General features: G+C 35.7%; 7 protein-coding genes and 1 pseudogene across 8 annotated transcripts; 3 read left to right on the forward strand and 5 right to left on the reverse strand.

Annotated features, from left to right (window-relative positions):
• Positions 1-29,564: 29,564 nt before the first annotated feature.
• On the reverse strand, positions 29,565-43,996 carry htra3a (HtrA serine peptidase 3a). Of its 2 annotated transcripts, XM_056456965.1 has the most exons (10): positions 43,187-43,996; positions 39,339-39,438; positions 36,987-37,209; positions 33,279-33,473; positions 33,150-33,182; positions 31,791-31,905; positions 31,503-31,562; positions 30,564-30,621; positions 30,334-30,429; positions 29,565-30,169 (listed from the first exon to the last, which is right to left on the reverse strand). In XM_056456965.1, the coding sequence occupies exons 1-10, from the start codon at positions 43,605-43,607 to the stop codon at positions 30,001-30,003; spliced, it is 1,470 nt and encodes a 489-aa protein (XP_056312940.1). In that variant the 5' UTR covers positions 43,608-43,996; the 3' UTR covers positions 29,565-30,000. The 2 variants fall into 2 exon arrangements, with proteins under 2 accessions (XP_056312940.1, XP_056312946.1); XM_056456971.1 differs by lacking the exon at positions 31,503-31,562.
• A 1,082-nt stretch (positions 43,997-45,078) lies between these two features.
• LOC130228544 (GTPase IMAP family member 7) lies at positions 45,079-64,178 on the reverse strand. The gene is made up of 5 exons (XM_056456981.1): positions 64,101-64,178; positions 51,306-51,920; positions 46,823-48,152; positions 45,761-45,817; positions 45,079-45,612 (listed from the first exon to the last, which is right to left on the reverse strand). Exons 3-4 carry the CDS (start codon positions 48,114-48,116, stop codon positions 45,762-45,764), a joined length of 1,350 nt encoding a protein of 449 aa, XP_056312956.1. The 5' UTR covers positions 48,117-48,152; positions 51,306-51,920; positions 64,101-64,178; the 3' UTR covers positions 45,079-45,612; position 45,761.
• LOC130228565 (GTPase IMAP family member 4-like) lies at positions 51,479-53,101 on the forward strand. The gene is made up of 2 exons (XM_056457000.1): positions 51,479-51,533; positions 51,624-53,101. Exons 1-2 carry the CDS (start codon positions 51,506-51,508, stop codon positions 52,337-52,339), a joined length of 744 nt encoding a protein of 247 aa, XP_056312975.1. The 5' UTR covers positions 51,479-51,505; the 3' UTR covers positions 52,340-53,101.
• Positions 64,179-64,286: 108 nt separating the features above from the next.
• Positions 64,287-65,796, forward strand: LOC130228571 (GTPase IMAP family member 7-like). The gene is made up of 2 exons (XM_056457003.1): positions 64,287-64,368; positions 64,915-65,796. The coding sequence occupies exons 1-2, from the start codon at positions 64,365-64,367 to the stop codon at positions 65,628-65,630; spliced, it is 720 nt and encodes a 239-aa protein (XP_056312978.1). The 5' UTR covers positions 64,287-64,364; the 3' UTR covers positions 65,631-65,796.
• Positions 65,797-73,111: 7,315 nt separating this feature from the next.
• On the reverse strand, positions 73,112-78,612 carry LOC130228555 (GTPase IMAP family member 6-like). Its single transcript, XM_056456990.1, has 4 exons — positions 78,568-78,612; positions 77,144-77,241; positions 74,115-75,438; positions 73,112-73,919 (listed from the first exon to the last, which is right to left on the reverse strand). Exons 3-4 carry the CDS (start codon positions 75,415-75,417, stop codon positions 73,873-73,875), a joined length of 1,350 nt encoding a protein of 449 aa, XP_056312965.1. The 5' UTR covers positions 75,418-75,438; positions 77,144-77,241; positions 78,568-78,612; the 3' UTR covers positions 73,112-73,872.
• A 102-nt stretch (positions 78,613-78,714) lies between these two features.
• On the forward strand, positions 78,715-89,256 carry LOC130228580 (GTPase IMAP family member 4-like). Its single transcript, XM_056457013.1, has 3 exons — positions 78,715-78,798; positions 78,891-79,641; positions 89,061-89,256. The coding sequence occupies exons 1-2, from the start codon at positions 78,795-78,797 to the stop codon at positions 79,604-79,606; spliced, it is 720 nt and encodes a 239-aa protein (XP_056312988.1). The 5' UTR covers positions 78,715-78,794; the 3' UTR covers positions 79,607-79,641; positions 89,061-89,256.
• On the reverse strand, positions 82,998-90,614 carry LOC130228590 (ras-related protein Rab-33B). Its single transcript, XM_056457023.1, is given in 2 exon segments — positions 82,998-88,742; positions 90,329-90,614. Coding segments are annotated over 2 exon segments (687 nt in total). The 5' UTR covers positions 90,545-90,614; the 3' UTR covers positions 82,998-88,271.
• Positions 90,615-95,241: 4,627 nt separating this feature from the next.
• Positions 95,242-121,021, reverse strand: LOC130227611 (N-alpha-acetyltransferase 15, NatA auxiliary subunit-like; annotated as a pseudogene).
• Between the last annotated feature and the right edge of the window lie 875 nt (positions 121,022-121,896).

The following is a 121,896-nucleotide window of genomic DNA, read 5'->3' on the forward strand; positions in this document are numbered from 1 at the left end:
TCTTGGGTTTGCTAACTTTTATAGACGGTTTATCAAGGACTACAGCAGGATTACATCACCTCTCACTAATCTCCTCAAGGGTAAACCCAAAGGACTGGAGTGGACCAAAGAAGCAGCCGCAGCCTTCCGCCTTCTTAAGAAGGAGTTCACAAGGGCCCCACTCCTGACTCATCCTGACCCAAATCTTCCTTTCGTGGTGGAAGTGGACGCATCCACCACCGGCGTCGGGGCAGTATTATCCCAACATCATGATACACCGCCCCGACTGCATCCCTGTGCCTATTTCTCTCGGAAGTTGAGCCCGGCGGAGCAGAATTACAGCATAGGAGACAGGGAGCTTCTAGCAATCAAGCTAGCCTTGGAGGAGTGGCGTCACTGGTTGGAGGGAGCCAAACATCCGTTCCAGGTGATCACAGATCACAAAAACCTCCAATATATCAAAGAGGCCAAGAGACTATGTCCACGTCAAGCCAGATGGTCACTTTTCTTCTCACGTTTTGATTTCTCCATTTCCTATCGTCCAGGACCCAAGAATCTAAGAGCAGACGCTCTCTCTCGTTTACACGAGCATCACGATCATGAAGAACTCCCAACGAAGATTCTTCCCGAACACATCTCCATTTGTCCGATCACCTGGAACGCTCCTCCAGTCGTTGCCACTCCGGAAGCCCCTGCTCCGCCGGGATGCCCTCCTCATCGGCAGTTCATACCACCCGAACACCGGGTAGATCTGATCCACTCCTTACATACCTCGCTAGGCACTGGACATCCAGGGATCAACAATACTCTCTCGTTAGTATCCCAACGATTCTGGTGGCCAAACATGGCAAGGGATGTGAGGCAATATGTTCAGGGCTGTAAGGACTGTGCCCAATCCAAGAGCCCACGTCATCTACCCGCTGGAAAGCTCCATCCCTTGCCGATTCCGAACCGTCCCTGGTCACACCTAGGAGTGGACTTTATCACTGACCTCCCCTCGTCAGAAGGTAATACCTGTATTCTAGTCATCGTAGATAGATTCTCAAAGTTTGTCAAACTAATCCCTCTGAAAGGTCTTCCCACAGCCTTTGAAACAGCCGACAATATCTTTAATCAAGTCTTCAGGTCATTTGGTATTCCAGAAGATATTGTGTCGGACAGAGGTCCACAGTTCATCTCACGTCTATGGAAAGCCTTCTTCAAGCTCCTAGGTGTGGCCGTCAGCCTCTCTTCTGGATATCATCCCCAAACCAACGGGCAGACAGAGAGGAAGATTCAGGAGGTGGGACGGTTCCTGAGGACCTTCTGCAGTGGTCACCAGAGCTCCTGGAGCCAGTATTTGGGCTGGGCAGAATATGCCCAAAATTCACTGCGGCAACCCTCCACCGGACTCACGCCATTCCAGTGCGTCCTGGGCTTCCAACCACCGCTCTTTCCCTGGGATGGCGAACCATCTGATGTCCCCGCAGTGGATCACTGGTTCCGGGAGAGCGAGAGAGTCTGGGACGAGGCTCATCAACATCTGCAGAGGGCAGTCCGTCGAAGCAAGGTAACCGCCGATAGAAGAAGGTCTGAAGAACCCAGATACACACCCGGACAAAGGTGTGGCTATCCACCCGGGACATACGCATGCGACTGCCCTCTCGCAAGTTAAGTCCCCGATTTGTTGGTCCCTTCACCATCATGGAACAGGTTAACCCCGTCACCTACAAACTACAATTACCCTCTCACTACCGTATTCACCCTACATTCCACGTATCACTCCTGAAACCCTATCACGATCCTGTTCTTCCCTCCACAGAGCCTGACCACGAAGAGGAACCCCCTCCTCCACTGCTCCTAGAAGAAGGAGCCGTCTACGCAGTGAAGGAGATCTTGCGTTCCCGACGTCGTGGTGGCCAGTTGGAGTACCTGGTGGACTGGGAAGGGTACGGCCCCGAAGAAAGGACATGGGTTCCCAGAGCTGATATTCTCGATCCTAGTCTCATGGTGGAGTTTCATGAGAGCCACCCTGAGTTCCCAGCGCCTAGAGGCAGAGGGAGACCACCACGGCGTCGGAGATGTCGGCCCTCAGGAGCGGGCCCTGGGGAGGGGGGTACTGTCACGGATTGGTCAGGCTCTCACGATCCCCACTCACGAAGATCACCATCACCTGACTTCTAATGAGCACACAGCTGCATCACATTCACGAGCACCAGATAAAAGCACAGCACTCCAGTCGCTCATTGTCCGGGCTCGTCTCGACGAAAGCGGACAACTGAGCGACCACTCAGCGTAGTCATCCTCAGCTAAAACAAACGCTTTACTTACCTGTTCTCTTTGTATTCCTCCTAGTCTTCCTGGTCCACCCGAATCGTCCTGTCTTCCAGTCCTTCCAAGTCTGTGTCATCCTCTGTCAGCTGTATCTGGTGTGTGCTGTCCATCCTCGTGTATTCCTGTTACCCAGCCACGGAGGAAAAAGACCCCAACATCATTCCTGATCCTCCTGGCTATCCTTCATGTGCTCCTTGTTGTCATTTAATAAACACCCTAACGTTTCCTTACCTCTGTCTCCTGTCCGCTTCATAACACAAATGAGATATTGGATGTGAGAATGAACTGCTAGAAGAGTGTTGCTTTAATAGAATTTGATACCGCATGTTGAATGCGAAAAAAATCAGCATTTCGCGATGCAGGTGTCTGTGGTCCTTCCCTGACTCGGTAGGTCAGCGAATAGTGTCAAACAGCTGCGTATGGACTATCCTGTTGCAAAATGCAGCGAAAATCCTACATGATGGTAATAGTTTGATTGTGGTGTTTACATGTCTGTACTGCTCTTCAATAATGTGACTAAAATCGGCATACTCCACGTGTCTTATTCCGATTTCTGTTTAGTTCGATTATGACTTTAGGTAATCAAAAATCGCAATTTACATGGTGGACTCTTAATCAGAGTATTGTCTTAATCCTTTTAAATTATTGGATTATTGGATGTGAACCTGCTCGTTGTTTAACTCTAGGTGAAATGAGGCTATGTTCTAAAAATAAGAATGGAGTGTTCCTTTGAAAATCCTTTTCCTCATCATGGTTGTTATCCACAATTGTGATTTCAGGTTTTACGATTTGCTTTTGAGAATAGTGTGTAAGAATACACACAAATGTTGTCATTTATAGTGTCAACAACATTAATGAACTTGATCCAGGACCACATCTGCCACTATATTTATGTCTTAATCAAATTAAGTAGCTTTATATAGCACTATACAATCAACAGTGTTTGCAGAATAGCTAATCTAAGCAAAGTAAACCATGACGTGTAGTGTAACACCCCGTATTTAGCACGATAAGGGCACTGTTTGAATACATGGTTTCATTTTCCTTGTGTAGTAAAAGCAAGTAATGTAAACATGCATGCAAACACACATTAGAGAAGAATAGGAGTACAAGAGGAAGAAAAGACTGGTGGTTCTGCTGTTGCTCCAGTTATATTAATATGATAAGACAGGTTGACCATCCACCACCTTTGGCTCCTCTGCACCACAGGCACACACACAGCAGGCTGGCTAGCATTTGAAAAGGATCTCTTTTTTTCGTCCCTATACATCTAAAATAACAGACATTGACTTTGAAGAAACAGCTTTTTTTTCCTCAAGAAATTCAAATGGCAATTTGTACAGGACAAATAATTATGGCTTGTCAGAGATAAAGAGAATATTCTTGATCTCCTAGCAAAGCCTAAGCCAATAATAGTCCAGAAAATAATATTTCAGTCAAATTGTAATGTGTCATTTCTTTGTAATTGTTGACGAATTTTAAAGACATCACAATTAAATCAAACTAAATCATCAAATTCTTGATTAAAAATTAAAATAACGTAATGTTTTGGAGCTTCTGGATAAATTCTAATAGTCTATTTAAAAATGAAATAAATTATAATAAAAAATCTATTTGAATGAATGATTTGATATACTTAAACATAAAGACTTCATTTTCATTCAAATAATATATGCAGTAATTTGAATAGATATATTAATAGAAGGGATTTTTATTTACATTTAGAAAATTAGACTATTTTATATGTTTCAGCATCATTATTCCAGTCATCAGTGTCACATGATCCTTCAAAAATCATTCTAATATTGTATGTTGACATTACTAAATTATTGTAACAATGGTGCGTACACAAAGATAAAGTTCCAAATGCAGCTCTACTAAGAGAGGTCAGGCAGGCAAGGTTCAATACAGGGACATATGGTAGCATGCAGATAATACAAAAGACTAGCTGGTGTAACAGGTGAAAGGGAGGCAGGTGGTAAAACAACCATAAACATAAACAAAACAAAGAGTCAAAACATGAAAACACAAGGTATTGCAGACTAGAGGTTTGCATTTAGAGAAGCTGCGGTACCCGACCAGATTTCTTTAGGCACAGGAATACATTTCCCAATAAAACGAGGTCAATAACTGATGTAGTTTGAACAGGAGTGGGCGGTCTAACAACATTATTTCAGAACAGCATATCTATGATTTTGTCATTCTTATTGAGCAACAGTACAGCCAGTGCTCACTCGACTGTTACACATGATGAACGCATGGACCAGTGCTTTCTGCACATGCTTTTTTTTTTTTCGCACAGTTTGTGGATCTGCATAGTGGTCCTCAGAGCAGGCTTCTCAGATCAAAGTGAAGATGCAATGTCCTAAGAGTCAATTAACTGTTAGGAAACCCAAGTCTGATGTATGGGAGTCTTTTTCATGGGTCAGATGCAAACAGAAAAAAAATTACCCTTTGTGCAGTGTGATAATACCTCAAAGTTTTACACTTTAGCAGTCACAAGACTAGAACCTCAGGTTTAAGGCGGCACTCATGTCTCATCACAAAGGGGCAAACAAAACTGACATATAGCCTACAATCCTTGCACAACCTACAGTTTTATCCCTTTTCTCCCTCTTTTGGTAGTACCCAATTTAAAGTGAGATTTTGGAAAGCAGATCTAAATTTAGTGGGAACGGTTGAATCTTGTAAAAAATTATTCTGAGCGGGCAGCTGGTGAAAAAAAGACTGAATATACAGCAGGAGCAGTCTCGTGCGGAATAAAACCTCATGGGAGTGGGACTATAAAAACAGTCCCGCGCAGACCTCTAATTCAGACTATCCAGATATACAAGACTGTGTGTGGTGTACAAATAGTACATGAATAAGTCCTGATGAGCTTCAGCTGTGTGTGTAATCAGGAGTGGATCTGAAACCGGTGTGTAACTGCGGGGCATGGTGGGACATGTAGTTCGGGAAAACGGCAAGGAGTGTTCTCTAGCGATCCACAAGGGCTACATTGCTGGTGATCATAACATTATAATTATAATATCTATTATTATTTGTGTAAAAGAAATCATTCAGTTTTTATATTATCGTTCAAATCTTGTCGTGACATTTTGTTTAATACAAATCTCCAAAAAATAAACAGCCTTTATTTGACATCAAATCTTTCCAAATATTATAAATGTCTATATTGTCATCTTTGATCAGTTGAATGTGTTCTTGATGAATAAAAATAATTTAAAACAAAACTGTATGTCACTGTGTCCACAAAAAAAGCAGCATCTCTTTTTTTTACAATGACGATAATAATAAGAAATGCTCTTTGAGAATTAAATCATCATATTAGCATGTTTTCTGATCTGTCTGCTGAAATTCATTGTTGAATTACAAGAATTAACTACATTTTCAAACATTTACATTAAAAATATATATTAAGTAATGTGTCAAAGTGTGACATTGTAATTTTGATCACATACAAGCAACATCAATGAGCAGAAACATGGTTTTTAAAAAGCAAACGTTTGATAATGTGTGGGTGTATAAATATATATCTTTGTAGCTTCCATGATATATTTCTTTCGTTTTGTCAAATACTAAGCAAACACTGAAATATCTGTTCTTAAGGTACCCAAGCCACTTAAACACAACAGGCTGTTTCCTCTCCACTCCAGACTTTAGTAAATAATTCACTAAAAACTCTTTTCCATGTAAGTTCAGCTGAGTCTAGAAGTGAGCTCAGCTGTCACGTGTAGGCATTTACTCAATCATATCAATATATCAACATATAACTGTGTTTTAAAGATTAAATATTAATGCAGCGCATTGCATTAATGCAGAACTCCATCATTACCCCTTTCAAGTTGCAATTTACGGACGGATGGGAAACTTGGGCTTCCACTGTACCGGCATTGTTTATCACGTGTCATATTTACTGAACACGGCGAATCTTTCCCACAGGCATCAGCTCTAAATTACTGACATGACAGTCAGGTAAAAATATCAGCTCATAAAGCCTAAAGAAAGAAGCAATAAAAACATTTCATAAATTATTAAAGTAGAGACAATTATCTCTAGTCACTAACTGATAGTCCAAGCTCTTCTATACATCCTGTTATATTTTTTCTCAGGAAAACTGCCTTGTTTGCATTTCTTATCTGCTTATTCGTAATGTTGTGGGTGTTGATTAACATCTGGTTCTTTGTGCGACAATAGTGGCCGAAACACTCCAGATGGTTTATGTGAAAATGGAGGTAGATGGTATCATCTCAGAGCATACGTACATACTTTAGAAATAAAGTTGATACAATTACACCTAATAAGATTTAATCATGTCGAGTGAAAGTTGACCCAGAGCTAGACTAATAATGGAACAAGCCCAAAGCCAGTTGTGAAATATGCTACTCCTCCACAAAAATCCCATTAATTTTCTAGCATCTCAAGAGCTCTGGGGTTCATTGCTGTTGGTGATGGTTTTCTGTTTAATTCTGTTGTTAATAGAGCACAGGAAAGCTACACAAAAGAGACGCGAAAGTTTTGGCAATAGACTTGTTTTTCATTTCGATTTAATGGGCTTTCCACTGTTTGTGTGTGTGTGTGTGTGTGTGTGTGTGTGTGTGTGTTCGGGTGGAACTGGATGAGGTTGTTCCCTCAAGATCCAACTCACTAACATATTAGACTTCTCTAAGCCAAGAATTTCATCTGACGTAATATCCACTGACATTACAAGATATTTATTGTCTGTCAAGACACACATAAACATATCTAATATGAATTTTCATTTATTCCCAAGCAGAAATGTTACTTTCTTTGTAAGAACCAAATGATTCTGTGATACTACACTGTAACAAAACAAAACTAGGTTCCACACAATCGATTTGTGTTGGGACAACATAAAGGAATTAAGTTAACTTATTAGTTTTTATAAATATAAGTGGAATGCACATAAACCAGTTAAGTTGTTCCCCCTAAAAATGCAATAATTGTGTTGTTTTAGCTCAGTTTAAATAAGAAATCTGAACAAACAGCAAATGCCATTTTTGAGTGTACAGTAAATACTACAAAAAACAAACAAATGTAATTTCTAAAATACATAATTCAGCTGAAACAGAAAATACTACATTTCTCAGATAAAGCTTGCAGAAATTAAAGCTTTTAATGTACACTACCTGACAAAACTCTTATCACCTATCCAAGTTTTAGAAACAACAAATAATAACTTGACTTCTAGTTGATCATTTGGTATCAGAAGTGGCTTATATAAAAGACAAAGACCTCTATACATTACACTTATTTTACCAAAATAAAATATGATCATGCCTTGATTTTTAATTATTTAATTAGGACAAAAAGGTCTGACTTTGCTTACACAAAAGTCTTGTCACTTAACAGAAATAATGTACTGTCTAGAATATAAAGTCATGGTGCAGTGGAAAAAGAATTGTGTATGACTCCTATGAGCTTGGATGACTGCATCCTTACATCTCTGCAATGACTCAAATCACTTATTAATAAAATCATTCGGAATGGCAAAGAAAGCGTTTTTGCAGGACTCCCTGAGCTCATCAAGATTCTTTGGATTCATCTTCAATGCCTCCTCCTTCATCTTACCCCAGTCATGCTCAATAATGTTCATGTCTGGTAACTGGGCTGGCCAATCCTGGAGTACCTTGACCTTCTTTGCTTTCAGGAACTTTAATGTGAAGGCTAAAGTATGAGAAGGAGCGCTATCCTGCTGAAGAATTTCCCCTCCCCTGTGGTTTGTAACGTAAAGGGCATTACAAATGTCTTGATACCTCAGGCTGTTGATGTTGCCATCCACTCTGTAGATCTCTCGCATACTGAATGTAACCCCTACCCAATCTTCAGAAACACTGCAGAAGACCCATTGTAACCCATTTGGACCCAAGATTTCACAGAAATCAGTCAAGTTTGGTGATGGAAAAATTATGGTTTGGGCAGTTCAATAGATTAATTATCTGAAAAATCAACCTTCTGTCACTTTTCCAAATGATCAACTAGAAGTCAAGATATTATTTGTTGTGCTTATAACTGGGATTGACGACAAGACTTTTGTCAGGTAGTGTAGGTGTATGTTAGCTGTAATTGTAAAGCTTTAGAATTAGTATTTGAGAAAAAAAATAATTCAAGTATTTAAGTAAAACCTACTCAGCTTTCAAATACTTTTGTCCCCTTGTAATTACACTGTTTTATGGTTAATTTTGTTTTTAGGTGTAGTAACTTGCAGTTTTATGACATCTGGAGTTCATTTTCTCATAAGAATGACATATTCTACTAAAGAAAAAAAAAAATTGACTGTATTGTGTAAGAATTGATGACCATGTTCGGCTATGTACAGTACATCATTTTCTCTGTTGTCTTACAGAATGTAACAAAAACAATGCTATTAACCATTTTTGGGGGTTTCATTTTGTACAAGTAAAGAGAATAAAATACATGAAGTATTAAACATTTAACACATTTAAGATTGCTGGTCACACATTACAGTAAGGCTTCATTAGTCAACGTTAGTTACGGAAATGATCTGAGAATGAACAAAACTTGTACAGCATTTATTAATCATAGTACTACATTCACTAATGCTTTATTAAAATTCAACGTTTTGCTTAACATTACCGCATTAACTAATGTCAACAAGTAAAAACTTTGGATTTTAATAATGCAGGATAAAAAAATGAATAAATAAATAATGGAGTAAGAAATAAAAACTGTAAGAAATGTAATTCATTGTTTGCTCTGGTCAGTAAAGACCAACTATCATTATCTAATGGAACCTTATTCAGTGTAAACAGATTATTCAAAAATGTTACTTTTTCATAACTCAAGCAACACTTAAAATCTCAAACCCAAAATTTACACACAATAAATAAATAAATCGATTGCCTCAGCATATTTTTCCCACACTTAGTTACTTTAAAAACTATGTAAACATCCATTTAACAGTATGCTGCAGTTCATTTTATTTAATTGTGCTCTTAATTCAATCCGTGCGACTAAGCCATTCTTACCCAGCCAGTAAACCCTAACATCTCTCCTTTTGTTTTTACAAGCCACTTAGCTCCATTTTGCCTTGTTTATAATGGGATTGTGTAAGCCCCCTGGTAATGCATTCATTGCTAACAGCACCTCTGTAATCAGCACTGGCTCCACAGGCTTATCACAGTCCGCCCAATAATCCCCAGTGCTGCATACAGATGTAGCAGACAGAGCTCACTTTGTAAGAGGCTGCTTAAGAGAAGATTAAAACTGAAGAAGACTTGCAATAATGACCATACAATGATAAGAACAAAGAATAATTCACCCAAAATTAAAATCATCTCATTATTTACTGGTGTTGTTTTGATTTTGTATGCATTTTATTCTTTTGTGGAAGACATATACACATAAAAGCTCACTTGCAAACATGCACGCACACACAAACTGGAATTTGTGGTTTACAAGGACTCTCCACACTGAAAAAAATTGTTGGGTTTGACAATCGATTTGTGTTAGGACCACATTAAGTTAAGTTTCTACAAATTAAAGTGGATTGAACATAAAACAATTAAGTTGCCATAAAAACTCAAGAATTGTGTTGTTTCAGCTTAATTTAAATAAGTAGTTTGAAAAAACAGCAAATGCCATTTTTTAATGCATAGATGCAATCATCTTTATACAAAACAACCCTGATTAGTATGACTTTTAAGCCTTTTTGTTTGAAGTGTACCAATAAACCCAACATAGGTTCATTCTGAAAACTCCTGTACCCCGTCATTCTGTACCCCTAGATACATTTCTGGAGATCGCGAATTATGTAGCCAGAGAAACATTTCGTCTGCATTTCGTCTTTTAAAAGAATGCTATGGGGGCGGTATGATACCGTTCCTTTTCGCGCTTACCAGCTGACCACTTCTGTGTGGACAGCTTTTCCGCTGTTACCAGTTTGTCCAATGGTTCATCACGTAATTTGGAGGATTTGAGATGCTGAGTGGAGTTTACCGTGAGGAAGGGGTTAGAGTCAAAAACAAAAAACAAAAGCCAAAAGATAAAATAAACAAGTAAATAACAGGGTGAGAATGTGGTAAAATCTGAAAACATGGTAAAATCAGGCTGCCACTAGGGCTTTTCATTTTCTGGATTGCTTTTCAACTGTCAAGTTAGGTTTAGGGAAGGGGGTGGGCGGGTCAATCGGTGCTTTTTAAAACACAATCGGTTGGGTTTAGAGAAGGAGGAGGGTTATTAATTAATTAATTTATTTATTTGACAAACAGTTCATAATTTAAGTCAATATTAACTAATAACCTAATTACTGAGAACTCGAGACCTGTGTCCAATGTGTGAATAAAATATCCAAACTGCTATATCAACTGATTAATTAAAGATGCAGCGATATTTGCTTCACAAAAAGCTGTTTTATGGTTTTAGAAGACATAAACATGGATTGAACATGAATTTTATGATACTTTTGTGTTTTTTTTTTTAAAAAGAGAAAGCTTAGAAGCTTCTTGAGGAGCTTCTATACCCAAAGATCAACTTTGTTTAAATTTGTTTATTATAAAAAGCAACCGAGTCTCCTTTAAGGCTTGGATTAAACCCCTTTATTTATATGATTATCTTTTTAAGGACAAGTTTCTGGACAACAATCTCTCAGATTTAATTAATCCTAAAATCTTTACTTGTGTTCCCAATGTGATCAAAAGACAGGACTTTTATTTTGGGGTGAATCAACACTTTAAGATTAGACAACATAAACTAATACTAAACAATACTTTAACATTTAACATTTATTAATCTTAGTTCATGTCACTTTCTACTTTGACTTCAATTTTCTTTATTCATTTAAAGGGAAAGTTCAAAGAATTTACTCATCCTTATGTGATTTTAAACCTTTATGAGTCACTGGTTAGGCTTGGGCCGGTATAAGACTCTGACGGTAGGATAACCTTGGATAAAAATATCTCGGTTTTACGATTACGGTATTGATTAATTCTTTTAAAATGTCTGGTTTAAAACAACAACTTTTCCCCCAGTGAACACAATATATTTTATTAAGAAACATTTTAAATATTTGGCTTTTTTATTTTAAACATATCAGGCTAAACAATTTAAATATATCACTGACTATCTGTTTCAAAAACACAGATTTCATAACAACTTGAAAAAGGTATCTTTGGAGATCTTTTCTTTGGATATAAAGCCACTGCACTCTTCAGGTCTGTAGCATGCTTATATGTTGGTGTATAAGTGACTTGTTTTTCTAACAATTCCTGAATCGTAGGCTGATCAGTAGCTTTTGATTTGGAGGGTCCTTTTGCTGTACTACTTTTTCCCAAACAAACCTAATAAAAGTTGCAAAAAACACATTAAAAAAGTACATATACCTTAGGAACGGTATAAAAGAAAATGTTTGCGGTTTCAAAACCTTAACTTTTCCAAACCCCAGTAAACCTTGAAACCAGTTTTCGTTCTATGACTATGCCTATCTCTGGTCACACTATATTTTGATGGTCCGTTTGTTGAATTTAAGTTACATTGTATCAACATGCCAACTAATTCTCATTAGACTATAAGTAGACTGTTATGTTGGGGTTAGAGTTAGTGTAAGTTGACATGTACTTGCAAAATTTCTTATAGTCAGTTAAATGTCTGTTGTAGGAGCATATCAACAGATATTAGGCTAACAGTCTACTAATACTCAAATGGACCATCAAAATAAAGTGTTACTGAGTCTCTTTTTTCAGTTGAACACAAAACAATCCATAGTAGGAAAAACAAAAACTATGGAAGTTTCCAAAATACAATTTTTTTGTGAAAAGAAAGAGTCAAATAGGGTTTTAAACAAGTGTAGAGTAAATAAACGATGACTTTTCATATTTGGGTATCCCTTTAAATGCAGAATGAGATATTTTGAAGAATGTCCGAAACCGGTAACTACTGACTTCCAGTATCAGCTACCAGTTTCCACCATTCATCAAAATATCTTCTTTTGTGTTCTTTTAATCATTCATTTTCCTTCGGCTTAGTCCCTTTATTCATCAGATCAGGGGTCACCACAGCGGAATGAACCACCAACTTATCCAGCATATGTTTTACACAGCGGATGCCCTTCTAGCTGCAACCCAGTACTGGGAAATACCCATACACACTCATTCTCTCACACACACACACACACACACACACACACACACACACACACGCACACACACGCACACACACACACACACACACACATACACTCATACGCTAATTTAGTTTCTTCAATTTACCTGTACCGCATGTCTTTGGACTCTGGGGGAAACTGGAGCACCCGGAGGAAACTTACACAAACATGGGGAGAACATGCAAACTCCACACAGAAATGCCAACTGACCCAGCTGGGACTCGAACCAGCAACTTTCAACTAAAAAAAAAGAGCCAACACTGAAATGAAGTCAAAATGAAGATTGCTAGGATAAAAACTGGTGTTTATAACCTGCTTGTATTTGCATTAGTCATCAGATGAACACACCCACACACCCACACACACACACTGACCGTCTCCTCTTCAGAGCAGTCTGAATGTGACAGGTGAGAGTGAACCAGTTGACAGGTTGTTCTTATCATCCACAAGCACCTGCTGCTCTGAGAGACAGCGAGTCTGTTACCGCTGGAGAGACAGAAATAGAAAACAAAGCAAATGTTTTCTTCCTCTTTCAATCCACTGGCAGATCCGTAGAATTAATAGAACTGATGGGAACAATGTGGATGAAAAGACATTCTTGGACAAGAGGGAAAAAAGGATAAAATGAAGAATGACACATAATGAACTCGAAACAGAGGCAAAACATACATTCCTAAAGAGCGTTGGAAAATATGTGAGGGAGAAAAAATATAATAAGCTTTCAGGAAGGCCTTTAATCTCAGCGAGTGCCAAGAGAAAATGTGTCTGCTATTTTGTATCTTCAAACACGGACCGTTTTTAGCTCAGAAAATAAAACACTCCCTATTTGCTCGGTCTCATCATCTCTGTCACCTTTGCTATTTCATTTCTCGTAATAGTTTTTACATAATATGTGTCCAGATTAGCTTCAAAGAGTGCTGATGCTCTGTTTGTAATAGTGCTTTAGTGTGTGTGTGTGTTTGTGGAACTGTGATTCGGTAAGCATTTGCTGGAGTGCAGTTGTGTTCCCTGTCCTCTATCAGTTTGTGTGCAAACTCTCCAGCGAGGCCACATGTGCTTACTTCAGCCTCCAGAAATAGAACTCTGAAGGAGTGAGTGATTAAAGGTCTGCTCCTCTGAGGATATGAGGAAACTCTAAAGTGGACACCAACATGCGCATTAACACAGGCTCTCATTTACTTACTGTTTGGACACATTTTTGTGAGGAAAAACATGCATATCTGAAATACTCTACAGTATTTATGATTCATCAACAGAGCTGCACTCAAATTAATTCTACTTTAGAATTTGAAGCAGAAAATCAATAATTAAAAATAAAGGTAGGCTAACTAAACTTATTAACATTATATTATAAACACAGAAATCTGTTGTTTTTTCTAATCCAGGTTAATTCTATCAATTTTTTGTGATATAAATTTTTTGTGATAAAGATGATAATGTGCTATTATAAGTTTATAACTAAAAAAATGCTAGTTATAAACTCACAATAAGGACTTTTCTGACTTTTTTCCACACAATTCCTAGTTTATATCTCACAATTTAGAGTTTTCTATTCAAATTTGAGGTTAAATCTACAGAAAAAAAGAGAACTGTGAGATAAAAAAAAAGTATTGATAAACGATTTAAAATATTGTGCGAAACACATAAGCTGTTCACATGGCAGCCATTTTACCATTATTATTTCCGTGAATTTAATATACTTTTTAATGTACTTCTTAAAAAGTTTTTTTAATATTCTATATTTTGGGGATGGCACGGTGGCTCAGTGGTTAGCACTGTCCCCTCACAGCAAGAAGGTCGCTGGTTCAAGCCCTAGCTGGGTCAGTTGGCATTTCTGTGTGGAGTTTGCATGTTCTCCCAGTGTTTGCATGGGTTTCCTCCGGGTGCTCCGGTTTCCCCCACAGTTCAAAGTCATGTGCTATAGCTGAATAGAATAAACTAAATTGGCTGTAGTGTACGTGTGTGTGAATGGGAGTAGTTTCCCACTACTGGTTTGCAGCTGGATGGGCATCCACTGTGTAAAACATATGATGGATAAGTTGGCAGTTTATTCTGCTCTGGCGACCCCTGATGAATAAAGGGACTAAGACGAAGGAAATTGAATGAATAAATGACTCAGTTGCTGTCAGGTTTCTGTGTTTCCCCATGTCATGTTGTTCCATGTGCTTTTGTTTTATCATGTGATTCTTTTGTTCCATTTTTTTCGCCATTTCATTAGTTCCACCTGTGTTTAAACCCCTGTTTGTTATCAGTTAATCATGTCCAGTGTATTTATAGTCCTGAGGTTTGGTTAGTCATTGTCCGGTCTTGTATTGTCAACCTCTTCATCAGTTACTGATGAAGTTGTTCTTTCCATTTAAAAAAAATAGTAATATAAAAAATAAGAATATATAGGAATAATAAAAAATAAGGGTAAATAAAAAAACTAAATAGATAAAAATAAATAAAAATAATAAATAAACAAATAAAAACAAAAAATAAGAAAAAATAAAAGAAATTAATAAAAATAAATAAATAAAATAATATATAAATAAACAAATAAAAATAATGCATAAATACATACAAATAAATAAATAAAAATAATATATAAATAAATAAATAAAAATAAAACATAAATAAATAAATAAAAATAATACATAAATACATAAAAATAAATAAATAAAAATAATATATAAATAAATAAATAAAAATGAAACATAAATAAATAAAAATAATAAAAAAATAAAAGGGGACTAATAGTTCAGGGGAGCTAATAATTCTGATTTCAAGTATATATACAGCTGAAGTCAGAATTATTAGCCCCCCTGTTTATTTTTTTCCCCATTTTCTGTATAATGGAGAGAAGATTTTTTTCAACACTTTCTAAACAGAGTGTCTGATTAAAAATACATCTATTAATTTTAAAGTCTTAACAACATGTTCAGTTTATATTTTCTGTTGTTAGATTTGCTTTGCCAGATGTTGGATTTGCTCTTCAGTATTTGGACTCTCAGTAGTGATTATTAAACCACACTGAACTGAGCTAAACTGAACTGAACTTAAACACTACAAACTGAACTACACTGTTCCTATTTACTGTGACCTTTTATGTGAAGCTGCTTTGACACAATATACATTGTATAAGCGCTATACAAATAAAGGTGAATTGAATTGAATTGAGATGTCTTTCTCGGTTTGTTCTCAGGCAAGAGCACTACATCAGATGAGAGAGAGAGATGAACAAATCGGAGACAGGTGAAGCTGTACACGAAGCACTTATAGACATGTTCTGTGTTTGTGTTTTATGCAAATCACTAGCTGTGCACATACACTCGCTCTTTTGGAATAATTTAGAATAATCAACATTACAAAGCACGTAATCCAAAAATAGCACACACACCTGCTGTGCATCCTTTTAAAATGATCAACAAATGAGTCCCATTGTTTACAATTTTATCAGACCTAGGTGATGGCCTCAACTGTTGAAAACAAATAACATCTGGAAATACTGGATAGTATTGACTCAGAGCACAAACAAATAAGAAAGATCTGCAAGCATTAGCTGTAAAAGAAAGAAGCTAAAAAAAAATCTGAAATCCTGTGCATCCCTCGGGTGTTTACTTTACAGTTAAATCTGGCTCTCAAATCAGTAATTAAATCAGTAAATAGAAACCTAATATATGATTTGTTCCATTGTTTATTACAGGTCTTGTTAAATGTTAACAATCTGCAGCCTACATGAAGCCAACAAACAAGTCAGCAAGCTTACATCAGTCAACTATCTGTTTGCATGGGTGTGCAAATTTGTATGTCATACTGGACATCTTGGAAATGAAGCTAACTGTTTTAAAACTGTACGATTCTCAATAAACTGAAGTAAAAAGATCTAGTCTAGACTTATGCATTAGTTGTCCATTAGTTGTTTTGGGCCTCATGAAAGCATTACTAAGCTTATGTGATTTCAAAACTAGCTACAATTCCATCCACCTATTTTTATGCACATTTTGAATATGTGCATAAAAAACAGTTGATGGAAATGCCAAGATGCGCATAAATTTAAAAGATTTGCATAAAAAACATATGCGCATAACTGTGCAGGATAAACTTTTTATCCATTAAGAACAGATGAGCATAAACCACGATGCAAACACTTTTACTGAACAAATTCCACTATTCGCATTAAATAAAGGTCTTGTTGTTTTGGTCATTCTAAAACGCCTTAACCGTTTCAGTATAGTGTTATTATATTATTAATGACCTCCAAAATCAAGAGCGTCTGTGCTCCACGTCTCACGTCTTCAAATGCCACCGCGCATTCACTGCGTGTCAGGATTGCCTTCTGAGGTTCAAGTCATTTATTAAATGAAGAAAATATTCATGCAGCTTCTTCTACCGCAGCAAATTCCATTTTTACTGTTGACATCTGGCGCCAGTTAATCAGGAAGGGAAAATGCTGCTTTATTCGCACATCTTTTATGCAATAATCCAGTTTTGCACATAAAGTTAATTCACTTGATTAAGTTGATTCATTTTCGGATGGAAACATAGCTAGTGTCTCATAGCAATTTGTAACTTTTTGATGTATTGCTAATTCGTACGTTCTCATTCATACGATTTAGTACGATTTGCTCATCACCCAATGACATTGGGTTTAGGAGTGGGGTTGGGTGCCACGCCTCCTTTTTAAATTCTCACATTTTCGTATGAATTAACTTGTACGAATTCCTATACGAATTAGCCACTAAACTGACAAAACGTAAAATATTTACGTTTTCTCATGAGATCAAGCTGGTGATCTGTGTCTGTAAGTTACAGTAGCTACATCAATGTCTAAAATTAGAAGAGTACATTTTGATATCCCGATTTTAACCATTGTGTGCCATCAGGGATGTTTTCGTCCACGCTGGAGTCTTAATTTAGCCACAACTTTCTCTGTGTTTCAGCAAATGGAATAAATTCAACAATACACTCTGGGCAAATTTACTACCCTTTCGTTATGTTGGTGGCTGTTTTTGCCCCATTGACTTCCATTATAATGACATTTTTTGATTGCAAAGCTATAACACATCATATAACCATGTATTCTTGATTGTTGCCTGTTAGGAAGAGGTAAAATCTTTTAATTTTTACTGTTGATCATCAGTTGCAGTGCAAAAAAAAGCCTAGTTTCTGCCTTAGGTGGTCAACTTGAACCGTACACAAGCATTAAGTTAATGTAAATGTGGGTTATGTCCCGGTTGGGTGGGCTAATGGAGTAGACATGTTTGTTTCTCGCTCCCGTACGTTTTTGATTTAAACTTGCATAAAGCCCATTTACTTTATTTGTAAACTAAAAATTGGAACACTTTTAAGTAAAACTATCATTTCGGTTAAACATGACCTCCAAATTGCTTAAACAGAGCAAAAAAAAAGCAAAAACTGACCCCTCCAAGGATGCTGCGAACAAGCTGAAAATGGCGGCGATGGTCAAACTTTTAGATTAACATCGACAGACCCTATCAGCGGAGTTTAAATCCTCTATTTCAACTCTTGAGGAGAAGATGAACGGCTTCTATTCTACGCTGTCAGATCACACACAAAAGATTGCTTCGTTAGAATCAAATGTCGGTTATGTTTTCACAGTTCATTTCTTTTTGATGTACAACATTTTTGAGCATAAATAAAAAGCAACTGGTAATAGTTCAAATATGACAAATATAGACAAATATGGATTTTGGAAGGATTTGAAACTTTCACAATATAAATAATTATCTCTAATATTCAAAAGACTTGCAAGATGTGCTGAGCAAAATCCTGATGTGCAAACGAGTATTCATTAAATGAGGATGCTTCGAAGTAATGCTAAAGGAAGTGAGGCTGTATCATGCCTCTTAATTCAATTCCTCTGTCCTCGCATCTTTTCCTTGTGTCCTTCCCTCGAATCAACCCCGGAAGCATGGATGTGCAAATAAGAATTGAGGAATACCCACTGCATTCCATTTTGTATAGGGCTCATTCATATACCCTATTCCCTTCTAAGGGTTTACCCTCCAGAATGACAGTTTATAAGGGATTAGGGCATAGGAATGAGCTCTTCCAAATGGAATACAGTGTGTGACACCAATCATTTCCCTGTGCAAATGTACAAAGTAGTACCTTTCTGAATCCTTCATTCCTAAGAGCCCCTCAAAGTTACATGGACAAATCAATATGGTGGCCATGATTGTTTTTGCTCAGAAGATGATGATATATCCCATTTGTAATGTATTGCTGGTGTTGCTTTAGGTACCAAGCACTACTATGTACCCGAGTATTGTTAGTGACAATGTCCAATATATAAATTATCCTATAGACTGGAGATCACTTTAAGCTACTACCGCATTTCCAGTAAATGAATTTGGTATGAGATACACAAATCATATTAAGTTCAGTCCTGTAACCATTGACTTCCAAGTTTAAATGTACACTGTTAACAATTTTTGTATATTACACAGTTTTAAAGGGCCCATAGGTTACCCCTTTTTTCATATATAAAAGTCTTTTGTGTCCCCAGAATATGTCTGTAAAGTTTCAGCTCAAAACCCATCAGATTATTTATTATAGCTGTTTGAAGTGTCTATATTATAGCTGGGAAAAAAGTTATTGCTGTTTTTTTGTACTGGGCCTTTAAGGCTAGTCCTCCCCGCCCACCGTTCCCATGTGCCTGTCAGCAATCGCTGCCCTCGGCTGCCTCAGAAAGCAGATCATGCGTAACGTTTGTGAGAAATACTACAGTAAGAACTTTAACAAACAGTATTTAATGCATTTTTTTGTGGAGTTGCAACAATGAGACACACAATGTCGTTACAAAGTTCACGCACACACACAGAGAGGACACACACTCATAGCTGCAGACACACACATACACAGATAGATAGACAGACAGACAGACAGACAGACAGACAGACAGACAGACAGACAGATAGATAGATAGATAGATAGATAGATAGATAGATAGATAGATAGATAGATAGATAGATAGATAGATAGATAGATAGATAGATAGATAGATAGATAGATAGATAGACCGCCCCTGACTGTATTATAAAGTTGCTTTTTGAAAATTACTGTATATATTTCTGTATATTTTACAGTAAAGATCTACAATGCTGTAAATAAATATACAGAAAGATAAATAGTGCTGTAAATGTAAATACAATATTTTTGCTGCAATTGATTTACAGTAAATTACTGGCGAACTGCTGCCAGTAAGTTACTGTAGATTCTACAGGATATTGTTAACAGTGTAGATGCACCTTTATTAAAAAACATTAAATTATTTTAATTTTGACAGCTGTAACTAATCTTGCAATTTGCAACCTGAGATTAGGATTATTATCAACTCTCATTTGTCCAATCTCCTACATTTAGTTTGGGATGCTGGACTGTTTCAACCTCAATTTTGTCAAATTTAACCGAACCCAAGCAGTGGTTTAAAATTACAACCTAAAAATCGGTGCCAATAGCCTATGGTTAGTGTGTTGACATATAGCACTTACAGTGTTTCTTCTAGAATTTTTTTCCAGCTGTGATGGCAGGCCATTTACACATATCTTCCAACTACCTATGGTGTTATTTCAATGACAACTGTCACGAGCGCAGAATTACAAGTAGAAAAATACCAGCATAGGAATTTCTTTGCATGCGTGTCGATTTCCTGTTCATGCACAAAACTTTTTGCACATCCTCAAATATGTGCTGCTCAAGTGCAGATTTTCTTGTGCGCTCTCAAATAAATGCTGCTGAAGTGCGATTTAGAGCGTTTATGTATAGTGTCTCCAACATTTAATAGATTAGCTAGAAATATTTATGAATGTCTTCAATAGACATACAGGATGACATTGATGCGTTTTAAAGTAAAGTGAAACGTCTTTAAACTCCAGCATGACAAAGTCATTGTATGCAGAACCATAGACCTTTATCTCTAAATAAAGTATAATTATAGAAAGTGTGTTCATCATAACTGAAAGCTTTGTCGTGTTTGATGGCCTCACACAACGGGCAGCCCTGTCAGTCAGTATGTAAGCTTAAAGGGTAACAGAAAAGTTTCATTTATAATTCACTTAGGGGGCTTTTACACCTAGACTTTTGTTTCAGAACCTGTTTCCCCCGTTAGTGTGGTTCATTTGGCATATGTGAAGCTAGCAATCACGCTCGAATCAGTGCCAAAACAATTGGTCCCAGATCGCCTGAATGAGGTGGTCTCGGCTTGATTGAAATGAACTCTGGAGTGGATCGATTGTAGTGAGAAAGCAAAATGATCCAATGAACTGACGAACCAGGCTATATCACAGTGTATTCTGGATATGTGATAGGCATATATGGCTATATGAAGAGAGAATTATGATTAGGGAGGGATGTCATCATTCCTACTGGCAAATGAGCGTTTCATGTCAAATACGAAAGTGAAAACATGCTGAACTATTAACGAGAGCCGTTTACCCGTTTAGCAGAAAATTGACTTATCTTCAGTCTTGGTTCTTTTGTTATTTCTCTATTTAATGTAAAGCCTATAATGCATAATTCTAGCCAACGGCTATGTATGGGAAAGTCTTACCTCTGATTTATATTTGGTGACGATGTCTGTGGGTGCCATCATTCAAAATCAAAGCGCAGTTTTTCGCTTATAATGTCTTATTGCTCATCGTCATAAATTAAAATAATGGCACATGACAGCTGAGCAAGACTCCAAAAAATAAACCCTGAAACTCTGACCAATGTGACAAGAGTTTACTCGCACGTGACTTGTTTTAGCTATTTTGGTCCATTTAGAACATTTGCTGTGTGAAAGTGAACCGCACCAAGAACAAAGTGCAACATTTTAACAATTTTAATCCCTGTTTCGGAACAAACCAATCTATCTACAGGTGTGAAAGCACCCTAACATTTTTTACTGCGTTTTGGTGCAATTATAACCCGCTATTGAAAATTCGATTGAGAAGCTGTAATGTAGTCATAGGAGAAAACATTTTGGTGTGGCGCTCCACCATGGAAGAATGAATGTAGTTGAAAAAATGAGCTCGAGGTCCTTTGCCGATCCTTCCACTATTTCTCCCTACACATTCTTGTCTACAATTCATGGTCCAATCAAAATTAAAGGTTAAAATTGAATCTAAAATTATTGTAAAAATTTAACAACACTTTGGTTGGTTAAATCTAACATCAACTTGGGTTGAAACAATCCTACATTTTTTTATGGAACGTACACATTGTATCCTCGTGTGACCTTTACCACATCCTGCTTGTGATTGACATGCAAGATGCAAAGCAGGATTCACATTTATTAAGAATAGCCTACTATGAGAAATGCCATCTCAGGCTCATGGGATTTTCGGGGTGATCCAGTCAACACAGGACAGCACAGAGATGTTATTGCAATGTGAATGACTTTCTCTGACAGATGGATCATTTACATATCACAGCCATGATCCAGACACATCCACCAATAGATTCAGTGTTTCATCTCTGTGAGGTTTTAATAAGAGTGTCTGGAATCTTACAAATTATTGTTTTAGCTGCTGTTTGGATTTAAGCAGTGTAATTACAGAAGTAGTGTTGAATCAAGCTTGTGAACTAAATTTTATTTGTTAAACAATATAAAGATTTAAAGCATTATCAAGAGACTTATTAAATGAATTGTGAAAATGTCATTAATTGAAATGGCAAAAAAATCTCCAAATGCTACAGTTTAATGACTCTAGATGAGTCAAATGTGATGAAATTTGCATGCTGGCTCTCAGAAAGGACATAAATTGACATTTACACTCCAAGGTTCAGATGATTACGTAATACCAACAGTTTTTAGTGAGTTTTTTTTAGGTTAGGGCGTTTGACTGCCTTCAACATAATTAGTTGTAGTAAAATAAACTCATTTAACTGTATTTAGCATTTAACAATGCTTAATTATTATGCAAAAATAAACTTTTGGTTAACTAATAAAGCAGATGTCATGACATTCGCATCGCAGCATGTGCAGGAAGCAGATTATCTGTACTGGTGCAGTGACAGTGGAGCAGATGTCAGTCTGCGTGTGTCTGTGGCTGCTGTTTAACTGTATTTGTCTGCTTTGAGCACTTGAGGATATAAATCCCCACCTCGCTTTTACGTCTTTCGCTGGCAAGAAAAGTTCATGCCAAGAAGTCTGTGATGTACAAAGAAATAAAAAAAGAAAACTGAGAAAAATGCTTAGTTATACCATTAGTGTGAAAAGTTCATGGATTTACTTAAGCATTTGAAGGAAAGATGGCATGAATTGTCAATGAGTTATGAGCTATCAATATCTTATTTGCTTAATAATTTACACCTACCAAAAATATTTTTTGTACTTAGTCAACATTTCTGAACAGGTTTGCTTTCACTTTTTCAAGAAAAGCTCATGAAATTATTTTCCCAATGTACTTTGTAATATTAAAGAATGTCTCCGGTTAATATTTTGCCCAAATTTTACATTATATATATATTAGATTTTCGATGCCTCTATATATATATATATATATATATATATATATATATATATATATATATATATATATATATATATATATATATATATATATATATATATATATATATATATATATATATATATATATATATATATATATATATATATATATATATATATATATATATATAGTTAAAGTCAGAATTATTAGCCCCCCTCAATTATTGGCCCCCCGGATTTTTTTTTTTCCAATTTCTGTTTAACGGAGAGAAGATTTTTTCAACACATTTCTAAACAGTTAAATAGTTTTAATAACTCATTTCTAATAACTGATTTATTTTATCTTTGCCATGATGACAATAAATAATATTTTACTAGATATTTTTCAAGACACTTCTATACAGCTTAAAGTGACATTTAAAGGCTTAACTAGATTAATTAGGTTAACTAGGCAGGTTAGGGTAATTATGCAAGTTATTGTATAACGATGGCTTGTTCTATAGACTATAAAAGAATATATATAGCTTAAAGGGGCTAATAATTTAGACCTTAAAATGGTTTTTAAAGAATTAAAAACTGCTTTTATTTAAGCAGAAATAAAACAAACAAGACTTTCTCTAGAAGAAAAAATATTATCAGACATACTGTAAAAATTTCCTTGCTCTGTTAAACATCATTTGGGAAATATTTAAAAAAGAAAAAAAATCAAAGGGGGCTAATAATTCTGACTTCAACTGTATATAGCTTATTTAACAAAATAACTTATGATAACAGTCCAAAAACAGGTACACCGAAATTTATATGTAATAGAAAAATATTAAATACTCATTTAAAAAAGAGAAAAAATCAAGAGAAGCAAAACAATTGAAAATTTTAGTTTCAATTTTGTAGGTTGTATTTTTTTGGCTTGAATTTAATTTAATTTCAAAATAGGGTGTACTCAATTATGCTGAGCACTGTATGCGTGTTGTGTGTTACGTGTGTGTGGGGGTGTTGTCACAGATGCCGCCCTCTCTATTTTGCCGCCCTATGCGTCCGCCTGGGTCGCCTCTATGGACGCGTCGGCTCTGGTCTCACCTATAGTCACGTGCTTTGGGTCATGACCGAAAGGACGAGATCTCGGATACAGATGAAATGAGTTTCCTACGCAGGGTGGCAGGGCGCACCCTTATAGATAGGGTGAGGAGCTCTGTCACCCAGGAGGAGCTCAGAGTAGAGCCGCTGCTTCTCCACATGGAGAGAAGTGGCTCGGGCAACTGTTTCAGATGTTTCCTGGACACCTACCTAGGGAGGTGTTCCAGGCATGTCCCACCAGGAGGAGGCCTCGGGGAAGACCCAGGACACGCTGAGGAAATCATGTCTCTCGGCTGGCCAGGGAATGCCTCGAGATCCCCCCGGAGGAGCTGGAGGAAGTGTATCAGGGAGAGGGAAGTCTATGGTTCTCTCCTAAGACTGATTCCCCTCGGCCCCCGGAAAAGCAGACGAAAACAACAACGATGACTTGATTTCAATAATACAACTTGAATTAACTTTTCTAAGCTGCATAAATCTAACAAAGTTATGACAATAAAGAAAAAAAAGTGATTAAATAATGCAAAAAAAAGAAAGAAAGATATATTTATTATATATATTTATTATATGACCTGAAATATTTCATTCTATACAGCATGTGAATGCAAAAGTGACTAAATAATTGATATTCTGAGATGTTTGTTGGTGATTGGAAAATAAACAAATGTTTAAAATCCATATATCAGGCACAGTTTAGCTAAATTATTTTATTTTTGTAATATTATTTGGAAACAAGATCGAAAATCTATTTCAGATTGAGCAAACCTTTACTTCTCACGGAAAAATAAATCTAGTTCTCACATACAATCCAAGATAGAAAGTGTACTACTAGAATAAACCATAGGAATAAACACAAGAAAGCAGCAAGAGCGCTGTGCCACGTCTCTGAAAGGGCCCAAATGTAAAGCCTAAACACACAGCATCATCTAGTGGTGAGTGAGCAGTATTGACGACACAACTGAACATGTGAAAGAGAAAATATTTATAGGTATTGGCAGCTTCAGTAGATCACCCACAGCTCTGTTTATAAAAGACCTGAAAAGCTGAACTAAAAGGTAAACATCGCTGAAACCTCTTACGAATTTCTTGTCAAAACATGCAAGTTTACTCAAGCCCTACACAGTAAAGTTACAACAAACAGACATCTGCAATGTAAACTATGAATAAATTAGCATTCAATGCAGTAGGCTAGCAAATTTATATATATAGGGTTGATAACGTACGGCTAGCATACTTGGTTTTTATTATCCAGTTTGTTTCCTCTAGAGGGTGCTCACAACCATCTTTAATAGTAAAAATGGATATAAAATATATTAAACCTGACTAGTGTAGACAGAGATTGTCTGCCTTCAACGTCTTAAGCTGTATCCAAGACGCTAAATTGTAGGCAATGAAGATGTCAAACAGCCTAATTGTACCGTCTGCCAAGAAAAGGTCATGCCTTCTATTAAATAAGGATGACAGGAAAAAGAAGGAGGGAGAAGGGGTGTGTGGGATTGGGAAATGATGCTGTTTTGTACTCACAGGAGCACTAAAATCCGTATGTGTCAGACGCATGTGTGCCATTAACCTCAGAACTATGCTAGGTCAAAAACAGTTCACTATGTTTTAGCTATTGCAAAAGTCCTAAAAATTGCAATACTGCTTTTGAAGTCTGAGCCCAAATCCACAATAATGTCTAAATCCCAGAGCTCTACCAAAACATGAACCAAAATAACAAGATAAAAGCTTGCAGAGGTTCAGATGGAGTTCACAGCATAAAGGTCTTGAGGTTTTGGATTGCATTGTCACAACTTTGGTTTTACTTGTTCCAAAATAAACTATAGGACGCGTATGTGAGAAAGTGTGTTGGCGGACGATATGAATACTGCAACAGCTTTCTAACTATTTAAGTTCCCTTCTTACTCTTTCTCTGTAATTTACAGCATATAAACTAGATTAAAAGGTGCAACAGGAATTAATATAGGTCGTGGATTTGAAAACATCCTATTTTTGTTATAAGGTCAGTTAATGGAAATAAGATTTAGATTTAGCCTAGTCATGTTTTGCAGAATAACCTTGTAGAAATTTTATGGCTGTTACTGATTTACTTATTTAGTTATTTAGAATCATATTCAATTTAGTATTTTACAAAACCTGTTTTTCAGAAATCATTCATTTTGCTTTGTTGTGAAAATTTCAAAGCAAGATCACAAAATGGAATATTTTTTAAGAACTGTTTTAAGAGCATGGCTTAAATTAAGCTTTTGAAATTGGCACAAATATAATAAAATTATATGTTTAAATTATACATTTATAAGATTCTTGCCTTCTATACTTTGCTAGCACGCAGAGCAATTCTGCTCAAATGGAAAGATCCCCTTCCACCCTCCTTTATTCAATGGACCAGAGAGATGATGTCTTGTCTTTACCTTAAAAAAAAATAGATACTCTTTAAGAGGATCGGGTAAACAATTTTATAAGATATGGCAGCCTTTTATTGCTTATGTTGACCATATTAAGTAATGCCCTACAATATATATATATATATATATATATATATATATATATATATATATATATATATATATATATATATATATATATATATATATATATATATATATATATATATATATATATATATATATATAGTTTTGTTTTTATTATTATTATTACTATTATTATTAACATTGCTATGTTGTTCTATTCTTGGTAAGGGTTATAGGGTTTGTGAATGGATATATTTGAAATGTAAAAATATATATTTAAACAAATTATACATTTATACTTTTTTATATTTTTGATAAAACTATATCTTGATCTTTAGAAATGATACATTTAAAATTAAAAATATATAATTATATTATATTATAACAAAAACATATTTTATTATATATTAACTATTGAAGATTTATTATTAAATAGGATGTTTTTAAGCATATTAGCAAGTGATTTTTAATGTCATTTTGGAGTGAGAAGAAAAATTTGGTGAAGGAACAGCTCACAATCAAGATGAAAAAAATATGCATAATATTATCAATGTGTGTGAATGTTTAGCCTTGCCACCTTCTAAAAAAATAAAGCAGATACTTGTCTTCTTGTCTATGATAATCAAATTTCCAACATCATTATACATAACAATACTATACTGAAAACTAACTCTGATTACACACACACATAAACACAATCTCACAACCCATGCCACATGGAACTGCAAATGTCCCCAAAGAACTCCATAAACATGACCATAAATGTTCTCAGTGAAGTGCAAAAAATATTTGTCTCTTCATTTCTGACTAGTAAACTACAAATTTCCAAGAATACACAAACACTTTGCTTCTAAACGGCCTCAAAAACAGAGTAAAGAGGAACTGGCATGTGAGTCAGAAAGTGGACATGTGCTCAAACGTGACCTACTTCCAGCGGACCTCAACTTACATATGAATCATCTAGAAAGACAAATACAGTATGTCTGAAATCCTGACAAAATACAACAAAGTTATTAGAACAGAATGCTTGCTGCTTTTTCATTTCTGGAACTTAAAACACATAATTTGGTTATGTTTTTATATTTAATTATTATTTTCAGAGTCCTATTTATATGCGAAATAGACATTGTACAGTAACAATAAATGTTTATAGACCCAATATCATTGTTTTTGGTTTAAAAAAAATGTCAAACCCTGCTAATATGTCTGGGGAAACAAACTCAAGTGTGTTAATTTGTTTGTGTAGCTGATATATGTTTGTTACACAGGCTAGTGCCACATTCCAGCACTGTGCCAATCTCACCTACCTGACTTCAGGAAAGCGGCGGGGTCACTGCGGTCTTTGCTGGTTGTTTTGGACTTGAGCTTGATGAAATAACATCGCAGAACTGCTCTTGACTGCCTGAGATCACCTTAAAAGGAAACTAGGTTACAACATTTGTTGTGAACATCTTAACCAGCGACATTCTTCAAAATATATTTTGAGAAACTATAAACTGTGAAATATTGGAAACAGAAAGTCCTGGATACCAGCAGCATGCTAATTCATAACATCTGTCTGTAAGGATTTAGGATGATGACCACCAGAGAGAAACAGTTCGAGGAAGTGGAGGCCATCCTCATCTATTTTTAACCCAAGTTATTATACGAATGACATTTCTTGTATATGTTTTACTTTGTATAATTTGTACTTCAAGATATAACAGTTACGTAATAGTTAATAGTTTACGTAACTTATTCTTCTCATGTGTTATGGCTGACAAAATTACAAAACGTAACGTTACACGTTGTCAAATTTTGTTGTTTGAATGATTAAATTATTAATAACTGATTCAAATTACTCTTTCGTGTTGTCGACTGCGCAACTACATAGAATAAAATCTGCACAAAACATCGCTGTTGAAATACAAACGGTGGCTATCGTGAACCTATTTTTCAAGTTTAATAAAAGATATAACACATTTTTATGGAACTTGACTTACAAGTTTTGGACGCTGAATGTTTCCTGAGGTAAACGTTATAAGTTAACGTTCTCCTTTCACCATCCTTTTTATCCCTGACAGACACAGACACCGGATGCTATGGTTCCTGCCTTTATAAGAACTCTGTTGTTAATTGTATAACTTAAAATATACATGAAAACTACTAGCAGTAGCATTCAGCATTGGAGAAATTTAACTTAGATTCAACTAATTCTGGAGACTAAAAATAAGGGAAAGTGGCTGCAAAAACGGTACAAAAACAAAATAAAACCCTAAAAATAAGAAATAATTGTATTCTTACAGCATAGCAAATTGTTACATGATGATAAGTTAAAAACCAAAAAAAAGTTTAGTGAATATTTTAGGCAACAATAAACTCTGCAAACAGTTAGGTATACTATACTACAGTAAAACTTATAATAGTGCTCAGTAAAGTAATTAATTTTAATGTGAGTATTTCAAAATGCAATCTAACCCAATTAAGAGTATAGGATTTTTAGAATCTGATTACTAGAATCTACCCAGGTTCTGCTTGTTGTAACATGGGAGTTGGGGTACAACAGACTTAGGGGTCCAAATGCAGTTTTTTAACTCATGCAAAGTCATGCAGGCAATGGTCAAACAGGAATAAACATCATAAGGGAAATGCAAAAGCGTGGTCATGGACACAGGCAAAGAGGTCAATATAAGTGGCAAAACAACATAAATGAGAAACGACAAGAATCCAGAAACAAGGCAAGGCTAGGCAATAGAATACTTTGAAATGTTACAATAAACAACAAGGCTCAGCACTGTGTGTGAAAGTGTGGTGTGTAAGTAGTCCAGCATATCAGTCCATTTTGATCTTCAAGCTGTGTGTACGTAATCAGGAGTGATCCGGAACTGGTGTGTGAGTGAGATACCTGAGGGAAAATGTAGTGCAGTTTGGTGGCAGAATTGTAATTCAGGTGATAGTAAGTGTTTCCAGCAACCTACAAGGGCTAGATCGCTGGTGATTGTTACACTTGTACTGCCATCATGATAGATTTTAAAACCTCATGACTGAAGTACCTGTAGCAAAATCGGTCTTCAGTGTTTAATACAGATAAATTAAATGATTGTGATATTCACTATAAGTATTTATTCAATTACATTCATTAAATGGTAAAAAAAACAGTGCCAGACACTTTAAAACAGTTATTCAAAAGAATTTAATAGTCATTTATCAAAATACATAATTATTGTACAAATGTTTTACATTTAAACAAAAAACAAATTCAACAACTGCCTTTACAAAAGCTTTGTGCAAAGACCACTGTGAATGGTGTATTTCCTGTGAGCAACAATATCTCAAATGGACATAAAACACTTAATGTGTCAAAAACATTCAGTAGTGTACCTAACAGAATGGCACTTTGATGCTTAGTGTAAAATATCATAATATTTTTTTCTAAGATACAATAAGCTATTGCTCTTTACTGCATTTCTCTTTTGACAGATCTTAATTGTGCATCTTCACATTGTTATCCATCTGTAGAAACTGAAGGACTCTTCAGTCTCAATCAATCTGCTTCTTTTGAGCTTGTCCTTCATATCTCTCCTGGTTCCACATCACTGCCATTGTCACTGCATAAGGATTTGAGGTTCAATGTTAAATAGCAGATCATCATTACCACGCCGTACCTCCAAAAGGAGGGGCATGTCCGCCTGAATCGCTTCCTGCAGTTCTCCAGTGTTCACCAATGGATGGCCATTTAGCTTCACTATAATATCACCTGATTCAAGCCCACCCCTGTGAACAGGAAGCAATGAAGGGAGAATTTAAAGTTATTAATCTTAAATCAAAATATTTGGTTGATTTTTTAATATATTTAAATAACTTTTGTAACAGCTTAGCTAAATTAAAATATTACAAAAAACGTTTTTCTTCATAGATCAAAATAAACACAAACATACTTCTGAGCAGGGGAGTCTGTGATAACTTCATGAACAAGAATCCCACTTCCAATATCAGGAAAAGCTGGATTATGCCATTTCAATTCATGGGCTAGGCTTGGGAAAAGAAGAAAAGATGAAGAATAGGAGAGATGAAAGACGTTAATAAATGAAATCAGTTTATTTATTGTCAATAAATTTGACAATATTACATAAGGATAACAGAATTGATGCGTATTGAGATAACATACTTCTCTGTTAAAGTGACCATTTTGATTCCAATAAACCTTTTCATAGGGACTTTTATGTCTGAAAGAGAAATTATTAGTTTAAAAAATTTTCAAATAAGTCATTGTGCATTTAAGTCACACTGGAAAGATTGTATTTACGAGATTAATGCACTAAAGAGCACCACAGGGTTGTAGTTTCAACTGGGAAACTCGGGCATTTTGTTAGTGTGAAAACATGGATACACGACGCAATGGATGTAAGATGAATGTGATGGTGACTGTAAACGTTAAATAAACTATGTACAGAATATGAGAGTGCACTGTAGGCTATATAATGATTCTGTCAGAAATAAAAACAACTAAACCCTCATAAATATCAAATCTGGGGGCGTATTACAGAAAGATTCTCATCTTAGGTCTTAACATAAGTTAGGGTAGGCTATGTTAAATTAGGATGTTTTGCAAATTTGTATTACAGATTTTTTTTTGTCAAGATATGATGTTTCTGTAATACCACCTTCCTATCTGTAGTTAAGATAAAATAAATCACTTTTCTGTAATGGTTTTGTCCTAAATGTCGTCCCAATTGTTCTAACTAAGATTTTAAAGTTAGAATAGTTTTGTAATACGACCCCTGATGCAACTAACAAATGACAACTGTCTATTTTTATTATTTTTTAATTAGTTAGTGATCTCCAGAGTAGCAAAGACTTATATTGATTAGCGGTTAGCTAGTAGCATGTCGCTGGAACAAACTCATGCAAAGCAGTTTCATTTATGCTTGATAAACAAGTTAAAATCCCAATTCAGCATTCTGACATTAGCATCAACTAGTTTAGTAATTGAATTATATGGCAGACCAGCTGCCAATTCCGTTGTAGCTTGCATGTTTGTTGTCATCAGGCCGGCAAGATGACTAACTGCAAGCTAGCAAAGGGATGTTTGCTAGCATTACCTCACCTGAGGCAGTCCTCATAGCTTGAGACTGCGTGAAGTTTGTCCTGACTACCCTTTGCTTGACTGAAATCAAAGTAAAGGACACCAAGGATGTGTTTGTTTTGTAGCCATTTTGTTTCAGTTAGCAGAACATAAGAAGTGAAACTCATAACCATTGTTTAACCCATATAAGCGAATGTAAATGAGCATTCATTTGTAATTAACATTTATTTGAATTAACATTTGAGTTGATTAACTCATTTTGGAATGTCAACATAAAAATAAACATTCACAATTACTGCATTAGCCCACCTTTCTGCTGTTTGCCATTAGATTCATCAAGGAACTTGTTGATTCTGTCTGACGGAATGGCAAAAGAGATCCCTGCAGTCACTTTTAATGTGTTTATTCCAATCACATCACCATCCTAACATGACAGAAAAATGACAGGTATGTAAAACAAAAGGTAATTGTGTCTAACCAGTTATGGCGTGTTCACAGTTCTAGTTCAGTTCCTTTTGTCTATTTCATCCAGACCAAAAAAATTAAATTTAATCCTGATTTGCTTATCATCCAGACTGTATTTTTAAAGACAGAACTTAAAGATACAAATATATATATATTATATATAATATACTTATATATAAGTAAATGTAATTCGTATAGATAGATAGATAGATAGATAGATAGATAGATAGATAGATAGATAGATAGATAGATAGATAGATAGATAGATAGATAGATAGATAGATAGATAGATAGATAGATAGATAGATAGATAGATAGATAGATAGATAGATAGATAGAATATTAAATGTATATATACATATATTTTGAAAACATCTGAGCTGAAATCACTTTCTGAACTTAAGTATTTCTATAGTACCTCATACAATGTAGACTGTGTCAAAGCCACGTTACAAGGATAAATAAGAATTATAAAAGAATCAGATAACAATATACCTTGTTTGTAGAATGCTGGTATAGTTATTTTAAAATTGATTCAGCTTGTTCTCAAAAATTAATAAATTGTGATTCATATGTTCACCAACTCTAATGGCATATTAGATGAAAAATTATCAAGTAATTATAGAAGACAAATAGCACCAATAATTATGTCATTACACACAAAAATAAAGATTTGCTGCAAATTCAAGCATTTTCAATGCCTATATTAATCTGTAATGGGGTATACTGTAAATATGACAAGAAAAAGCACTATAAGAGTTTATTTGAATTAATCAAAGTTTCTGATGGTATGATAACCTTGGATAAAAATACCACAGTTTCACAGTATCATGGTATTGTGACTACTGCTCTAAAATAAGTTTCTAAAAAAAACTTTCCCCCATTGAACACAATATATTTTATTTTTGTAAACATTTGTAAAATTTTGAAACAGTAAACATGTCAGGCTAAATAATTCAAATAAAACCTTGACTTCTGCTTTGCTCATTGGTTTCAAAAACAGATTTATTTACAACACATTAAAAACATTTAAAAAAAAACTTTACATATATACCTTGGGAGCGGTAAAACAGAAAATTTTAGCTGTTTTAAAATCCTGACTTTTCCAAACCACGGTAAACCTTGAAACTGGTTATCATCTCATGCCTAATACAAAGTGTGAACACACTATTTACCTAGATGTAAAATATCATCCATACTCACCAGATTAACCAATGGACCTCCTGAGTTTCCATACTTCCCGTTAATTATGAAAGAGAGAAAGAGAATTCAGCTAAAACTATGTGTCAAGCATTTGTTAAAACCTGAAAACAGCATAATCTTTCATCTTACATTGATGATAGCATCTGTCTGGATGTAGCCCATGTCAGAGTCTCGGATGCCGAGCTCTTTTCCATCTCTCTGTTTTGTGCTGACGATGCCTGTCGTGACTGTGTTCTGAAGAGCAAACGGGCTGCCGATGGCAACCACAAACTCACCAGGCCTCAGGTCAGCAGAGCGCCCCAATGATAAGACTGGTAATTTTTTCTGCAGGAGAAATTAACACAACAAATCGTGCAAAATTAATTAAATAGAAAAGTTATTCAGTCAATTTGTTCATTACCTATTTTTTTTATAATGGCTTAATTTGTAATAAAATACTAGCATATCGTTGTGTTTTGATAGTAGTATGAGTAGTAGTCTTCGAATTCTACACCACTTACATCATTTGAATGAATCACCATTACATTGCTTAATATTAACTTTTTTTGAAAAACTGTATACAGGGTTCCTACGCTTTTATGAACAGCTGATCCAAGGACTTTCATGGACTTTTTAAAGGAGCATTCATTTTAATTCAAGCACCTCTGTAATTCATACCCCAGCATATGTAGCGCCATGAAAGTCCTTCCTGTACTTAACAATTCACTTACACTTATTATTATTATTATTGTTATTATATGTTAAACATACCAGAGTAATTTTTTTACAAATTCTGACCCTTTTAAAAAGTCATGTTCAAAGAACTTTAATAAAGACGGTTGAATTCAATGCTGGTAAAATTCAAATGGTGTTTCTGAAATATTGATAAAATGTCCATTATTTGACAGTGTAATGTATAAGATCTAAATTTTAAGTTTTTTCATTTTAGATTTTCTTTTTTTTTCTTTCTGTTTTTGTCAATCGAGTAATTGTTGAAATAAAACCTTAAACAAATGTTATTTCAAAATTAATCCAAGCACGTTCAAGAACCTATGATTGTTTTTAAGTACTTTCCAGGCCTTGAATGCATATGTGTGAAATTCAAGTACTTTCAAGAAATGTGGGAACCTAGTGTATATCACTTACTATCTTCCTGACTATTCCTGCAACCTTGTGACATTTTTAGTTAAAATACGCTTGAAATAATGTCAGTTCAATGGTAAATCTTTGCAAAAAGATGAAAAATCTTTGTTAAGATTATGTTTATATAACAACAATGTAATAAACATGGGAAGGTTTTTCAAAGATTTTGCATATACTGTATTTAGACAACAACATTGCAAGAATGGGAGAAAATGCCATATTATATGTGCCAGGCAAGAAATCACTTTGTAAAGTAACATTATGCTTAGATTGAACAAAATACACGACTTCACAATTTTTACAAAATAGCATTTTTGTAATTTACATGTAGATGATAACAATAATATCTTCAAAATCTTGTTGTTTGAATAATGTTTTCAAAAGTACTATAAATGAATGACCAAAGTTGTTTTTTTTTTTATTTTTCATTACACTGTTGGCAATTTTCTATAGAATCTAGTAACTTACTGGAAGCAGTTTACCAGTAACTTACTGTAAATCAATTACAGCAAAAATACTGTATTTACAGCACCATTTATCTTGTTGTATATGTATTATGTAAATATATATGCAATATTGCATATATATTTACTGTAAAATATACAGTCATTTTCACAAAGCAACTTTAAAATAAAGTAACATGCATAAAATGTAGTTCATATTTCAGTTCTGTTCGCCAGTAACTTACTGTAAATCAATTACAGAAAAATACTGTATTTACATTTACAGCACTGTATTTACATTTTACTGAGTTTTATTTCTCTTGATCAGGCCAAAACAGAACATTTTATCAAATTATTTTGCAAACAACAAATGTTTGTTTATAACTTCAACAGAACATTGTCAGAACGTTCTTCAATGTTAGATCCATGACGATGATTCACCTGATGTGAATAGACGCTGATCTGCTGGCTATGATGGTGATGTGAACAAGAATACCAATGCTGATGGAAACTTCTGAATTTGAGAAAACTGCCTGAACAAACTGGTCTGAATTCATTACTCGAAAAAATATGAGAACAGTCTGTCCTAGAAATCAAATATGACAAACAAATCAGAATTGGGTGCAGTGTGGAAAAACGTCTCAGGCTGCAGAGCAAAAAAAGATGGGAAAATGACATCAACAACTAAAAACAGAAACAAAATATCTGCGAGCCCTCCAGACTCTCTGGAGTGGGAACATTCTTCGACTTCTGTTTCCAAAGCAGTCGCTGCTCTGCAGTTTCTGTTTGATATTCCGAATCGAAAAGTGCTAGAGAAATATTATACTAGAGCATTTACACATCTTAATAATCAGATCCATGTGCATCAGGAAACAAAACACCACTTATAGCACAACATAAAGTAACACACATAAGTAGGTCAGGCTGCCATTAATGTCCAAGCGTGTCTAGACAAAGCCGATTGTGTGATAGAAACCATCTGCCTCTGCGGTCATAACCACAAGATATAGGAGTCTAAGGTGTTGCTGTTTTTGGAAGACGTTTTATATAGTTTGTTGACTAACAAGCTAATAGTTTGGGAAACTCCAGTGTAACATATGGTGCAAGCAAGGCATTTAAAAATCAGACCTTAAATGGATAGTTCACGCAAAAATAAAAATTCCTCAGTACTCTTCCTCAAATGTTTCCAGACCTTATGAGTTTCTTTCTTCTGTTGAATACTAATGAAGATATTTTGAAGAAATCTGAAAACCTGTAACCATTGACTTCCATACACTGTAAAAAAAATTAAGCCAGTACAAAAAAAAAATTCTTATTATTCTTTTGCTTTTTCTTGTTCTCTCTAACTTTTGAAAACATCAGCTGCACTGACCTAAATTTGTCAGTAATACAATTATTACTATATAAAATTTAGTTGGGTTAACAAGAATATTAGTTTTCTGAAGAGGTGAACTACTCTGTAACGAAACTTTTTAAGTTGTGCCAACTGAGCATTTTTTGTCTGCAGAACTGGAATGCCTCAAGATGAGTGAACAACTTTTGAAAACATCAGTTGCACGGACCTAAAATGTCTGAACAAAAAAAACTCTTTTGGAAATTGGTACTAAAAAATAATACATTATCAGAACAAACAAACGTAGTTCAGTTGAAAATAAAAACTAAAAACTGAAACAAGCAAATGTTAACAAAACAGTTATTTGACACAGAATTAGAAACAAGACAGAAGGCAAAACAACCATAACGGTAAGCAAGACAAGGATCAAAACATGGCAGGACAAACAGGGAAAAAACTGCTTTGTATTGCTTCACAGGGGAAAACAAGACTCAGCAAAGAGTCAGATCTTTGACAGCAAAAGAGCAAACTTTCAAAGTTTTGCCCACAAAACTAATCTTTTTAACTTAATGAAGAAAAATTAGATTTAGGTAAACATGTTAAATGTCATTGTACAGACAATTTTACTGAGTTTTGCCAAACCACCAAAAAATAGACTGATTCAACTACTATTGAAGTCAATGGTTATAGTTTTCCTGCTTTTCTCAGAATATCTTTTTTCATGTTTAACAGAAGAAAGAAACTCATAAATGTTTCAAATAAGTAAAAGGTGAGTAAATAATGACAGAATAATGACTCTTGTGTCCTTTCTTTCAAGCCTTTAAGACTTTTATTAACCTTCAGAACACAAATGATATTTTTTTCAAGGAACCTGGGCGATTTCTGTTCCCTCGTTTGAAAGTCTATTTGCTGACTTTATTTATCTAAAAAGATTCTCACCTTTGGGTTAATTTTTATCGTGGCGATGTCTGATTTCTTGTCAATGTCTCTGATGGAGGCCTCGTAGGTTTGGCCATCGTGTAGCTGCACTCGTAGATGCTGGCGGCCTGTAACTGTTGCACTGCTTGCAACTACGTGAGCATTGGTCACAATCAGACCAGACTGTGTCATGATAAATCCAGAACCGCTTGACAAAGGTACGTGACGGCCAAAGAGTGGATGGCTGGATACACACATTGAAAACAGCAGTTATTTAATGGAGATTGCTTGCAACGTTTATATGTATACACTTTGATGAATGCATAGTGACCCTTTTTTGCCCTAAATTGCTTAACTATGTTTACAGAACTTGAAAATATTTTACCAAGGCAACTGTTGACCATCTATGAAGTGAAATGAGTATATTAATACAATACACATGGAATAACTGATGACAGGCTTCAGCAAAAGCAAAGCAGAGTTGCCATTACACCTTAGGTGTGCATTATTTTCTAATAATTTCACAGTCCACAGAGTCAATTATTCCTTACGTAATGTGCTAATAACCTAATTTCACTGCATAGATATTACACTGTGAAAAATATCTGGTAATCAACAGTTTCTGTATTTTACTTTTATTTACGGTTGTGAATTGTATTATGGGACCTTGATCTCCACTCCGTCGACTTTTGATGTTGAAAATTCAATTCTACAGTTTAACAAAGTGACTTTTATTGACATTTTAGATGTTTGAAATAGTATAATGTCTACGAAATAACATATAGAGAACTAAATCTGTAAAATAACAGAAAATGTACTGGCAGTTTATTAGGTTTTTGTACCATAAAATACAACACCAACCCTGACAATATGTCACTTTAAACTATTAAAAATGCTAATAAAGGTCACTTTGTCCAACTTTTCAAGGTTAAAAGTTGCTGGAAGAAATATCAAGGTCCCATAATGCAATTCAAAAGCATAAATAACTGAGGAAAAATAAAAACATGAATCACAAAATACAGAAAACGGCTAATTCACATCAGATGTTGTATTTCAAGATATTTGTCTGGGTTTTTTTGTCCACAAAACCATTGTTGTGTGTGGGATTAGTTTCTAACACGTCTCATTCAAAGCCTTTTGTTTTGATTTGATTAGATTTTTGTCTGTTGTTGACTGTTATTTGGTTATACCATGAGGAAATTTAACTATTTCTTGTATGGTCAAAAACTAGGCTAATTTGTACAAATTTGTACATATGAAAACAATGGTTAATTTGGGGTTACAAAAGTCAGTCATGGTAACAACAAATTAACTGTTTTCGCAAATAAACTCAATGGTTCTGCAAATCATAGTTTTACCATGGTAACTGTAGAAAAACTGCTGTTGTACAAATGGGAGTCAATGTGCCAAAATTCTTTTACTATAAAAAATAATACAAGGTTAACTTTCATAAGGATAACCTTACCCCTCATTGGGGAATCAGCAAATGTTGCTTCAAATAGTGCATTTATATAAAATGTATTCTCCACTTGTTCATCAGCCAATCAGGATCAAGCATTTAACAGCCCAATAGTATAAAACATTATATAGACCATTTCATGTGCTGATGTAATTGGTCCATGAACATTTCCTGCTTGTTATCAAACTCGTTCATAACTGAAACATATGAGGCGCCGTGTAGGATTTAAATCAAACTTTGCTTATCAACACACACATGCGTGTGTTAATGTGTGTGTGTATGCATAGATGGAGTTTATATGTATGTGCGTGTGTAATGTGGGTGTGTATGCGTGGATGGAGTATATATGTATGTGCGTGTGTTAATATGGGTGTGTTTGCATGGATGGAGTTTGTATGTGCGCGTGTGTCGGTGTGTTTGCATAGATGGAGTTTATATGTATGTGCGTGTGTGTGTGGGTGTATGCGTGCGTCAAGTTTATATGTATATACACAAGTTTCATATATGTTGTTTTGAACATCTAAAAGTATAGGTGTATATGTGAGTAATTTATAGGTGTATATGCACGTGTTTATGTGTGTGTTGATAAGCAAAGTTTGATTTAAATCCTACACGGCGCCTCATAGAAACAAGAGGCAATTCAATCATAACGTAGTGTTAAAACAGCTATCATAACATTATTTATCAATATGTGGCTCTTTTTGGATTCTTAGAAGCTATAGAAATTAAAAATGTAAAACAGGAAAGACATTGCGACCATTGTTTTTGTTTACATGCCGCAAAATGGTCTATAAAACCACCTTTACTTTATGAGTGGAACAGGAGCCAATATTCAGCTATAAAAATAGCTAACTAAATTCAAACATTACCTTAACGCCACATCTAGGAATACAGACGAGGAGAATTGTAATTACTTGAGGAAGAGCTCGACGTGGACCACAGCAGGGGCGATCTTCTCCACCACATCAGCGATGAAGTTGAACTTGTACCTCGGGCTATTCAGATGCACAAGATCTGTACTAGCAACAAGAAGCATTCATGTCAATGACAGTATGATATGCCAGATATGAAGACTACTGGGATGTATTAGCAATAATTAGCAGATCATTTTTTGTAAATAGTCTATTTTCATCTTTATTATTCCAAACATTTAGATTTTACAGTATATATTCAGCCTGATCTCATGAGGAAAAGTAACTACTTTTTGTTTTGTCAGTTTAGCGATCAGTTCAGTTGTATGAAAATGTATGATTTTAAAAAAGGAGGCGTGGCATTAAACCCCACCCCTAAACCCAAACGTCATTGGGAGATGAGCAAATCAAATAAAATTGTACCAATGAGATCTTACCAATTCATACGAATTAGCCACTAAATCAAAAAGTTATGAATTGCCGTGAGATTGCATTGAAATATCACAGTTTCTATACATAAAAAATAGTACGTAGCACAACTGTTTTCAACACTAATAATCAGTAATTGTAATTGATGTAAAGTAACAAATTACAAATACTCAAACTACTGTAATTGAGTAGTTTTTCTCAGGAATTGTACTTCACTAGTCTTAAAAATGTGTACTTTTACTTTCACTTGAGTACCTTTTTAGTGCAGTATCGGTACTTTTACTCCACTATTTTCCTTCAACCTGCAGTCACTATTTTTGACTTACATCTTGTTATATTTGATAAGCTAAGCAAAATGATTAGTCTTGTGATTCCCTTTCAATCAAATTGCATGTAGAAAAATTGTATTACACACTGAAAAAGATTATTCACTGGATTTATAAATTTTTTTAAGGTAAGTGGTTGCAAACAATTTATATGAGCTGAATTTAAACAAATTAAATTTAGTAATGTTGTTAACTTCATTTGTTCGCTTAAATTCAGCCAATATAAATTGTTTGCAACCACTTACCTTAAAAGATTTAGTAAATCCAATGAATAATCTTTTTCAGTGCACATAACTACCGTGCTTAATAAATGCAGCAAATATGTACAGTGTGGAAGCATTAAAAGCAGTGTGCGAATTATACATTGACGATCTGTTTCGGATAGTTTGTGTAATACATGCTTCACCCATTTATGTATTTATTTTTAGTTACGTCTAGTTTATTAATAAAGCTTATTTAAGTTTTCAGGATTTTGAGGGATATTTAGTGACCTACAGTATTCTCTGATTAGCTATTTTAGATGTTAGTGTAGGTTGAACTACAAACTATGTGTCTAATTTGACTATTTCCGGTTAAATCAAGGTACAATTGCCTATTTTACAAGAAAACAAAGTCTTGTGAACACAAAGTCTATCAGGGCTCTAGATCTGCCAAGTTCAGGCTTGTTTCTCGAATAGACTGATTGGCGCGATTATGCATTCACAATGGTTTGAATTGTTATAGAGGTGGTCAAATGTATATTTATATTATCTATTATTTTAATTATACAGATCAGAGTGAAATATTGTTCAGTATTAAAGGACTGACCACCCCTACATCTTGTTTTGACCTCCTTCTGGGAGGATCAGGCATTAATCAGGGGGGTCAATACCCCCAAACCCCTCAGTAATTCGCACCCTGATTAAAAGTGCCCAAGAAGACACAAATGGCCTTCACTAAATGTACTACAGAATGTTACGTTTTCACACACACATGCTCAGACTGCATGTAAACGCATCAACCTTTCACATCGTAATACTCACCACTCTTGAGTACTTTTAAAAGGGCTACTTTTTACTCATACTTTGAGTAATATTTACAACAGATACTTTTACTCCACTTGCTATACATCTTTGGGGAAGTAAAGATACTTTTACTTGAGTATGATGATTTTTCAGTAATCTTTCCACCACTGCTGATAATAAACAAAATGTCTCTGGATGTTTACTCAGACGAAAGATTGTGTGAAAAAGAACATTATTAATTAATCTTCATTATTCAACTTCATCAGCTGTCAGCGCTGCTCTAAATGTTTTATTCGGTACATGTGCTTGTGATGCTCCCATAGAGTATATAAAATTTAATAGATTTAATACATCTATTGTAATAATCTGGATCACTGAACATCTGCTAGGTGTGTCTCTTTGAATACTTCCCTTATGTTCTGTGGGCTGGAAATTGTTTCCTTTTTCCCAAAGTTTTGGATAGGACCTATAAACATTGGTTTATATTTTGTTCTGCAATTCCGTACAAAAGAGCTAAAAGCTACATTTAGATGGTGTTTATGTTCTGGCACTGGGTGAAATAACTTCAGAAATAGCAAGAGGAACTGAGAGTCTACATAACTCTAAACATCTAAAGCATACTTACGTTTCTACTTTAGACAAATCCTAGCTAGCACAATATCCAGGCTTAAAGTAGTTGTCTCCTATTTAAAAAAAGGTTACACTTTTTATAGACTGATAAAAGCAACTGGAGACAGTGTGAAATTCCAATAAGTCTCAATCACACAGGAAGATAAAGTTAGTGGAGATTTAACAGCAGTGCTACAGCTGACTGACTCAGAATTAGTGTGACTATGTTTCTTGCTAAGTCATTTTGGCAGTGCTTTAGCTTGATGGTCTCCTTTAAACATTCTGTCAAAAAAAATACTAGAAGTCATTAGAGTATTAGAAGAAAAAATATATATATTTGCTAGCACTTTATTTTGGAGTTCCCCTATAAACATTCTAGTCATTTTTATATATTGTATTTATTTATTCATTGAAATTTATTTATTCTTTTTTTAAGTGATGATACCAGGTAGTTACCAGTACTTGGTTATAGGAACTAGGCATCTGGACCAGTTCCCTAAAATCTATTTTCCACCATAACCACCTTTATTTGCATTTTAGTTTTAGTTACAACACTGGTCTAGGACTGACAACTATGGACGCATCATCAACCAAACATATTTATTTTCAGGTTTATTATTGTCCCACTGAAAAAAAAAATCTAAATAAAGGTGTTTCTTTTTGTGCACAGAACCGTTCACTTGTTTTCAAGCTGTAATCTCTACATGGCAACCAGCAACTTGAAAGGGGGGAAATCCTTGCATGCATAGGATTGTTTAGATTTCCCAAGTGAGGGTACAACACTTAGACATATTTTTTAAATACTTTTTGAAACTATTGAAACTTCAAGGTTGGGTACATTATTAAATTTGATGCACTTATAAATATGCAGCTATTTAGTTAACACATTTATATGGAATTTCTCCTCACTAAGAGATAGAAAAAAAATAATTTAGCACCATTTTTTAAAGTTTTATCAAAAGAAAACCCTTTACAAGTTATTTCAACTTATTACATTACATTTAACTGACCTAAAAATCAAGTTGAATCTTATATAATGTAAAACATGAAGTTGAAACATAAAAGAGATAAAAACCCAAAAATGTAAATTCACCCATTATTTACTCGCCCTCAAATGGTTACAAATCTTTATGAGTTTCTTACTTCTGTTGACCACAAAGAAGATATTTTGAAGAATGCCAAAAACCTGTAACCGCTGACATCCATATGACAATCAAATACCTTGGAAGTTAATAGTTACAGGTTTCTAAAACTTATATCCTCTTAATATCCTCTTTAGTGTTTAACAGAAGAAAGAAACTAGTGAAGGTTTGGAACCACTTGAGGGTGAGTAAATTGTGAGTAAATTTACTTAGGCTACGTTTCAAAAATTTCTTACAATATAAAATGGCTACATATTTAATCTACTAATCCAGATCCCTGATCTTATCATTTAGAAATACCCAGGAAAGTACGTACAGTAGTTGAAATTATTATAACTGACCTGAGCTTGAGGGTGCACAAGAACCCTTGTGTCTTTGGCTTATCGCGGAGAGTCTTCGCTGCTGCGCTTTACGCGAGGCTGTCCTCATCTTACACACATTCCCGTAGGTCTTTCCGTCGGTACCACACACTCTGTGAGTGGTCTTACACTGGCAAACACCTTTGGAAAGTCGCTTACCGGTCGGAAATTTACATTCCAGCCCGTCGCCGCACGGAACATCTTCCTTCCGACCGCACGCCGCGCCTTCGCCCAGGCTGCAGACCAGACAGCAGTTGCAGTGGTCGGGCACATACCCGCTCGGACAGCTCGGACTCGGACATTTACTCACATCGCACTTGGATGGACAGTTCGACTTCGGCTCTGCAACTGCGAGGTCCTGCGTAAAGATAAATGTTGCTGCTGCTAACAGAATTACCTGCATCCCGTCTGTTTCCGATTAGAAAAATAAACAGTTCAGGTAGTTTAATCTAGTTTGTTCGGTGGCCTGCTTTGTTAAATCCTTGTAATAATCATTCCTGACTAATTACGTCTAATAGAAGCTAAAATACTGCAGCAAACACAGCTCCAATGATCCTTCCATAAAGGGCATCACTCCCTGTTGTTGGTTATGAAATTCCCAAGGTTAAAGATGCTGCTTCTTGTCCAATGCCATTGTAAATATCAGTCCTGGATTGATCTAGCCTGATTTCTCGCACAAACACACACGCACTCAGTCTCTGCACCTCAGTATTCATGTAGGCTAAACCCACTCACACACAGTAGGACGTTGGAAGAACAGACAAACATTACTCAACAGTCTAGGAAAGATCAAGCCCAGCTGACACATAGCAGGAATATTCAAATATGGCCTAAAATCCAAGGACAGAGAAGGCAGGACGTATAAATAGGCCTATTTTTGATATCATTCTTGCTGATGTTTGTATTTTTAATTATATAGGCTACTGTTTAATATGGTGTTTTGTAACTTTTGTTAAATGAAATAACAATGGCCATTAAAATAACAACAAAAGAGCGTGAGATTTAGTCTGAAATTAACATGTAATTCATTGAAAACAGGCCTACACAAGCATTAAATTACAAGTAATAACACAATAACTTCACTCAGGGCTAATTGTGAGATTTTACTCCCTAAGGCTAATTTTGTCTTTTTACTTACAACGAGTTGAGTGGAATTTCCAGAGGCACAAAACTCAATCTCAAATTTTACAGTTGTTATCATTTAAAATCACATGGCATAAGTCATAGACAACCTGTAGAAAACACGTAAATGAGGAAATACTCCACACTGAGGTGAATATTAGTACTGCAAATGGGGTCTTTCAGGCACAGTTCAATCAAAAATTAAATTGGTGTTTATTTCAGGTTATTCAAAGGGTAGGTGATTTTTTTTTTCAGTAGAACATCACATCAGACTTTTAGATTAAACTGTGTTCCTTGGTGATTTATATAATGCATGTAACAAGCTGTACAGTAAAATAAAAACATACACAGACAAAACATAATTAATCCCTGTCTCCTGAGGACACAGTACATTGAGGTTATATGAAGTGAAGTAATATGTTTGTGTATTATTTACACCATTATTATAGATTTAATCCACAGCCAAATGAGGAAATATAAATCTCTTCCACAAGCTGCTTCTTTTGGACAGTTGGTTTCTCGAATAACTGATTTGTGTAATCTTTACATGTTATCATGAAATAAAATACATAAATACAAATAAAGTATTAAAAAACAAAAAAAAAAATATATATATATGCTTTACAAGTCTAAAGTCTTTAACTTTATAACGTCTGTAGTTATCTCTTTACATACATTAAACTATTAGAAACCATGAAAAAATGGACACAATCAGTACGTAAAGCAGAAAGATTACAAATGTGTTTGTTTATTGAATAGCAGAAATACCAAGTCATTAGATAATATTAAAATTAAAATTAAATACAGTTCACATGATAAAATGTAAACTGAATGCAAATTACAAAAAGAAAAGAAAATCCATGTGGCGGAAAGAAATGGCCTTCTCTAAAGCTAATATACTAATAAACTTATAAACCCTGAGTAGTACATGTCACTGTAATGATTATATTTAATAGATACGTTAAGTTGACTCCCAAATATGACACTTCTAACAGTCTACAATAAAAATGTAGATCAATCTATCATACAAAAAATCTGAAAATTATAGCACGTGTTAACCATTGTAACTGTTCTGACAGACTTTAAAATGAGTATATACTGAAAAAAAAACACTTAAGGTTTAATGTCAATCATTCTGAGAGAATATTTCCAAACATAAAATGAAATTTTGAATACAAATATTGTTTGCATGCTGACATCTTCAGTTGAAATAGAATGTGTGGTAAGCTGATCAAACAAAACCAAAAATATCTGCATATCTTTCTTTTCCAATGTTTCCTGGAAGCCTTAAAGGGCAGACAGAACAAAAAAGTCAGATTGTGGTGTAGTCAGAATCAAAGACATACTCAATAGCCAATCAGAAAATATCAGCCAATCAATCAATTGGATAATGCTTAGAACTATTTTTGGAATATAAAAATATATGATGCATACCTTAAATCCACATCCCCTCAGACTTGTCTTGATTTTCTGCTTTTTGCGATTTCTCTGCTAAAAATGAAAAGAAGCACACAAACAGTCATCTTATATACAACTGTTCTCATTTATACATAACCTGTAATGCTGTAACCTTATGTTGCTGCTCACATGGTGGCCAATTTTATCATTATTATTTCAATGAATAGATTATACTATATTTTAGCTCAGTACATTTTTTTTTCTTATATTCTATATTTTGGAGGATTATTTGCATACTAAATTGGGTAGCACTCTACTTTAAAGTCTTGTTTGCATGTACATAATTAAGCATTATTCCTAAACCTAAGCTTAACCTATGTAGTGACCTTAGTACTACTATCTTATGTTAACTACATACAGCAAAATAAAGTGCAACCCTAAATTGTATCCATTTATGGTATGTTGACCATTTTTTGAGCATAGATAGACTTGAAAACTTAATAAACCTTGCAGGCTTTGAAGCACAGACTACTGTTTGGTCTCTTTTTTTAAATAAGACTCCTGGCAGATTATTGAAAATGGAAACAGGTATGGCCTAGTTGTTCTCTTTCAAGGTGATTTACGAGGACATGTCTTGTGTCTTTGTGAATCAAAACGTATAAAACTTTATGGGGTCACGGTTTCTTGTAAGTGTGAGGTTTAGGGGTAGAGGTGGGGTATAGCCATATATATTAAGTGGTTTTTACAATATAATATGCATTACTCCTATGGGGTGTCCTCGTAAACCATATATACAAGTATATGTGTATGTGTCTGTACCGGTTTTGGTGGTTTAAGAGGACAAATGTACAAATTTGTATTATGACATGGTTATTACCTAGGTATTACAGTGTTAAGGTGGTTTATGAGGACGTGCACTGTGTCCTCATAATTTACAACTCTAAATATCATACTTAAAGACTTTTTTCCAATTCAGAGTTTGCCACAGATTTCCTGTAAGGGTGCCATATGTAGCTGCGTGTGTGTGTGCATCCAATCAGCAATGGAACTTAATTTATTGTGTTTTGGCTAAAATGATTTAGTAATACTTAGATTTACCTTTTTCCTGGCGTTTACCATGTTCTTTGATGAATTGACCTTTGTTGTTATGGTATATATCAGAAATCTTCTCCAGCAGTTGATTTACTTGAGTCTGATCCTCAATGTCCTTGTTATTCAGTGCATGATATCTTTTGCCATATGTTTTTAGAAGACCGTCGAGCTCTGGATTCTCCTTAATGAATTCTTCAATAGCTTTGTCTTTCAGTTCATCCTTTCCAGAGAAAACGATCAGTGTGTGTGCTCTTGATTTGTCAAGATGCTTGTTTATGTGATCTATCATTTTAAAGGTTTCTGCTGTAATTTCTCCCACTTTAATCACAATCATAATGACGTGCGGCCCTGGAGTGGCATGTGAAAGAGACTGAGAGACTGAATCGTTCACTTCTGTTTCTTTGTTAAATCCAGGAGAATCAATCAACATTAAATTAACCCCAGAGCTGCTGATTGTATACAGTAGGGATTTGCTGCTTTCAGTTTTGGTAGCTTTTCCTAAAAGAGTCTGGATGGTTGAGGTTTTTCCTGCTCCTGTCATTCCCAGGACAACAACTCTGACTTGTTGAGTGGTTTTGTTCTGAGGATCTGCATTGTCTCTCTTGTGCCTCTTCTTTTGTGCATCTGAAGGTCCTGTCAGGTCATCAGATGGAATTTGACTGTGTTCTGGCTTTCTAACCATCATTTTTTCATCTTGCCTTTTACTGTTGGTGCAATCCATAGCATTGTCATGCTTTATCTGTGTTTCTTTCAGAACTTGTAAGACTTTGTTCAGACTTTTCTTGACAGATGAACTGTCTTTGTTGTTCCAAGTGAACACTCGATTCCCACAGCTGAGAATAATGCTCCGCAATGGTCCTGTTTCCTCCTCTAGAAATTGCTTAAAGGATTTTGACTCAAGGTTATCAGAGTGTGTGAACAGAATTGAGGTATGATTCATGAATTGATCTCCTAAGACTTTATGTAATTTTGGAATTATTAGCATCTCTTTGGCAGTAAAGGAACCAATAGGGAAGACCATAAGAAAAGCATAAGGTCCATTAAGTGACAAAATGGCCGTCTTTATTTGGGATGCCACCTCATCCTCAGGGATTTTAGTGCAGTGCCATCCTGGAGTGTCCACGACTGTGACTTCCATTCCATTCACTGTGGCTGAAGCCGTCTGGTATGATACTGTCACTGACTGAGTAGATGCATAAGACTTGAAGACCTTTTTATTGAGTATGATGTTTCCGGAAGCACTTTTACCAGACCCAGTTGTACCAAGCAGGATAACCTGCAATTTCTTTGGGGTTTCCATAACAAAAGTAGTCCGTCAAATTGTCCAGGCTTTTCCCTACAGACAGAAAATAATTATAAAGATATAAAGATATATAATTATCTATTAAATATGCAGAATCATTTATTTGAAATATTTAATTGCTATTTGTTTTGATGCTGGAATATGATTTTAGGTTGTTGCTCTACTCTGGTTACGTTTTAGATTTACAGTGGAGATCAAATTAAGAGAATAATCTACATTCTCCAAAATCTCAAATTCACTGATTAGTCCTATTTTATGTTAACAGCAGTAATGGAGCATATTTTTAAACATGTTTCATGAGTTGCATACAGTCATGTGAAAAAGTTAGCACACCCCTTTAAATGTTAAGGGTTTTCATAATAGGACATAATAAAAACTTTATAGTCCCTGGCAGGTTTTAAGATTTGTTAGATAAAACCCCACATGAACAACAACACTTTGATAAAACATGCCATTTTTTATTTAAGCAATATAAAGCCAAGATTGAAAATCAGTGGGTGTAAATGTAGGACACACTATGATTCAAATGCCCGTAGATCCACTTTAAGCAGTAATTATGCTTAAAATAATAATTTTCTCTGTGACCTTATCAGTCTCTCAAATAATTATGGAGAAAATTTTAAGTTTTTTTCCCCACAGCATTTCAGTCAGAATAAGCTCTGAGCTATTGCAACATCTTGATTTTTTGTTTCTTTTTTGTTTTGTTTTCATTTTCAGCTGTCCTGTTATAGATTTGCTGTATGTGCCCAAATGTAAATTAGGTGCATTTCCATCAAGTTGTTGGAGCAGATGACTGTAGTATTGGTAACCTAGCAACAAACAGTAAACAAGACGATCATAATGAAGACAGCACGTGGGTGAAATGTCCACTATATCAGAGTTTATTCTGCAAGGGCATTTCCATCTTCCATTATTCACATGAACTCTTTTTTACCCAACAGTCCAAAAGAACTAAGAGAGCAAAATATGTCCCAGGAGTTACGCTTTTTTGCAGTTTTTGTTTTCGCAAATCCACCAGAGGCCGCTGTGTATGCTTTTTCCAGGGGCGTAGCAACCGGGGGGGACAGGGGGATCCGTCCCCCTCACTTTTAGAGACAGACCATTTAGAAACAGGTGATTAATAATTATATGAACATATGATCTCATACAGCCGTCCCCCCCCACTTTTAAAATGTCCGCTACGCCCCTGGCTTTTTCAGATCTCAAATTTCTCTCACGAGTGCCATTTGCACCTGCTGTTCTCACGTAAATCTGTTCTCGCGTTTTAAAAAGCACCCATTGAGCTGACCACCCCCTTCCCTAAATTCAATCGCAGTGTTTTAAGAAACAATTCAGAAAAGGAAAACCTTCCTGATTTTTTTACCATGTTTTCAGATTTTACCACATTCTCACCCTGTTATTTACTTATTTTTTAGCTTTTGTTTTTGTTTTACCTGCTTTCTGGAACCGTTCTTCACTGGGCTTGAACCATGTTGTTTCACTTAACTCCGCTCTGCCTTTCAAGGCTGCTGACATACATGTCGAGCTATTGGACAAACTCGTAACAGTGGGAAAGCCGTATGCATGCAGGTAAGCAGTCAGCTGGTAAGCGCAAAAAGGAATGGCGTCATACCGCCCCATAGCGTTGATTTAAAAGTTGAAGTGCAGCCATACGAAGCTCTGGCTACATAATTCGCGATCTCCAGATATGTATATAGCGCTACTTTTTCAGAATGTTTGTCCGAAAACAACTCAAGTCAGCATAAAAATATTTTAGCAAATTGCAAAGGGATTTTATGTAAAATAGGGTTTTCATCACTTGTTTTTCATGTGACAACTATCATTAAGACAGGGTGATAGAAACCCAGCTAGTGTCTTTTTGCATGACCCAATGTTGGCCTAGCTTTAGCTGCTGGATGGGCATTGTGTTAACACACACACAAAGGCTCAAGATCAACAGACTACTAACTTCTACTTGTGATCAGTTCAGGGATTCAATTAGCATTGCATGATTTTTGCCAATACTATATGTTATTATTCATCTGGGGTATTATTTCCCAATTTGTATAACCTGCCAAAGATCAAAAAATGTTTATGTCCTGATAAGGAAAATTTGGCATTTCAAATGATGTCCTAACTTTTTTTGCATGACTGTATGGTCCTGAAGCACAGTATAAAAGCTTAATAGAAAATGAGATAATTGAAAATGAACACTGATCAGAATTATAGATCATTTTTAGATCCCTCACATCGTATTTGGTGTTTATCTGCACCTGATGGTAAACTCCTGAATTAGCTGACACCGGTACCATAACTTTCTAGTTTTTATTGACTCAAGACGGTGAGCCATTCTTAAGTGGTTCATCCGATTCATTCAGCCACAATTAGAGGAGTTGGTCTGTAATTTCCACAGTATTGCTATTTTACAATGTTACTGTGGGTGTGTTGGTTACAAATTATATAGACTATCATTTAACATGACTGTAATTACCTTTAAACACACATCTGAATAACCTCAACCTGCATACCACAGATTACCACTATCAGTAGACCTAACAAACATTTGGCAAAAAGCCAAATGCACTGTAGTTCGCAAGCTCAACATATATGACTTCTCGATATTCTGGACACTTATTTGAGACAATGACCTGAAATATAAATGCCATATAACTGATAACCCTGGAGATTTGGTGTGCAAACTACATGGTTCACAATAAAAGACAATTAGTAAATCAATAAATAAATAATCAGTAAATAAATTATAAAAAATAAACTGAACTCAACAAAGCTGCACATTTTCTGAACAAAGCATTCACTGTAATCTACAGAATAAATCAACTCAATAATAAAATAATAGAAAAATGACTGAAGTTTATGATGATTACAGAATAAATCAATATTCTTTTTACTATATAGCAGTACCTTTTGTACCTGACAGTGAATATAATCTAACAATAACAAAGTTCTCACAGTCCGATTACAATGCTTTGTTAAAAAATAAAATTATTTCAGTACATGATCAACTTAATATTTTTCCACTTTTTAGACACCCAATTCCAATATTGTAAACAATTCACAATAGCGGTATCCACTGTTGTACTTTTGTCACTACAGTTATTCCATAACATATCTTAAATCTTAGCTTAATGACACATTCGAATGACTGCAAAAGTCTACATTGCTGAAATACGGGCCAAAAACACTTACCTTCAGAAAACAGATCTTCTTTTAAATCACCTCCTCTCATCTCCCGTCCTATATAGCTTAAGTAAAAGCTTTTCCAGTCATACAACCCGTGTAAAAAAAGGGGTTGGTCAAATCAGGAGGTAGTAAACTCTCAGAACTGATGGCTTCAACAACCCAACTGCTGTCAGATGTCCTGAAATCCTTGAAGAAGCAAGTCAACCATGCAGAGAAGCTATTCCAGCACTATGGGTAAGTTTTAACAATTCTTCCTCATCAACACACCTCAGTATTTCAGTATTTGATTATGACAACACAAATTCTCATCTAAAATGTCAACAGATCCTGAGATACGCATAGTTTTAGTTGGTAAAACAGGAGTCGGAAAGAGCGCTACAGGAAACACCATTCTTGGCGAAAAAGCTTTCAATTCAGAAGCAAGAGCGACGTCCATCACTAAAGAATGCTCACGTGAATCACGGATGATGAACAGAAGGCAGGTTTCAATTGTGGACACTCCTGGCCTGTATGATACTCACCTGTCCAATGAACAAGTCATAAACGAAGTTGTGAACTGCATCAGACTCGCAGCTCCGGGTCCTCATGTCTTTCTTCTCATAATTTCCATTGGACGCTTCACTGAAGAGGAGAAGAACACAGTTGAACTGATTCAGAGAGTCTTTGGGCAGCAAGTACACAGACACATGATGGTTTTATTCACCAGAGCTGATGATCTTGAAGACAGGACACTGGAGGATTTTATTGAAGAAGCTCCAGAGCTTAGAAAATTGATAGAGGCATGCTCAGGGAGATTTCATATGATGAATAATAAAGAAAAGAGAGACAGAGCGCAAGTCGATGAACTTATACGGAAGATTGTGGTCATGATAAAACAGAATCAAAACAGCTATTATAGCTACCACATGTTTGAGATGGCCAATGAACTCACCAATGTGAGGAAAACTGCCAGGGAAAAAGATCAAATCATTGAAGACTTAAAGAAGGAGTTAAGAAAGATTCAAAAAGACACTGATAAGTCCTTTTGCTGCATATTGTAGGACTGTCAAAATATTCCAATGGTGAACAGTGTTACAATCAAGTTTTGTCCAATCATTTCTTTATTTTACGATTTCTTTTAAATATATTTGTATGTACTTTTTATTTACCTGGTTGTAAAAGTATAGAAATTCAGTTTAATTATTTGCATGTGGTGTGTTATTGGCCTTGTTATTGGTCCTTTTTTTTCTTTTTCTTTTTTGTATATATTTTGTCTTTTTAATTTAGATTGGTATTGTTGTTGTTATTATTATTATCAATAATAATAATAGGCGATGCAGTGGCGCAGTAGGTAGTGCTGTCGCCTCACAGCAAGAAGGTCGCTGGTTCGCGCCTCGGCTGGGTCAGTTGGCGTTTCTGTGTGGAGTTTGCATGTTCTCCCTGCGTTTGCGTAGGTTTCCTCCGGGTTCTCCGGTTTCCCCCACAGTCCAAAGACATGCGGTACAGGTGAATTGGGTTGGCTAAATTGTCTGTAGTGTGTGTGGATGTTTCCCAGAGATGGATTGCGGCTGGAAGGGCATCCGCTGTGTAAAAACGTGCTGGATAAGTTGGCGGTTCATTCCGCTGTGGCGACCCCGGATTAATAAAGGGACTAAGCCGAAAAGATAATGAATAATAATAATAATAATAATAATAATAATAATAATAATAATAATAATAATGTGTGGCTAAAAATTAAAGCTCAACGCCAAAGTTTCACATTTTGACTCCTTTGTGTGTTTAATTTTTATTATATTCTACTGGCATAGTTTTTCCTGAAACTGATTATTCATTTCAAAATTCTATAATAATAATAATAATAATAATAATAATAATAACAACAATAGCAACAGCAACAAACTTTTTTACTTTTTCTTCAAATAGGCTACTTTGTAGACTGAAAATTACTGAAACAATAAAATCATTATACCTCTTTGATTTAGAGGAAACAAAAACTTGAACTTTAAAATGTGATATGATATGAAATTATATAATATGACTTGAAATGCACTGTGTAGTAAAAGCTAGTTAAAGGTCTGTAGTTTAATTTGCTTCATTACATACATAATACCTACATAATAAAAATATATATATTAAAAAAATATATATATATACACAATGACATGACAATTTATATATATATATATACATAGTTGAAGTCAGAATCATTAGCCCCCCTGAATTATTACCCGCTGTTTATTTTCTACCCCAATTTCTGTTTAATGGAGAGAACATTTTTTCAACACATTTCTAAACATAATAGTTTTAATAACTCATTTCTAATAACTGATTTACTGATTAGCTGATTTGATCTTTGCCAGGATGACAGTAATTGATATTTTACTAGATATTTTTCAAGACACTTCTATACAGCTTAAAGTGACATTTAAGGCTTAACTAGGTTAATTAGGTTAACTAGGCAGGATAGGGTGATTAGGCAAGTTATTGTATAATGATGGTTTGTTTTGTATCAAAAAATATATAGTTTAAAGTGGCTAAAAATATTGACCTTGAATGGTTTTAAAAAAATAAAAACTGCTTTTATTCTAGCTGAAATAAAACAAATAAGACTTTCTCCAGAAGAAAAAATGTGACCATACTGTGAAAATATCCTTGTTCAGTTAAACATCATTTGGGAAATCATTTTAAAAATTCAAAGGGGGGCTAATAATTCTGACTTCAACCGAATATATATATATATATATATATATATATATATATATATATATATATATATATATATATATATATATATATATATATATATATATATATATGTAAAATATTTTTGTAATGGGATCTAATTTCTTGTGACCTATTCAATGTTCACCTGTGTAATCAGATAAATACTTATTTAATCTGTACCTGACTGTACAAAAAAGTGTTGTAAGACAGTACTGTTCATAGTCCACTAAAACTTTAATAAAAGCATTAACCAATAAATGTGTGTTATAAAAACCAAGCAAATCATGATTTACCTAAAGTCATATTCCCTGGTGAATATGAGTAACTATACTCTCCCTTTTATATTTTGAAAACCATTTTGGTCTGATGTGAACAAGAACTCACAGCAGGGTCAACACACCTGAGAAGTATCAAAGAATACCGCACACAGAATTGTTTTATTAGTTATGCAAAATTATCTCTGTTCATGTAATCTCTTCATATAAACACCTCAACAGTGCCCAAAAAGTTTAAAATTCCAGTATTAAATTTTAGGATCACATCAGTCATACAATGACTAGGTAGTCCTGGTAGTTTACAACATTAAGCTCAGTACTGTATTTTACTTATTGTTTTTGTATCATAGGTATCAAAGGTGCTTAGATTCAATAAAAATTCAAGACGTAAGTGCACTAACTGTAAATTGTTATACAAGATATGGGGCATTAACCAATAAACAGTCATGTTATCAAGATTTCCAGTAAGCTATACTGTATGTTAACACCCATGCTTTCTGGAAATTATTTACATTTCCTTAGGATCAAATAATAAGAATAAAAGACAAAAACAGAACACACACATCAGCTACAATTCCTTCATTATTCTAAAATGAAAAATAATGGTAATGATGAACAGTTTGACAAATTACTTACAGCAATCTCTGAGAATAACATCAAAATCTGAAATGTCTTTCGACAACAATATTGTAACATATTAATTATTAAGTACGTAATGTAATATGCCAGCTTAAAAAAATAGCATATGCTGGTAAGTTTTGACAAATGCTTGCTGGTTAATGCTGATGAGGACCAGCTTAGGACCAGTACATGACCAGCAAAGAATCAGCTTAAACCAACTCATGATGACCAACAAGAATCAGCTTAAACCAGCAACCACATGTCTTATACCTAACCAGCATATTTTTTTCTTCTGTGTAACAAAAACAAGCAAAAAAAAAAAAAAAAAAAAAAAAAAAAAAATATATATATATATATATATATATATATATATATATATATAACAAATATTGCATTTTGCCAGATGATGCACAAAAGAGAAAAACAGATCACCAAATCTTATCAGCTTGCCAATATCAGTTTCCCACAGTTTCCCACAATCTGGTCATATGTTTTAGTATTATTATGATTATTATTTATTATCATAACCTGTTTTACAGGTTAAACTATGTATAGCTAAATTAATTTGTGGTTATAATAAAAACATATAAATATAATATAAATAAAAATGATTGTAAAAAAAACATCAATAAAAATGCATACATAAACAGCACAATTCACATTTACAAAATGCAAATCGTAAATTGAAAACACAGTTGACAAATGCATTAGCAAAATTTGTAAATCCAAAACGCAATTCATAAATGCACAAATCTAAATCCTCAGGGCTGGGTTGCAGCTAGAAGGGCATCCACTGCATAAAACATACAGTTTAAGTCAGAATTATTAGCCCCCCTTTGATTTTTTTTTCCTTTTTTTAAATATTTCCCAAATTATGTTTAACAGAGCAAGGAAATTTTCACAGTATGTCTGATAATGTTTTTTCTTCCGGAGAAAGTCTTATTTGTTTCATTTCAGCTACAATAAAAGCAGTTTTTAATTTTTTAAAGGTCATTTTAAGGTCAAAATTATTAGCCCCTTTAAGCTATATTTTTTTCAGATAGTCTACAGAACAAACCATCCTTATACAATAACTTGCCTAATTACCCTAACCTGCCAAGTTAACCTAATTAACCTAGTTAAGCCTTTAAATGTCACTTTAAGCTGTATAGAAGTGTCTTGAAAACTATCTAGTACAATATTATTTACTGTCATCATGGTAAAGATAAAATTTATTATAAGAAATGAGACTTCAACTGTGTGTTAAATTCAGTTAATTATTCCTGTGAAATGTTTAATTAAATGTTCTGTGTAACAAATTTAGTTCACTCTTTCATCAGACATGGATATTTGCCCAGGTTCTTTGATGAAATCTCCATTGTTTTCATGGTATAAGTTAGAAATCTTTTCCAACAATTCAGATACTTGTGTCTGATCATTGGTGTGATTGTTGTTCAGTGTGTGAAATCTTTTGCCATGCATTTCAACCAAATTTTCGAGCTCGGGACTATCTTTAATGAACTCTTCAATAGTCTTTTCTTTCAAATCATCCTTTCTTGAGAAAATAATCATTGTGTATCTTACTGAATTGTTAAGATATGCGTGTATGCGCTCTATCATTTTGAAGGTTTCCTCAGTAACCTGTCCCACTCTTATAACAATCATGATAATGTGTGGACCTGGGTTGGCAAATGACAAAGATTTAGAGACTACATGTTCCACTTCATTTACATTTTCAATCCCTGGAGAATCAATCAACATTAATCAACATGTTTATTCACATTTGCTGGCTGCCCAGCATCCTCTATTAACAAACTTCAATTAGTACAAAATGCAGCTGCCAGAGTTCTTACCAGGTCTAGAAAATTTGATCACATCACCCCAATTTTATCCTCCTTACACTGGCTGCCTGTTAAGTTTCGTATTGAATTTAAAATATTGCTTCTTACATATAAAGCTTTAAATAATCTAGCTCCTGTTTATCTAACCAATCTTCTGTCTCGCTACAATCCAACTCGCTCTTTAAGATCTCAAAACTCAGGGCTTCTGGTAGTACCTAGAATAGCAAAGTCGAGTAAAGGAGGTCGAGCCTTCTCATTTATAGCTCCTAAACTCTGGAATAGCCTTCCTGATAACGTCCGAGGCTCAGACACACTCTCCCAATTCAAAACTAGATTAAAGACCTATCTGTTCAGTAAAGCATACACTTAGTGCACCACTTAGGGGGCTTCCACACAGGTTATGCATCTTGCTGATATACACTGTGAACATCAGCTACGCTAATTATTTTCTTTATTCTCCATTTCCACCTGGGGATACTCTTCCCGAGGCCCCCAGACTATGCAGAGTCACTGATTCGTTCCAAGACCAACGACGAGATGATCCCAAGGTTTCCATATCCTGGACCTGGCCGAATCCTGAACAACTACTGCGATGGTCATGGAAGAGTGGAGAACATGAGACTGTTTCCTATGACGCTCCAGAGACAGACGAGTCTTCGCTGAGGCCAGCTTCCAGCCTCCGCCACTGAGACTGCAGCTCTGCACAAGACGTTTGGCCAGCGGAGAAATTAAAATGGTCGTGCCCAACTGAGTCTGGTTTCTCTCAAGGTTTTTTTTCTTCACTTCCGCCTTTAGTGAAGTTTTTTTTTCCCTCTCCGCTGTCGCCATTGGCTTGCATGGTTCAGGATCTGTAGAGCTGCGCATCGATGGATTTGCTCTTCAGTATTTGGACTCTCAGTAGTGATTATTAAACCACACTGAACTGAGCTAAACTGAACTGAACTTAAACACTACAAACTGAACTACACTGTTCCTATTTACTGTGACCTTTTATGTGAAGCTGCTTTGACACAATCTACATTGTATAAGCGCTATACAAATAAAGGTGAATTGAATTGAATTGAATTAAATTCACTCCTAATTTGTTTGCTGTGTAAACGTCCATGCTGCTTTCATTTTGCGTTTTTTTTCCTAAAAGAGTTTCGATGGTTGCAGTTTTTCCCACTCCAGCCATTCCTAGGACAACAATTCTGATTTTTTCATTTGTTTTTTCCTGTTGGTTGTTGTCTCTCTTAGCCCTCTTAATATGAGTATCTGAAATATTTATCACTTGATCTTGTTCTGGATTTTTATTCATTTGTTCATCTTGTATGTTACTCTGGGAGCAGGTCATAATATTTTCAACTTTTTTCTGTGATTTATTCAGATCCTGCAGCATTTTGTCCATATTCTTCACAGATGAACTGTCCTTGTTGTTCCAGTAGTACACTCGATTTCCACATTGCTGAACAAGGCTGTACAAGGGTCCTTTTTCTTCCTTAAGAAACTGTTCAAAGGACTTTGACTCAAGGTTATCGGAATGTGAGAACAGAATTGAAGTGTGATTCCCAAAATCCTTTCCCAGAGCCTGGCCTAATTCTGAAATCATTAGCACATCTTTGGCGGTAAAGGAACCGATAGGAATGACCATAAGATAAGCATAAGGTCCATTAAGTGACAAAATGGCCGTCTTTATTTGGGATGCCACCTCATCCTCAGGGATTTTAGTGCAGTGCCATCCTGGAGTGTCCACGACTGTGACTTCCATTCCATTCACTGTGGCTGAAGCCGTCTGGTGTAATACTGTCACTGACTGAGTGGATGCATAAGATTTGAAGACCTTTTTATTGAGTATAGTGTTTCCTGCAGCACTTTTTCCAGATCCAGTTCTACCAATCAGGACAATCTGCAATTTATTTGGGGTTTCCATTACAGGTAAAGATTTTCAGTGGAACTCAGAAAGCAAAGATAGTTTCTATGAAAAAAAGAGACAAAAACAGAATTGTGATGTCATATTATGCACACGAGGTCTAACAGAATAGTTTACCCAAGTATGAAAATAAAATGATGCCATAATTTAGCCTAATTTTTAATTCAGCCTCATGTTGTCCTAAAACCAACTGTCTTACTTCTTACAAGATTAAAGTTTAAAGTTTGTTTTCCAAAATTTGTTCGGTAATTTCATATTATAGTCAACATAAATGAAAAAGTGGTGTGGGGCCGAGAGCCGTGAGCATACGAGTGTTAACGACCATCACCTGTGTGGGCCACCTGTCTCGAGTCTCATAAGGCAGCTCTGGAAACTTAAAAGGAGGAGAGACTGCAGAGCAAGAAAAGTAAGGACCTGGGGCTGTATCAACGCTGGTTACGCACAAAACATTGCGTACGCCAGATTTCACGCTCACGTTTGGATTTACTAACGATGAAATGAACGTGTGAATGTGTGTTGGTTCACACTAACATGTCTGGCGTACGTGTATTTCTTGTGTGTGTTTGTTTTATTTCCATTGGCGACTCCTAGAGGCAATTATGTTAATTTGCACACTACAAAGTATCCTTGAGCCGTGCAATGGCAGCTGTATAGGACGGGATCATCCGCATGTCTTGCAGATTTATAAGGTTTCCATACCATGCAGTTGACCAGCCAAACATTAAAGCGCAATTTGCAGCGATCGCCCGTTTTCCCAATGTAATCGGAGCAATCGACTGCACGCACATTGCAATAAAGGCGCCATCTGAAGACAAATTTGGATGAATCAGAAACATTTTCATTCAATAAATGTGCAAATAATATGTGATGCTCAAATGCGCTAGACATAATACACACTTATTAATGATTCCTACTTGTCTTCCTCAAGATGAAGAGTAGGCAAAATCTGATTTGTAGTGGGGGAAAAAAGAAGAATGAGTTCATCAGACGCTGGATTCGAACCGAGTCCATGATCGAACGTGTCAAAACATATTGCCATGCGCTTTACGAGCCATGCCACTATATAGGCTATAAAATTTTACAACTTTACATCAGACCATTTCTTTTTTAATTCACTCACAGTGCAATGATCAAACCCAAGTGCGTTAACCGCGTCAGCTAAACTCTCCCACTCTATTTTTTTCTTTTGTTATTAATTCCGGAGGACAAACTTACAAATAACATCATTTTTTTCCGGTCTACCTCTGATAGGAGCACCTCAAATTCACATTCTGTTTCTCTTTTGCTTGCTTTTGCCATTGCTTTTTTGTTTGGTTTTGCCAAAGTAGAGTCATTAGCATATTCATACAGGGGAGGAGGCAGGGAGGGGTTTTGCGCTCACCCCCCCGGGAGTCTACCGCAAATGCTTAGAGGGGACACTTGGGGAAATACAAAATTGTAAATTATATTCCCGCTTACTTTTTGAGCACTGTTGAGTGAGTTCTTAAACACCTTTGATTGGTCATTGTGTTCACACACTCAACAGAAATGCCTGTGACTGGCTCTAACAATCAGCTCTGTCCACAGAACAGTGACATGGGCACTGAAAAATGGCCCCGTTTATCTATCAGCTGATCTTGCTGACCCCCACTCCCAAAAGAGAGGTTGTTTTTTCAGGTAAATACGGTTGAAAGACATGTGTGACAACTTGCGTCTTCTACAGCCTCTCACATATGATTACCAAAAGGGCGTAGGTTTGCACTTGAAATTGGTGGGGACTGTCCCCACTGACGAGTGAATACAATCCCCAAGTAATCCCCCCGTGAAGAATGAATATTGTTTATATATATATATATATATATATATATATATATATATATATATATATATATATATATATATATTGCTATTAATTATTTAACTGCTATTAAAATGTATTATTAATTAATCCTCTCTTCATACAATTTATTAAGTTAGGTTAAATAGTCAGGTGCGTAGCCAAACGGGTTCAGGTGGTTTGAAAGACCAAAATTTGGATTATTATTATTATGTTTGAATTTATCTTATTATTCAAATGGCCAAATTCTCACTAAGGAAGGTTGAATGCACTGGCCAGTTTATTATTTGCCAATAGGCTTCAGTTTTTAATTTAATAACGTCTAATCTAATAAAGTTTTAACAGAAAATTATGATTAAAAACAATTGTATTTTAAAAATAAGTATATTTTCATATTTGAAGAGTTTAGATGCAAAAACCTCTAAATGCCAATTATATTTTCTTATAAAATTAGAATTTTTCTATAACTCCTGTGTGTGGACTCTTATTTTACGTTTATAATGATTTTACTTTTATAGTGACGAATACGTCCTTTCCATTGCCTTTAAAGTGAAATAACTAAACATAAATATACGAGGCTGAGAAAAATGCTCATTTAACATGGCATTTAGAGGTTTTGGCATCTGAAGTCTTTGTTTCTTTATTCTAAGAATTAAAAATTCTAATTTCTAATTCAAAGTATTTTCATTATTTCTAAAACTTACAGTTTAAATCCACATGTGTAAATGATGCAATTTGACAAAATGGTAGGAAATATTTTTGGAACATCAAAAAGTGTATTTATAATAACTATCCAACAAGATAATCCGGCAAAATGAGTTCTTAATATGTCAATAAAATCTAATATTTATACATCAATTTAACAGAATGAATAATTAATCAGGTGAATAACTGCAAAAAGGTTCAGTTTTTCAGAAAACAAATAACCCTTCCTTTCAATAAGCTGGCTACAGGCCTGAAAGTGTAATGTTAAAACAATGTTTATTAACTGATAAAGAGAGAGTTTAATAAAGACTTTATAGTACAAATTAAACATGTCTCATAGTATTATTAAAAGATGGAGCACAGGCTGTAGTTTTTCTGACAAATTGCTTTAACCGAAAATGGAGATGTTCCTCTAAGAGATTAGGAGAACTGGCAGGATCATATACGTTTACATTTAACTTAGGTGTTTATTCTGCAGTTAGTTTTCAGGGAATATTGTTCACAGACTACATCAGTCTGCTATAATGTTTGACTGACCATAAAAGAGGTGAAAACACTAGCAATAGTGGCATTATCATGATAAATGATCATGTTTTTTAAGATATTTAAATTATTGGTGGGGACAATTCAGTAGTTGGTGGATATTGGTGGGGACACGTCCCCTCCGTCCACCCTAAATCTACACCCCTGGATTACCATGTTTACTGTGTATGAGCTACCAAGCAAATTAGTCACGCTGGAAAAGCCATTCAGTTAAGCAGTCAGTAGTACAGCCCTGTAGTGTACACACAAAATGAAGCCATATAAGCGAGCACTTATTTCTCAGTTCTCAAAAATGTATCCCTTGGCTCATTTTCCCAATGAGGCTGTGTTGACAAAACACAGAATATTTGAAAATGTTTCAATGCCATTAAAAAAGCATACAGTACCTTTGCCGACATTACAGATTAAAGCATTTATGCAGTGATTATTGTCAAATTAATTAATGCTCATTGTCACAAAGTTATCCTAACAATAACTGATAGGTCTGCAGGCAGTAAATCGTTTTTACAGAAATTTAACCAAACCTTTTATGAATGCTGCATGTGAAGTTTATTAATGGGCACTGTCATCAATATAAACACTGCATCTTTTTTGTCTGAGACTATAAATTCAATCACCTTGAAATTATATTTCACCCAAAACTGAAAACACTCATCATTTACTAGTATACTGACCCTAGTCACAAACTTGTTTGATTTTCTTTTTTCTGTTGAACACAAAATAAGATATTTTTGATGAAACTGGAAAGCTGAAAATCTGTAACCACTGATTTCCATAGGATAATTTTTTTTCACAACAGACGTCAATGGTTACAGGTTTTCAGCATTCCTCAAAATATATTCTTCAACAGAATAAAGAAACTCATAAAGGTGGGAACCACTTAAAGGGGTAAGTAAATATTGAGTAAATGTTAATTTTTGTGTAAAATATCCCTTTAAGCTTTAAATTGTCACACGCATCCCATGTCTGTGTGTGTGTGTGTGGGGGGGGGGGTGTATTCATTCATTAATTTCCCTTCGCCTTAGTCCCTTATTTTATCAGGGGGTTGCCACAGTGGAATGAACTGCTAACTATTACAGCATATGTTTTGCGCAGTGGATGCCCTGCCAGCCGCAACCCAGTACATATACCATACACTCTCGCACTCATAAACTATGGCCAATTTTATTTCTTCAATTCATCTATAGCACGTCTCTGGACTGTGGGGGAAACCTGAGCACACCAGAGGAAAACCAATTGAACACGGGGTGAACAAACTTCACACAAAAATGCAACTGGCCCAGTCGGGACTCGAACCAGTGACCTTTGTATATATATATATATATATATATATATATATATATATATATATATATATATATATATATATATATATATATATGTATGTATATATATGTATGTATATATATGTATGTATATATATGTATGTATATATATGTATGTATATATATGTATGTATATATATGTATGTATATATATATATATGTATATATATATATATGTATATATATATATGTATATATATATGTATATATATATATATATATATATATATATATATATATATATATATATATATATATATATATATATATATATATATATATATATATATATATATATATATATATATATATATATATATATATATATATATTTATATACACACACATACATACATACACACACACACACACACACACATACACAGAGAGACATTATGATCTTGATATAGTATTACATTTTATGCTTGCAATTTAAAAAACCTTTTCACAATATATAGTTTTTTGTATTGTATCGTTGAACGGAATACATTTTTGACAGATTACATTTGACTAGTTATCTCAATAATTAAAGGTATGGTATTTGAAAATTGTGTGTGTTCGGATAAAGTGCGAAAGATAAAGCATGGATAAGCTTAAATTTCCCCTTTTATGTTTTATATTTGATCTGTCTCAACCAATTCAGATAAAATTGTCATTGCATAATAATTGAGCCGTTTCAGAGTATTGATTTCTACTGTTTACATTATGCTTGCATTGCCAAGACAGACAACAACACGATTTATTAACATTTATTCCAGAGAGTTCCGTTATCCACCGCCATGGAAAAAAATAAATCATTCATTCTGACTGACCCGGATCTGAACAGAACTTAAAGCTTGGAGAGACCGGTCGGCTCTTCTCTTTCGTCTTACTTGCTAAACTTTTCTAAGCAGACAGCAAGTAAACAAAGAGTGAATATATAGCGGGAGCTATCGGGTGCAGAATAGAACCCACCAGCAGTGATAAAAACAGTCTAACGCATAAGGTCTGGGTCCGCGTAGGACGGCTTCTTGGTCTCGAACTGCGGTCCGCCTGTTAGTGACCACTGTTATAGATAAAATAATTGCTAACCTTAAACACTTACCTTCCGAGATAATTCCTTTGAATCGATTCCTATTTATATCCCTTCTTATACAGTTTTAAACGAGTCACTATTCAGACGTTTCTGTTTGCAAAAAAAAAAAAGGATGCGCTTATTCTGACTGATCATGCAAAACAGGAGGAGCTAAACGGAGTTCTAGGGTATAATGATCAGCTTCCAATAAAGACATACAATTTTCTTAAAGACAAAAGAGAGAAAATAGAAATTCGGTCAGCAAAGAATCAATACTGCACTGCAGCGCCCACAATGAGTAAGTTTTAAGTACTACTTTGATAACACAGCTATAGGGTCTGTGAAATATTTGATTTAATGAGAAACAAATAGATCGATTTAAAGTGCGTCATTTTGCGATTGCAGCCTTTCACAGTCAATAATAATGACACAAATAGAGCAAATAGAACTTTAAGAAAGTTGGACAATTCTATTATATATATTGTTTTTATTAGAAAAATATTTGTTTTTCTATAATTTCATTTATATTTAAACAAATAAGCAGAACACTTTGTAATCCCTGTATGCATCACAATGAATAAAATAATTATATATATATATATATATATATATATATATATATATATATATATATATATATATATATATATATATATATATATTGAGAACTGTAGATGTTTTTATGCTTGAATTAGGAGCTAGAAAATTCTAGATTAAAAATCTTTGTCACAGCCCTTATTTTAGAATGTAGATCCCTTCTCAAGGTGATCTCGTTAAGCATGTTTTATAACATGACTACTAACAGCTGTTTTATATCACATGTATTTGTTAAAATTGTCAACAGGTCAGGATGTGCGCATTGTCATGGTTGGTAAAACTGGAGTTGGAAAGAGCGCTACAGGAAACACCATTCTTGGAATGAAAGCTTTCAATTCAGAATCAAGAGCGACATCCATCACTAGACACTGCTCAGCTAAATCACAAATTATAACAGGCAAGAAGGTTTATGTTGTGGACACTCCTGGTCTGTATGATACATACATGTCCAATGAAGAAGTCATAATGGAGGTTGTGAACTGCATCATACTTGCAGCTCCGGGTCCTCATGTCTTTCTTCTCATTATTGCCATTGGACGCTTCACTGAAGAGGAGAAGAACACTGTTAAACTGATTCAGAAAGTCTTTGGAAGTGATGCACACAAATACATGATGGTTTTATTCACCAGGGCTGATGATCTTGAAGATAGGACTATTGAAGATTACATAGAGGAGGCCACAGAGCTAAAAGAAGTGATAAATGCATGTTTAGGAAGATTCCACATGTTGAACAACAGAGATCAATCAGATCACACACAGGTCTGTGAGCTCATGCGTAAAATTGAAGTCATGATGAGATGCAATCACAACAGCTATTACAACTACCACATGTTTGCAGTGGCTAATGAGCTCAACAATACTATGACTAGTGTGAAAGAAAAAGAGGAAATAATTGCTAAGCTAAGGAGTGAAATAATAGTACTGCAAAGAGAAACAAACAGGTCCTTTTGTAGAATTTTGTAGAAAAATTGAAGAAAAAACGAACCTTGAAGAAATTGATTGCTCTATGGATCTATGGATGTATGCATTTTCTTGTAGTCTGTATTCCTTTATTAATGAGTAAATTGTTATGTTAGACCCTTTGTTTTCCTTGTGTATATAGTTGGTTATGGTTTCTTGTTTTTAATTTCATTATTATTATTATTAAATTTGCCAACTGCACATCAATTTGCTTTTCCTCTTGTCTTTGCCTCACCCACGTAATAGTACTTGACACATTATTGCATAAGTCAAGCGTTACAGTGAACTACCCTCAATATATATATATATATATATATATATATATATATATATATATATATATATATATATATATATATATATATATATATATATATATATATATATATATATATATATATATATATATATATATGTATGTATGTAAAGGGCTTGACATTAACTTTTTTGATCACCAGGCACTGTGGCTAGTAGAGTTCCAACATTACTAGTCACTCGCCATTTTTACTAGCCACAATTTTGTTGTTGGGAAAATGTTTAAATGCATTTTACTTTGACATGCTAAAATTATTTGATTTAGATTTTGTGTTATGTCAACATGCCTCCTCGTTCATTTCACTTTTTTTGTGAACTTGCTTAATGTTCATGAGCAAATGGGTTGTGGTTTCATAGTGTCGCATTGGAATTAGTTTTATTTCACAGGACTTTTCAGGGCTCAAAATTAAGAATTTACCAAATTTATCTCTGAGCACACCAAAAAAAAAAAAAATTATTTCTTAGCCACAATTTTTAAAAATGTCAAAACAAGCTAAATTCAACTGTATACATGTACTGTTTAATTCAAAAAAACATTTCTTAAAAAGCGCACCTCTCAAAAAATGTAACTACATGTCGCAACGATGCGTAGCGCAAGCTCTGTGATTGGTCGGCTTGGTAGCGCTGACAAGTGTGGGCGGGACCAAGAGCCGAGTGTTTATAAGTGTGGAGTCCCTTGAAGGAGCTCCAGATGGAGACTGTTGTTTTGTGTTTACCTTATTATTAAAGTTGTATGTCTGCTGGTTCATACCTCAAAATGAGCGAGTTTGCACTATACTTGTACATTAAGGTAGCGTCAAAGAGCTTAGAATGACCAAGAGGCGACACAGCATATTATAAGTCTGTAAAATAAACTATTAAAAGTGCTGATGATTGTGATAGTAAGTGTTGTATTGTCGTCTTTTAGGTTGTATCTTAGCTTTAATGCGCTTTTTAAGTGAAGTTTCACAAACTAATTTCGAGAAGAGCATGTGATATGATCAGCTGGTCTCTAATCTACAATCATTTAGCCAATCAGATTAATCCAAATGTAACAAAGTTAGGTTTTTCATTGTGAATTCTCCTGAATTATGCAGCGGTTTTGTGTATTTTATGATGTAAGGGTGCCCTCATGTGGTTTGTTTGGGGTACTGCAGACATACAAGTTAGACAGGAACCCTGCTGAAAAAACCAGCTAAAACCAAAAGCTGGTTGGCTGGTTTTAGCTAGTTGACCAGCCTGGTTTTAGAGGGGCTTTGGCCATTTCCAGGCTGGTTTCCAGCCATTTCCAGCCTGGTTTTAGCTGGTCAGGCTGAAAAATGACCAGCTAAAATCAGCTAAAACCACCTTGACCAGCCTGGTTTAAGCTGGACATAGCTGGTTTCGGCAGGGCTCCCAGCCTGGCTAGGCTGGTCAAGCTGGTTTAAGCTGGTCAACTTCCAGCCTGACTAGCTAAGACTAGGCTGGAAATAGCTGAAAACCAGGCTGGAAATGGCCAAAGCCCCTCTAAAACCAGGCTGGACAACCAGCTAAAACCAGCTAACCAGCCTAGGCTGGTTTAGGCTGTTTTTTTCAGCAGGTAAGTGACGTAACACAGCAGATGCTGTGAGACAGCCATGCAGTGGGTAGGTGTTTTTCATGCTCTGTCTTAATTCATTAATATTAACTTTAAAAAGTAGCGATTTCGCACATTTAGTTTATAATTCGGTTTTATTATCATTGAGCCTTCAGTGTAGAGAAGTGATGTACTTTTCTTTAGGTTAAATGGCTTTTAAAATGTCTACTGGATTGTGCTCTTTAGCAAGGCCATGCGGTTGATTTGATTTTACTATTTTATTTAGGTGTTGTATGTCTGCAGCAAGCCATCCAGCTAAAGGGCTGTATTGTTTATTATTTCAGTAAAAGTATCAATCAAATACTGCGACCAGGCCTGCGAAGGACCGGAAACGTTACACAAACTCACTATAAGTAGCCTAGCAAAAATGACTCTCTTATCTTCGTTTTCTGAAGAAACCCCTAATCCACCCCTTCTTCTTCTTTCTTTCTTTGACATAGGGAGCTCTTGAGAACTACTTGATTTCGTACTCCCCTTAAATGCTCAATCGACAAGGCTCAGGGTTCTCTCCCGGAACAGCATGCCAAACCTGCTAATAGCATCAAGCAATATCTAAGTGTGAACTCTTGAAATAAATAAATAAAGAACAAAGCAGCTGCTTGCCAATGTGACAGCAATGAGATCCAATGGACGGCCGATCGTTTTCACTCCAAAATGGCGGAATTACAGGCCTGTTACTGGGCGCTGCTGTTGCAATGGAACATTCTATTAAGTGTCGCCTCTTGGTCACTCTAAGCTCTTTGGAAGCATTCAGAAAAAAACAAAACATCAGTGAAGAAACTCGACACAGAGGAACATAAACACCTCACTGCCAACTAGCGTTTCAGAAGTGTTATTGCAGAGCAACAGAAACAGCGCGCAGAAGTATAAATGCACAGCAACTCACAAGGCATGCGCCATGGGTCACGGTCATCACTTGACACAGAAGTATAAACCAGTTAAAAACAAAAGCTTTATGTAGATATTATTAAATACATGTGTTTCTGTGGTTTCTGAGTTATTCTAAATCAGTGGTGCTCAACCCTGATCCTGGAGATCGACCTTCCTGCAAAGTTCAGCTCCAACCCTGATCAAACACACCTGAACCAATTAATTAGGACCTGAACGGCACTTGATAATTACAGGCAGGTGTGTTTGATATGGGTTGCAACTGAAATCTCCAGGAAGGTCGATCTCCAGGAACAGGGTTGGTTTCCCCTGTTCTAAATGGTCATGTGACAACACAGCAATGATTGACTGACATTTAAAAATGTTTACAAGTCTTTGCTTAGAAAACCTGAGTAGCACAACAGAAACCACACAGAAAACCTTAAAATCCAAATAGCGATACCCTGGCAATCACTATGAATACTCCAGCCACAACACAGCAACATGCTAAAATGCATTGCAAATTCTAATTAAGTTTGAAAACCTTAGCAGCATTAAAACTGCACAAACAATCAATAGCTATACTTTAACATTCTGTTCAGGTTTCTATTCAGTGAAGAAGATGCTATTTCCGTGCATGTTATTAGGCAAGTGTGGTCTGTTTGTGCTGCAACTTCTGCAGCAGCTCTCAATGCTTCCAACCAATGTCTCTGTGAGCAGTATAAGGGGTTTACACCGCAAATGTAGATATCGATCAAAACAGGATGTTGCTGTCAAGTTGGTATGCATGTTCTCTCACATGATTCCAGTTTGGTCAAGCTGAAAACTAGTGTGTTTTTACTGACGTTGTCTGCTCATGTCTACATTTTACCGATCAATACCATTATAAGACTTATAAGAATATAGTATATTACATGAATATTATAAGTTTTTTTTTGCTTTTTTGTAAGCCATTTATCTTTTAGGAAATATGAAGTTTGCATTTGTTTACATGTCAGCGTGTGTTGTTGTTGTTTTTAAATAAATTATTTGTACTTAAAACTGAAACCCCAACTTTAAGGCTACAGCAGACCTACACTTTCAATTGCAGACTCTAAATTGTTTCAATTTCTACTGGTATACTTGAATGGTATTGTCAGAATTTGGTGTAAACAAAAAGAAATCATCAGCCACACTTGTGTCGATGGCTCAGGTTGCTGGTGTAATGGTGTAATGAGGTATTTTCTTGCTACACATTGGGATTCTCAGTGCCAGTTCCCTTCCTGAGTATTGATGCTTACAGTATATGTCAATCCCTTAATGTCCACACACATTTACCAGCATGATAATATTTAATTGTCTAATTATGTGCAGTTTGTCACAAACTTACACAAACTTGGAAAGTCTTATCAGCATTTAGCTGCTCTAGAAACTTCACAGCATCTTGCCCTAATTAATAGCAATACTTTTATGATCAGGAATCTGTTCAGTAAAGAAGATGCTATTGCTGTGCATGCCATGGAAACCTATCAGTAGGCACGTGTGGTCTGTTTATGCTGCAACTTCTGCAGAAGTTCTCAATCTTTACAAACCAATGTCTCTGTAAGCAGTATAAAGGTTTTACACCGCAAATGTAGATATCGATAAAAACAGGATGTTGTTGACACATTGGTATACATGTTCTCTCACTTGATTCCAATTTGGTCAAAGCTGAAAACAAGTGTGTTTTACTGACATTGTCTGCTCAAGTCTACTTTTTACAGATAAAAGTACTATTATAAGACTTACAAAAAATGCATCGTAACCATTACAAACCGTCATTAACATGATTTGTGTGAAACAAGGTCAGTTTGATGTAGCTGATGTAGTGCAAAAAGTGTCAAGGTTGATATAATATTAATTTCCACATTCCTAGGGAACTGAAGCCATGACCTTAATCTGAATTGTGCCATTCTTTACTGCCTGAGTTGCAGGAATGCTAAGTTCAGCCTTTTCTTACAATTTTGTTATTTTTTTATTATAGAAAAATTTACACACTTTATGTGGCCTGTTTGTGATAGAATTGATTAAAAATGCAGAAACAAGTTGCAGAGTCTGCTGTGCCTAAACTCTTAGTAAACCCTTGTAAAAAGTAAATATCACTCCAGACCAGAGACACAGACTCACTAGACTTCAGCTTAGTCTCTGATTTATCATGGGTCACCAGAGCACAATATACCACCAACTGGCATATGTTTTATGCAGGGGATTCCCTTCCGGGTGTATGAACCCCTCTACAACCAATTTTAATCTTACCTAATTCATTCATTCACTTTCCTTCGGCTTTGTCACTTTATTCATCATGGGTCGGCACAGCGGAATGAACCACCAACTTATCCAGCATATGTTTTACACAGCGGATGCCCTTCTAGCTGCAACCCAGTACTGGGAAACACCCATATACTCTCGCATTGACACTCATACATTATGGCCAATTTAGCTTATTGACTTCACCTATAGCACATGTGTTTGGACTGTGGGGGAAACCGGAGAGCCTGGAGGAAACCCAAGCGAACATGGGGAGAGCATGCAAACTCTACACGGAAATGCCAATTGACCCAACCGGGGCTTGAACCAGCAACCTTCTTGCTGTGAGGTGATCATGTTACTGCGCCACTGTGCCCCCTTTACCCAATTCAGTTATACTATATTCTTTGGACTCTAGGGTAAACCCACATCTGGCCCAGCCAGAATTCGAACCAGCAACCTTCTTGCTGTAAGGCAGCAGTGCTAAAACCTGTACCACCCAGGGGTGCATTTGCAACCTTATTAACGTTGCAACCACAACTTGTACGTTTGCAAATACAACTCTAGAGCTGTAGTTAAAAGCATAGTTCCTGGCTGTGTTCTGCTCCTTGTTATCCCCCTATGCCCCATTCCTTTCGAACGTTCCAACATTTAAATTTGCAATGATTTAAAAACAAACACACTAAAGTCATCTCTCTTACGTGTAATTTGCTTTCAAAATATTTTTTTCAGTTCAGTTTTCGTGTAGTTTAGATAGATAGATAGATAGATAGATAGACAGATAGATAGATAGATAGATATTATTATTAAGTAGTTTTTTTTCTCATTTCTTAGAAAATAGCCTACTATAAGTTAAAATCATTAACTTGAGATTATAATACGTGTTAGCTTTTAGATTGTGGTCTCTGTGGCATTCTTCCCCTTCAGGACTTTTCCATCGCACTGTCATATTTCAAAATCTATTGCTCAGTTTGCTAGATCTATCAGCACTTACAACTGCCCTTTAATTCTAAATATTCCCATTTTTAGCTTAATTGAGGGACAAAAGGTGGACGTCGGAAGCTTGCATCTTTGTTAATAATAAAAAAATTAACATTATGTACAACTTTACCTGGATGGTATAAGCGTGAGTAAAATAACTGGATTTAATTTTAGTTTTTTAATATTTAAACACTATATAAGGTACAAAAGACGAGTATTAATTTGTACAGGCGTGAATCAGCCCTTAAATGAAACAAAATAAAACATAATACACTACCTAACAAAAGTCTTGTCGCCTTTCCAAGTTTTAGGAACAACAAATGATAAATTGATTTCTAGTTGATCATTTGGTATCAAAAGTGACACATGAAAGGCCTCTATGTGCTTATTTTAGCAAAATCAAATATGATCATGTCTTGATTTTTAATTATTTAACTAGGACAGTAAGGTCTGACTTCACTTAGACAAAAGTCTTGTCACTTAACAGAAATAATGTACAGTATAAAATATAAAAAGTCATGGTGCAGTGGAAAAAGAATTAAAATTGTGCATGACTCCCATAAGCTTGGACTGCATCCATACATCTCTGCAATGACTCAAGTAGCTTATTAAGTCATCTGGAATGGCAAAGAAAGCGTTCCTGTAGGACTCCCAGAGTTCATCAAGATTCTTTTGATTTATCTTCAATCCCTCCTCCATCTTATCCCAGACATGCTCAATAATGTTCATTTCTGGCCAATCCTGGAGCATCTTGACCTTCTTTGCTTTCAGTTACTTTGATGTGGAGGCTGAAGTATGAGAAGGAACGCTATCCTGCTGAAGAATACCCTCTCCTGTGGTTAGTAATGTATCGGGTAGCACAAATGTCTTGATACCGCAGGCTGTTAATGTCGCCATGGACTCTGCAGATCTCTCGCCTGCCCTCATATTGAATGTAACCCCAAACCATGATTTTTCTGCACCAAACTTGACTGATTTCTATGAGAATCTTGGGTCCATGTGTGTTCTAATAGGTCTTCTGCACTATTTGTGATGATTGGGATGCAGTTCAAGAGATGATTCATCTGAAAAATCTACCTTCTACCACTTTTCTAAATGATCAACTAGAAGTCAAGTTATTATTTGTTCCTCTTATTACTGGGATTGAGGACAATTTTGTTAGGTAGTGTATATAAAATTGTACCTCTATAACACATAAGCAACCAACTATATTTAACACTCATTTTTGTTTTGTGTGTAGGCCTGTAAGTAGTACTACAAACAAAATAAAAATTTTGTAAAGAATTACTTTCTAATTATATCAATTAAAGCTTTGGATAGTCAAAGTAATCTGAAAATGTTGACTGAAAGATGAAAAAAAATCAGTATGAAATGTTTATTGAATCTGAAGAACACTACATTATTTGTTAAATATTAAACAAAAGTAAGAAAGACTGGATAAAACGTTTTATTGTCTGACTAATTCACATGATGAAACAGAAGCTTTGATAAAAATACAGTTTAAAAGAAATATAACAAAATCCACCTGGCAGGAAGTTAATAATAATAAAAAAATGCGATTTTATTTTTAATATGCTCAGAATAGCACTGTGATTCAGGTCAGAAAAGCAGTTCATTTGCAACCTAATCAACTGCTAACATTCCACAATAAAAATATAGATCTGATAGATTTGAAATTGTGCACTCTAAAAATCTGTAAACCAAGATACAATGTACTGTATTAATATAAAAATAATTTACACAGAAAAATCTATTCTGATTATTATCATTTTTTTGTTGTTTTGAGTATAGTTTATGTATCTGTCAAGTGCAACCTACAAGGTTCTGTGTGTTATTGTTCTGCCAGACTATAAAATGAGCATGAAAAACATACTTGATGTAGACAACAATTAATGTTAATCAATAGTAGTATTAAATATTTCCTAACATGAACAGACTTTTTAAAAATACAAATATTGTTAGGAAATCTTTAGATGAATGCATAGCAAGCAAGCGAATGAAATAAAACATGTTTCTACACATCTCTTTTCCAGTGATGTACTGCATTGCTGAAAAACCTTAGAATACATAACAAAAAGGCAGATTATATTTTGGTCAGAATCAAGAGAATAGTCAAGGGTAGTCAATAAGCAAAAGTTATTGATGCTAATATTGTCAATGAGAAAATGAACATGCACAGAATTGTATCTGCATGTGGATAAATGCATAATCCATACTTTAAATTCACATGATCTCAGATGTGTCTTGATTGTCTGGTTCTTGTGGCATCTCTGTTAAAATGAAAAGAAGCACACACAGGTTCAACTTTTGACACATCGAGTTGTGGATTTAACTTTTAAAGGGATTTAAATTGGATTTAAATTGTGGACATAACTTGTAATGCTTTAAGTTAATTTTATTAATTAAAAAATTATAATTCAATTTTTGGGTAATTGTTTACATTATTTAGTCGTACATAGATTTACCGTTTTCCTTGTAATCCGGACTTTTCCCATGTTCTTCGATGAATTGACCTTTGTTTTTATGGTATATATCAGAAATCTTCTCCAGCAGTTGATTTGCTTGAGTCTGATCCTCAATGTCCTTGTTATTCAGTGCATGATATCTTTTGTCATACGTTTCTACAAGATTGTCAAGCTCAGGATTCTCCTTAATGAATTCTTCAATAGCATTGTCTTTCAGATCATCCTTTCCAGAGAAAACGATCAGTGTGTGTGCTCTTGATTTGTCAAGATGCTTGTGTATGTGATCTATCATTTTAAAGGTGTCTGCTGTAATTATTCCCACTTTAATCACAATCATAATGACGTGCGGCCCTGGAGTGGCATGTGAAAGAGACTGAGAGACTGAATCGTTCACTTCTGTTTCTTTGTTAAATCCAGGAGAATCAATCAACATTAAATTAACCCCAGACCTGCTGATTGTATACAGTGGGGATTTGGTGCTTTCAGTTTTGGCATCTTTTCCTAAAAGAGTCTGGATGGTTGAGGTCTTTCCTGCTCCGGTCATTCCCAGGACAACAACTCTGACTTGTTGAGTGGTTTTGTCCAGAGGATCTGCATTGTCTCTCTTGTGCCTCTTCTCTTGTTCATCTGAAGGTCCCATCACTTTATCAGAAGGGATTTGACTGTGTTCTGGCTTTCCAATCAGCATTGCTTCATCATGATATTTACTATTGGCACAATCCATAGCATTGTCATGCTTTATCTGTGTTTCTTTCAGAACTTGTAAGACTTTGTTCAGACTTTTCTTGACAGATGAACTGTCTTTGTTGTTCCAGGTGAACACTCGATTGCTACACCCAAGAATAATGCTCCGCAATGGTCCTGTTTCCTCCTCTAGAAATTGCTTAAAGGATTTTGACTCAAGGTTATCAGAGTGTGTGAACAGAATTGAGGTATGATTCATGAATTGATCTCCTAAGACGTTTTGTAATTTTGGAATTATTAGCATCTCTTTGGCAGTAAAGGAACCGATAGGGAAGACCATAAGAAAAGCATAAGGTCCATTAAGTGATAAAATGGCCGTCTTTATTTGGTATGCCACCTCATCCTCAGGGATTTTAGTGCAGTGCCATCCTGGAGTGTCCACGACTGTGACTTCCATTCCATTCACTGTGGCTGAAGCCGTCTGGTATAATACTGTCACTGACTGAGTAGATACATAAGACTTGAAGACCTTTTTATCAAGTATGATGTTTCCAGAAGCACTTTTACCAGACCCAGTTGTACCAAGAAGGACAATCTGTAATTTTTGTGAGGCTTCCATAACAAAAGATATTCTGCCAAACTGTCCAGAAACAAAAAACAATACAGATCCTATTAAATATGCAGAATAATGTGTTTACTTGTTATTTGTTCTGATGCTGGAATATGATTTCAGGCTGTCCCTCCACTCTGTTTTTGTGTTCTAGATCTACAGTGGCGACCAGGACAACCTATGATTCAGATGTCTGTAGATCCACTTTTAGCAGTAACAAAATCTATAGAATACAGTTTTGAATCAGGAGAATTGAACAATCAATATGGCCGCTCTAGCGAAGGAACCCCCACCTTCTAGTGAAGGAGCCAATCATTGATTGCTAGACTTACGAATGTGTTCTTTACAACAGTAGTTGTTCTGAACCCTCTAGGGTCAGCAAACGTGCTGGAAGGCTGAGGGTCCTGACTACATACCTGGCCATGTACTGAAAGACAGATGTCCTAACCGATATCTTTACACCTCGCTGAGACAGTGTTAGGTTAGGTGCAAGTGTCTGTTCTATTACCGCTCCATTATGTTAGTTATTTGTACAGGTTAAAAATAGCTCTTACATTCAGTGTTGTTTTCATACTTATTTATGTAGCTCTGTGGTCCTGAGAGACATGACATTTCAAACACCCATATACTCTCTCATTTACACACACACTCATACACTATGGCCAATTTAGTTCATCCAATTCACCTTTACCACATGTCTTTGGACTGTGGGGGAAACCGATGCGAACACAGAGAGAACATAGCCAAATGCAACTCGCTGTGTATTAATTAGAGGATGGAATGATCCCGCAATTTTCGATTTATTTCCCAAAATTATTATCAGGTGGCCAGATCTGCTTATCAAGCTCTCGCTGAGGGCACGCGTTTTTGTACTGCTCAGCTGCGAGCATTTCTCAGCTATCAAAGTTTTTAACACATGGTGAGCGTCTATGTTGCCTGTATTCAGTTCGCGTTTCTGCAATGCACACTTCAGTAGACACACGCACTTACTGTGCCACTTGTTTTGTACTTTTCCTAGCAACAACCTAACGAAAACTTAGACCACCAAGCCTTTTCTGACTAGGGGCAGCCCAAGAACATTCAGAATCGGTTGTTGTGAAAATTGTATTCGTGACTCCTGATTAAATATGAAATTTAATATTGAGCTTGGCAAACAGTTTTGGAGAATTATATGTTTCCCCATTCAAACAGGATGCCCATTTCAAAGATGGCCACCAAATGAAATGACTTGAGACTTTGGCAGTAATTACTTAAAGTAATATTTTTTCATATGACTTAATCAGTCTCTCAGACAATTGTGGAGGAGTTATCTACACAGCCCTCATCACAGCATTTCAGTCAGGATGCGGCCTACACTCTAGCTGGATTATTGCAAAGCCTCTTTTTTTCTGTCGTACTGTATATTTGCTGGTGTGTTTAGGGTCATTTTCTTGTTGCATGACCCAATTTTGGCTAAGCTTTAACTTTGGCTGAACAACCAAAGTCTCCAGGCTAACAAACTGCTAAAGCTTCTGCTGAGGATCAGTTCGGCTTTTATTTTTCAAATTTTAAGACATGTCAATAATTAGATCATTTTTTTATGTCCTGATATGGAAAATGTAGAATTTTAAAGAGAACTTTTTCACATGACTGTATATTGTGAAGCATAGCATAACAACTCAAATGTTAAATTTGAAAATGAACACTGATCAAAATTAGAGAACAGATTTCTCAGTTATTTGATGATCTTCTGTACCTGATGGTAATTTCTTAATTCTCTGACAATCCCTGCATCACTGGCAGCATAACTTTCTAGTTTTCATTGACACTTCAAGATGATCAGATCTTGTCCACCTAAAGGATAAAAAGAAGATGACAATAGTAGTTGATCATTACAATATTGCATCTTTGCACTGTCACTAACACATTCAAGTCTCTGTTTTGCTGTGGATGTGTTGGCAAAAATTACATTTACTATCATTTAACGTGGCAGTAATTACATTTAAACACTGTAACACCTCAACCACTTGTTACTGTTTGCTTGCTCAACACATTTATTCTAGATACTTTGGACTACAGAGGACTAGAAGTGACAGTTAAAAAAATCAAACATTAAAATGTATACAAATAAATTACATTTAAATGTGTAAATAAATAGCCAATTTTACAATTGCTTTGTCTGTTTATTTCTTGTTTTAAAATATTGATTAATTAAACAGATGAAAAAGTAAATTTTTAATCCTTTTTAAAATCTTATTTTATTATTCTTTTTTTTTTTCATTTGGCAAGCGCCTTTTCCCCTGTATTTGCCAATTGCTTTTGTTTTTCTACATGCTTTTCTTTATACATTTGTCAACCGAATTAATGAAAATGCCACTGGTCAGAACACACGTGAGAGCAACCAACTTTCACCTCAAACCCTCTTTCACATGGCTAAATTGTTCATTAAATGATATTTAAAAATACAAATGAAACAGACATTTACATATTTCTTTGTATTTGTCCAATTAACATGATTTATTATATACATTTATTTATCCATATTTTATGCCTCAATTATTAACTTGATCACTTGATTTTTATTTTTTTTTTTTCTAAGTCTTGTTTGAGAGAATAATATGCAATATAAATGCCTTTATAATTAATAATCCTGGAGCTTTTAATGTGCACACTGCAGGGTTCACATTAAGAGACTCCAAAACTGAACCCCTGGTACAACATATACTATACTCTCAAATAAAGAAGATAAAAATAAACTGAACAAACCTGCACATATTCTGAACAACAATCTACTTTAATCTGCAAAATATATCAACTCATGAATAAAATAATTATAAAATACTGAATTTTATGTTACGAATATATAATCTAACAATAATAAAGTTGTTACAATAACATTTTTAGTGATTGTAAACTTTGTTCCTTTTTAAACAAATGGCAAAAGCATAAAAATGATAAAAAAGCATTGGATTAAACAATGTTCAGTACATTCTCAACAATGTTTCTCTACTTTTTACACACCTAATTCTATATTGTAAACAATTCCCAATAACATATTCATAGTTGAACTTTTGTAGTTCCATTTACTTCATAACCCATCTAACATGTTAGATTAAACCCACAAGCATTTAAATTACTACAAAAGTCAAAATTTTTCAACTAAGGACCAAAAACACTTACCTTCAGAAAACAGATCTTTTTTTGAATCACCTCCTCTCATCTCACTTCCTAAAAAGTTACAGTAAAAGCTTATCCAATCATAAATGACATGAGTAAAATGGGCTGTACTTGATATGTCAAAACAGCAGGCAGTAAACTCTCAGAACTGATGGCTTCAATGACCCAAATGCCATTGCACCCTGAAATATTCGAAGAAGCAAGTTACCCAGAGAAGCAATTCCAGCATTATGAGTAAGTTTTAAATGATGCTTTATCAATGCACCTCTTTATAACTTACAGGATTTCATTATTTTAACACAAATTCTCATCTAAAATGTTGACAGATCCTGAGCTACGCATAGTTTTGGTTGGTAAAACAGGAGTCGGAAAGAGCGCTACAGGAAACACCATTCTTGGCGAAAAAGCTTTCAATTCAGAAGCAAGAGCGACGTCCATCACTAAAGAATGCTCACGTGAATCACGGATGATGAACAGAAGGCAGGTTTCAATTGTGGACACTCCTGGCCTGTATGATACTCACCTGTCCAATGAACAAGTCATAAACGAAGTTGTGAACTGCATCAGACTCGCAGCTCCGGGTCCTCATGTCTTTCTTCTCATAATTTCCATTGGACGCTTCACTGAAGAGGAGAAGAATACAGTTGAACTGATTCAGAGAGTCTTTGGGCAGCAAGTGCACAGACACATGATGGTTTTATTCACCAGAGCTGATGATCTTGAAGACAGGACACTGGAGGATTTTATTGAAGAAGCTCCAGAGCTTAGAAAAGTGATAGAGGCATGCTCAGGGAGATTTCATATGATGAATAATAAAGAAAAGAGAGACAGAGCGCAAGTCGATGAACTTATAACCAAGATTGTGGTCATGATAAAACAGAATCAAAACAGCTATTATAGCTACCACATGTTTGAGATGGCCAATGAACTCAACAATGTGAGGAAAACTGCCAGGGAAAAAGATCAAATCATTGAAGACCTAAAGAAGGAGTTAAGAAAGATTCAAAAAGACACTGATAAGTCCTTTTGCTGCATATTGTAGGACTGTCAACAAAATGCATGCAGCAAATTCCAAAGGTGAAAAGTTTCTTTTTTATTGTTATATATTTTTTTGTATACATTTTGTCTTTTTAATTTAGATTTGTATTGATTATTATTTTTGTTGGTATTATATTATTAATAATAATATTGTGAGGCTAAAAATGTATTTTTAAAGTTCAAAGTTTCACATTTGACTCCTTTGCGTATTTGCTTTTCATTATACATTACTGTCATAGTTTTTTTCTGGAACTGATTACTCAGCATTGAATATTTAACATCAACCAAAAGGACGATTTGAAAAATATTTGGGTTTGGCCTTACATTTGATTATTATTATTATTATTATTATTATTATTATTATTATTATTATTATTATTATTATTTATCATAACCCTTTATACAGGTTAGACTATGTATGCCTATAGCTAAATTAATTTGTGGTTACAATTATTTGACTACAAAAATTTGTTTCTGTCGTAATTCCACATTTTTATTTGTAGTAATAGAGAGGTTAATTTCATAAGAGTTGCAGTAGTATTCAATAATATGGTGTTAACGGCTAAATACATCAGCAGCTTTGACCAGCATTGGGACCAGCACACTAGCAACAAAACATACCTTACCAGCATATGCTGTATTTCAGCAGGAAATAACAAAATAATAAGTTGATTCAATGTTAGTATTTCCAATGATGGCAAATGATTCAGTAATTAACTTTGATTCAATGTGGATATTTTCAATGTTGCAATTCAACCTCAACCAAAATGAGGATTCTCATTCAAATTTCAGTAAACAATGAATCATTGATACTCTGGGTTTGTTCTTTGATTATTATTATTATTTATCATATTTTACAGGTTAAACTATGTAGGCCTATTGTGGTTACAGTTATTTGAATACAAAACGTTTTTGTTTGTTTTATTTGTAGTAACACAAAGGTAAATTTTTATAGGAGTTGCCGTAGTACAGTGTGTGGTAGGCTAATAGGGTATATGTCGAAGCATGCTAATAGGACTTTTAATTTGCCAGTAAACTGGGTTACTGATTTCACCAGATTTCTACCAGATTTCAAGAAGCACTGCATTTAATTACATTGTCCTCTGCCATGTCTTTATTTAAACATTTATTTTACCTCAGTATATTTAATGGAGCTTCTGCACTAGCCTGCCGATTTTGACAGGCTCGTGCGAGTAAACGGCTTTTTGTCTCGTTTTACACTTGAGCAACTAAATGAAAGCCAAAGTCTATTTAACTGATTGTTTTGTAATTACATGACAACATCGATGCTGTAAAAGGAATCGTATAAAATGGAAAAAAACTCACAATAACAGGTCACCAGAAGTTTATCAGTATGGGAACAACACTAGCTCGGCATATACCCTATATCGTGTTAACGGCTTGATACCTCAGCATTAGTATATAGAAGATCAGCTGGCATGCGCAGGTATATCATCGCCATCTTGAGGTGATCTGGAATAATTACATGTGTATTACTGTATTTTCCATCTGTTATGACTCCATGGCTGTCTGAAATTTTTTTAGGATATTCTCAGGTGCATATTTTTTTGTATAGCCTAGTATTAATCTAGTATTAATGTAATATGTAATGTAATTATTGTAGCCTACTATTTTTCAACCAAACTAGTAGTATGTTTACATCAAGTTTGAAAATGCAAGGCAAGGTACCCTAACTGTAAATGACTTGCAAATTAGAGGAAATTAACAGTTGGATAACAATGATGTATAAGCAACCCTAACTGTAGCCTACTTAACATAAACGCATCCCTTAAATGTGACTGGCTGATTGGAATGTTGTTTCAGGATGGACATGGATATTGATCCAGGAACATGACAACGTTAAATCACACTAACCGAGAATCTTAGGTAGAAGAAAAGTCAAGAGAAATAGCCTTGCAAGGTCAATATCTAAAGGCTTTCTTTATCACGCTGAGAGTTTAAACCTCCAAATACAATATGTTTTTTTTTACACACAGTTGTTTTTATGTGTAAAACAAAAAGTCTTCAATATTAGCATTGCAAACTTACAATTTAGCATATTCTTCTTCCATTATGTTTGAATTGCTGCATGATTAAGAATTGCAAACCAAACGGGTTACCACTGGATCTAATGTTAGTATTAAGCATAAATAACCTGTGTTATTTTGACTCAATACTTAAAAGAACAGGTCACCCAATGATGAAAATGCTTCTTTAATTACTCACTGTCATTGTTTCCAACCTGTATGCATCCCTTTCTTCCTTGGATCATAAAATTTTGTAGTTTTTAAAAAATGCTTAGGGTCAAAATACTGAAGTTATTGCCAATCAGCACTTTGAGAATGAAAGCAGGACATTTTCTATGATATTACCACAGCCTAAGCCAGTGGTTCTCAATCCCAATCTGCATGACCCACCGCTCTGCATATTTTGTATGTTCCTCTTATCACTTCAGATGTTTGTTCTAATTTGACTTCTCCCCGAGTTCGTGTGGGTTTCCTCCACAGTCCAAAGACATAAGTAAATATGTTGATAAGTGAATTGGATGAACTAAATTGACCATAGTGTATGAATGTGTGTGTGTGTGAACATGAGAGTGTATAGGTGTTAGTGCATCCGCTGCGTAAAACATTTGCCAGAGTAGTTGGTGGTTCATTCTGCTGTGGTGACCCCTGATAAATAAGGGACTAAAGGAAAATAAATGAATGGATGTATTTACTTACAGAGGTTTGTCACACTTCTCTAGTAAGTGTCATTTGTGTGTGAAGACACTGCAGGCATTGTGCAAATCCATGAATGAGCATTACATAGTGAAGTAGAGATCTCCTCTACTCAGGGAGTAGCGAGCAATGAACACTGTTTAGGTACCCTGTCATTCAGCACACAGTTCTTGCATGGAGCTCCTCTAGTATTACGATGTAATGTCCAGTGTTGTCAACTATTTCCAATGAAAAGTAGCTAAATGTTGCCAGATGACGTCACGTACTAGCATATCAGTGACGTCATCATGCAGTATCTTACAAGTGTAAACCCCTCATGTCTCTACTCTCTGACGCGCAGTGTATTATATTATAATAAACATTACATCCAGATGCACAATAGGTTCTGATCAACATATTACTTTGCGTGATGACATCATTGCGTATTCGCAACTCAAAACTACATCTTTATGTAGTATACAAATTAATTGTTTTCTCAAATTGTCTGGCCACCTCAGCAAAAACATTATTTGAAATATGTCCATTTGGATTTGTATGAAAAATATAGTTGACTATTTGTAAAAGTAATACAAACACTTTTTGATGAGAATGTTTTATTTTTAAATATAACACTGGTAATGAACAGTTACATTCTTTTAAACAAGCCAGCTTGTGTATTTTTTTTAACGTGTGAAATTAACGCATTTGTGAGAATTATGGAATTTATTACTACCTAAATTTACTGAGTGAAGCCTGTAGCTACTGCTCTTTTGAGTCACTTTTTAAGTGACTTCATTTTTCATTTGTTGCTAGGTGCTTTTTGAAAAAAACGTTGCTAGAGTAGTATGAAAAGTTGCTAAATCTAGCAACAAAATTGATAGGTTGGCAACACTGGTAATGTCTCGGCTGTGTAAAACATGGCGGTTCCTTTGTTTTCATTCTGGCTAGCGCCACGAGCGAGTAAATTCTCTGTAAACCAATAACGTTCACCTGCGCCTCACCTTCACCTCGCTCCACCTTTTGGAAAGCTTTAGTCCTGCTAGGTACCCTTTGCAAAGGGTACCCAAAAGTGGTACATTACGGCTCGCTTTTAGGGACCTTTTGACAGTGGAAACGGCCATAAAAGCGTACCGAACCGAACCGTACCATTCAGTGGAAGTGGGCCATAATGAGCTGATTATCTGGATCAGTTGTGTTAAATATAAGCGACAGCCCTTCTGAAAAAAACTGCTTAAACCAGCCTAAGCTGGTTAGCTGGTTTTAGCTGGTTGTCCAGCGTGGTTTTAGAGGGGTTTTGGCCATTTCCAGGCTGGTTTCCAGCTATTTCCAGCCTGGTCTTAGCTGGTCAGGCTGGAAGTTGACCAGCTAAAACCAGCTTGACCAGCCTAACCAGGCTGCTAGCCCAGCCAAAACCAGCTATGTCCATCTTAAATCAGGCTGGTCAAGGTGGTTTTAGCTAGTTTTAGCTGGTCATTTTCCAGCCTGACCAGCTAAAAAATGCTGGAGCTTAGGCTGGTTTAGGCTGTTTTTTTCAGCAGGGAGGGAAAGGAAATTACCATTGTACTCAAAATGAAATTGATAATGAATTGGAAAGCATAAAATGTGAGGTACAATACACATGTTTTATTTATTGGTTGTACTTTTATTTTCTTTGTTGAGATTGTGAAAAGTGAGTTTGGAGCAGAATCTTATCTGAGTGAGAGCAAGTTATGACACAGGGGTGTTCAAGCCCGCTCCTGGAGGGCCACTTTGCTGCAGAATTTAGCTCTAACTTGCCTCAACACACCTGTGAAGAAATAACAGTTTCTAATAACAGCGTGTTCCATTCAGAAGGGCTCGTCTCTATGCCCTAAACCCATTGAAGGGTTTACTCTCTGAAGTGACAGCTTTGAAGGGATTAGGACGTATTGGGTTGAACCTTTACATATGAAATGTGCTGTTCAACACCTGCACCAAATGTACCCTTGGAAATCTTTTATTCTGAAGGGCACTTTAAAGTGGCTAGTTTTGATCTGGAATGACACTTCAAGAATACTGCCATGATTGTTTTCACTCCATAGTACCCTTTTGAGAGTGAGTCAGAGATTTTCTAACTTTGGGGAGATGAAAATGTTTGTATTACCTACAATTGGAAATCCCGTAATGTTAACTTGGTCATGTGAAGCATGTCTTAGCCAATCACATAACAGCTTTCCTTCCCTGCATACTACTATTGCATTTTAGGCTAATGATTTTAGGCTTGCCTTTGTGATATGTCTTGTGTGGAAAGCACCGTAAAAGCTGCGGTCACACTGTACTTTTCTCCCCATTGACTTCCATTCATACGCACGGGAATGCGTCAGACCGGAAACGCAAGCTCATGCGAAAAGTTTCGCAGTTCGCTACATGTAGGTAAGGCCTTAATTAGCTGGTTTAGGTGTGCTTAATTAGGGTTGGAGCTTAAATATGGAGAAAAGTAACCAACAACAAGCAGGATTGGACACCCATTATATAATCACCCATATATGAAGATTACAACCTAGGTAGCAATGAATTCTGGCTCAGATTTGGCATAAAGCTGGCACAGGAGGCATTCATCCGGCACTGGAACAGCATGTGGGCCAAACATGGCCCAGGTTTGGCAGAGGTGGCATGCAAGGCGGCACACAAGATTTGGCACAGATGTAACACAGTATTTGACCCAGAAGTTTGGCCTGTTTTAAACCACATTTAAAATGCATTAAAATTATTTTTGAATAACGAAAAAAATTCTACCAATCAGGTCGCTTTGAGAAAAAGCACGCCCATAGTGTGCTTAAAGTGCAGTGCTTCATGGGTTTTTCATTGCAATTGTGACACACCAATCTGGCCCAGTTCAGGACCAGTCATGAGGTATTAACTTGGCTGAGCCTTGGCCCAGATATGGTCCATGTTTGGCCCTTGTCTGGAAGCCAGACTTGGTCCAGTCATGTACTGTAATTCACTGCGGCATGTGGGCCAAGCAAACCCTGATTGTGTGGGCCAGATCTGAGCCAGAGAAATTTTGCTACATGGGAAGGGTCAAAATCTATATACATAAACATGAAGAAACTTTCAAATTTAGAAAATACATCATTAAAAATACACATAAAATGCAGCATTGAAATGAGTGCTAATCATTCAATTATTTGAGTATTATGTCATGTAGAAGAAAAAAAAAACATTGTATTCTGAATCATGAAAACACAAACTGTTTTACATTAGTCACTATAGCCTAATATAATTGAAGGTTTAGCTGTCAGGGGGAAAAGTTAACCAAAACTTTGTTTTTTAACTTGTAATAGCTAAACATCAGGCATCTGTTGTATTACCCAACATAAATCACGATGAAAAACTATTTTGTATGCTGTCAGTAAGATTCAAAATTAACATCAACTATTTTAAAACCACAAAGAAACTGTAAATAAGTCTAATTTTAATCTTATGCAGTCTGTTTCATTATAATGTGTTGATTCATAAACACTGTGTTGTTTGAGGAAACATAGGCTTCATCTCCCAAACAAAACAAAAACAATCTCAAAGAGAGCACCCAAAAATAAAAAATGCAATTTATTTACTCATCCTCAAACCATCTTAGATGTAGGAGACTTTTCTTCAGCATAATAATAAAGATTCTTATTACTGTAACTGTGGTAGTTGGTGATTTACAAATGAAACTGTGGTACCTTGTGACGTCTAATAAGGCAAATCAACTCTGCCCTACAATGGCAAAGTGCAGTAACTACACATCTGGTTAAAATTGAGTTAGGCCTAAAAAAGGCATTGTGACATTTGTTCTGCCTTGAGACAAATGCTGCGTTTGAAATCACCTACTACTCAGGTACTACATTTGAATTAGAATTTTCTTCAAGGCCATCAGAAAAGTACTTTATATATAGTACGAATGTGAGTATAAGTGGAACACAGACATAATATATCTTAATATATCAGACATTTGTCATTATTATGTGACCTACACATGTCAGTTGTGTCATAAACTCATGAATTATCTCGCAGTGCATTATGGGATAGCGTAGTGTCCATTGGACGTGCACTTCAGAATCTCACTCGAAGTAGTGCTGTTGGTCATCCAGGTACTTCTTGCATACTGTTTTTCAAATTCTATGAATTCGGACGTAAAAATATCAGAGGCATTTTGTTCAGTTTCAGTGCATGCGTAGATACTTTTGCCTTTGAAGGCCTGAACTGCTACTGACATTTTGAGAGTTAAAAAATATAAATCCGTGAAGTAGTCAGCTTTTACAATTATTATAGGTGTTTTAAGGCTGTAAAACCCCTCACTACACACTTTATACACTGTTCTCAGACAGGCATTAACATTTTCACATGTTTCTCTCGTTTAAACACTCTCAAAGTTCAAACCTTCGTAGAAAACTCCAGTATTATAGAATAAACCCAAGATCAAAACCATTTGATCTTCATTAATTTATTCCTTAATAGCGCCCTACAACTGCGTAACTTCTACTTTTCTTTAGCGTGTCCAGAAGTCCAACTTGTTGTGCGATGGTTAACATCTTTCTCTGCCCTTTGGGTGCTACTGCAAGTGCCTTTGACGGTGCAGATTGTTCTGTCGACATTGTGGGGAAAAAACTTGCAAACATACAGTAAAGCATTCAGAGTCACACTGCTAGCGATCGAAGATTTATGAACGCTGAACGCATTCTGTGCTGTAGAGGAGACACAGCATAGAGGATATTGGTTGACAATGGTCTACAGCCAATCAGAACGCAGAACACAATGCGCTGTAAAAAATAAAAATAAAAGCACGTTAAATTGCACGAAAAAAAAAATAAGTGAAACTGCAAGGCCGCGAAAAGTGAACCGCATTATAGCGAGGGACCAATGTACACAGACAAACGCTACTGTAACGGAGGCCTCGTTGGTAGAGCAACCGACTCCCATACGGAAGGTCGCTGGATCGATACCAGCTCGGAGCGGGTTGGGTGGTGTAGGACCGGTGGGGTTATATTGGTGCCGTGACCCGGATGGGAGTGAGGTTTAGGGGGGTGAGTGTAATTGAGGCCAGCTTGTAAGTGCTGTGCAGGTAAACCTCACTCCTCTGACCTCTAAAAAAAGTGCTCTAGTGACATGCCATGGCCATGGACTTTAGCATCCTTGGTAGAGCAACCGACTCCCATGCGGAAGGTAGCCGGTTCGATACCAGCTCGCAGTGGGTTGGGTGGTGTAGGACCGGTGGGGTTACATTGGTGCCGTGACCCTAATGGGAGTGAGGTTTAGGGGGGTGAGTGTAACGGAGGCCAGCTGGTAAGTGCTGTGCAGGTAAACCTCATTCCTCTGACCTCTAAAAAGGTGCTCTAGTGACAGATGCTAGAGGCCATGGCCTTTAGCCTCCTTGGTAGAGCAACCAACTCCCATGCGGAAGGTCGCCGGTTCGATACCAGCTCGGAGCGGGTTGGGTGGTGTAGGACCGGTGGGGTTACACTACACTCATATTTATACCATCAAATCCTGATGATACATTGAAATTCCAAAATGATATGATCTGTAAACATGCAGTATGTAGGATTGACACCTATGAAATACGTTTTCGATCAAGGCTACCTGTGCAAACTGGCAGTGGGCAGGTTATAGAGACCAAAACAAAGACAAATGTTCTGACACAGAACAAACATTTCATTTAAAAAAAGAATAACTGACTTCAGCATTGTTTTTGAAGTATGTAAACTTAGCATGTTTCTCAAATATCTTTATATATTTTTATGCCTTAGAGGAGTCAAAAACTTACAGCATGTTTAATGTCCTACTAAAAAAGAAAAAGGAAGTCCTCTGGATCTTAAATGCCTTGAGGGTGAGTAAATGTACAGCACATTATCATTTTTGAGTGACCATCTCTTTAAATTAGCCATTACAAATGGAGGCATGACCAGTGACCGATTCTCAATGGATGTACTGTGTTTCTGTATCCATTTTAAATGGACACGCTTTCATGCTTTAGCAGATGCAGGTCCATTTCTTCTTGGTCTCTTGTGCTGTTATAACCCGCGCCTGGATTTTAAAGCTCTCAGCTCTGCACTCTAACACACATCCATTCACGCTCTCCCTTCTCTGGCTCTTCAGTCTCTGTGCTAAAGCCATGAAGATGCTGTCCACCTGGTCGTCTTTGAGACCTTTGGCTGAAGTGAGATAAAAAGACATCCCGTGGACTTCAGCCAAATGACGAGCCTGCTCGATTAGCACAGAAGCATTTGAAGACATCAGGTCAGCCTTGTTGCAAACTAGGGCACGTGGAATATCCAGACCAAGAGAGTGTTGACGGCATTCGTCCATCCACAAAGGCAGATTGCAGAAACTAGATTGGTTTGTGACGTCAAAGACAAAGACAATACCATGCACATTTCGATAGTAGTGCTGCACCATGCTTTTGCGGAAACGCTCCTGACCGGCCGTGTCCCATAGCTGTACCTGGAGTAAGATAGAAAGGGAGCATTTTATATTCTTGCGGAGGTAAAAAAAATGATCACAGAATTTGTAATGATTTAATTGGTTATTATGGAAATTGAATTGGTTTTAATGGAAATTCCAATGGGCCTATGGATCTCTGCTGGCAACTTTTTTTGCACTCTGTTGGTAGCATGTTATAAATGTTCTACAAGCTTTTACACATTAGAAACTATGGTAATGTGCTGGTTTTGATGATTAAAGTTTGATGGTTTGTAATGATATATCTGTATTGGAAATCATTAGAACTTCTGTGATGGTTTCTTTTCTTATTTTCAACAGGGATATAAGACGGAAGCAGGGGTGGACTTAACCAATAAGCGAAGTAAGTTTCCGCTTAGGGACCTGGGGAATTAGGGGGCCCCGACCAATGCCAGAAAGCCTATATTAATCATATAGCTCTTTTATTATTTTCTATCATATGTTGTAATATCTGTCTATAACCATTAAGATTTTAAAACTGGGGCCCCCATGAATAATGTACGGCACATGCAAATATTAAAATCTAATCACAAATATGGTTAATACATATAGTTTGTGATTTTTTTTTTTTTTTTTATTAGTGAGTTTATTGTATTTAATGTTACATTAAGAAAATAAAGGTTCCACTTAAAATATGTTTTAACATGTAGTTTATTCACACACAAAAGAAAACACACGCATCTACAGAGGAAAGAAATATCTATAAAGAAAGAGTTTTAATGCTATGGTCCCATACCTGGAATTGCTTAGGGCCCCCAAATAAATAATCCGCCTCTGGACGGAAGCATACAAACATCATGGATTGACAGGCCCGGATTGACTAATCGGGAGGACCGGGAGAATTTCCGGTGGGCAATGGACCAGTCTAATATTGACTTTTCAGACTAGAGTATTATATTATGCAGCCTACATGTTCGTCATTGTTTATAATTTGTGGAAAATGTCTGAGCTTCTCTTCTTCAAAAATGAAGCCCAGTTCCTCTTTTGTAGTTAGTGCAGCTATCTCTCAACAACACGGTGAAATCCCCAATTCTGCTATTGTTCCTCTATGGGGTTCACAGGCAAAATCTTCGCAAAAATCTTAACAGTAGGCTATAAGGTCGATTTACGCATTAGACAACAGATTCATTCGGTTCACAAATCATATTAATTCGATAATTGGTCAACGTCAAATTATTAGGTCTTTTTAAATAAACATATTCAAAAGGTTTGGCAGGAGAGTTTGGAATAAGCTAATTAACTAAACAGGCTAACAAGAAACATGCAGAAAACGCGTGAAATGAGGAGAAATTGTGTAGGCAACTGAGAACTCGATTTATAGACTGAAAATAAGGATTCATTTTTAATTGCAGATGTTGCTAAACAGTTCTGATATAGGTCTGTGTACGATTAGGACCTTAGAATAAAAATACAATAGGGAATCATCATGGAAAAGAACTTTCAGTGATATTCATGTTATTCAATCATTTAATTATATTCGCAAATTATTGCAAATATTATTAAAGAAATAGGTTCAGTACATATCACTTCAAAATCAAATGACAGTGTATCAACCATTAAACGAAGACTTACTTTATCTTCTCGCCGTCTATCTGAAGAAGTTTCTCTCGAAAATCCACCCCGATGGTCGCCTCTGTTCTTGTAGGAAACTGCCCAGTGCAGAATCGATGTGTCAGACAGGTCTTACCGACACCGGCATCCCCGATCACGATGATCTTACAGGTCCGACAGCAGCGCACCGGGGGGCCGTTAGAGGAGCTGGAGCTTTCTAAAGAAGAATCCATCGACTGCTCCGCTGCTGAGGGATTAACGTCAAACTGGTTGGACGTTAAATGTTCACACAGAGGACCAAGTGAGCACTGCTCACATGCCCATGACAGACGCTTACTATAACTTCCCCTTAAATACCCACAGGAGAGAGTCGTTTTCTAAATCCACCTTAACATAACCTGAAAAAGGGTAAGCTAATTAAAGTAAATTTAGTTTTTTTTTTTAAATATATATATATATATATATATATAACTCAGAGGCATTCCAGTTTATGTATGTATATCATGTATGTTTTCATGTATAGCCTACAATAAGTGTTAAACGCCGTTGCTAAGAGGGAAGTTTGACGTCAAGCTTGGACAGAAACCAAAAACATCCAACAACACTATTTCAAATCTTTCTCAATAGCAAATAGTTTGTAGTGAAAAAAACCTGTGCTGTATCACTAGGCTACATTTCACATCAGGGTTATGATATGCTTAAAAGTTAAACGTGTTCATAAAAATATCAAAATTATTAATTTTAATTTGTTGCTAATGTATAGCTGAAAGGAAACATCAAACATTAGACTCGTGTGTATATATAAATAAAAATTTAAAAAGTCACGGCTATGGAATCTCATACATCCATGGAAATTTTTCAAAGCACAAAAGATTATTCATAGTGTAAAGTAAAAGGTTCTATAGATCAGGGATGTCCAATCTTTCTCAGGGAGGGAACCATGACTGGCACACTGGAAACTTCACTCCAGTACTTAGTTTTGACATTAAAAGTTAAACATTTTCAAATTAAAACATTCGGTACACTATCAAAAATGATTCTTTTAGGGAACCAAAAGTACTGCATTGCTGTGAAATTCCAATTTTGGATTCTTCATTCTTAAGAGTTTGATTTTGGCGTAAAGGACTAACAAAACATCTGGAGCCTCATGATCTGGCAATCCCTCAGGTTAAGGATGATCTTCATTTCATCACTCAGTCTTCCTGGAGTCTACAGTGTTAAATATACATATATTAGAACCATTACAGCTGCATTTTAATCAGTTTTTTCTTATATAGTAAATTACCTACGCTGCAACAGACAAAACACCATGAACATAGTCGTAACTGGCTTTTAGAGGCATGAGACTGCTATTTGGGTGCAGCTGCTCAAGACAGCTCTGGTAGATAGTAAAACTGAACCACTTTGATGCCGGACTGACACAAACACTGAAACATGTGAGATGTGCAGTGTGCTTGGTCCAGTAATGGAGTCCAATTGTGCACATTCTTGTTATCACATGATCTGTTAAAATAAAATCCACATCACTTTTTATTGCGCATGCTGGAATTTATACATTTTCCATCACAGTTTATGCACATTTTTTCTTATTGGATAAAATTTGGATTTCATTTATTTTCTACCACTTTTCCGGGGCCGTGTCACGGAAGCAGCAGTCTTAGGAGAGAACCCCAGACTTCCCTCTCCCCAGACACTTCCTCCAGCTCCTCCGGGGGATCCAGAGGCTTCCCAGGCCAGCCGAGAGACATAGTCCCTCCAGCGTGTCCTGGGTCTTCCCCGGGGCCTCCTCTGGTGGCACATGCCTGGAACACCTCCCTTGGTAGGCGTCCAGGAGGCATCCGAAACAAATGCCCGAGCCACCTCAGCTGACTTCTCTGAATGTGGAGGAGCAGCGGCTCAGAGCTCTACCCGAGTGTCAGAGCTCCTCACCCTACCCATAAGTTTGCGCCCTGCCACCCTTTGAAGGAAACTTATTTTGGCCGCTTGTATCCGAGATCTTGTCCTTTTGGTCATGACCCAAAGCTCATGACCATAGGTGAGAGTAGGAGTGTAGACTGAACGGTAAATCGAGAGCTTTACCTTTTGGCTCAGCTCCTTCTTTACCACAACGGACCAGTACGTTGACCGCATTACTGCTGCCGCTGCACCAATCTGCCTGTCAATCTCACGCTCCACCTTCCCTCACTCTTAAACAAAACCCCAAGACACTTGAACTCCTCCACATGGGGTAAGGACTTTCCTCCAACCTGGAGATGGAAAGCCACCTTTTTCCAGTGGAGCACCATGGCCTCGGACTTGGAGGTGATTCTCATCCCAGAAGAATTAGGATAAAAAAATAAATAAAAAAAAAGTTTCTTACTACATTGTGCAAATAAGCTTTTTATGTGCATTTTCAAAACGTATGCCCACGTTGGCGTTTCCATTAAGCATTTATGTGATACTTAAAAATACACATAAAAAGTTGTATAAAAACAGTTATTAAATCAAAGCTGTGCATGAACAATGAAGGCTGACCTAAGGCTGGTCTATACTGCATCGAGTGATCGGCAAGACCTACAGAGCCTACCTTGTGTGTCGCCGTGCATTTATACTTCTGCACGCTGTTTGTTGCTCTGCAATAACACTTCCAAAACGCTGTCGAGTATCTTCACGGGTGTTTTGTTTTTTCTGAACACTACAAGTAGCTCAAACTCGCTCATTCAGAGGCGGGAACCGGTGTCATGAGAATCGAGTCCCCCCTGACAACTGGAGTTGAAATGGGTGTAGTTTGTAGCGCCTGACTAATTTTCTATATCTATCTATCTATCTATCTATCTATCTATCTATCTATCTATCTATCTATCTATCTATGCAGCAGAATTCATTAAATTAATGTAATTTAAAAGAGCGTTTATAATGACAAAACTATTTAAATTATGTATTTTTGTATACAGATGCACAAACAAAAGGCATGTGTTGTGGCATGGAGAATTTCTCGTTCATGCTTTTAATTTAGATAGCCTACGACGTCCTACCACTTCATATGTAAATACAATGTTACATATAAATACATAAAAAAAGATCAAAAAGACATCATCAGACGTTTGCAAATGTTTCGATTATTTAAACTATGCATGTCTTTAACTTGTAGTTACCGATAATAATGTTACTAATATGATTAGTCTTGTTAAAATCTCAAGACTGAGAATAGACTATCAAAAGCACCCAAATATGAGTATAATTGCACTGTGGAGAGAATAGCTTTTGATCAGGCATTCAACGCAGATGATCCATTCGGGTCCTAAACAGATTCGATTGCAAGGGGGAACTTAATTTCTCACCACACCGGCAGACGTGCAACAACTTTAATCATAAGGTAAACACAAAATAAAAGCTTCCATCTGGAGCTCCTTAACGGGATTCGACACTTGTAAACAATCCCTTCAACGGGTTAACGGCTGCCAGCATCACCCACACTCGTCACAGCGACCAAGCTGACCAATCACAGCTTGCGCTACGCGTCATTGCGATGTTTAGTTACATTTTTGAGAGGTGTGCGAGATGTATGCGATTGTGCGCAGGCTGAACTGAAGCATACACTTGACGCAGAAATAAAAATCAGCCTTTATGCCTTTATACTCTGTGTCAAGCGAACGAGTATGGTCCGGCGCAGCCTTTGCGTGGTCCCAGACCCCTCGCCGATGCGCACCTCTCTAAAAAAAATTTAACTACACATGGCAACTACTCGTAGCACAAGCTCTGTGATTGGTCAGTTTTGTAGCTGTGACGAGTATGGGCAGTTATAAGAGCTGCGAGCCCGATAGACCAGGCCAAGATGGAAACTTTTGTTTTGTGTTTACCTTATGATTAAAGTTGTTGCACATCCGCCGGTCCTGCCTCTGAACGAGCAAGGTTTAGCTACTTGTACATTAAGGTAGCATTCAGAAAAACAAAACACTCGCGAAGAATCTTGACACTTAGGAACATAGAAACCTACCGCAGCTAGAATTTCGCAAGTGCTATTGCAGAGCAACACAAACAGCATGCAGAAGTATAAATGCACGGACACGCAAGGCATATGCAGTGGGTCACGCCAATCACTCGAAGGAAGCTTTAAGCTGCAGGTTGCATCCACTTTTGGCCACCGGTGTCGCTAACAAGCACTTCTAAGTTTTTCATCTGCTGTTTTTTAATGCCAATGTCCATGAGAAGAAAAAGTGGTGTGCACGTGCTGCTGTCAAATGTGCTCGCACGGTTTAATTTTTTATTACAAAAAAAAAATCTTTATAATACAACTTTTCTTTGAACACTGTAGCCCAATGTATCAGACAGAGTGACAGAACGAGGCAAGGTAAAGCAGACAGGTTTCACAGGCTCTCTTGATCACAGTTTCCTGTAGTTGAGTACCGCCCTCATCCATCATTTTTGTTTTGTTCTCCGAGAAAGGCAGTAAGAGCCTCTACATATGCTGCTTCCCCATTACGACATCACTTCCGTCCACGACAAGCCCGTTCCCTAAAACATGTCCAACGCGTTTTCACAGCAACGAAAGCAGATCTTCAGAAACAACACATCCTTTTTAAGCTTTTATTTTTTTCATATAATTACTCTTTAAAACAGGGGAAAGATGGGTTTGAGTGTGTTTCTCTTGCTTGGTTTGCTGACTATGGGATTTTGCTCTCGCCATTGCACAAAGTTTGCATTCAGACATACTGTATTTCAAAATGGGATGCATGTTTGACTAGTTTTCAGTTAGAGAGTAGTCATCAGCAAGGTTAAAAAAGTATAATGGGCATTTTTATTCTTATCTCCGCCCAGCCCCTCTTCGTTCTCCATTCCAAAACACAGTCATTGTCTGTCAGTTCTAACCGCAATTTCTTGGGGGGCGTAGAAGATCGCAGGAAGTTCCTCGCACAATTGCAAAACAATAGTCAATGCCAACCGTTCTTGGGTGTTGGACAGTGGTGTTGCCGCACCGCACCGCTTCGCCATTCCACCTCCTCCATCAGTATTTCGCCCTCTTCAAAATGTTCACATGTCATTGGCCAGCTCCTCGGTTTCTGTGGACACATCTCCATTGACCGCAATCTTCATGTTCTCCTCGTAGCCCGGAGGCATGAAGGCCAGTGTATAGGGGTAGATTTTATGACACTCCGCTCTGTACGACTCGGCAGTTTCTTTAGCTTCTCCGAGGCTGCCATTTTGCAGGCCTTCCAAAAACCTCCGTGCAGATCTGTAAAATCAATACAGATGCATTGCTGTAACATATCTTTCTTTCTCGGGTTAATTCACTGATTAGAACGGTAAACTGCTTATTCACAGATTCTTAAACCAGCATGTGAAAAGTGTTTCATTCTAACATCTAATTTTGATTTAGTTTTAGTATTTTGACTAAAATGCCATTTATTTTCAGTCTTGTTTTAGTTCAATAAATTGAATACAATTTTAGTCAACTACAATGTACTCTAGTAGATTTAGTCAAAGTTCCTTTAAGGCAAGTCATTTCTCTCGGCGACCATCTTTAAAACACATCTCGGGCAATATGCTCGGGGCATTCTGTCTGAATGGGGAAACTTTAAATTTCCCAAAACTATTGCCAAGCTTTAGGATTCACATACATATTCTCAAAAGAATTTTACATTAGAATACATTTTTAAGGTGCCCAAGCTAATGCCACACTCAAAACAACGAGATCACGACACCAACCTCATTTATGGCAGTTTTACCCATTACAATCTACTGCAGGGGGGTCAAACTACAGCCCGCAAGCCATCTGCGGCCCGCAATCAGTTTTGTGGCGGCCCGCGAGGCTTTTTATAAATATCATAGAATCTGGCCCACTATACAAAATGAACGTAATTCAATAAATAACCACCGGGCGTCGCTATCACATGCCTGCAATTAGGCAGCAGTTCCTGTTATAAAGTAAACGAACCTAACAAACTGATGGAAACATGATTCAGGGCTCGACAGACTGCCCGATGTTCCGGGGCCAGCGTGCGAGACCTCAGCCAGTGTACAGAATGTTACTGGCCCGATAGGCTGCGACTGTCTGTCAATTGCATGCAAATACAATCTTAGGGTGCTTTCACACATAGACGTTTGTTTCGGTATCTGTCTCGTTTCTCCCATTAGCGCAGTTCGTTGGCATTTGTGAATTCAGCAATCACGCTCACATCCGCGCCAAATCAATTGGTCCGAGATCGCCTGAATGAGATGGTCTCTGCTCGATTAAGCCGATCGAGTGTAGTGACAAAACAAAACATTCCAACAAACTAACGACCCATATACACATATATATGCGTGTCTGTGTGATGTATGTAATATTTGGCCCTGGACAATGTTTTTTTTTTTTTACATTTGGCCCTCGGCCCAAAAAGTTTGGACACTCCTGATCTACTGGATAATGCTTTATCCGATCATTTTAGTCTTTTAAAGTAACTCACAAATTGGTCTTGATTGCGAATCTCCTCCAAAAATGAAAGCGACTCTTTGTTTACAGGTTTGTGGGTGTTTGAGTGGTTGCGCTCATGTGATGTGCGTTTCACAGGACGGACTGTACCTCGCATTCGTTTCATACAAATAACAAAACCAAAAATCTTTTGTTTTCAAGTGCACTTGATTCATTTAAAAGTACAGATTTCAAGCTTTATGTGGATATATTGTTATGTTTGTGAAGCAAGTATTCGCTGAGATTTCAGTGTGTTTGTTGACGACAAAAATTCTCATAAAAGCACACATCTGGTCCGAGCTTCTTCCCTCAGAGAAACATCAGCCTATAGCGATCGATGATTGGCTCCATGTGCTAGTAGGCAGGGCTTCATTCGCCATATTGACCATTACACTTTTCCCCATTCAAAACTATATGAGTGACGAGTCTTGTGTATTCTATAATCTTTGATTTAGTTGACTAAAATCTAACCAATGGGCTATTCAGGCACCGATAAACATCTAGTGAAAGGTTTGTGTCACTATTTTCAATTTTGTAAGGTTTCTTTTACACCATTGATGTTGTAATGTAATTAAAATATAATCAGATAAATGGACCTAAGCTTTCATTAAGTTGTTCAAGCGTAAAATGAAGTAAAAGACCAGGTAAACAAGTGCGTCAGAAACAGCAGGAAACTTCATTGAAAAATACTGTGGCAAAATAAATTTCCATATTTGACAAGCCACTGAAAAAGGGAATTTAATTATGTGCTTCTTGTCTGGTTTGATATCCATATGAAGTATATCAATCAGGCAGTGAACATAACTGATTTTTAATGAAATTTTGCAATTTTGTAATGGCATGACAGTTCACCAGAATCGCTTAAATTAAAAGTTTGTGTGCATATGCACCATTTAGTTTCATAATAATTTATTAATTATCCATATCTTTAAAAATTCTGAGAAAACTAATTAGCAAAAACAATATATTAAGGTTTGAACAACACAAGCTCAGATTTAACAGTTGTGGTGTAACATTAGGCCTAAATAAACACCTTAAAATGCATTCTTTTTAACAAATCAGTTATTTATATCATTCTTTGTTCTTTCAAGCAGATATATTTATCAAATCAATTTAATATTAATATAAATGCTCTTTTTTATTTTACTCTATCTATCTATCTATCTATCTATCTATCTATCTATCTATCTATCTATCTATCTATATATCTTGCACTTATTTGATACTATTTATGACCTGTAACGATATGCTTTCTACTGTTATGCATGTTGTATGTTTATGTTATTTTGTTTATACACTTTGACTCGTCAATCCAGTTACCTTTACATGTACACACACATGGCTGTACCTGACTGTCTTGTTCTTTTTCTGTTGTTTGTTTTTCTCTTTCCCATTTGTATTTGACTTCATGTCATGTAGTTTGTGTAATACCTTCCATAAAAAAAAGATCTTTTAACAAACTGTCCCTCCATAAACATTTTAAATTCGCCTTCATCTGTTGACCAAAATGTCAGTTCGTCAGTTATTGCTATTCGATTTTATTTAGTTTCAGGTATAAACAGCAATCTCCCTTATCTACTTCTGATTTAAATTGACATTATTTGTTAAAACTTGGTGTAAACAGAGTCATGTAGTCCAATATACCTGAATACTTCTGTTGTCGAGTGCTTCGTCAAGTGCTATAGCCAGTTCCACAGCTTTCTTCTGTGTTGAAGAATCTAAGTAGTACATCATTTTGGCAGCTGTAAAGGATAAAAAAAAAAAAAAAACAGGTCAAAATGCAGTAAAAGCATCAGCTGACAAAAAGCTGTGTGTATAAAGTGTTGAACATGTGCACCTGCTACTCGGTGAGGGATGGAACTGGAGTGCTTGGTGAGGAAGGCCTGATTAAAACTCTTCGCATTACTTTCCCCAAACAGCCTGGAGATTTCCTGCTTGAGCACCATGCTGACTGATTCTGCTAGATCTTTGCTTTCAGACACTGTCAAAGGCGTGAAACATCATCAACCATTAGAAATACATACAAGGCAAATGAGGTGTCAAAATAAACAGGAGACAAAAGTGATCAAATGATCGAGTCTAAATAAAACCGAACCAAACTAATAGCAAAAAAGGCAATTTGGGTTTGCTCACCTCCTTTAAAGAAGCGCACTAGACACTGGTGTAGCCAAGGGTGGTCGGGGTCTATTGCATAAGCTCTCTTCACTGACTGCAGCATTAACAGGAACTTTTCTGTGTGGCAATTGGATGACGAAGAACATTAAAATCGAGAAGTGTGATTAAACAGAAGGAGCTACAAATGCATTACATACTGTGATACGTTTAAACAAAACTTTCGTAACAATTGTTAAAAATAAACAGAAAAAACTATTGTAAATGAGGGACTTTTATCCATTGGCTGTTAGATATGATGAAGGAATACCTGAGGTTTTAAAAAGGGAACACAATTTTGCAAATGTTTTTTAACAATCAAAATACACATTTATTTTTTAAGGTTTCTCACATTTAAAAAAGGAATTAAACAAGTAATTTCTTCTTATTCTCCTTAATATAAATGACCATTACATAAAGTTGAACAATGATATGTTTTGATCATTTTAGATCAAGGCATTTAGGAGAGCATCTTTAAAGGGATGGTTCACCTAAAAATTTTAAATCTCATTATTTACCCTCTCTTAGTACAAATCAGTTTAAGTTTCTTTCTTCTGTTGAACACAAAAAAAGATAATCTGAAGAAACCTGCAACCATGATAAGATAAGCAAATACTATGGAGGTCAATAGTTACAGTTTTTCAGCTTTCTTCAAAATATCTTCTTTTGTGTTCAACTAAAGAAAGAAACTTGTGACAGAAATGTGTAACTACTGGAGGGTAAATATATTTTTTTGGGGTGAACTATCCCTTAAAGCAGGGATCACCAAACTTGTTCCTGGAGGGCCGGTGTCCTGCAGATGTTAGCTCCAACCCTAATCAAACACACCTGAACAAGCTAATCAAGGTCTTACTAGGTATTCTTGAAACAATCAAGCAGGTGTGTTGAGGCAAGTTGGAGCTAAACCCTGCAGGAACACCGGCCCTCCAGGACCGGGATTGGTGACCCCTGCCTTAAAGTGTTAAAGTTACATCAATGTAAGAAAACAAATCTTAAATAAACTTTACTCCCTATCTAAAACACTTTGATCACTGAATTTTGTTGATAAATCAATATACATGAGGAATTTATAAGCAATAACAAGTTACACCTTTAAAGAATCATTAATTAAATCCATTTTATGGGATTAACTTATATTGTAGTTATTGTATTTTATACAATCAATTTCTCAGTATTTTTAAATAAAAGGGGTCAATGCAGTAATGTCTTAAGACATGGTAACAATCTAAACTTTTTCCTGTTATTTTGGAACATTTATTTTTATTATTTGTTTGCTTATTTAATAGGGACAATACACTTGACATTGTTATACAAAGACAACCGATGCCGCGCACATAATTTGCATCCCTCGTCCCTGGTCAGGATTTACATTAAAAAGATTTTTCGAATTAAAAAAAAAAAACCACAAAAACAATACAAAAACATGTACAGTATATACAGAGCCAGCAACATAAAATGTAAGTCAATCTGCATACTAAAGAGAAATGTAAACTAGGGTTCCACGGTTTATCAGTACTATGGTAGTATTGTGATACTATGGCTCCAAAATGCTGCCGGTGCCACTGTAGTTTGTAAACGGTAGTATCGTCAATAATAATTCATCTACAATAAATAATGTTGCATGTTGAAAAGTCAGTAAAATGCTCACACGTTCGTGCAACAATAAACCATTTTATTTTAATTGTAGAGCACTTTAAGCTCACAAAACTGTAGAATTTGCACGTTTTCGAAAGCACATCTAAATCGGTTAATTTCTCTTCCTGTTAATATGATTTAGTAGCTACAACAACCATATCAAACTCTTTAAAAGAGCGACTCGCAAATTAAATTTTTAATTAATTTGCATTGTTACTTGATAAGACTGGGAAAAAAAATTTATGAAAAACCCCAAATAGCAACAGGAAACATTGAAACAAATTTTGGACCACTTCACATGGGCTAACTTTTTTGGGAAAAAAGCAAAATTTGTAGCAAAATTTCATTTGATATAATTTGTTTATTTTAATGTTTTTTTTTGTTGGTCAGTAATCTACAAAGAAACAAAAAGAATGACTAAATTTTAGGTGACGTGGGGTGCAAATAATACTTTTTGGCCTGAGAGGAATTATGAATTACATTCAAGCAGGCCTGTTATAACATATAAAATATAGTATTTCTGACATTTTTTTATATAATTTGAGTTATGAATTACAGTATCGCAGTACTACTTGGTATGGTGATACTAGTATTGTATAGTAAGATTAATTAATGGTCTCATGACAACCCTAATGTAAACCTGACCAAGCTGAAAGAATAATACTTGATGTTCACACTGCTGTAAAGATTTCAATCATTGTTTCAGCTTTACAGAAAAAACTGGAGGTTCTGTTTGTAACTTTAAATCAACAGTAACTTTATATGGTTCTGCATCTGCGGATTCTACAATTCCCACTTACTGCTCTTCTAGTCTTTACCCCATCACTGTTATATAACAACTCACAAACTACCTTATGGGCAAGCCCATGTACACACTCAAACATGGTTTTAAAAAATGAAAACTTAAAAAAAAACTCAAAACTTAAGTTATTTTTTAAGAATTTGACAATGATTGACTGATTTATTACTTTTAACGTTTGTTTGTAAAGTGACATTAGAGGCTTAACAACTGACTGAGTAGCTTGACACCAGATAATTGCACAATAAGACATTTGTATTAATATCATAGCATGCACAAACATTTGCGCTGCTTTAAGAGATATAGTCTTATCATACAAAAAGTTTTAATTTGTCTTAATAGTCTTATGGGCATCAAACGTAAGCTTTAAGTCTATAGTGACACCTATAGTGATATTTCAATTTAACTCATTCACGAAAAACACATTGAAACTGTTTTGTTGTAATTTAGAGTCATATGGGGTGAATTTCCATCTGAGATCTTTTTTTTTTAAAAGACCATGAAGTTCACAACTGTGATGATGTACCTTTCCTAAAGTAGATCTCAAAGGCCAAAAGGTGTGTCTCTATCTTATTCTTCACCAGGTTTTTCAGCGGTGTCAGGAACTTCACAGCTTCATCTAATGGGTTCTCCACCTGCCAAACAAAAGAGAAACAGAGAAGCTTGTTATTCGCGTGCACAAAAACAGCTTTTGCGTTTCTTCAAATTCCCCTTCAGTTTCTAATAAAATAAAAAAACAAAGAACTGTGTTGGAAAACTTTCTAGATCCAGATCTGAATCCGCAACTTCCACAAATGTGGCAAAACAAACACACCCTGGCCAGTTTCTCTGGTATGAGTTCCTCTTTAGGCCCGCCAATCTCTTCGTCATCATCCTCTTTTTTCTTTTTCTGGTTCTTCAACTGTTTCTCCTTCTCTGCGTTCTTCTTCTCCTCCTCCAGCTGTGCTTTTTTCTGCGCTCGCCTTTGCTTATTCCTTAATTTTTTCAGTTCTTTGTCAGTCAGATTCCCTATTTCAGAAAACGTAAGCCAACGTTAAGCACACTTCCTTCAGAAAACACACACACTTGAGTGATTAGCCTCAGTGAATTTACCAGTATCGGCCTGTAGCTCTTTGCTGTCATCTGTTAGCGGGTTGTCGTGCAGGTTGAGGTAGATTTGGATGGCGGTGTGTGAGGCTTTGAAGTAAAACGGGTGCATTCGTAACACGTCTTCCAGCTTGAGCAGGTCAACATAGGAACGCAGCGTCATCTTCCGCATGCAGTACGTATGGAAGTCAAACTGGTCATCTGTTATCTCTACAAAGTGCTGGAAGAAAGCAATGCATGACTGAGTCAATAACTGTGAAAAGTATCATATGAGGAAGTCAATTCAGCACACAAAGCCATGATAAACAACAAACAGGCACAATATACACAAGATATATCAAGGTCATGGTCTATTATTAACTCTCACCAAATGCCAAAAGTATTTAGAACAATGTCCCTCGGCATTTGGCTTTTATTCATTCTAACAATGCCGGAGCACACAATATGCTTTACAGAATCAAGTCTTCTAACTCTACAACTGTATAATCTGAGGTGCAGTACTGTGATCTTTTGACATGATCAGCTCAAGATAACAGTGTTTTTGTACATGCTGCTCAACAGTAAAAGTATTATATTTCTAAATAAATATTATTTTTTACAGCATAGTGATTTTTCTTAAATGATTTTTTATCATTTCAATTAATATTATCATCATCCTTATTATTATTAATAAAAAAGGAAAAAAAACAAAAAAAGGAAAATAGGGAAAAAGCAATTGTCTATTGAATAAGTTCTCTTCACTGACTGCAGCATCAGTGAGAAGTGAGATTTAACAGAAGCTACAAATCATGCTTTACATATTATGATATGCTGAAACTAAAAGGAAAAAAAAATCTAAATCAGGGACTTTTACTCGTTGGATGTTAAATATAAGGCATCCCCGAGTTTTTAGAAAGGCAACACAAATTTTGCAAATGCTTTCAGAAAATCAGAATACACATTTCCTTTAAAAAGAATTCTCACATTTAAAAATTAATCTTCTTATTTCCCTTAAAAAAAAAAAAAAAAATGTCAGCATTTGAATTATTATTATTATTATTATTATTATTAGTAGTAGTAGTAGTAGTATTAAATAAAAAAAAGACAGACAACAAATAAATGGAACAAAAAAAATGATCTTGATCATCTTGAACTGCATTTTTATCAGTTGAATTATTATTAAGAATAAGAAAAATAATGAAATTGAAAAGAAAGAGAAAAAATAAAAGAAAGAAAAGGAAAGAAAAAAGAAGAAAAAATTAATAAGAAAAAAAGAACAAACTAGGTTTCCTTAATTTGCACATAGTTTCACGGCCAAATTTGGTATAATTTTTCAGTCACCAGCTATTGCAAAGATGTAAAAAATGACCTGCTTGGAAAACAGTGCAAATTGCCTATAACCAGCAGTGCATAAGATTAAAGCAAAAATTTATAGTTGCTCATATACATCTAAATTAATTAAATAAACCAGTGCAACTGTCTGAAACTGCAGCACATGCATTAACTTTCCAGCAACTCGAAACATAAGCTTTGTAATTTTACATTTGTAAAAAAGTAAAATATATATTACAGTTGTGCCGAAATCAAATGATTTAAAAAATATTTTAAAAATCGGTTTAAAAAAAAAAAGTTACAATCTTTAAAAAAAATTTGATTTAATTTTAAGTCAAAACCACAAACATTATTTTAAACTGAAAGTAAAGACCACAAAGGCTCATGGTGGAAATGTGTGCAATGCAAACTCAAATGCAGTGTTAATTTTCTTAAAAACAATGTTCACCTCAAGGTTAGCAGAAATAGGATATATGCAGGAATCTTAAAGGTAATTTCAATACCTTTTTAAGACTTTTTAAAGACCTCAAAATATTTTAAGACCCCATCGCCACTTCAAGTTCTAATCAGTATCAAACCTTTCACCTAATAAACAGTTGAAGTTAAATAAATCAAAGCAGCACAACCATGCAACAGAACTCAGATAAGCTCGGAAGAAACAAAGCTTGAAATAAAATTACGTGGATGACAGGCTTCAGCCACTGTTTAAACTCGTCTCTCTCCAACCAGGAGTACGCAAACTTTTATTTTCCCAATTTGCCATCTGTTTTGCTACATGTAGAGCATCACATCACCTTCCCACGTTTGTCGCAAATTACATGACATCACCCGGACAGAGGAGCTTAGCCAGAGGCACCCACCTGAAACAATCGCGTGGATCGAGAAAAATAAATATATTTATGCTTTTCTGGAGTCTGACACTTTGGATAACGCTTAAACAAAATTTAAGACCTCGTAAAAGCAAGATTAAGACTTTTTAATACCTTCTAAGGGCCTTAAATTTCCCATAATTCATTTAGCAACTTTATTACTTTAAGACCCCTAGGACACCCGGAGAAAAAATTTGTAAACCCAAGCATAAATACCTCAGTATTATTAAATTCTTTTAGGCCATAAATCGTATATAAAAAAAAAAACATGTATTTTTTAAAAGTATGATTTGCACTCAAAATTTAAATAAATAATAATTAAAAGGTCTTTAGGAGTGCAAGCAACACATCCAATCTTTTCTTTAAAAGCAGAGAAACACTGACCCTTTCAATCTCGTGGCATTTTTTGAGTGCTTCTCCACATTTCTTCATGGATTTATAAGCCAGAGCGCATTCGGTCTGGAACCACATGCACGCATCTCATTCAGATTCTCCACCGCAGATGCTCCCTCCTATAACACAGAATAACACCACAGTTAAATAAACCCCTACAAACAATAACCTCTGCATGGCCTCACAGCAAGAAAGTCACTGGTTTGAGTCCCAGCTGGATCAATTGGCATTTCTGTGTGGAGTTTGCATGTTCTCCAAAGGGATTCCTCCGGGGAATTCTGGTTTCCCCCACAGTTCAAAGACATGCGCTATAGGTAAATTGAACAAAACTAAATTGGCCGTAGTGTATGTGTGTGAATGAGTGTGTATGGATGTTTCTCAGTACTGGATTGCAGCTGGAAGGGCATCCACTGTATAAAAACATATGCTGGATAAGATTCATTCCACTGTGGCGATGAATAAAGCGTCTAAGCTGAAGGAAATGAATGAATGAACCTCTGCATGTGTACTCAAACTCTCCTTACCCTTGTGAATTTGGCGCACATTTCCTCAGCCTCTTTGACAAGGCCGGCTTTAAGAAGATACTTGGCGCATTTGGAGTTAATGAAGCGGTCGGCGGTGTCCAAAGCCTGAGCTTCATCCATCCAGCGAGCTGCTTCTCGTATGTTCCCAGCATGCTGAGCCAAGAAAACACACATAAAAAAAAACAATGAAGCTAAGAGATATTTGACAAACTAAATGATTAATATTCAAATGTTCTTATAATCAGTCACACCTTTTAGTGAGACAAATGAGATATTGCAATCAAGCACTTAAATAGCACAATAGAGACTGACTAAAAAGCATCTGCACAATGTGACAATAGTTGGGTTTCCTTCATAAAGTAGAGCAAATCTTTTGAAAAATGTATACAAATATATAAAGAAAGAAAGAAAAAGAAAGAAATAAAGGGAGGAAGGAAGGAAGGGAGGAAGAAAGAAAGAAAAGGTAGCTAGCATGCAGTGTTTAATACCTTACCTTGTATATCTTGGCTTTAATGAGGAAGAGCTCTATGAGAGTCGGTGTGCTCTCAATGGCAGCGTTGATGTTTTCAAGAGCCATGCTGTGCTGGCCGATCTGATCATAATGTTGGGCTAGGAAATACTGCACCCACAGTAACGTGGTGGGTGGCTCCTCTTTACCATCATCTACATTGAAACAAATCAGGTAATATTAATTACGCCAAAATAAATGAGGAAGGTCATAGCATTTGTCATTTATATTCATGTAAGTTCCAATGTTTTATTGCATTCTCTTTCTTTTTTCAATCTTTTTTTTTCTTTTCTTCTCTCTTTCCTAAAAAAAAGATATAAAAGTATATATAAAAAGAGATTATTAATCATTTAAGATTTCAGGGCTCCACTTTGCTCTTCTACAATTTCTGCAAATATTTCAAAATATTCCAGACAATCCATTTATTTTATAATGCCAACAGCTTTGATTTTACTGTTACACTGAAAAGAATTTGAATGAACTATTTAAGTAAATCATGATATCTATAATAATAAATACTGTTTGGTCAGAAAAAATAAATATAAATTTAAAGAGGACACAGTCTTATGTACAGAATAAAATAATTATTTAACTAATTATATTAATTTAGACTTTAGTTGCTTGAGAACCCCTTTTTTAATTTCTGACCCCTCGAAAAACATATCTAAATTATAATCATTAAAAATTAAACAGTAAAACATATTTAAAATAATTATATAAAATATACTTTGTTAATAGCGTACTATACACCATATAGACAATATAAAATATGCAGTTTATTATAAAGAGGTCAACATTTGAAGAGGATCACCTTTCACCAAAGTTGTCTTAAATCATTTAGAAAAACATTTTTGACCTACTTCAAATGTTGACTACTGTATATTTGATTTAATTTGATCCGTTTACATTTTCAATGTTTTGCGAAGCGCTAGTGAATCATTGTTTGTTTCGGCGTTATAGTGTAAATTGAAATCAAGCAAAATTTTATCCACTTGGATGGAACCGCTATAACTCCAAATGTAAAATACTAAGAACAAAAACTAATAACATTTAAAAACATGAAACAGAAAAAAGGAAAACTCAACATACCATCAGGGCTGAACATTCGACAGCTTCGTAACGACGTTTCAAAACCAAAACTAATTCTTCAATTATAGAGACCTGCGATTTAAGTGAAATGTGAAAAACTCTTCTAAATATAAAACCCCAGTCGGTATGTGTATCAGTAATGGAGTTTCCTCACCTTCTCTTTGTCCTGATAGAGAGATCGGAGTGTGGTAAAGACTGGAGGACAGCCTTTACTGAAGTTCATTCTTAAATACCTATCCAGACACTCCCGAAACTTATCCCCTAAACAAGAGAAGAATTCAATTTAAAATCAAATACAAATGTACAAAAGAACCTGATGTTTTAGACCAGATGAAGAGATGCGTACCCGACAGGAAGCTGAGTGGTAACCGGCGAGGAACGAGACCTTTAGGGTATTTCTCCCAGGCCTCCTCATAGATCTTCAACTTTTCTTCTGTACTTGCTGAAAAAATAATAATAAAATAAAAATGGTGTTCTGTTAAATTGTTGCTGATGTGCATTTCGAGGCTCTGTTTTATCTTTTTTTCAAATTCAGATTATTTTTTTCCATAATTTAGTTTCAACTTTAAATAAAATAAATAAATAATTTCTGTACTCTATTTTAGTAGTTAAAATATATATATTTGTAAAACCACAAAGCATGTCCAGTTGAAATCATAATATTTTTTACATTTTTGACAAATTTAACTATTAATATTTTAGAAAAACTACAAAATGTTTTATTTATTTTTTTCATCTGAAGAAAGGCATGGATTAAATGATTGACAGCTGATATTAGCCAATCCATTTGCGTTTAGTTCAAGAGCAGTGGGCCAATCAGAAGAGCTTTAAGGCGTGGCAGGTATTGCAGGCTTTGTTTACTATAGCACGTTGACATGTCAACCTGTTTTAAACTATTCCCGAGCGCTGCGTTCGGTGTTTTAGGTGCAAATATGCATTCTGCTTGAATGTCTGTTAAATAAGTAAACATTTTGCAATGAAAACCAGTCGCATGGCACAATTTTATGCACTCGCACAAATGCTCCCAAATACATTTTGAGCTCGCATAAATATCGGGTGCATTTGCAATGAAAATGGTTGCAATTTTGAGCGCTGCAATTTCAAATTCAAGAAGTTCAAGCACTTTGTCCAAAATCCAAGCACTTTTCCAACCTTGTAAACACTAGGGCTGCTCTATTATGGGAATAATCATGATCACGATTATTTTGGCCATAATTGTAATCACGATTATTCGAAACGATCATCAGTTGAAGTCGAAGTTGAAGAAATATTTCCAAGTTATGTTTAACAGAGCAAGGAATTTTTCACAGTATTTCCTATAATATTTTTCAATATTATTAGCCCCCTTAAGCAATATATATTTTTGATTGTCTACAGAAGAAACTACTGTTATACAATCACTTGCCTAATTACCCTAATTAAGCCTTACTATCCCACTTTAATCTGAATGCTTGTATCTTGAAAAATATCTAGTAAAATAGTATGTACTGTCATCATAGCAAAGATAAAACAAATCAGTTATCAGAAATGAGTTATTAAATTATGTTTAGTAATGGGTTGAAAAAAAACTTTTCCATTAAACAGAAATTGGGGGAAAAGGGTCGGTAATAATTCAGGAGGGCTAATAATTCTGACTTTAACTGTATGTATACAGTTATTTTCCCCCCTGTAAATAAGGAAAGAGAAATAAATACAAGAGTAAAAATATGAAACAAACTGTGCTTTAAGCATCTTCACTATAAGAAAAAAAACTTTAATTATAGCTACAAAGTCCTTCATTCAAGAGCAGCGAGTGATTTTCTCCTTTTGTTATTTGATTAATGATAAAAACAGTCGGCAGCAGGAATATTGTGCGCTGTCACTTTAAGAGCAGTGCAGTTCTGATTAAAGGTTTCTCTTTCACATGTCTTGATCCTCAACTCGTTTGTTTATTACACAAATGAGGCTTATTCACTAAACACCGCGTTTTGACACCCATTTGACCATTAAAGCGCTCACATTAAGATGACGTTAGATGTGTGTGCTCTCTCGTCTGAGCACATGTACACACACAACAGCATGCAGTATCATTCGCGCTTTTACAAACATGAATGATTCGAATGTACATCAATAAACGATGTGCATGCCGTGCTGCAAAAGGTACATTACAGTACACGTGAAACTGAGCTTTGCAGAGCAACAAATGTGTACAACTGGAAAGGGGGTGGTATATGATACAATAATCGTTTATCTCGATTAATGTTTTTTTTCATAATCGTTAAAAGCGAAAATCAAAATCGAAACCAAATTTTCAATTAATTGCACAGCCCTAGTAAACACTATATTAAAAATCCAGCATTTTCCAGGATTTTCAGCACCCGTACAAACCCTGCCTACAAATGGTTCAAAACTTTCCCAGCGAATCAGTTTTCTTGCATACCAGGCTTGAGGGCTCTCTCCAGGCCGTGGTAATACAACCAGTTCTCCGGATTCCTCTCCTGCAGTCTTCTGTACACATCTGCCGCCTCCTCAAACCGCTCCAGATTCAACAGAAGCTCACCTACACACAAGAACGAACATTTTCCACAGGCCATCACAAACAGGAAGTTAATCTGCTAGACAAGCAAACTGTGAACTGGAAAAGCGAAATAATCATGCAACAGCACACATAAGGAAGCAGGACAAATGAAAAAAAAAAAAATTGTGCTGACGTACCTTTGGTTTCCTCCACGGCCAGTTTATCACAGATCTGCTTCTCGTAGGTGGTGAGATGCTCAAGAGCTTCTCTAAAGAGTCCTGCTTCTCTCAGGACCTGATTCTGATACAACAGCAGCTCACTGTACTCATAATCCACCTTATCAGGCGATGTCTGAAGAAAAATAACAACAAAAAAAAAAACCTCAAAGGTCATATTCAAGATGACCGTAAAAAAAGAGACACACATTAATAGAGAATAAATATGCAAGAAAAACATGATTGACCTTGCTACACTTCAGCCAGAAGATTAATATTGCTCAGATGGAAGGAAAAATTTCCTCCAACCTTTAAGGAATTGCTTACAGAACTTTTAAAAATACGATACACTGTAAAAGGTTGTACTGATTTGTTTTTTCTCACTTGGCAACTTGTTTTAGATCACATAAAGAAGAGCCTTCAGTTAATTTGGAAGAGTAGAACTTTTCCTTCTTTCTTTCTTTTATATGAAGTCAGAATTATTCGAATTTTTTTCTTTTTTAAATATTTCCCAAATGATGTTTAACAGAGCAAGGAAATTTTCACAGTATGTCTGATAATATTTTTTCTTCCGGAGAAGGTCTTATTTGTTTTATTTCGGCTAGAATCAAAGCAGTTTTTAATTTTTTAAACACCATTTTAAAGGTAAAAATTATTAGCCCCTTTAAGCTATTTTTTTTCCATAGTCTACAGAACAAACCATCGTTTTACAATAACTTGCCTAATTAACCTAGTTAAGACTTTAAATGTCACTTTAATCTGTGTAGAAGTGTCTGAACTGAGCTTTGCAGAACAACAAATGTGTACAACTGGAAAGGGGGTGGTATATGATGCGGTATATGATTTAGAAGCCAAAATCGAAATCGGATTTTCGATTAATTGCACAGCCCTAATTTATACCGTATACCGATGTATATATAAGCCACTGCTCAGCAATCAATTTCACTCTTGCTTTAGTCGATATTACTGCACAACTTATGGAACACATTTTACAATGCTTTCAATTTCAAATTCATGATTACAAGGAAGAGTGCAAAAATCCTTACTGTGCCATCCCTACTCTGCATCAGTCTCAGGTGAGGACAAATCATGTTCATATATTTTCTGGATTCAGAGTAAAAAAGGCTTTACTGGGTTAACAAATCATCACCTTAGAATTATAAGGTTCCATCAGACATTTTTGTCAAAATGGAGTTATTGACCTATTCTTATTAAATGACAACTTTTATAAGTTGTTACACTTTAAGACTTTATTTAAAAAACAAATGTTACACACATTGTTTGCTATGTGGAATGCAAAAACTTTGAAGCTCAATATTCCAAGGTGACGAAATGTAATGTATTAAAATGTAATGTCTTTTGTATTTAAAAGAGCCACTGAGCTCAATACTTGATTCTTGTTTTCCTTATAAAACAGTTATTTGAATTTTGATGAATTACTCATTTAGACAAGGACTAACCACCACTTACTGAAAGTTTTAGGGTTTCTTTTTTTCCAGTTTCACTTCATGCATTTTCTGTTCAGATAGCTGCATGTGGCCACACAAATATGCCGCTAAATCTTCAAATTTTGTACTATATGCAAATTTAACAAAGTTCAACTAAACTTTCAGATCCACTGCATTTTATTGAATGTTATTTTTTACAGAAACGTAAGCATATATAATTCGGCATACAAATAATTTCACATGAAGGCTTTTTCTTCACTCGTGGATTCAGTAAAACATCTCAAGAGCATAAGACAAGTTCTGCAATTACTGTCATTATAGGCTAAATGGAACATCTATTTTTGTATTATTGTATTTTTATGTATAACCTTCTCTCCCCCCAAAAAAGATTTGGGTGTTTTTAACAAAAGAAACTATATATTTTTTTATAATTTCCCTCTCCATTCACAGAAGCACCACAGGTGATGAGTCTCTGTTGTTAAAGCTGCCATTTGATATTAAATTTAGCATTCTAATTTTATAGCTTAAATAGCAAATTACCTGTCAAAAATAAAATGAAACGCATACCAACACAAGAGTTTAAGTGTCGTTATTGAAAAATATTAAGAAAAAAGTGGTGGGGGGGAAGGGGGGGCAATAAATAATTTATTTTGCCTGCCAACTTGTAGTTTCCTGTTATGCTGCAAACCAATGAGAGGAAGTAGGAGCCTTATCTTGGCAGCCACAATAACTGTGTGCCATTGTATTACCTTTGTTGACTTGAAGTGTCAGGTTGAAGTCTTCACAATACCTCATTAACCTCTCCTGCTAACCCATGCTCTTTCAAAGCTACCCCAAGCTAACAGGGACGCATGAAGTACAGCAATATAACATGTCTTGTTTAATTTATAAAAAAATTTAAATCCTAAAATAAATAAATAACTTCTTTAGTACTAACAGTACCTGAGCAACCCGTCTCTGGCAGTTTTTAATATTTGTGTAGACATTATGAGAATTTGTTAATTTATAAAATTATTGAATTATTTAGTTACTATTAAAAGTAAAATGTTGCATAAAACTTTAATAAAATAAAACTGTTATAAATACATAAATAAATGATCAATTCAAACTGTATTAATGTTAGTGGTGGGCCGTTATTGGCATTAACGCGAGACTCCTATCGTGTGATAAAAAAATATATATCGCCTTTAATGTATTCTCAAAGTTGGGTTGGGAGCTGGGTCTATTCTACGCAAGCTATGATGACTTTCACCTTGATATTTTAGCGCGGATGTATACCTGACCGGTGAGCCGTCTGACAAAAAAAAAAAAGTGCCCTTCTGAATCAAATCAGCAAGATGCCTGACTTTAACTGCAGTTCGGCAGTTTCACTTTTACTTATGAACATTTCATTTTTATGCCCCCGTGACAAACATGGGTATTAGACGCAAATAAGGAGTAAGGACGGGTCAGAGTGTTATGGAATTTAATAACGCACGCCAAATGGAAAGAAAAAACTTCTGCATTTCGCGATGTGTGTGATTGTGACTGTCAACCCTCCCGTTTTTCCTGGGATTCTCCCGTATTTTACAGTTCTATCCTGCTATCATCCCGTAAAGGTATTTTCTCGTATTTTTCCCATATTTTCAGTCTTTCTCTGAGTGGTAGCAAATAAACATTAAAGAGCCGATCCTCCCTATACGCAACCTATACTGATGAACCACCAGGGGCCGCCCCTTGCTTTTAAATGAGAGTCTGTTCTGTGCTTTCACTTTGTTTAGGCATGAAAACACTTTGAAATAAATATAAAAAACGTCACGATTCCCTTTCCTTTTCATTACAGGTGCTGTCTCCCCTTCATATGCATCGTCCATCGCAATGTTTCAACATCGCCATACCTAATTTTGACAGTCCATCAAGAATAATTACAGACTCACTTTAAGAACCAGTCATGCCTGTATTTACCTGTTGTGTTTTTCTAAACTCCTCAATGATTTTAGCAGCCATTTCATAGTCTTCTAAAAGATGATACGCAATGGCATAACCAATCCACGACGCCCGCTGGGCAGGACGCAACTGCAGCAGCTGATACCGCGTCTCCTGTAAGACATTTAAAACAATGACAATCAGACATTCCCATTATAAAAGTTTACGCTTTGCTGAACGCAGAGGAAACACAGGATCCCTTTCAAAACAATGCATCAAAGAAGAGTTTAAGACAGAAAACAGTGAAGCCAGACTGCACAAAGCTCAAATCTGACAGGTTTTCATTTCAGTGGTAAAAGCAGGTATCAGAGTAGCCGGAAGGCATGAAACATTAAACAGCAACTTTATCACATCGCAGAAGACAAAGAAACAAAAGACGGGAAAATGACATTGCTGAGTCACTGCCCTGTTTTTGACCTGTATTTGTTTTTTAACCTAACACTGTTCAAAACTTGGCTAACACAATTAATCTATTAACCTGATATTTTACATATTAAGTACATAATAGTTACATATTAAAGCACATAAAACAGATTCAACAATAAAAAAACACACAGTTGTTCAAAAGCTTAAGGTTGGTAGGATTGTATACACGTTAGATAGAAGTCTTTCCTGCCCACCAACGCTGTGTGTGTTTTACAAGTTTATTATTATTATTATTAATATTAACAACCACAATATTAAATCATTTCAGTTCTTAGACTTTTAAAATGTATTTTGTTCTGTGCTGGCAATGCTAAACTGTGCTGCAAAACACAAAAACGCAGCGAGGAAACACACACACTCACCCTGTACCCCTCCAGGTCTCTCATCTGGATCTGCAGTAGAGACAGATCTCGAAGGATCTGCAAGTTGTCTTTGTCCCATTTCAATGCGTTTCTGTAACACTTAATAGCCTCGTCGTACTTCTTGTCAGACCTTTGGAGCAGGCCGTACACATGCCAACCTAAAATTTCATGTTAAGGAAAGCAAAAAAAAAAACAGTGCAAGGACAAAACGCAACATTAGAGGACTGATGTCAGTACAGAATTGAGCCCAGAAAAAAAATATCACTAAAATTCACAAGGTCTAAAACACCTGCACCTTCACATTAAGCCAGTTGATGGGAGGTGGGGAGAGATGAAGGGATGATAGGTTTGAGGTGAGAGGCTTACCTAATTAAATTGGCTTACATTTTATAATAATGCAATCTAAATTCATAAAAATATAATTAGTGTTTAAGCTGTCTTTTGTAAAAAATTTCATTTAACTGAATACATTTTTTTCTCCTTACATATTAATAATTGTTTGGTCGGTGTTTTGACGTCAAGGCAGATTAGAGTAAAACGTTTAAAAACAATATAGAAAAACGTGTAAAATTTATGGCGACTTTTAGATAACACTTTAAAAAGGTTTCAGGGCTGACTATTAAACATCTGTATGCATGTCAGGTTGACAACCCTTTTTTTTTTTTTTGACTGTTACAATAGTCGCTGTCTCAGTTTATACGATTTACGCATAGTCAAGAAACACATCACATGCTTCCCGTTCAATCATTGATTGCTGTTATTAATGACTCGTGTTGGGAATTTCTTGAAATAAAAGCACAAACAACGACAATCAAAATGGTAAGTTTTGTATGCCAATTATGAAGCAACACAATTACCATAATACTGTTAATATGAAGTCATCTGATCCAGAATCCAAAAAAATGTTCATCACAAAGTAGAACTGCCTTTTTAAATTGTTCCAAACCTGAGATTAATGGGATGGCACGACTGTTCGGACAAACACCGACACAAGGAGTCATGGTGTTAATTTATTTCTTTTAATGACAGCAGTAAAAAAAAAAAAAACTGAACAATTATTTGAACTGTACAACCGTAAAAGCTAAAAATTACATTTATTTATATGTCTTTTTAATCCACAGTGTGCAGCTTTTGTCACTGCAGAGTATCTTGGGCTTAATTACTTACTAAATAAAAGTATACTTTTATACTTGACCTTTACTTAAGTACTTCTCTGACAGCCAAGATGTTTATAGCAATGAGTGTATTTCAAGAATTTATATTATTAAATATTATTGTTAAAAAATAAAGTTTTATTTATCTAACAATTCCAGCCAGCTTTTAGTGAATTTGCAATAGTCAAAACAGAATTTCAGTTGTTATACGTAAAAAGGCGTAAATACATGTAGGACCATTCAAATGGTCTACATCTACACGTCTCGTCTCGTCTCGTCTACAACTATTGACAACAGATCACTTAATGAGGGGGGGGGGGGTTGCATTCACAATATCTTTACTGCTCTATTCATTTAACCGAAGAAATGTAATGCATAGAACATCACTGTGCCTCTCGCAATCGGTTTGTCTTGCTCATTCACTCTAGTGAGTTTTAACTCATTTGGGGGATTATGGGGACCTAAATTTGTGGGTGACTCGGGGAGCTTCCGGGAGAGGTCAGGTTGGCACAGCACCTCAAAACACTGGAAATACAATGGCTGCACTAGCAACAAAGAGAACATCACTCGCGCAAGGCGCGCCAGTAAACTAAACAGAGCTCCCATCGCATCTGTATATATTTTAGCTGCGGTGACGCAGGCACATTACGCTCTCACACATCATTTACCTTTGTTTTGGCTGCTATAGGCTATGCCTAATATACGGGAGTGCACGCGTGTCTTCGGTCCTGTCAGATGTGGCGCGCGCTCTCTCTCATTTCTATACAGCAGAGAGTGGCTATGTAGAACTCCACCATGTGCGCTTCAGAGAGCAGAAATTTGTAATCGCACGACCATGTAGAGACAGAAATCACATGTTGTTGTGTGAATAAGATATTACATACGGCTATTTAGCTTGTTTATTAAAAGAAGTTGTGATCTGGCGCAATATATAAATACAATTAACTTGACTTCAAGGGGGGGGCGGGGAAAGCCATTGGGGGTGGGGCGCCCCCTAATATAATGGGGGGGAAACACTGCTATGGTAGGTTTAAAATCTTTGAACAATGGATGGCTCATAGGAAAGTGCAGGGTTTGTTCATTCTTGATATTTTACTATATACAGAAAGCCAATAAAACAATATATTAAAGTCCTGAAGTGGCCTATTATATTATAAAATGGTAATTTTCTGTGGATGTGAAGCATTTGGCTGTCAGCGAGGAAACACTGCACTGTGTGTTTGGCTTTCTAAACAGTTCATGGTGTCACTGTGCATCATGGTCAGACACGGGGCAGGAATCTTGGCGGAGATCCAGCGTCCCACCGCCAGCGACAGGCTTCAAACTGAGACAAGTGTTAATTCTGCTGCTGTGAACATGAGGAAACAAACTCATTCCAACACATGGACCATAACCACACTCTCTGTTCTGAATACTGAATGTTAATGCATTTAAATATCTAAATGAAAGCATTTAATAGCATGTAATGGTCTCAAGCTCCAAGGATACAGACGTGGCTCTTCAGGTCATTTCGGAGTCCTCGGCGGACAAGTTCATAGGCTTCTTCTTTCTTCCCCAGGCAGTTTAGCGTCAAGCCCTTCATCGCCAGCGTCTCTACAATGAGCATAACCTTTAACCTTTTACTCATAAACCTCTAGTAAACTGAAAAGGGACAAATATTAGGGATAAAACCTGCTTTTTTTTACATCAGTAATGCTTTATTAAAAGGCACAGTATGTATGGCTTTTATTATAATACAGTGCATCCGGAAAGTATTCATAGCACTTCACTTTTTCCATATTTATGTTTTTAATTCCAAAATGGACTGAATGCATTTATTTCCTCAAAATTCTACACACCACACCCCATAATGACAATGTAAAAAAATATATATATTTTTAATTGTTGCAAATTTATTAAAAATAAAAAAACCTGAAAAAAAATAATAAAATCACATGTACATAAGTATTCACAACCTTTGCCGTGAAGCTCTAAATTGAGCTTAGGTACATTCTGCTTCCACTGATCATTCTTGAGACGTTTCAGCAGCTTAATTGGAGTCCACCTCTGATAAATACAGTTGATTGGACATGATTTGAAAAGGCATACACCTGTTTATATAAGCTCCCAGTGTTGACAATGCATGTCAAAGCACAAACCAAGCATGAAGGCAAAGGAATTGTCTGTAGACCTCCGAGACAGGATTGTCTCAAGGAACAAGGCTGGGGAGGGTTATAGAAAAATTTCTGCTGCTCTGAAATTTCCAATGAGCATAGTGGCCTCCATCATCCGTAAGTGGAAGATGTTTGGAACCACCAGGACTCTTCCTAGAGCTGGCCGGCCATCTAAGTTGAGTGATCGGAGGAAAAGGGCCTTAGTCAGGGAGGTGATCAATAACCTGATGGTCACTCTGTCTGAGCTCCAGCATTCTCTGTGTGGAGAGAGGATAAACTTACAGGAGGACAACCATCTGTGCAGCAATCCACCAATCAGGCCTGTTTGGTAGAGTGGCCAGACGGAAGCCACTCCCCACCTGTAATTTGCCAAAAGGCATCTGAAGGACTCTCAGACAATAAGAAACAAAAATCTCTGGTCTGATGAGACTAAAATTTAACTCTTTGGAGTGAATGCCAGGTGTTACATTTGGAGAAATCCAGGCACCGCTCATCACCAGGCTAATAGCATCCCAACAGTGAAGCATGGTGGTGGCAGCATCATGCTGTAGGGATGTTTGTTAGCACCAGGAACTGGAAGACTGAGACAGACACATCCTGAATGAAAATATGCTTCAGAGTGCTCTTGACCTCAGACTGGGTTTCATCTTCCAGCAGGACAATGACCCAAAGCACACAGCCAAATTATCAATGAAGTGGTTTTACAACAACTCTGTGAATGTCCTTTAATGGCCCGGCCAGAGCCCAGACCTAAATCCTACTGAAGCTCTCTGGAGAGATCTGAAAATGGTTGAAGCTTATGTCACTTCCCATCCAACCTGAGCTTGAGAGGAATGCAAAGAGGAGTGAGTAAAAATTCCCAAAGACAGGTGTGCCAAGCTTGTGTCATCATAATCAAAAAGTATTAAGGCTGTAATTGCTGCCAAAGGTGCATCAACAAAGTATTGAGCAAAGTTTGTGAATACTTATGTACATGTGATTTTTTCAGGGTTTTTTTAATATAAATTTGCAACAATTTCAAAAAATCTTTTGTCACATAGTCATTATGGAGTATTGAGTGTAGAATTTTGAAAAATAAATAAATTTAATCTATTTCAGGTTTTTTTGCAAGGTTGTAAGGTACTAGATACTTTTGTTTTGAGTTTCATGATAAAAGTTGTCGGTTCCCACCTCGGAATGAGCGAGTTTGAGCTACTTGTACAGCATGTTAGCATTACAGGCATGTCTGATGTAAACAAAACACCTACGAAAAAACTCGACACAGAAAGAGAAATCCCACTGCCAGCTAGCATTTCCAATGAGTTATTGTCAGCACAAACAGAACGCAGAACAATAAATGCACTGCTACATGCAAGCCATGCGTCGTAGGTTACATGATTTCTGAAGGAGCCCGAAGGATGTAGTGATGACAACTCCCATGTTTCCACACTCAGTCATGGCATAATCAAACTATGCCTTTGTTTGTTGTGAATATGCACCTTCTAGCTGTGAAAATTTACATACTGTGCCTTTAATATTAATGCTGTGCTATTTTAAATTGACATCAGAAATGACTAAATATTTCACACACACAAAAAAAAATGTTGACGTAAACTTATGCATATTGAAGTTATTTAGAAAACCTTTAGGTCACATAATTAACATTGTTTTTAACACAATTTACTAGGGGTGTCAAAATGAATTGTTTCTTCTGTGCACCGCGATGCAGACATGGACAATTTGGCATCGGTTCAGTATTAATCATAACCGGTTATTGTGTATTGCTGTCATTTCTCATATGCGCAATGTCGCGATAGCTTACTATGGCGAGGGAGGCGAGCGCGAGTATTTACAATGCTCCAACTACTTAAAAACGCAAAAACTGTGCACAATTTCACTGCGTGTGTGTTTGCTGGACAGTCTTTAACTGACACTTACAGCAGAAGCCCCTGTTTCACTGCGATTGAAAGAATGAAAGTAAACATCATTTCTCCCTCCTCTCACTGTGGACGGCTGACCTGTTGATGTGACATTTCCTCTCCTCTCTGCATTTATAGCAATACTTGTGGATCCAGACACGAGCGTGTCAGCAGAGCAAGTTTTCTCCACCGTGTCCATCATGGATCAGCTGTGATCGCCACTGCCGTTTATGAGTGTTTATCATCGGTAAACAGCGCAAGAGCATTAGAACCAATCACGGCCCTTTCTGTTGAGCGCGTGACCAATCATAGGGGTGTATGAAAGAACCTTGGAAAGAACTCGCTAGACAAGAGCGGTGGACTCAGAAAGCGAGCGGGATATTTATATTTGTTTATTTGCTATAAATGCTCATGTTGTTCTTTGCATGTGGTTGAGTTTTTAAAGGTACGGTTTATATATCTGACTGTTTATAAATTATAATTTATCAATTTAAATACAAGAATTGCTGTGCTGTGAAGAAAATATAGAACTGTGTCTGGAAAGAATCGTCAATGCACCGTGATGCACCAAGATATCGAATTGAACCGAATCGTTGGCATTATATTAGTAACCGAACCGAACCGTGAGACCAGTGTAGGTTCACACCTCTGCAATTAACATTGTATATAGGATGTCTGGTTGTAGCTGTCACAAACACTTCCACCTGTGGTTCTTACCTCCATGTTCTGAGAACTTAGAATTGGAGAGGATCTGTTTGCAGAATTTCAGCCCATTTCTGTACTGCTTATGTTCGTAACATCTCTGAGGACAAAAACAGAGAAAGAATTTTTTTTTAAAGTAAACTATAAACAATAAACCTTTTATAATAAAGTAATCTAAACTAACAATTTACTGACAGCAAATAGGGCTGGATGATTCATCGACATTAAATCTTAGACACGATAAACTCAAGCTGTGATAGTCATGCACATCTTGTCAGGGAAGTAAATTTCTGTGATCAGTAGTAAATCTATTTCAAAGGCCAGAGGGTGCTCTTGTACGCAAACTCCAAAATAACCACAAAGAAACAACCCAGGAAATCGCATAGCAATAATGAATAAACAGAAGATTATCCTGCCTACACTGATTTAATGCATCAAATCACACGATTAAGAAATAATCTCACAGAAGCACTTATTTCAAACAATCAACTCAAGATATTAAGTTGGAGTAAAATATATGTGGAATTTTCAAAAGCTTTTCAGATGTAGCAGGATTTATAGCAGTAATTTTTGAAGGATTATCTTGATTTTTTCAATTCAATTAAATCAACTGATTTTAAATGTGATTTTGCGTAGCTTGTCAGTGTACTATGACTATGGCGTAGATGCAGCTCCATCTGAAAGTACTGAACATAAATAATCAATTAAGATCAGTTTCTTTAATGAAGTTCTAGTTTGTTCATTTGTGGGCAAAAAGTTCAAAAAGGCTGAGTGACTGTAGACTCCTAAACACCTTTTCAAAACGATATAAACAAACACTCCGAAAAATTTGTATTAGTGTTTGAAAAGCTGAAAGAGCCTTTAGTGCCCTTAAGAAAAGACAATATATGCAGAAGTTATTGCTTTCTAAATACAATCCATAGTAGGCTTTGTGCGCTTGATATTCACACACAGTCAAACACTCACTTGCACTGTCCCCTCTAAACCCAGTAAATGACGGTAATTTACTCTGAGCAGTTCTATTTGGAGCAGCTTCTGTTTCCTCTTTATTCCACAGGCCTCTGCTCTGCCAGCAGGTGGTGAGATCACTAACATCACCTCATTCTGTCAGCAAATCTGCAATCTGCTCTTCTCCATTCAATAACACACTACTGAATCAGTGATTTCACTTCAGATCAATCCAGTGCATGCTATAAACCATAGACTTCCAACTTGAATAAATAAATCACAATCCAACAACGTTGTGCAAGTACAACAGGATAATAAAACACAAGCTACTCTCATTAAAACACAACATCAGTTTGTATTAAGTTACTGGTTTGAACAAAACATTCCACTAGCAGTCAAAGAGAAGGTTTTCAGTTTTTTTCTTATGTTATTTCTTAACTATCATTTGAATGAATATGCTTCAAGTTTAACTTTTTAGCTAGACAGTGAAAAAATTCTGATAGCATAACAGTCGGACTCTGCATTTAACTGCATTTACTAATTTGCTTGTTAGTTTTCCAACAATATTAATATGTTGTTATTTTTTTAGATAAAAAACCCAACAGAAGCACTGCAATTAAAATTCTAGGCCGATACAGAAAATTCTGAATGCATTTGGCCAAAAACCAAACCTACTTTGTACTAATTATTTTATTAAGACAAAGTAGTTTCCAAAGATAAAATTTTAACTTAAATTATAATTAAATTTTATTAATAATTAAATAATAATTATTTAATATAATTTAATTCTGAAATCATAATGATTAAAAAAAGGCAATAAAATAAACACATTTTAAAAAGTAATTTTACTAGCATTTCCATGACAGTACAGTATCACATTTGCAATCAGAAGGAACAAGTATACTACATAGAAAATGTCTGGTCAGTGCGTAATTTTAAGCTGACTTTGCTTTTCCAGTGAGCATTGGTGGTTCATGCATAGACTAGTATACATGTAAATGAGCAGAATATTGAGCCACTGA

The sequence above is a fragment of the Danio aesculapii genome, chromosome 1 (assembly GCF_903798145.1).
Source record: "Danio aesculapii chromosome 1, fDanAes4.1, whole genome shotgun sequence".
In the NCBI taxonomy this organism is placed as follows: Eukaryota; Metazoa; Chordata; class Actinopteri; order Cypriniformes; family Danionidae; genus Danio; species Danio aesculapii.

Excerpts from the sequence above, each read along its gene's own strand:
- htra3a (XM_056456965.1), bottom strand. The coding sequence starts at position 43,607 with ATGCAGGTAATTCTGTTAGCAGCAGCAACATTTATCTTTACGCAGGAC. Across the intron at positions 31,563-31,790 it reads TAATGGCAAACAGCAGAAAG|TCAAGCAAAGGGTAGTCAGG; the intron begins GTGGGCTAATGC and ends CTTTGATTTCAG. Across the intron at positions 30,430-30,563 it reads ATGGTCACTTTAACAGAGAA|CCTAGCCCATGAATTGAAAT; the intron begins GTATGTTATCTC and ends TCTTTTCCCAAG.
- LOC130228544 (XM_056456981.1), bottom strand. The coding sequence starts at position 48,116 with ATGGAAACCCCAAAGAAATTGCAGGTTATCCTGCTTGGTACAACTGGG. Across the intron at positions 45,818-46,822 it reads TGGTAAACGCCAGGAAAAAG|CAGAGAAATCGCAAAAAGCA; the intron begins GTAAATCTAAGT and ends TTTCATTTTTAG.
- LOC130228565 (XM_056457000.1), top strand. The coding sequence starts at position 51,506 with ATGCAGAGAAGCTATTCCAGCACTATGG. Across the intron at positions 51,534-51,623 it reads AAGCTATTCCAGCACTATGG|ATCCTGAGATACGCATAGTT; the intron begins GTAAGTTTTAAC and ends AAATGTCAACAG.
- LOC130228555 (XM_056456990.1), bottom strand. The coding sequence starts at position 75,417 with ATGGAAGCCTCACAAAAATTACAGATTGTCCTTCTTGGTACAACTGGG. Across the intron at positions 73,920-74,114 it reads TCCGGATTACAAGGAAAACG|AGATGCCACAAGAACCAGAC; the intron begins GTAAATCTATGT and ends TCATTTTAACAG.